The following is a 143,700-nucleotide window of genomic DNA, read 5'->3' as shown; positions in this document are numbered from 1 at the left end:
CCACATTTTGTTATCTTCATAATTTGACAGGCTAGGGCTTCCCTGGTGGCGCAGTGGTTGAGAGTCCGCCTGCCAATGCAGGGGACACGGGTTCGTGCCCTGGTCCGGGAAGATCCCACATGCCGCGGAGCGGCTGGGTCCGTGAGCCATGGCCGCTGAGCCTGCGAGTCCGGAGCCTGTGCTCCACAACGGGAGAGGCCACAACAGTGAGAGGCCCGCGTACCGCAAAAAACAAAAACAAAACAAACAAACAAAAAAAAAACAAATAATTTGACAGGCTAATGCATTCTTTAAAAATTATTAGCTTAAGTTATTGAACACACAATGTATAAAGAAGTAATTTTGTGAAATCAACAACTGAAAGAGGTGGGGATGGGGCTAAAGGAGAAATTTGTATATGTTACTGAAATTAAGCTGGTGTAAATTCAAATTAGAGTGTAATAACTTTAGGATGTTAAATGAAACCCCCATGGTAACCACAAAGAAAATTGCTATAAAATATACACCAAAGGAAATAAGAAAGGAATTTTAAAATTTCATTATCAAAAAAAAAAAAACCCAACAACTAAACGCAAAGGAAGACAGTGTTGCAGGGAAGGAGGGACAGAAAGCTAAAAGACATACAGAAAACAAATGCCAAAATGGAAGTAAGTCCCTCCTTATCAGTAATTACTTTAATGTAAATGGATTAAACTCTCCAATCAAAAGATAGAGATTGGCAGAAAGGATTTTTTTCAGAAAAGTGATCCAACTGTATGGGGTCTACAAGAAATTCATTTTAGATCCCCAAACACTAATAGGTTGAAAGTGAAAGTATGTAAAAGGTTATTCCATGCATAATAACCAAAAGAGAGCAGGGATGGCTATACTAATATCAGACTAATAAATTTTCAGTCAAAAACTCTTGACAAGAGACAAGGAAGGACATTATATATTAATTAAAAGTTCAAAACAGTGAGAATATATAACAATTATAAACATTTACATGCCTAATAACAGAACATCAAAATATATGAAGAAAAATTGACAGAATTGAATGGAGAAATAGATAGTTCTACAATAATAGTTGGAGACTTCAATACTCTACTCGCAATAATGAATACAACAACCAGACAAGAGATAACTAAGGAAACAGAGGACATGAACAACACAGTAAACAAACTCGATCTAACAGACATATACAGAACACTCTACCCACTACAGCAGAATACACATCCTTCACAAGTGTACATGGGACATATTCCAAGATAGACCACATGTTAGGCCACAGATTAAATCTCAATATTTTCTAAAAGTTAGATATCACACAGAGTATCTTTTCTAAAAACAATGGGAATGGGCATCATCAGATAATCTACAAGCAACAAATGCTGGAGAGGGTGTGGAGAAAACGGAACCCTTTTGCACTGTTGGTGGGAATGTAAATTGATACAGCCACTGTGGAGAACAGTATGGAGGTTCCTTAAAAAACAAAACATAGAATTACCATATGGCCCAGCAATCCCACTACAGAGCATATACCCAGAGAAAACCATAATTCAAAAAGACACATGCACCCAAATGTTCATTGCAGCACTATTTACAATAGCCAGGGCATGGAAGCAACCTAAATGCCCATTGACAATCAAATGGGTAAAGAAGATGTGGTACATATATACAATGGAATATTACTCAGCCATAAAAAGGAACGAAATTGGGTAATTTGTAGAGACGTGGATGGATCTAGAGACTGTCATACAGAGTGAAGTAAGGCAGAAAGAGAAAAACAAATATCGTATATTAATGTATATATGTGGAATCTAGAAAAATGGTACAGATGAACCGGTTTGCAAGGCAGAAATAGAGACACAGATGTAGAGAACAAACGTACAGACAGCCAGTGAGGAAAGTGGGGTGGGGGTGTGGTGGTGGGATGAATTGGGAGATTGGGATTGACATATATACACTAATATTTATAAAATAGATAACTAATAAGAATCTGCTGTATAAAAAATAAGAATAAAATAAAATATTAAAAAAATAAAAACAATGGGATAAAATTAGAGATCAATAACAGAAAGAAAATGGGAAATTTCAGAAATCTGTGGAAGCTAAACAACACACTCTTAAGCATCCAATGGATCAATAAAGAAATCACAAGGGAAATTAGGAAATACTTAGCGACAAATGAAAAAGAAAACATAACATATAAAAGATTATGGAGGACTTCCCTAGAGGTGCAGTGGTTAAGAATCTGCCTGCCAATGCAGGGGACACGGGTTCAATCCCCGGTCCAGGACCATCCCACATGCCATGGAGCAACTAAGCCCGTGCACCACAACTACTGAGTCTGCTCTCTAGAGCCCATGAGCCACAAATACTGAGCCCACGCACCACAACTACTGAAGCCCATGCACCCTAGAGCCCGCATACCACAACTACTGAGCCCGCGTGCTGCAACTACTGAAGCCTGGTGCCTGGAGCCCCTGCCCTGCAACAAGAGAAGCCACCACAATGAGAAGCCTGTGCACTGCAACAAAGAGTAGCCCTTGCTTGCCACAACTAGAGAAAGCCTGTGCACAGCAACGAAGACCCAACACAGCCCAAAAATAAGTAAAATTAAGAAAAAGAAAAGCTTATGTGACACTGTGAAAGCAATGCTAAGGGATAATTTATAGCTATAAACACATTAAAAAACAAGAAAGATCTCAAGTCAACATCTAACTTTACAACTTAAGGAACCTGTAAAAGAGGAAAAAATTAAATCCAAAGCTAGCAGAAGGAAAGAAATAATAAAGATTAGAGATAAAATGAAATAGAGAATAGAAAAGTGATAGAAAAGCAACAAAACCCAAAGCTGATTCTTGAAAAGATCAACAAAATGGATAAACATTTAGCTAGATGGACTAAGAAAGAAACAGAGGATTCAAATTATTAAAATCAAAAATGAAAGTGAGTACATTACTACTGATTCTACAGAAATAAAAAGAATTAAAAGAGAGTACTCTGAGCAATTGTATGCCAACAAATTGGATAACCTAAATGAAATGGACAAATTCCTAGAAAAACAAAGCTACCAAGACTAAACCATGAAGAAATAGAAAATCTGAAGAGACCAATAATTAGTAAAAAGATTGAATCGGTAATCAAAAATCTCCCAAGAAAGGAAATCTCTGGGCCTAATAGCTTTCTCAATGAATTCTACCAAACATTTAAAGAAAAACTAACATCATTCCTTCTCAAGCTTTTCAAAAAAAAATTGAAGAGTAAGGAATGTTCCCTAATTCATTCTATGAGGCCAGCCTTATGCTGATCCCAAAGCCAGACAGACACTACAAGAAAAAAAAATCCATCACAGACCAAAATCCCTTATGAACATTGATGCAAAAATAGTCAACAAACCAAATTAACAGCATATTAGGATTATACAACATGATCAAGTGGGATTTATTTCTGGAATGCATGGTTGGCTCAACATGAAAACTGAACAATGTAATACACCAACTGAACAAAATGAAAGGTCGAAAAGCCAAATGGTCATTTCAATTGATGGAGAAAAAGCATTTGACAAAATTCAACACTCTTTCATGATAAAAAAAAATCAACAAACTAGGAATTGAAAGAAACTACCTCAACATAGTAAGATTGATGTATGAAAAACCCACAGAAAATAACATACTCAGTGGTAAAAGACTGAAAACTTCCTCTAAGGTCAGACACAAGGCAAGGATGCCCACCTTTGCTACTGCTATTCAAAATAGTGGAAGTCCTGACCAGAGCAATTAGGCAAGAAAAAGAAATAAAAGGCATATAAATTGGAAAAGAAGAAGTAAAATGATCTCTGTTCACAGATAATATGCTCTTATATGTAGAAAACCCTACATTCCATAGAGACACCAAAAAAAAAAAAAACCCTGTTAGAACTAATATACAAATTCAGCAAAGTAGCAAGACATAAGGTCAGCACACAAAAATCAGTTGCATTTGTATGCACTAACAATGAACAATCCAAAAAGGAAATTTAAAAACCAATTGCATTTATAATATCAAAAGGAATAAAAATATTTAGGAATTAACTTAACCAAGGAAGTTAAAAGACTTGTACAATGAAAAGTACAAAACATTTCTGAAAGAAAATAAAGACAGAAATAAATGGAAAAATAACCCATGTTCATAGATTAGAAAACATAGGTAAGATGTCAATACTGATCTAGATTCAATGCAATCCTTATCAAAATCCCAATTTTTTTTCACACAAAAAATTCCTAAAATTCATATAGAATCTCAAGGGACCTTGAATAGCCAAAACAATCTTGTAAAAGAAGAACAAAACTGGACGACTCACATTTCCTGATTTCAGTCTTACTACAAAGGTACAGTAATCAAAACAATATGGTACTGGCATAAAGACAAACATATAAGCCAATGGAATAGAACAGAGAATCCAGAAATAAACCCTTGTATATATGATCAAATGATTTTTGAGAAGGCTATCAAGACCATTCAGTGGGGGGAAAACAGCCATTTCAACAAATGGTGCTGGGAAAACTGAATATCCACATGGGAAAGAATGAAGTTGGATCCGTACCTAACACCATATTAAAAAAATAACTCAAAATGGATCCATGACCTAAATGTAAGATCTAAAACTCTAAGAACATAGGGCAAACACTTCACAACCTTAGATTCAGCAATGGTTTCTTGGGTATGACACCAAAAGCATAGGCAACAACAACAACCAAAAAAATTTGACAAATTGAACTTCATGAAAATTAAAAATTTTTGTGCATCAGAAGACACTATCAGGGCTTCCTTGGTGGTGCAGTGGTTAAGCATCCACCTCCCAATGCAGGGGACATGGGTTCAAGCCCTGGTCCAGGAAGATCCCACATGCCGTGGAGCAACAAAGCCCGTGTGCCACAACTACTGAGCCTGCACTCTAGAGCCTGCAATCCACAACTACCGAGCCCACGTGCCACAATTACTGAAGCCCGCGCCTAGAGCCCAGGCTCCGCAACAAGAGAAGCCACCACAATGAGAAGCCTGTGCACCGCAACAAAGAGTAGCCCCGGCTTGCCACAACTAGAGAAAGCCCACGCACAGCAACGAAGACCCAATGCAGCCAAAAATAAATTAATTAATTTTTAAAAAGACACTATCAATAGAGTGAAAAAGGCAACACACAAAATGGGTGAAAATAATTGCAAACTGTATATCTGATAAGGGATTAATATCCAGAATATATACAGAACTCCTAAAACTCAACAACAAAACAACCCAATTAAAAAGTGGGCATGGGACTTCCCTGGCAGTCCAGTGGTTAAGACTTTGTGCTTCCAATGAAGGGGTCACGGGTTCAATCCCTGGTCAGGAAACTAAGATCCCGTAAGCTGCACAGTGCGGCCAAAAAAAAAAAGTGGGCAGAGGACCTGAATAGACATTTTCCAAGGAAGACACACAGATGGACAACAGGCACATGAAAATACACTCAACATCACTAATTGTTAGAGAAATACAAATCCAAACTACATGTAATACCGCTTCACACTCATTAGCAGAGCTACTATCAAAAAACAGAAAATAACTAGTGTTGGCAAGGATGTGGAAAAATTGGAACCCTTGTGCACTGTTAGTGGGAATGTAAAATGTACAGCCACTATGGAAAAAAGTGTTAACAGTTTCTCAAAAAATTAACAGTAGAACTACCATATGATCCAGCAATTCCACTTCTGGATATATATTCAAAAGAATTGAAAGCAGGGTCTTAAAGAGATATTTGTCCTCCCATGTTTATAGCAGCTCTTAGAAAGAGCAATAACTCCGTTCTGCCTACCGGTACCGGGAATGTGGTCTTTTCAAGTCTGCCACTGAACTGGGGAGTTGGGGGTGGGAGTAGGGAAAGTTAAAATGCCACAGAACTTGCTGTTCGTACTGAGATTCAGTATATGTTCTTGATTAAATGCTTCCCAGGTAACTGAAAAACTTTGGTTGATTTCCAGAGTTGTGAAAAAGTTGATTTTGACAATATTTTGCCAGTTTTTTCATTGCTTTTATGGAAGGGTGAAATTCCAGGGATCCTTACTCCTCCATCTTTGCTAATAGTGCTCCCTTTTATCCTTTTTTACATCTTTAGGACCTGCAGTGATTTCACCTCTGTCATTCTTAATCTTAGTGACTAGTGTCTTCTCTCTTTTTTTCCTGATCATTCTGGTTAGAGGTTTCACAATTTTATTGATCTTCTCAAAGAACTAGCTTCTGGTTTCATTGATTTCCTCTATTGATTTTCTGGTTTCTATTTCATTGATTTCTGCTCTGATCTTTATTATTTCCCTTCTTCTAATTACTTTAGATTTAATTTGCTCGTACAGCTTTTGTTTCTTAAGAAGGAAGCTGAGATTACTGCTTTAAGAGCATTCTTAATTTCTAATATAAATGCTTAGTGCTATAAATGTACCTCTAAATATTTCTTTAGCTGAATCCCCCAATTTTTATATTCTGTGCTTTCATTTTCATTTAGGTCAAAATATCTTATAATTTCAAGTTTTATTTCTTCTTTCATCTACAGATTATTTAGAAGTATGTAATTTAGTTTCAAAACATTTGGGGATTTTCCAGGGATCTTTCTGGTTTTGATGTCTAATTTAATTCAGTTCTGGTCCCAGGCCATACTTTGTATGATATGAATACTTTTAAATGTATTTGATTGGTTCCATGACCCTGAATATGGTCTATCTTGGTAAATGGGTTACATGTGCTCTTGTAAAGGAAGTGTAGTCTGCCGATATGCTCTATAAATGTCAATGAGGGCAAGTTGGTTGATAGTGTTATCCAAGTCTTCTATATCCTTACTTCTTCTCTTCTGTTTACTTCTTCTAGTGATTATTGAGAGAAGGGTGTTGAAATATTGGACTGTAATTGTGGATTGATTTATTTCTCCTTGCAGTTCTATCAGGTTTTTCTTGACACTTTTTGAAGCTCTGTTATTAGGTCCCTAAACATTCAGGATTGTTATGTCCTTTTGATGAATTAACCCCTTTATTATTACAGAATGAACCTGTCGAGAGAAAAACTGTGACTCTAAGAGTACTTAAAGATTTTACTCAACGGATGTGCATCAGTTAGAAACTTAAGAACGATAAACTTCCCAAGCTGAGGCAGGATTAATTTATATAGGGCAAGAAGGGCATATGACTGTGGTCTGTCCCAGGCTGCAATTTTTCTTATCTGTAACTGCTGAAAATTTGTGGTTCGAACTGTTGAGAGACTGTTCCAGTTTTCCATGCCTTCTTCTCAGGATCACAGGTGCAATCTCATGCCTGCAGCTTTCAGAACAGTTTTTTTGAAACCTGTTTCTGTCATTCTTAAAGTTTTTCAAAGTTCAGGAGAAGAGGAGATTGAAAAAAGGAGGAGGGAAGAGAGAAGGGGAGATCAAGATGGCAGAGGAAGAGGATGCAGAGCTCACCTATACCCACAAACACATGAAAAATACATCAACGTGTGGAACAATTCTCACTGAAAACAAACTGGAGACTGGCAAAATGGCTGTAAAAATGATCCACACAGAATCAGCTAGGAAGGGAAGAGAAGCAATCAGGTCAAGACATGCACCCCTGAGAGAGGGCACAGAAGATGAAGGGGACTGCACAGGCTCAGAGGTCCTCCCTGGGGAGTGAGAAGTTCAAGCCACATATTGAGCACCCAGCCTTGGGGTCTGACACGGGGAAGACAAGAAACTGGAGCTGGTTTGAAAACCAGTGAGACTAATAGGAGGGCTGTAAGAAACCTACACACCACTCATGAAGAGCATGCACATGCTTGCTTACTCCCCGGAACAAGGGTGGGGAAGCATATTGAAACTACCCAGGACTCTGGCTGGTTTCCCATGACCAACCCAGCATGTGACCCAGCCTGAGCTAAGCCTCTGCTCTGGCCCCACTTGCTCCATGGTGCAGCTCTGCATTAGGGTGAGGGCTACCATGGCAGAGGGGAGTGCACAGTTGTGAGGGACCGAGCTGGCTCAGACCCAGCATGGCATCTAAACAAGGTGAAGGCAGCCATTGCTGGCACTTGCAGGAATGGTCCAGAACAGTGACTGGTGCTGGTACTGCTACAGCCTGTGCCCTGACCCACACCAAGCACCTGCTCCAGCTCCTCTTGCTCCAGTACTGCTCCCCTTTGGGACAAGGGTGCCCGTGCTGGGAGACGGGAGAGCACACACTTAGAGGGAATGGAGCCAGCTCAGACCAGACTCTTAGGACTTATGCTCCAGCAACTTAGGACCCACCCCCACCCCTACCCCCACCCCCACCCCCAACAGGGTGGTGTTGGCCACTGAGCAGAGGAGAAGCCCTAGACCACATCTGGCCCTGGCTCTAGCCCCTCCATTTCCAGCCCCACCTTCTACCAATGTGATAGCTACCAGCACACTCTGGGGGAAGATGTGATTCATGCTCACTTCAGATCCAGCTCTCCCATCAAAGCCACTGGGCACATGAAGACAGTATTGTGATGCTCCCACACAAGGACCCTCCTTCAAGATTGGTATAGGTAACTATTTCACCTAATTTCATAGAGACAGAGGAAGTTAAGCAAAATGAGAAGGCAGAGGAATTTTTTCAGATGAAAGAACAAGAGAAAACCCCTGAAAAAACAACTAATGAAACAGAAATTATTTATTATTATTAAAGAGTTCAAAGCATTAGCAATAAAATGCTAACCGAATTAAGGAAACAGATATATGAACACAGTGAGAATTTTAACAAGGAACAAGAAAATATTAAAAAGAAACAGGCAGAACTGAAGAATAAAATAACTGAAATGACAAATACACTAGGAGGAATTAACAGCAGACTAGGTGATACAGAAGAACACATAACTGATCTGGAAGATAGAAAAATGGAAATCACCCAATTAGAACAGCAGACAGAAAGACAAATGAAAAAGAAAACGAAAGCAACATACGAGATCTACGGGATAATATAAAACATGCCAACATCCGCATTATAGGGCTTCCAGAAGGAGAAAAGAGAGGAAAGGGAATTGAAATGTATTTGAAGAAATTATGGTTGAAAACTTCTGAAACCTAAAGAAAGAAACAGATATCCAGGTACAGGAAGCACAGAGGGTCCCAAGCAAGATGAACCCATACAGACTCACACCAAGATATATCATAATTAAAATGGAAAAAGTTAAAGATAAAGAGAGGACTCTAAAGGCGGCAAAGAAACATGGAGTCAGTTACAAGGGAACCCCCATAAGGCTCTCAGCTGATTTCTCTTCAGAAACTTTGCAGGCCAGAGGGAGTGGCATGATATATTCCAAGTCCTGAAAGGGAAAAACCTGCAACTTAGGATACCCTACCCAGCAAGATTACCATTTAGAATAGAAAGAAAGATAAAGAATTTCTCAGACAAGCAAAAGCTAAAGGAATTCAGCAATATTAACCTCCCTAAAAGAAACATTGAAGGGTTTTCTCTAAAAAGAAAAGAAGCAAGAATCTATTGGAAAGGCAGATATATAAAAGGATTGATGATCACTTAAATAAGCCAGTACATAGATTAAAAAACATCAAAAAAATTTGTAAAAGCAATTGTAACTACAATTAACAGCAAAAGGATAAGCATGAACATGTAAAATAGAACATCAAAATCACAAAATGTGGGGGAGGGAAGTAAAAAATGTACATCTTTTAGAATGTGTGTGACCTTAAATGATTATCAGTTTATAGCAAGTAGATACAATTATGGGTCAACATATATGAATCCCACGGTAACCACAAATCAAAAATCAACAATAGATACACAAAAAAACAAAAAGAAAGGAACTCAGGCATACTACAAAAGAAAATCATCAAACCACAAAAAGAAAAAGAAATGAACAAAAAACTACAAAAAAATGAGAAAACAAGGAATTAAATGCTAATAAATACATACCTATCAATAATTACTTTAAATCTCAATGGACTAAATACTCCAAACAAAACAGGGTGGCTGACTGGATAAAAAAACAAGACCCTTCAACATGCTGCCTACAAGAGACTTCAGGGTGAGAAAACACACACAGAATGAAAGTGAGGGGATGGAAAAAGTTATTTTGTGCAAATGGAAATGACAAGAAAGCAGGGCTAGCCATACTCGTATCAAAATACACTTTAAAACAAAGGCTATAATGAAAAACAAAGAAGAGGATACTACACTCGTTAACATATATGTGCCCAATACAGGAGCACCTAAATATGTAAAGCAAATACTGACAGACATAAAGGAAGAAATTGACAATAGTACAATAAGAGTAGGAGACTTTAACGCCCCACTGACATCAACGGGCAGATCACTGAGACAGAAAATCAATAAAGCAATAGAGGTCCTAAATGACACAATAGACCAGTTGGACTTAATTGATATCTACAGGGCACTACGTGCAAAGAAAGCAGAATACACATTCTTTTCAGGTGCAAATGGAACGCTCTCCAGGATAGATCACATACTAAGTCACAAAACAAGCCTCAACAAATTTACGAGGATAGAAATTATTTCAAGTATCTTTTCTGACCACAAAGGCAAAAGCTAGAAAATAACTACAGAAAAAAAAAGGGGGAAAGAACAAACACGTGGAGACTAAACAACATGCTATTAAAAAAAAAGTCAACAATGAAATCAAAGAGGAAATCAGAAAATACCTCAAGACAAATGAAAATGAAAACACAATTTTCCAAAATCTGTGGGATGCAGCAAAATCAGTTCATAGCAGTACAGACCATTCTCGAGAAATAAGAAAAATCTCAACTAAACAACCTAGCTTACCACATGAAAGAATTAGAAAAAGAAGAACAAACAAAGCCCAAAGTCAAAGTAGGAAGGAAATAATAAAGATCAGAGAGGAAGTAAAAAAAATAGAGATAAAAAAACCAAAAAGGTAAATGAAACCAAGAGCTGGGTTTTCAAAAGGATAATGAAACTGATAAACTTTTAGCCAGGCTCACAAAGAAGAAAAGAGAGAGGACCCAAATAAACAAAATAAGAAATGAAAGAAGAGAGATAATAATGATATCACAGAGATTAAAAAAATCATAAGAGAGGGCTTCCCTGGTGGCGCAGCGGTTGAGAGTCTGCCTGCCGATGCAGGGGACACAGGTTCGTGCCCCGGTCCGGGAAGATCCCACATGCCATGGAGCAGCTGGGCCCATGAGCCATGGCCGCTGAGCCTGCGCGTCCGGAGCCTGTGCTCCACAACGGGAGAGGCCACAACAGTGAGAGACCCACGTACTGCAAAAAAAAAAAAAAAAAAAAATCATAAGAGAATACTGTGAACAGTTATATGCCAACAAATTGGACAACCTAGAAGAAATGGACAAATTTCTAGAAACATACAGCCTGCCAAGACAGAGTCAAGCAGAAACACAGTTTGAACAGACTGATCACTAGAAGTGAAATTGAATCTGTAATTAAAAAATATAAAACTTCCAGGAGGACCTTCAAGATGGCAGGGGAGTAGGACATGGAGATCACCTTCCTCCCCACAAATACATCTAAAATACATCTACACATGGAACAACTCCTAATGAACACCTACTGAACGCTGGCAGAAGACCTCAGACTTACAAAAAGGCAAGAACATCTCCACGTAGCTGGGTAGGGCAAAAGAAAAAAGAAAAAAACAGAGACAAAAGAGTAGGGACAGGACTTACCCCTCTGGGAGGGAGCCGTGAAGGAGGAAAAGTTTCCACACACTAGGAAGCCCATTCACTGGCAGAGATGGGGGGTGGCGGGGCGGAAGCTTCGGAGCTATGCAAGAGAGCCCAGCAACAGGGTGCGGAGGGCAAAGCAGAGAGAATCCCGCACAGAGGATTGGTGCCAACCACCACTCCCCAGCCTGAGATGCTTGTCTGTTCAGGGCAGGTGGGGGCTGGGCACTGAGGCTCAGGCTTCGGAGGTCAGACCCCAGGGAGAGGACTGGGGTTGGCTGCGTGAACACAGCCTGAAGGGGGCTAGTGCACCACAACTGAGGGAGTCTGGGAAAAAGCCTAGGCCTTCCTGAGAGGCAAGAGACCATTGTTGCAGGGTGCTCAAGGAGAGGGGCAATCCCACCATAGGAGCTTCTACCTACATGCACTCACAGACGGCAGGGCATCACCCATGCGAGCCGCAGCTGCTACCTAGGATCCCAGAGGCGGGCGCGACGGCTGCCGCTGCTGCTGCCGAGGGTCCCGGGAGCAAGTGCAGGTCACTGCCCACACCTTCCTGGGAGCCTGTGCTGCCCACCACTGCCAAGGGTCCCATTATCTGGGGCCAACTTCCCTGGGAGAATGCATGGCATGCCTCAGGCTGTAGCAACTTCCTGCTGGCCTCTGCCACTGCAGGCACTCCCCCCACACCCCAACTGTGACAGCTGTATCCCTCCCTCTCCCCGGCCTGAGTGAGCAAGTGAGCCCTAATCAGCCTCTGCTTTCACCCCTCTTGGCTGGGCAGGAACAGATGCCTGAGGGTGGCTGACAGGCAGAGGAAGGGCCAAAACCAAAGGTGAACTCCAGGGGCTGTGCGACCAAAGAAGAGAAAGGGAAATCTCTCCGTGCAGCCACAGGAGCAGCGGATTAAACCCCTGCAATTGGCTTGGTAAAACCTGAATCTGTGAAATATCTGAAGAGAAAACGAGTGTTCCCACAATCGAGGCTGTGGACTTTGGGGGCAACTGTGGACTTTGGAGACAAGTACATGCAGGAGTAAGGCCAGATCAGAGTCTGAGCTGGCCCCACAGTGCCACAGCAGGTCCAGAGACCTACCTAGAAGTATTGGAGGACCATTGTTTGGGGGTGCGCAAGGAGAGGGGATTCAGAGCACCGCCTAAACGAGCTCCAGAGACGAGCGTGAGCCGCAGCTATCAGTGCGGACATGAGAGATGGGCATGAGACGCTAAGGCTGCTGCTGCAGCCACCAAGAAGCCTGTGTGCGAGCACAGGTCACTATCCACACCTCCTCTCCGGGAGCCTGTGCAGCCCACCACTGCCAGGGTCCCACGATCCAGGGACAACTTCCCCGGGAGAACACACAGCACACCTCAGGCTGTTGCAATGTCACACCGGTCTCTGCCACCACAGGTTTGCCCCGCATTCTGTACCCCTCCCTCCCCCTGGCCCGAGTGAGCCAGAGCCCCCTAATCAGCTGCTACTTTAACCCCATCCTGTCTGAGCGAAGAACAGACACCCTCAGGCGACCTACACGCAGACGTGGGGCCAAATCCAAAGCCGAACCCCAGGAGCCGTGCAAAAAATAAGAGAAAGGGAAATTTCTCCCAGCAGCCTCAGGAGCAGTGGATTAGAGCTCCACAATCAACTTGCATCTCTGGAATACCTGAATAGACAACGAATCATGCCAAAATTGAGGCAGTGGACTTTGGGAACAACTGTAGACTTGGAGTTTGCTTTCTGCATCTAATTTGTTTCTGGTTTTATGTTTATCTTAGTTTAGTATTTAGAGTTTATTATCATTGGTAGATATCTTTATTGATTTCGTTACTCTCTTCCTTTTTATATATATATTTTTTTCCTTTTTCTCCTTTTGTGAGTGTGTATGTGTATCCTTTGTGTGATTTTGTTTGTATAGCTTTCCTTTTACCATTTGTCCTAGGGGCCTGTCTGTCCGTTTTTTTTTTGCTTTTGGTTTTTTTTTTAGTATAGTTTTTAGGGCTTGATATCACTGGGGGATTTGTTTTTTTGGTTCGGCTGCTCTCTTCTTTCTTTCTTTCTTTTTTTAAAAATTTTTAATATTTTTTTATTTTAATAACTTTATTTTTTCTTTCTTTTCTCCTTCCTTCCTTCCTTTCTCTCTTTCTTTCTTTCTTTCCTTCTTTCTCTCTCGCTCTCTCTCTCTCTCTTCCTCCCTCCCACCCTCCTTCCCTGCCTCCCTCCCTCTCTCTCTCTCTCTCTCTTTCTTTCTTTCTTTCTTTCTTTCTTTCTCCCTTTAATTCTGAGCCATGTGGCTGACAGGGTCTTGGTGCTCCAGCCAAGTGTCAGGCCTGTGCCTCTGAGGTGGGAAAGCCGAGATCAGGACATTGGACCACCAGAGACCTCCCAGCTCCACGTAATATCAAACAGTGAAAGCTCTCCCAGAGATCTCCATCTCAAAGCTAAGAGCCAGCTCCATTCAACAACCAGCAAGCTACAGTGCTGGATACCCTACAACTAGCAAGGCAGGAACACAACCCCACCCATTAGCAGAGAGGCTGCCTAAAATCATAATAAGGTCCCAGACACCGCAAAACACCACCGGACACGGTTCTGCCCACCAGAAAGACAAGATCCAGCCTCATCCACAAGAACACAGGCACCAGTCCCCCCCCACCAGGAAGCCCGCACAACCCACTGAACCAACCTTAGCCACTGGGGGCAGACATCAAAAACAACAAGAACTATGAACCTGCAACCTGCAAAAAGGAGACACCAAACACAGTAAGTTAAGCAAAATGAGAAGACAGAGAAACACACAGCAGATGAAGGAGCAAGGTAAAAACCCACCAGACCAAACAAATGATGAGGAAATAGGCAGTCTACCTGAAAAAGAATTCAGAGTAATGATAGTAAAGATGATCCAAAATCTTGGAAATAGAATGGAACAAGGACCTAGAAGGATTAAAGCGCAAAGAAACAATGATGAACAACACAATAAATGAAATACAAAATTCTCTAGAAGGAATCAATAGCAGAATAACTGAGGCAGAAGAACGGATAAGTGACCTGGAAGATAAAATAGTGGAAATAACTACCACAGAGCAGAATAAAGAAACAAGAATGAAAAGAATTGAGCTCCCAGCCCCGCCCACCCCGGCGGGTGAGCAGACAAGCCTCTCGGGCTGATGTTGAACTATCCTTGCGTCTCTGGAATAAACCCCACTTGATCATGACTTTTTTTTTTTAACATCTTTATTGGGGTATGATTTCTTTACAATGGTGTGGATCATGACTTCTTTAGAACTACAAGCTCCTGAACTGCTTTCGTCCACTGATCTTCTTTCTAAGTTACAAGAGAAGACAGCTTTACCAAATCTTTTATTTCAAAACATTGAACTTCTGTTTTCCACCTTCCAAGGGTTTCCAGAAAGGAAGCAAAACCACAGACTTGTCAACTGTCAGAGAGTTTAGATACTTCAAGTTCTGAAAGTGAAGCAGAGAGTGAACCAGAACAAGTTTCTGGTTACAACAGACTACTTGCCACATTAAAGGATGTTTCCAAGGAAGATGAGGAGGAGGAAGAGGAAGAAGAAGACAGTGTTATAGATGAGACAGAAATGAATCTTGAAGATGGCGATAGTGACATCAGTGTGGAGGAAGAGACGGCAGTAGCGTCTACTGACATGCAGAAGAATGCGGCCTTACCTGCTGACCCTAAGGGAAAAGATGGGCACGGGCCACCTGGCACATCAGAGGAATCCCCAGAGGAGTTTACAGATGCAAAACATGAGTCACTCTTCAGCCTAGAAACCAACTTTCTCGAAGAGGAAAGAGAAGGCAACTGTTCTCTGAAAGCATTACAAGATCCATTTGCACAACATGTAAACAAAGAACTGAAAGAAAAAGAAATCCAGGCTGTTGCCACAAATCCCAAAACTACCCACCAGCTAAAATGGCCCATCCTGGGCCAGCTTGTCTTTTCATCCAGGTTTCAACAGTTGGAAACCGGAAACCTGTAAACCCCCAAAGGACATTGACTTAAAGTCACTTCATCTCCAGAAGCCTCTGGAATCCACCTGGATCAAGACCAACAGCCAGTTCCTCTCTGGTCCCCCAAATTCAAGTAGCCCCTTCACACCCCTCCAGAAAGAGCTCTTCTTAATTATGAATTCTTACCGGGACCTGTTCTACCCAGAAAGGACTGCCCTGAAGAATGGGGAAGAGATCCGCCACGTGTACTGCCTGCATGTGATAAATCACGTCCTCAAAGCCAATGCCCAGGTGCTTACCAACAACAGCAGGTGCCGAAGCCAGAAACTTGGGGTGGGTGATGATGATGACTTCAGGGACCAAGGGCTAACGAGGCCCAAGGTGCTGATAGTGGTGCCATTCCGGGAAGCTGCTTTGCGGGTGGTACAGCTCTTCATCAGTCTTCTTGAGGGCGACAGCAAGAAGAAAATAATTGTAGGCAACAAAAAGGTTTAATGGAGAGTATGGCTCAGATCCCAAGGAGAGACCACCCAACCTGAAGAGGCCTGAGGATTATGAAGCTGTATTTGTCGGCAACATCGATGACCACTTCAGGACTGGAGTGGCAATACTGCAGAGAAGCATCCGACTTTATGCCCCCTTCTATTCGTCAGACATCCTCATTGCCTCCCCTCTGGGCTTGAGGACCATCATTGGTGGAGAAGGAGAGAAGAAGAGAGATTTTGACTTTCTGTCTTCTATTGAGCTTCTCATCATTGATCAAGCTGACATTTACCTGATGCAGAACTGGGAGCATGTCTTGCATTTGATGAACCACATGGACCTACTGCCCTTGGACTCACATGGGGTGGACTTTTCTCGAGTGCGCATGTGGAGCCTCAATAATTGGTCCAAGTACTATCGTCAGACGCTGCTGTCTGGGGCCCTGCAGGATGCCCAGATCAACTCTGTGTTCATCAAATACTGCGTCCATGGGCAAGGCCAGGTGGCTGTGAGGAACGTCCCGATGACAGGCTGCATCAGTCATGTCCTGGTGCAGCTCCCACGTGTCTTCCAGAGGATGGAAGCTGAAAACCTAGCTTCAGTGATTGATGCCAGGTTTAACTTTTTCGTCAACAAGATTTTGCCTCAGTATCGTGATGCAGTCATGTCTCACACACTTATCTATGTCCCCTCCTACTTGGACTTTGTGCGTCTCCGAAATTACTTCAGGAAGGAGGAACTGAACTTCACTCATATCTGCGAGTGTGCCCAGAAGTCTGGTGTCTCCAGGGCCAGACACTTCTTCCTTCAAGGAGAGAAGCAGTTCCTGCTCCTCACAGAGCGCTTCCATTTCTACAAAAGATACACAATAAAAGGCATCAGGAACCTGATTTTCTATGAACTGCCAACATATCCCCACTTCTACCGTGAAGTCTGTAACATGCTGCAAGCCACCACCAGAGGAGAGGAAGCTGCCTGGACCTGCACTGTCCTCTACTCCAAGTACGATGCCCAGAGGTTGGCTGCTGTGGTCGGGGTCGAGCGGGCTGCACAGATGCTGCAGTCCAAGAAGAACGTCCACCTCTTCATTACTGGAGAGAGATGAGAATTGGTTGGACAGGAAATGGTGTTTGGTGTGATATGTCATGCTTGGTTCTGTGTCACTTGGACCTGATTCTGATCACTTACACAAAGAAGGGCTGCAACAAGGAAGGAGCACCAGGCAGGTTCTTATCAGATACTTCTTTCTTTTCAGATCATATATACCTGAAAAGTTCAGTGTAAACCAGATTTTGGTAAAACCCATCTTTCAGAGGTCAGGGGAGAGCTCATGGGACTCTGAGAAGTTGATAGAAGGAAACTTCTACTTGTGAATTTTTTTGGACGCCATAAATTCTTTTGTTGTGACTTCACCTCTAATTTATTACACTTGGTAAATTCTTAAAAAAAAAAAGAACGAAAAGAATTGACTCAATCTACACTACCAACTCTGCAGGGGTAGTGTGAAAGCAGCATAGACAATATGTAAACAAATGAGTGTGGCTGTGTTTCAATAAAACTTTATTTATAAAAACTGGTGGTGGGCCAGATTTGGCCTATGGGTTCTAGTTTGCTGATCCCTGATATAAAGAACTCTTAAAAATTGAGAAACATGGGCCTAAAAACCTCATTTTAAAAATGTGGGAGCAACCTAAATGTCCATTGACAGATGAATGGATAAAGAAGATGTGGTACATATATACAATGGAATACTACTCAGCCACCAAAAAGAATGAGATAATGCCATTTTCAGCAACAGGGATGCAACTAGAGATTATCATACTAAGTGCAGTAAGTCAGAAAGAGAAAGACAAACACCATATGATATCACTTATATATGAAATCTAAAACCTGACACAAATGCATCTACGAAACAGAAACAGACTCACAGACGTAGAAGACAGACTTGTGGTTTCCAAGGGGGATGGAGGGTGGGGGAGGGATGGAGTGGGACGCTGGGGTTAGCATATGCAAGCTATTATATATGGAATGGATAAACAAGGGAAAAAATATTTAAAAAAAGAATATGTATATGTATAACTGAATCACTGCTGTACAGCAGAAATTAACACAACATTGTGAATCAACTATACTTTAATACAAAACAAATTTAAAAAATGGGAAGACATGAACAGGTAATTCACAAAAAGAAAAAGAGATGTACGATGGCCACCAAATATATTTTTAAAGCTCAAACTTACTTACAATTAGCAAAATGCACATTAAAATAACACCAAGATGCCATGTCTCATCTATCAGACTGGTAAAAATTAAAAGTGTGACAATATGTTATGTTGGTGAGGCTGTGGGGAAAAAAGCACTCTAGTATATTTCTGTTGGGAACACAAACTGCTTCAATCCTTCTGGCGAGGAATTGGGTAATATCTAACTAGACTACATTTGTTCTTACCTCTTGAGTCAGCAATCCTACATCTAGAAATCCATCTTAAAGATCTCCAACAAAAGGAAGACTATGAATGGATATGGAATGATTTCATACTGTTAAATGAAAAAAGTGAAGCTTTAAAGAGTGTCTAGAAAGAAGGGGATATAAGAAGACATACATGTCCTTGCAAAAGAAATACAGGAGGATACACTTGAAACTAAAGAGCTCACTTACCTACAGGGGATAGGTGGGAAAGGGACAGGATAGTAGGGACAAGGAGATAAGTGACGCTTCTCTGAATATACCTTTTTGTGTAGCTTTGATTCATGAAACCATACTGTTTCACATCCTCCAAAAAAATTAAAATTAACTACAATGTGGGGTGAACCCTAAATGACATATACACTAACAAATGAACATACCTATATTAAAAATGAATAGTATAACGGCACTGAAGAGGATGGGAAAGGAAAGAAATTAGCCTAAGTATTTCAGTTATCAGTAGAGGGCATAGAAAGACACTGGAAGAGGAAGAGACTTCTCTTCCTAGCTCTGGTGTGCTGCTCTCACCAAGTTCCTGCAGCACCCATGGCTTCTGCAGTGCATCCCTAGGTGGACAGCAGCACCCAGCGGCCATAAGCATGTGGCACATCCCATAAACGTCTTCCCCCGTCATCCCAGAGGGCAGACTTCCATCAAGCCCTGCCAACCAGCTCAGCAAACTTCTCTGCCATCCAATGGGTCTTGGTCGTGCCCTTTCCAATTAGATCAAATTCTAAGCTGGGGCGGAGAGATGGGGAGTGGCCTCTTTCTCAGGTGCTTTATCTCAGCACTAGGGATAAAGGCTACTCCCTATATTTGCTATTCTTTGGAGTGCTCTTTACCTCTTAGTAGCCAATCTCCCATTCCTCCAATTCCCTGTTATAGTTAATTACTTATATTAAACATGCTCTCTTCAAACTCCTGTGTGATTTCTGTCTCTTGATTGGGCTCTAAGAATATACTAGGTAACACTGGAGTGTTCTGCCTAGTCAGTGAGCACATTTAGTGCCCAGATCCTGTTTCTCAATACCATTCTCCAATAAAAGGAGTTAGGGCTTCTTGGAGAAGTGCTTGAGTCCAGGGCTGGAGCAGGGAAACTACAAGATGAACCTGAAACATCTTGTGGTGCCAAAAAGTAAGAACGTACTCAAAAAAGGCAGGGCATGTCAAAAAGATACAGAAGCCAACCCAGAGGAGCTCCTAATGGCCAAAGCTAGAGATCTGAGCAACAAAACATAAACAATAGTATTGGATTATAACCCATGAAATAAAAATGAATATCCATAAGTCCATACTGATATAAATACATGATTGAATAAACTAATAAATGGGAGAGATGAGACAGATAACTTGGAGAATTTCAAATAATGTGTGTAGATATTTCCCCGTCCAGGAGGTAGTGGTTAACATCCTCTCCCCATCCCTGGGTGTGCTTAGTGACTTGCTTCCTAAGACTGGAGTATAGAAAGGGGGTGGGGAGTAACTTTATAGTGGAGAAAGCTGGCAAACCTCTGCCAAGGGAGTGATCAAGGTTAACATTATTGGGGATAAGTCAGGTTGATAGCATGTACCCCTGATATGAAGTGATGAGAATGGTACTTCACTTCTGTGGTATTCTTCCCAAAATCTCAAACCCTAGTCTGGTAATGAGAAAAATGTCAGATAAGACCAACTGAAGAATGTTCTATCAATCACTTGACCAGTACTCCTAGAAACTGTCAAGGTCATCACAAACAAGGAAAGTTTGAGAAACTCACAGTCTAGGGGAAGCCAAAGAGACATGATGAATAAATGTAATGTGGTGTCCTGGATGAGATCCTGCAACAGAAAAAAAAAACATTAGTTTAAAACCAAAGAAATGCAAATAAAGTGTGTAGTTTAGTTAACAGTAATGTACCAATGTTGGTTCCTTAGTTGTGACAAACATACCATAGCAATGTAGGATGTTAACGATAGGGAAAACTATCTTTGAGACTTTTCTATAAATCGAAAGCTATTGTAGTTTTTTAAAGTTTATTTAAACAATAAAAAAAAGGACACAGGAGCCAACCTGAAGGAGCTCCCAATAGCCACAGCTGGGACAATGTGAGCAACACAATAAATAATGCTAGTTCAGTAGCTCCCCCCTTATCCATGGGGGATATGTTCCAAGATCCCCAATGGATGCCTGAAACCACATATTGTACCGAACCTTATACATACTATTTTTCCCTATACACATACATACCTATAATAAAGTTTAATTTATAAGTTAGGCACAGTAGAGAATAGCCAAACTGCCAGCATCACTACTCCTGCACTTTGGGGCCATTATTAAGTAAAATAATGGTTACTTGAACACAATCACTGCTATATTGCAACAAACGGGTGGGATACACTGGATGAAGGGATGATTCACAGCCCCAGGCAGGACGAAGCGGGATGGCGGGAGATTTAATCACACCACTCAGAATGGCACACAATTTTAAAACTTATAAATTGTTGGTTTCTGGAATTTTCCATTTAATATTTTTGGACCACATTTGACCATGGGTAACTGAAACTGTGGAAAACTAAACTGCGGATAAGGAGGGGCCACTGTATTGGAGGATAACCCAGAGAATAAAATAAATATCCATGAGTCCATACTGATATAAATTAAAAAGTGAATAAAAAGACAATAAATAAGTGAGAGGGGAGGGACAGCTCTTTCTTAGAGAATAATCCCAATTAATAAATGTAGAAGGAATGAAGGAAATACAAAACCACTATTGGGCAAACACCACGGTAATAATTGTTGTAGGCAAGATCCACTGATAAATGCTAAAATTAGTGGGCAAAAGATTGAATAGAAACAGAATATTCGCATAGTCTCAAAGTATCTTCCCCAAGGTATTTATTAAGTACAATGCGAAAAATAGAAACTTTACAATGGAGAAACCAGCAGATATTACCTTAACCAAATGATCAAGTTTAACATCGACATCACGTACCTCCTCAAGAAGTGCACTGAGGACATTTCTGTGGCATTCTTGCTAAAATGCAAAACCACAATCTAATCATGAGAAAATAACAGACAAACCTAAGTTGAGAGACATTCTACAAAGTACCTGAACTGTACTTTTCAAAAGTGTCAAGGTCATTAAAGACAAGGATAGACGGAGGAACAGTCAAAGTTTGGAGAAGATCTTGAAACAAGAACACTAGTGGGAAAAATGGTGAAATTTGAATTAGGTCTATAGCTTATTTAACAGTATTGTGCTGGGGGAAAGCAGCTCTGGTGGGGATCAACTGAGCATGTGCACAGAGCCAGTGAGGACTGAAGGGCCTGTGCGGGGCATCAGGGGGTAGCGTCTCCCTGACTGGGGCCGGTGGTCACCCCGACCCAGACCTCGCTCGCAGAAACCCTGCAGGGAGCTGCCTCCCCCTCCTCTAGGCTGTGGGGCTGACCCTCCCATCTCACCTTTCTTCCATCGGCTGCACCACATTTTCCACTGAAACAGGAAGGGCTCTGGATGTGGGACACCAGCCACGTAGTGCTCATGCAGCAGGAAGATGGTGACCTGTCTCAGGGACACCAAGTCTGGAATTTGCCTCTGCCCTGAGGCCCTGGTGATCAATATCAGGTACCTCATTTAATTTTCACTGCAACCTTGTCAGCTACCTGACAATGATCATCATTTGGACCATTTGACAGTAGAAGCAGCGGAAGCACAGTGAGGTGAAGTCGGTTGCCCAAGGTCACACTGCTAGCAAGTAGAAGGACCAGGAAATACTTAAGCCAAGTTCAGCTGACTCCAAAGTGCCCATACTCAGTCACTCTGCAATTCTTTTTTTTTTTTTTTTTTGGCCGTGCCACGCGGCATGTGGGATCTTCCCCAACCAGGGATCAAACCCATGCCCCCTACATTGGGAGCGCGGAGTCTTAACCACTGGACCACCAGGGAAGTCCCTGTCACTCTGCGATTCTGAACCCCATGCAGGGTTGGCTCCCAATAAACAATATTCCTATTTTCCATTGTCTTCAAAGTGCTCAGGCTGAGGGGAGACAACATCTTGTGTGCATAAACTGAGCTTCTGCATGTTTCAGTGCACATCCAGGGCAACCTACCTGGTCCTCCCTCTTCTGACAGAGATGAAAACTCAAACTCACCCTCCCCACCCACTTCTTAGACACTGAAAACCAGGTGTGCACCAGGTCCTCCAGTGATTGACGAACTCAGGAAAGTTGATCTCTGGTCACGTGAGGTCCCAAATCCCTGGGACCATGCCCCTGATTCCTCTGGCTGCCCATCATTTACTGACCAGCAGAAGCCACCTATGGTTGGACTACAGGGACTGCCAGAGGATACTTCAAAGTCCCCCGGTCACTGGCATGGCCCATGCTCCTCATATCATTAATCCATGATGACCACAGGAACCTTGAATAATGCCCAACACGGGCACACCAGTGCCACACCCCCAGCAGGCTTCCAATCATCCGTCTTCCCAGACTGCCAGTTACTGACCCGCATAGTTTCTAAAACCGAAACTATGGAGCAGCCAAACACTGAGCTTTCCTGAAGGATGTTATGACTTTCATTTCAGAAACCAACTCATTGCCCTTCATGGATGTGCATAGCAACATTATTCATAATAGCTCCAAACTATCCAACAACAGGTGACTAGGTTAACAACCCTGGTACATCCATACAATGAAATACTATTCAGCAATAAAAAGGAACAAAAAAACTGATACATGCAACAGCATGGAGGAATCTCAAAAGCAATATGCTGTGTAAAAGAAGCCACAAAGAAAAGAGTACAATCTGTATGATTCCATTTACTTGAAGTTTTAGAAAAGCAAAACTAATCTATTGTGATAGAAGTCAGAATAATGGTTACTAATGGGTGGGGAGGATTGACTGGGAAGAGATCATGATGAAACTTTCTGGAGTGATAGAAATATCTTGGTACGGGTTGAGGTTACATGGGTCTATATATTTGTGAAAACTCAACACCCTACATACCCTAAGATGGTAGCATTTTATTGTATGCAAATTATACCCCAATAAAGAAAATAATCAGAAATACTGTGGGAATGTTTATTTTGGATCTGTTTGTACCAGCAAGATAGTTACTTGTATGCACGTCTATGTAAAATCTGCTGGATACTGACTCTTGGGAAAAGATCTGCTGGGAACCAACGGAAATGGAGATCATGGGAAGAGACTGACAAACAGCTCCCACTGTTCCACCTTACTGCAGCCCTCTCTCCTTGAGTGAGGATTTTTCTTGCACACAAACCAAGTAAGTTGTGGGGAACCATGCACCTTAAAAAGTTCACGAGATGAAATGTCCTCACAGTTACTGTAGGAGGCTTTCCAGTGTCATTCATTCAGCACATATTTATGGCACTAACCCTGGTCCAGGCATTGTTGAGGTGTGAGGAAGACAGCATCAAACAAAATGGAGGGCTTCCCTAGTGGCGGCGCAGTGGTTGAGGGTCCGCCTGCCGATGCAGGGGACGCGGGTTCGTGCCCCGGTCCGCGGGGATCCCACGTGCGGCGAAGCAGCTGGGCCCGTGAGCCATGGCCGCTGAGCCTGCGCGTCCGGAGCCTGTGCTCCGCAACAAGAGAGGCCACAGCAGTGAGAGGCCCGCGTATCGCAAAAAAAAAAAAAAAATACAAAAAACAAAAAAACCAAAATGGATCCATCCCCTCTACTCAGGCAGCTATCACTCAGTCCCCAACGCCTTCAGGTGAGACTTCAGGCAGGGAGAGGACCACAGAGGAAGATCCCATGGGTGCAAACGTTAGAAAATTAGAATCTGTCGAAGCATCAATATGCTTGGGAAAAACAGACCTATGCCTCTTGGAAAAGGTGTGGGTTAGTATTATTCTGAGGTAAATCCTGTGTTCTAAGTTTTGTTGTTTTTTAAAAAACTTTTCTTTTATTGAGGGATAATATACACAGTAAGGTATATAATGTGCTCACATATTAAGTGTACAATTTGATGAGTTTTGACAACTCATTCAAATCAGAATATAGAATAGTCCCCAGAAGTCTCCCTCATGATACTTCTGGTCTATACACCGCCTCCAACCTGAGGTAACCACTGACCTTCTTTATGTCACCATGGACTAGATTTGCCTGTTCTGGAGTTTCAGGTAAACATACAGTACAGAGGCATGCATATGGAGTTATAGAGTGATATGGAGTTTAGATATATGGCGTCACACAGTATGGTCTTTTGCGTCTGGCTTCTTTCACTCAGCATAACACTTTTGAAACTCATTTGTATTGTATGTCAGCACTTTTGCTTCTTTTTATTGCTGAGTAATTAGCCATTGTATGGATGTATCACAATTTGTTTATCCATTCACCAGCTGATGGATATTTGGACTGTTTTCTGTTTTGCCCTATTACGAATGAATTCTAAGACTTACCAGATGCATTATAACTCCATCCTTGACTTATTTCTTGCATTATAGATGGTCGGGAGGAAAAACAGGAAGCCCAAAGTCACTGAAAGAGAAAGAAAATGCAACTTGGAAAGGAATGTGGTTGTGAAGCTGGCCGTGGTCCTCATGGCTAATACAGGGTAGCTAGAAAGATAAACTAATAAAAAAGTTTCGACAGGGTTTTAAAAAAATTTTTTACCAACTTCAGGAAAGGAGAGTGAGAGCTTTCCAGAACAAGTCCCCCCAACAAGGTGTCAAAGTGAAGGGATTTCTGCACACCACAAAACAGGGCTTTTCTGTGATATATTATGGGTAGGTTGGACAGGGAGAGATCCTAGGTCCAGTTACATGTTCAGCTGATGAGAATAGAAAATGTTAGGAGAAGACAAAGAGGCAGAGGACCTAGGCATGAGCATTCCAGATCCCAATTAGGGCATAATTATGTTCAGTCTTTCCCAGAGCTTATGGGACATAACTCTTGGGGTGGCAATGAGGAAGAGAGAAAACACTTGGAGTACCTCATCCTACATAATTGGCCACAAGTGAACGTAGTGTCCACATTCTGCTATGATAAATATGTCATTCCTGTTGCACATATTATGAAAACTTCATGTGACAGCTCTGTTTTCCATGGCCCAGGGCACTCATAAGCCCCTCACAGAATAACAGTGACCTGCTGAGAGCCTAGAAAGGTAATGGGATTTGGGAAGGGAGATCCCGCTGAACCTTGGCATTTCATCTAGGCAGAACCAGTGATGGAAGTGATGGGCAGAAAAAACTTTCCAACACATGCACTATATAGTTTATTCCCAACTATATCCCCAAGGGATAAAGATTTTTATTGCCGTTTTACTAATGAGAAAACTATAGCTTATAACTGAACCACTTTTCTGTACACCTGAAACTAGCACAACATTGTTAATCAACTGTACTCCAATATAAAATTAAAAGTTTATAAAAATAGGACTACCATATGACCCAGCAATCCCACTACTGGGCATATACCCTGAGAAAACCATAATTCAAAAAGAGTCTTGTACCACAGTGTTCATTGCAGCACTGTTTACAATAGCCAGGACATGGAAGCAATCTAAGTGCCCATTGACAGATGAATGGATAAAGAAGATGTGGCACATATATACAATGGAATATTACTCAGCCATAAAAAGAAACGAAATTGAGTTATTTGTAGTGAGGTGGATGGACCTAGAGTCTGTCATACAGAGTGAAGTAAGTCAGAAAGAGGAAAACAAATATCATATGCTAACACATATATATGGAATCTAAAAAAAATAAATGGTTATGAAGAACCTAGGGGCAGGACAGGAATAATGTAATGATGCAGATGTAGAGAATGGACTTGAGGACACAGGGAGGGGGAAGGGTAAGCTGGGACGAAGTGAGAGAGTGGCATGGAGTAATATATACTACCAAATGTAAAATAGATAGCGAGTGGGAAGCAGCTGCATAGCACAGGGAGATCAGCTCGGTGCTTTGTGACTACCTAAAGGGGTGAGATAGGGAGGGTGGGAGGGAGACGCAAAAGGGAGGAGATATGGGGATATATGTATATGTATAGCTGATTCACTTTGTTATAAAGCAGAAACTAACAAAACATTGTCAAGCAATTATACTGCAATAAAGATGTTTAAATAAATAATAAAAGATAAGGAAACTGAAATAAACAAATAAATAAAATTAAAAGTTAAAAAAAGAAAAGAAAACTATAGCTTAGAGAGATTAGATTAACATGTCTGAATTCACATAAATTCTGTGGTAGAGTCAAATATCTCTCAGCGCAGGAGTGATATCTGAAGGTGCTCAGTAGAGACATCTCGTCTGAGTTGTCCCCCGACATCCTAGCCAAGTACAAGTGATAGTTGAGAGCAATAATGTATGATATACATTAGATTTCTTTTCTTTTTCCCTACTAGTACTATCAACTTCTGTCTTGTATGTCTTGAGACTATTTTTTTCATTTTTAAAAAATTTTATTGAAGTACAGTTGATTTACAATGTGTTAATTTCTGCTGTACAGCAAAGTAACTCGGTTATACATATATATATTCTTTTTCATATTTTTTCTATTATGATTTATCACAGGATATTGAATATAGTTCCCTGTGTTATGCAGTAGGACCTTGTTGTTTATTCATCCTATATATAATAGCTTGCATCTGCTAATCCCAAACTCCCAATACTTCCCTTCCCCACCACCTTCCCCTTGGCAACCACAAGAGACTATTACATATTAATGCGTATGATTTTAGAATTAAAACTTCTTAGTGAATTGAACTTTTTATCATTATGCAGTTATTCTCTTTATTTTTAGTATTTTTTGCCTTAAAGTCTGTATTGTCTGCTATTAATATAACCACACCATCCTTTGACTTTCCACCTTTTCTGTCCTTATGTTTTAGATGTCTCCCATAAACAGATGGTAACTTGCATTTTTTATCCCAGTGACAAAATTTAATCTTTTAGCTGGCGAATTTCTTCTATTATATTTATTGTGATTATTAACATATTTGCATTTATTTCTACCATCTTATTGCATGCTTTCTATTTGTCTTATTTTTTCTATAGTTTTTAAAATTTTATTTTTGGTTGCGTTCAGTCTTCATTGCTGCACGTGGGCTTTCCCTAGTTGTGGCAAGCGGGGGCTACTCTTCGTTGCAGTGCATGGGCTTCTCATTGTGGCACCTTCTCTTGTTGCAGAGCATGGGCTCTAGGCATGTGGGTTCCAGTAGTTGCAGCACACGGGCTCAGTAGTTGCAGCATGGGGGCCCTTAGAGTGCGTGGGCTCAGCAGCTGCGGTGCTTGTGCTCTAGGGCACGTGGGCTTCAGTAGCTGTGGCACGAGGGCTCAGTAGTTGTGGCTCGTGGGCTCTAGAGCACAGGCTCAGTAGTTGTGGCGCAAGGGCTTAGTTGCTCCATGGCATATGGGATCTTCCCGGACCAGGGATAAAACCAGTGACCCCTGTCTTGACAGGTGGATTCTTAACCACTGCACCACCAGGGAAGTCCCTTTTCTATTTTTGTTTGTTTATTTTTCTTGCTTTCTAGCTCTTTTTTAAGACCAAAGTTTTTTTGTTCTCAATTTTCTATCATTCCATTTTTCCTGCTCTGACTTGTAAGTTGTTCATGTCTATTCTTCTAAAGGCTATTTGAACTATTAAGCATCCATAACTACATAAATGTCTGTTAGTATTTTTACCTATATCAAAATAGTACAAAGGACTAGAAAATTTTAAATCCAGCCTGACTTTTCACCTGTTTACAAAAGGCACAATAAAAACCTAAATTTCCAGAAAGATTGAAAGTAAAAGAATGGAAAAAGTAAACATGGTTAAAATGGCACATTTTATGTTATATATATTTTACCACAATAAAAAAGAATGGAGATGTACCAAATAAACAATAACAAAAAAGCTGATATAGTATATTGATACTAGACAAAACAGACATTAAGGGCAAAAAGAAATGCTGTCTTTCCTGACTGTCTCCAATTCCTGTCCTTCCACTTTCTCTCTAATCCACTCCAATCAAGATTTTGCCCCTATCAGTACTTAGACAAAGTCACCAATGACCTTCACAATTTTCAGTCCAAAACTAATTCCTCATCTTACCTGACCCTATCAGTATTTGATAAAGTTGATCCCTCTCTTCTTGAAACATGTTAATCACTAATTTCCTAGATATGATTTTCTTATTTCTCCACTCTCCCAGTCTCCTTTGCATGTTACTCCTCATCTCCCCAAGCTGTAAAAGTTGAAGTACCCCTGGGATCAGTCCCCAGATCTCGTCTCTTTCCTATCTATACTCACTCTCTAGGTGATAACATCTAGTCTCATGGCTTTGAGTACCACTTATAGGCCCAAGACATTCAAATTTATATCTATAGCTTTACCTCTACATCCAGACTCATGGAAAACTGCACACAGACATTCTCCACTTAGATGCCATCTAGGCATGTCTAATTTAACATGTTAAGAACCAAACTCCTTTCTCCTCACCGCTGCCACCCATGCCTACTGTTCTCACAGCCTTTCCCCTTGAGGAACTAGAAACTATGATATTCTGATTTGCTCATGTCAGAAATACTTAGCTGCTACTTTTGTGTCATTTTTTACTTCTTTTTTTCTCTCACATACCACATCCAACCCATCAGAAAATATTGTCAGTTCTATCTTAAAAATATATCCAGAATCTGACAACTGCTGCCACCCTAGTCCAAACCACTATTATCTCTCACCTGGATTTCATAAAAGCCTTCTAACTGGTCTTCCTGCTTCTGCCTTCATCCCTCTATAGTTGATTCTAAACATAATAGCAATAATGATCCTTTAAAACCATATGTGATATCATTGATATCTCTGCTCAGAACCGTCTAATGGATCCTCACCTCATTGAGAGTTAAAAGGCAAAGTTCTTATGGCAACTTATAAGGCCTTATATGGTCAGGACCCGCTACATCTCTGATTTTACTTCCTTCCACCCTTGCCTTTATTTGCTCAAATTCAGGCTCACTGTCCTCCTTGCAATTGCTGGAACACCCCAGCCCAGCTTCAGAAACTTTGCTTTCTCAATTCACTTTGATCTCTTTTCAAATCCCTTAACTGGGAGGTTTTCCTTGCCCATCCTCTACAGAATATTAACCTCAACCTCCCCACTCTCCATCTCCCTCTGCATGCTCTTTCACTGCATTTACTGGTTTATCATCCATCTACTCCCACCCCACCCCACCCCCGGCACTATAATGTAAGCACCATGAGGGCAAGATGAATGAATGAAAATTCACTGTTAGTGCAAAAAGATGATTGCTACATAAGAATAAAAGGAACAATTAACCAGAAAGAAATGAAATGTTCAAACTTCTTTGTACTTAGTAACACGGCCTCAGGAAAAAGAAAAGAGAAAAAGATATCAAGATTACAAGGAGAATTTAACAATCCATAATCGTAAAAGAAGATTGCAACACATGTCTAGCAGCAAGTGACAGGTAGAAATAAAAATTCAATAGTACAGGGCTTCCCTGGTGGTGCAGTAGTTGAGAGTCCGCCTGCCGATGCAGGGGACACGGGTTCATGCCCCTGTCTGGGAAGATCCCACATGCCGTGGAGTGGCTGGGCCCGTGAGCCATGGCCACTGAGCCTGCACGTCCGGAGCCTGTGCTCCGCAACGGGAGAGGCCACAACAGTGAGAGGCCCGCATACCACAAAAAAAAAATTCAATAGTACATATCATACTTGAAAACACATTTAAGTGTGTTTAACACAAGCACAATCTAATAGACATATATAAGATGTTTTGTAATAAAATTATAGAATATACATTTTTTCAACTACACATGGATAATTTTTTTAACCTATTCCAGGGTTTTATTCAGCTGTGATAGACACCATCCTACACACAAAATGGTGACTTAAACCGAAAGCAAGTTTACTTTTATCATGTCACAAGAAGTGCAGAAATAGGCAGTCTAGGATTGATGCAACCACTCAAAGATGGCATTGTGGAGCCAAGATGTGTTTTTTGTAACTCCATCCTTAGCCTGTAGTTTTAATCCTTGTCATGGACCAAATATTTGTGTCCTCCCAAAAGTTGTATATTGAAACCCTACCTCCCAATGTGATGGTATTAGGAAGTGGGGCCTTTGGGAGGTAACTAGGATTAGATGAAGTCATAGGGTGGAGCACTCATGAATGGGATTAGTGGCCTTATAAGTGTCACAAGAGAGTTTGCTTCTTCTGGTCCACTCTCAACCATGTGGGGATACAACTAGAGGTTGACAGTCTGCAACCCAGAAGAGGGGTCTCACCAGAACCCAATGTGCTGGCACCCTGATCTCAGACTTTTAGCCTCCAGAACTGTGAGAAATAAATATCTGTTGTTTATAAGCCACCCAGTTTATGGTATTTTGTTATAAAAGCCTGAGCAGACTAAGATAATCCTTGTGGCTATAAAAGGGCTCCTCCAACCCTAGGCATTGTGCCTACTTTCCTGACAGGTACAGTGGGAAGAGGCAAAGAGAAAATTGCGAAGAGAGTAAGCCTGATGACACACTTCCCTTTTCAGGAGTTTCTTTGAAGCACCACCCAGTGATTTTTTAAAAAAATTTTTATTGGAGTATAGTTCATTTACAATGTTGTGTTAGTTTCAGGTGTACAGCAAAGTGAATCAGTTATACATATACATATATCCACTTTTTTTTTTTAGATTCTTTTACCACCCAGTGATTATGCCAACTTCCCACTGGCCAGGACTATGGATTTTAGGCTGCAAAGAAATGGCTGGGATAGAGATTATATTTTATAGTACATGTTACTAAGCTAAGAAAAATCAGGGTTTCCTAAGCACAGAAGAAGGGGAGAATGGATAATAAGTAGTTAGAAGTATTTGCTACTTTCAGCTATGACAGAAAACAAGTCCCAACAAATATCAAAGAATCAATTTAATAAAGGCAGTGTTCTTTGTACAAAATTTGATGTTACAAAACAAAAATGTTATTGAAATATCCACATACTAATATTACATAAAATACCGGTAAATAATCCACGGATCACTTAAATTGCCATTGTGGAGATTTGATGATATTTATAATGAACCCTTAATGCAAATGCTATATAAGCCTTGTGTGATGTAATGAAGGACTTAGTTAAAGGGACACTTATAGTCTTAAAAGTTTACATTGCAAAAGAACAAAAATTAATGACTTTAGTGGTCCACTCTGAAGATGAGACACTGACAAAGGCAATTACATATCCATAATATTTATAAAGTCTTGCTCCCATTTTAACTCCTTTTATGCACAGTAAGTGAAAACATCCACAGTTTCCCTCCAGCATGAGTCCTCACATGTTTCCTAAAGGAAGAATAATCACCAAAGGCTTTCCCACAGAACTTGTGTGGATGGAAAGAATCAATAAACAATCTGTAATAGGAATAGAAAAGAGTTTCATTTGAGCCAAACTGAGGACAATAGCCTAGGAGACACAGATTCAAGAAGCACTGAACTGTGTTCTACAGGACTACAGAATGGGAGAAGGGGGTGTTATAATGGCAAAAAACACAAAATTTCATAAGTTGTTTGTTAAGAATTAGGATTGGAGCTAGCAAGAACTAAGTGTGCTTGTTAAGTAAGGATTTGTTGGGGTCTGAAATGGTTGCATAGTTACAAGAGACCTTGAAACCATAAGGTTGCAGCTGGCAGCTGCTAGCAGGATATTATTTTGAGGACGGCTGGTGGTGTCCTTGAGTCTGACACAGTTCAGAAAATTCAAGTTCTCAGTGATGCAGGAATGTGTCTGAAACCACAACCACAGTGGCCACTTAGCTTCATTTTGGATTCCTGAACCACAGTTACTTCATTTTGATTTTTAAATGCATTCTTTTCTTTAATGGTTAAAACAGATATACAATGTATGTTTGACAGGCCACAAAACAGGCTGTAATAATTAATATAAATTTAAGTTAAATCATGTATAAGCTAGAACGACTTCCACATACCTCAATATGTGAAAATTTCTTCCATCACTTGCATTCATAGAGGTTTCTCCCCAGTATGTATTATCCTGAGCTCTCAGACGGAAGTCTTTTCTACATTGATTATACTCATAAGATTTTTCTCCAGTGCAATCTTCATGTGACTCCTAAGGGAAGTAGAACAACTAGAGCCATTTTCAGGATAACTTTCATAGAGTTTCTCCTCATTATATATTCTCTTCTGCTGTTTAAGGTAAGAGTTTGTGCTGGAGGCTTTCCCAGATTGATTTCACTCATACCATTTGCTCTTCTGTGAATTCTCATGTATGCCTTAATGGATATACTTACACCAAAGGTCTTTCCACACAGAATTTATCCAAAGGATTTCTCTCCAGTGTAAGGGTTTTTTTTTAATAAATATTAAAAATTTATTTATTTTTGGCTGTGTTGGGTCTTTGTTGCTGTGCATGGGCTTTCTCTAGTTGCAGCAAGTGGGGGCCACTCTTCATTGCAATGTGTGGGCTTCTCATTGCAGTGGCTTCTCTTGTTGCAGAGCATGGACTCTAGGTGTGGGCTTCAGTAGTTGTGGTGTGTGGGCTCAGTAGTTGTGACTCGCAGGCTCTAGAGTGCAGGCTCAGTAGTTGTGGCACACGGGCTTAGTTGCTCCACGGCATATGGGATCTTTCTGGACCAGGGATCAAACCCGTGTCCCCTGCACTGGCAGGTGGATTCTTAACCACTGCGACACCAGGGAAGTCCCTCTCCAGTGTAAGTTTTCACATGCTTCCTAAGAGAAGGGAGATCCCTGAAGGCTTTCCCAAAGTCATTGCATTCATAGATCTTTACCCTGGTATGTATTCTCCTGTGCTGAGTAAGGTTAGTCCTCATGTTGGAAATTTCAAAAGAAATATTATATTAATTGGGTTTCTCTCCAGAATACACTCTCCTGTTAATGAAGAGATGAGCTATGACTGAAGAAATTCTTCTATTCATTACCTTCATTGGAATTCTCCCCTTCTGTTATATATACAGTGGACATTATATTTTTTAATGATTTCCTGTGGGTGTATATGGTTCCTGCCTTAAGTTTTTTTCTTTTTCAGGTTGAAAGGGTGACTCTTCTGCAATAAGGCTCTATCATGCTCATTATCTTCATATGGAGATTTTCTGATAATTGTTTAAGGCTGAATTATTTTATAAACACTCAATATCTGAGTCAAATTAATGGAAATATGTATGTATGAATTCCCAGTGAAAAACATGTTTTGAGCTAAGTTAATAATATTTATAGTATCTTTCCTGAGATACTGCTTTCTCCTGTGTGAATTCCACTTGCCTAAATGAATTTCCCAGTTCTTAGATTGCATATTAGTTTCCTGTTGCCTCTTTAAGAAGTTACTACAAATTTAGTGGCTTAAAACAACACAAATTTTTAATCTCACAGATCTGGAGGTCAAAATCTGAAATCAGTTTCACTGGGCTAATGTCAAGGTGTTGGCAGGGCTGGTTCTTTCTGGAAGCTCTGAGGAAAGAATCTGTTTCCTTACCTTTTTCAGCTTGTAGTGGCCACCTGTATTCCTTGAGTATGGGTCTTTCCTCCATCTTCAAAACCTGATTCTCTCATCACATTGCCTTCTCTTCTGTAGTCAAAACTCTCTCAGCTTCCCTTGTATAAGGACACTTGTGATTATATTTAGGGCCCACCTGGATAGTCCAGCATAGTCTCTCTGTCTCAAGATCCTTAGCTTAATCACATCTGCAAAGTCTTTTTTGCCATGTAAGGTAACATTCACAGGCTCCAGGGATTAGGACCTTGATATCTTTGGGGGTGCTATTATTTAGCCTTCCACACATGGCTTTTCTAATTCAGGGCCTTTTCAATATTCTCTTAATGTAAAGGACAAAGAATCATCCCTTGTGACTCTTACCATGACAGTTCAGGTCATTGCATGGCTGTTCCCCCAAACATCTCCCACTGAAAAGTTGACCCTGGGTGTTTAAGTAAACTCCCAATCAGAAACAAACTTGACAAATATTTAAAATGTGGAGAAAGAAACACCAGAATAAAGGTTTAGAAAGTCAACATGGGGGGTCAAAAGGTATAAACTTCTACTTATAAAATAAATAAGTCATGGGGATGTAATGTCCAAAAAAGTCAGTACAGCCAGTACAGCTTTCTTCCAAATTCAAAATACAGACCCTTAATTGGAAAAGAATGCAATCATGAGCAAAGACATACTTTGAGAATCTTGGCTATATGAACGTGTTGGCAATTACAGGGATAAGGTGTAGACGTTTAGTTAATTTGCTAACAATAATTCTATGACAATTGAGACTGATGTTGACAAAAAGAAGTTATTATCAGAAATCCCCAGTGGAGGGACTTCCCTGGTGGCGCAGTGGTTAGGAATCCGCCTGCCAATGCAGGGGACACGGGTTCAATCCCTGGTCCGGGAAGATCCCACATGCCACAGAGCAAGTCAGCCTGTGAGCCACAACTACTGAAGCCCGAGTGCCTAGAGCCTGTGGTTGGCAACAAGACAAGCCACCGCAATGAGAAACCAGCACAACACAACAAAGAGTAGACCCTGCTCGCCACACTAGAGAAAGCTCACGTGCAGAAATGAAGACCCAATGAAGCCAAAAATAAATAAATAAATTTATTTTTAAAATTAAAAAGAAAGAAAGAAATCTCCAGTGGAGAGAAATTAAAAGCCCATATTAAGTGCAGAGCCCTAACCACTGAACCGCCAGGGAATTTGCTAAAATGTTAAAATTAAAGAAGATAAATAGGTCTTTCTCTGGGATTTCTGTGCTGAGTTTGCATGGTTAATGTCCTATTCATGGGAAAGAGTACATGAAGTGGGATGACTGTATAGAAAATAAGACCTTCCATGAAACAGCTGCCAACATTTTCACCCTCAGGGATTATAAAGATAGGCAAGTGTGAATGTGAGAGCAGCAAATGAGCATACCAAATCTCTCATCAATCAAATAAAAGTCTTTAAAAAGGATCCCAAACTCAAATATCCATTCTGTGCTTCTAATATACTGAGGATCTCTGATCTGAAACTCATGCCCAAGCTTAGATACATATTTAAGGAATCCCAAGCATTTTAACCATGGAGGAAATAAAAAGTCAGTAAAAAAGTACAGGTCTTCATTTTCGTTGGGAAGTCTCATGATGGCAAGGATCATTTTTGTCTCATGTACTGGTGTTTTCCCAGTCCCAAGCCCACATCCTGGAACAGAATACATGCTTAAGAAATACTTGCCTCATAAATGACTAAGCGAAGGAATGATGCCATCTGTGCATATTGTCACCAGATTGCTGTAGTTCCTCAGCATCACATCTCTGTATAAGTCACGCTGAATGAGGTCCAACAGATTCCACTCCTCCCCAGGGGAAGTCCATAGCCATATACCTGAAGACTGCTGATTTTAGTAAAATCATACAGATTCTGTCTTAGTGAGATACTATATCCTTTAATGTTCATATGAGGACGAATGAGGTGATAGCCCTGTGGTATGAAGACCACATTCACAGGAAATTGAGATGGGTCTTCTCCCCTTAAGGCTCAGTGTCCACACTCACTCCCAAAGCAACCATATCCAGTCTCATGACTCTAATAGCACCTCTAACACATGCCTTAGCTTATATTTCTAATACTAGAGTTCCTCCAAACTGATTCCTCTCTTTCTCCAACACTGAGCAGAGTCCCAAGAACAATGTAGGCATGAGCAAAACACTCAGTAACTGAAAAATTATTTCCCCACTGAGAACATGGATCTCTTGAGGCAAAGACATTTTATCTCATTCTGTAGTGTCCACCGTAGCACTCAGCAGAATGTGATGCCCAGGGGAGGGCATGTCAGCCCAGGCGAAGAGTTGAATGGGAGCATTTCTGTGTAGTCCCCCCTACCCACAAGCAGCCCAGAGACCTGACAAAACATGATCAGGAACCCAGGCAGTTATTGCTGCAGTCTGTTTTAGGAAACTCCTAGCCAGGCAAAGGAGAAATGTCTACCTGGTGTCTGCTTTTTGAAAACGAATGAAATTCCTACTCACCTGTGAAAAATTTGTCATCAACCCAGAGCCATTATTTTCTCCCCTTGTGTCTCTTTCAGGAGACAGGCAGGCTAATGAGACAGTGGAATCAAGAGAATACAGGCTTCTTACATTTCATAGTCACAAGCCTGGATGCTTCCACATACACTAATTTTGAGCTCCTCCTCTCTCCTTACACAGTTACACACTGCTGTCAGGGTATAAGAATTCAGGGTAGTCATGTCTCATCCAGCACCAGAAAAGAGGACTCTGGATGGCAGGCAGGGGGAGAGGGAATTGGATGAATGTGTCAAAAGGTACAAATTTCCAGTTGTATGATAAATACTAGGGATGTAATGTACAACATGATTAAGATAATTAACAATGCTGTATGTTATATATGAAAATTGTTGGGAATTCCCTGGCAGTCCAGTGGTTAGGACTCTGTGCTTTCACTGCCAAAAGCCCAGGTTCAATCACTGGTTGGGGAACTAAGATCCTACAAGCCACATGACATGGCCAAAAAAAAAAGTTGTAAGAGAGTAAATCCTGAATTCTTATCACAAGGAAAAAACTTTTTTCTTTTTCTTTTATTTTGTATCTATATGAAATGATAGATATTCACTAAGCTTATTGTGGTAATCAATCACAGCAACATGTTTTTGGATCCATCTGTTAGAGTAATGGAAATAAAAGCAAAAGTAAACAAATGGGACCTAATAAAACTTAAGAGCTTTTGCACAGTAAATGAAACCATAAACAAAGTGAAAAGAACCTACAGACTGGGAGAAAATATTTGCAAACAATGCGACTGACAAGGGATTAAATTCCAAAATACACAAACAGCTCATAGAACTCAATAACAACAACAAAAAATACACCCCAAAATCAAAAACTGGGCAGAAGACCTAAATAGACATTTCTCCAAAGAAGACATACAGACGGCCAATCGGCACATGAAAAAATGCACAAAATCTTTAATTATTAGAGAAGTGAAAATCAAAACTACAATGAGGTATCACTTCACACCAGTCAGAATGGCTGTAATTAAAAAGTCTACAAATAATAAATGCCAGAGAGGGTGTGGAGAAAAGGGAACCCTCCTACACTGTTGATGGGAATGTAAATTGGTACAGCCACTATGGAGAACAGTATGGAGGTTCCTCAAGAAACTAAAAATGGAGTTGCCATATGATCCAGCAATCCCACTCCTGGGCATATACCCGGACAAAACTATAATACAAAAAGATACATGCACCCCAATGTTCATAGCAGCACTATTCACAATAGCCAAGACATGGAAACAACTTAAATGTCCATCAACAGATGAATGGATAAAGAAGATGTGGTATATATATATACAATGGAATACTATTCAGTCATAAAAAAAGAATGAAATAATGCCATTTGCAGTGACATGGATGGATCTAGAGATTATCATACTAAGTGAAGTAAATCAGAAAGAGAAAGACAAATATCATATGATATTACTTATATGTGGAATCTAAAAAAAATGATACAAATGAACGTATTTATAGACTCACAGACATAGAAAACAAACTTATGGTTGCCAAGGTGAAAGGGAGGGAGGGATAAATTAGGAGTTTGGAATTAACATATGCACACTACTATATATAAAATAGATAAACAACAAGGACCTACTGTATAGCACAGGGAACTATATTCAATATCTTATAATAACCTATAATGGAAAAGAATCTGAAAAAGAATATATATATGTATATCAACTATATTCAATAAAAAAATTTAAAAACTTATTGTGGTAATTATTTCATGATGTATGTAAGCCAAATCATTATACTGTACACTTTAAACTTGTATAGTGCTGTATGTCAACTATATATCAATAAAACTGGAGTGGGACTTCCCTGGTGGCACAGTGGTTGGGAATCCGCCTGCCAATGCAGGGGACATGGGTTTGAGCCCTGGTCCTGGAAGATCCCACATGCCGCGGAGTGGCTAGGCCCGTGTGCCACAACTGCTGAGCCTCCGCTTTAGAGCCCGTGAGGCACAACTACTAAGCCCATGTGCCACAACTACTGAAGCCTGCGCGCCTAGAGCCAGTGCTCCAAAACGAGAGGGGCCGCTGCAGTGGGACGCCCACTTGCCGCAACTGGGGAGAGTCCACGTGCAGCAACGAAGACCCAACACAGCCAAAAATAAATAAATAACTTTATAAAAAAAAAACTGGAGTAAAAAAAGAAAAGAGGACTCTGGGCCTTGCTGCCCATGAGGAAGAGATTAACAGTTCCAGCTTGAGAATATAGCTGGCCAGGTCAACTTCATTCCCCCTTGATCCAGTGGAACCTGGAGTCCTGTATTATCACCAATCATCAACCAACAGTAATGCGACCTAAATCATTAGCTATCTCATGGCAGTGGACCAGACCACACATGGGAAAGTCTTTTAAAATGTAAAGTGCTCTACTATATTCATATTAATTTTTAAGTGCCATTTACTGAGGACTCACTGTGTGCTGGAGATTGTCCTGAGAACTTTACCTGCATTTGTCCATTTAACTCATAATTCTGCCAAGTACATATTATTCCTCCCATTTAATAGCTGAGGAAATTTGGGCACAAAGATGAATATTAACCTAAGACAGACAGGGTTATTAACATGCCCAATGGGAAAGTGGCTGAATTAGGATTTGAATGCAGGTCTGTCTGTCTCCAAAGGCTAAACTCTCCTAACCACTACATTTCTATAAAAAGAACCATAAAGTTTTGGAATTATTGGGAATGTTATGATTCCTTAACATAACTAGGAGATGGTTATACAATGTTGCTAATTCATGTGTGGTGTGTGGACTAGCAGCATGACCTGGGAACCTGTTATAAGTGAAGAATCTTGAGCCCCAACTCAGACCTCCTATGTAAAAATGAGCATTATCCTGAACAAGATGCTCAGGGGTTTCCGGTGCATGGTTGAATTGGAGAAACACTAGGGTAGAACTCTGCTGGTCACCATAAATTACTAGCAAATGAAATGGTCTATTCCATTCTGATGTTCTGGAGCTCCTCCTGCTGGCAAAATACCTGTGTTTCAGGCCCCACTGCCTGCATTCAGGCCTTTACCTCTACTAGCTCATTTATTAAATTCAGAACTTGCTACACTGAGGCACTGAGGATTCATCAGTGAACAATCACAAATCACAGCACACATGGAGAATTTACAATCTACTGGTGGAAGGCAGAGATTAAACTAATAATAAATTATATATTGGATGATATTAAGTTCTGTTGGAAAAACATGCCAAAGACATGCACACAGCCAAAAGTATTTGTATTGAGAAGCACGACTGATTTTGAGCCAGATAAGATAAATAATTATCTTTCTGAGCAGAAAGGTAAATAACTATTTCATAGAGCACTATAAATTGAGACCTGGTTTGCTCAAAAAAATGTTATTGGGGACTTCCCTGGTGGCGCAGTGGTTAAGGAGCTGCCTGCTAACGCAGGGGACACGTTTGATCCCTGGTCCGGGAAGATCCCACATGCTGCGCGGAGCAACTAAGCCCGTGCACCACAGCTACTGAGCCTGCACTCCAGAGCCCACGAGCCACAGCTACTGAGCCCACGTGCTGCAACTAGTGAAGCCCGCATGCCTAGAGCTGTGTTGCACAACTAGAGAAGCCATCGCAATGAGAAGTCCGAGCACCACAACAAAGAGTAGCCCCCACTCACTGCAACTAGAGAAAGCCCACGTGCAGCAATGAAGACCCAACGCAGCCCAAAATTTTTTTAAAACTGTTACTGAAACACCCAAAGCATTAGAAAGAAGTAGAATGTCATGGTTTTTCAAAATCTCAGGAGAGATTTCTGATGTTGGTCTACTTCAACTTACCCTAACCAGGAGATGCTGTAATCAAATAGTTCTTGGCCCCCTTCATCTGTAGAGAGCAGAACTTAGGTCTCCGCCTGAGATGTAAAGAGGCAGGGCAATGAGGGTCTAAAGAGTCCCCAAGCCAAAAATACGTTCTATTGTCATCCCTCTCTATATCCATACTAAAATCTAATCAAGATAAAAACATCAGACATATCCAGATTGGGGGACATTCTATAGAATACCTGGTCAATAGTCCTCAAGACTGTCAAGGTCATGAAAAACAAGGAGAGAGTGAGAAACTGTCATAGACTAGAAGAGATTGGAGAAACATGACAATTAAATGCAACGTGGTGCCTAGATTGGATTTTAGATCAGAAAAAGAACATTAATGGAAAAGACTGCTGAAATCCAAAAAAAGTTTGGAGTTTTACTTAACAGCAATGTATCACTGTTGGTTTATCTGTTTTTGACAAATAAACCATGGAAATGTAAAATCTTAATAATGGGGAAAATTGGGCGAGAGTTATACAGAAACTCTTCACACTATCTTTACAACCTTTCTGTAAATCTAAAATTATTCTGAATTAAAAGTTAAATTAAAAAAAACCCTCAGTTCAAATACTGGCAAAAGGTTGATACTTGTTGAAGCTGGGTGGTAAGTACAAGGTGAAGTCATTTTATTCTTTTCTTCACTTTAAAGTATGTATGAGAATATCCATAACAAAACTATTTTAGAGAAAAAAGCTCATTCTGATGCTTTGAAATATTTCATAAAGCAAACACGTCACAAAACGATTTAATAAAGAAAGGAGAGAAAAGGCATCCCAAATATAGACAACAGTCACTTTAAAAGACTTACAGAATATTGTAAACAATTATGCATTAATTCAAAACGTAGTTGATACTACCTGAATCTGCACACCAATCTTAGCATTATTAAAGGCAGGATGACAGACATTGTCAGTCAACAGGAGTATATGGCAATACAAAGTACACAACGTAGATAGCCTCATCCACCAGAGGGCACACAGCAAAAGCAAAAACTACAATCCTGCAGCCTGTGGAACAAAAACCACATTCACAGAAAGATAGACAAGATGAAAAGGCAGAGGGCTTTGTACCAGATGAAGGAACAAGATAAAACCCCAGAAAAACAACTAAATGAAGTGAAGATACTCAACCTTCCAGAAAAAAAATTCAGAATAATGATAGTGAAGATGATCCAGGACGTCAGAAAAAGAATGGTGGCAAAGATCGAGAAGATGCAAGAAATGTTTAAAAAGACCTAGAAGAATTAAAGAACAAACAAACAGAGATGGACAATACAATAACTGAAATGAAAAATACACTAGAAGGAATCAGTAGCAGAATAACTGAGGCAGAAGGATGGATAAGTGACCTGGAAGACAGAATGGTGGAATTCACTGCTGCAGAACAGAATAAAGAAAAAAGAATGAAAAGAAATGAAGACAGCCTAAGAGACCTCTGAGACAATATTAAATGCATTCGCATTATAGGGGTCTCAGAAGGAGAAGAGAGAGAGAAAGGACCCGAGAATATATTTGAAGAGATTATAGTCGAAAACTTACCTAACATGGGAAAGGAAATAGCCACCCAAGTCCAGGAATCACAGAGAGTCCCAGGCAGGATAAACCCAAGGAGAAACATTCAGAGACACATAGTAATCAAATTGACAAAAATTAAAGACAAAGAAAAATTATTGAAACCAACAAGGGAAAAATGACAACATACAAGGGAACTCCCATAAGGTTAACAGCTGATTTCTCAGCAGAAATTCTACAAGACAGAAGGGAGTGGCATGATATACTTAAAGTGATGAAAGGGAAGAACCTACAACAAAGATTACTCTACCTGGCAAAGATCTCATTCAGATTCAATGGAGAAATCAAAAGCTTTACAGACAAGCAAAAGCTAAGAGAATTCAGCACCACCAAACCAGCTCCACAACAAATGCTAAAGGAACTTCTCTAAGTGGGAAACACAAGAGAAGAAAAGGACCTACAAAAACAAACCCATAACAATTAAGAAAATGGCAATAGGAACATACATATCGATAATTACCTTAAACATGAATGGATTAAATGCTCCAACCAAAAGACACAGGCTCATTGAATGGACACAAAAACAAGACCCATGTATATACTGTCAACAAGAGACCCACTTCAGACCTAGGGACACATACAGACTGAAAGTGAGGGGATGGAAAAAGATATTCCATACAAATGGAAATCAAAAGAAAGTTGGAGTAGCAATACTCATATCAGATAAAATAGACTTTAAAATAAAAAATGTTACAAGAGACGAGGAAGGACACTACATAATGATCAAGGGATCAATCCAAGAAGAAGATATAACAATTATAAATATATATGCACCCAACATAGGAGCACCTGAATATATAAGGCAACTGCTAACATCTATGAAAGAGGAAATCGACAGTAACACAATAACAGTGGGGGAATTTAACACCTCACTTACACCAATGGACAGATCATCCAAAGAGAAAATCAATAAGGAAACACAAGTTTTAAATGACACAATAGACCAGATAGATTAAATTGATATTTATAGGACATTCCATCCAAAAACAGCAGATTACACTTTCTTCTCAAGTGCGCATGGAACATTCTCCAGGATTGATCACATCTTGGGTCACAAATCAAGCCTTGGTAAATTTAAGAAAATTGAAATTGTATCAAGCATCTTTTCTAACCACAACGCTATGAGATTAGAAATCAATTACAGGGGAAAAAAACGTAAAAAACACAAACACATGGAGGCTAAACAATACGTTGCTAAATAACCAAGAGATCACTGAAGAAATCAAAGAGGAAATAAAAAAATACCTAGAGACAAATTCCAATGAAAACACAACAGTCCAAAACCTATGGGATGCAGCAAAAGCAGTTCTAAGAGGGAAGTTTATAGCAATACAATCCTACGTCAAGAAACAAGAAAAATCTCAAACAAACAATCTAACCTTACACCTAAAAGAACTAGAGAAAGAAGAACAAACAAAACCCGAAGTTAGTAGAAGGAAAGAAATCATAAAGTTCAGAGCAGAAATAAATGAAATAGAAACAAAGAAAACAATAGCAAAGATCAATAAAAGTAAAATCTGGCTCTTTGAGAAGATAAACAAAAATAGATAAACCATTAGCCAGACTCATCAAGAAAAAAAGGGAGAGGATATAAATCAATAAAATTAGAAATGAAAAAGGAGAAGTTACAACTGACACTGCAGAAATACAAAGCATCTTAAGAGACTACTACAAACAACTATATGCCAATAAAATGGACAACCACGAAGAAATGGACAAATTCTTAGAAAGGTATAACCTTCCAAGACTGAACCCGGAAGAAATAGAAAATATGAACAGACCAATCACAAGTAATGAAATTGAAACTGGATTAAAAATCTTCCAACAAACAAAAGTCCAGGACCAGATGGCTTCACAGGTGAATTCTACCAAACATTTAGAGAAGAGCTAACACCCATCCTTCTCAAACTCTTCCAAATAATTGCAGAGGAAGGAAGACTCCCAAACTCATTCTATGAGGCCACAATCACGCTGATACCAAAAACAGACAAAGACACTACAAAAAAAGAAAATTATAGACCAATATCACTGATTAATATAGATGCAAAAGTCCTCAAGAAAATACTAGCAATCAGAATCCAACAACACATTAAAAGGATCATACACAATGATCAAGTGGGATTTATCCCAGGGATGCAAGGATTCTTCAGTATACGCAAATCAATCAATAGGATACACCATATTAAAAATTGAAGGAGAAAATCCATATGATCATCTCAATAGATGCAGAAAAAGCTTTTGACAAAATTCAACACCCATTTATGATAAAAACCCTCCAGAAAATGGGCATAGAGGGAACCTACCTCAACATAATAAAGTCCATACATGACAAACCCACAGCAAACATCACTCTCAATGGTGAAAAACTGAAAGCATTTCCTCTAAGATCAGGAACAAGACAAGGATGTCCACTCTCACTACTATTATTCAAAATAGTTTTGGAAGTCTTAGCCATGGTGATCAGAGAGAAAAAGAAATAACAGGAATATAAATTGGAAAAGAAGAAGTAAAACTGTCACTGTTTGCAGATGACATGATACTATACATAAAGAATCCTAAAGATGCTACCAGAAGACTACTAGAGCTAATCAATGAATTTGGTAAAGTTGCAGGATACAAAATTAATGCACAGAAATCTCTTGCATTCCTATACACTATGATGAAAAATCTGAAAGAGAAATTAAGGAAACACTCCCATTTACCATTGCAACAAAAAAAATTAAATACCTAGGAATAAACCTACCTAGAGAGACAAAAGACCTGTATGCAGAAAACTATAAGACACTGATGAAAGAAATTAAAGATGATACCAACAGATGGAGAGATATACCATGTTCTTGGATTGGAAGAATCAATATTGTGAAAATGACTATACTACTCAAAGCAATCTACAGGTCCAATGCAATCCCTATAAAATTACCAATGGCAGTTTTACAGAACTAGAACAAAAAATCTTAAAATTTGTATGGAGACACAAAAGACCCCGAATAGCCAAAGCAGTCTTGACAGGAAAAAATGGAGCTGGAGGAATCAGACTCCCTGACTTCATATTATGCTACAAAGTTACAGTAATCAAGATAATAGGGTACTGGCACAAAAACAGAAATATAGATCAATGGAAAAGGATAGAGAGCTTAGAGATAAACCCACACACCTATGGTCAACTAATCTATGACAAAGGAGGCAAGGATATACAATGGAGAAAAGACAGTCTCTTCAATAAGTGGTGGTGGGAAAACTGGACAGCTGCATGTAAAAGAATAAAATTAGAACACTCTCTAACACCATACACACAAATAAAGTCAAAATAGATTAGAGACCTAAATGTAAGACTGGACACTATAAAACTCTTAGAGGAAAATGTAGGAAGAAGAACACTCTTTGACATAAATCACAGCAAGATCTTTTTTGATCCACCTCCTAGAGTAATGGAAATAAAAACAAAAATAAACAGATATGACTTAATGAAACTTAAAAGCTTTTACACAGCAAAGGAAACCATAAACAAGACAAAAAGACAACCCTCAGAATGGGAGAAAATATTTGCAAATGAATCAATGGAGAAAGGATGAATCTCCAAAATATATAAACAGCTCATGCAGCTCAATATTAAAGAAACAAACAACCCAATCCAAAAATGGGCAGAAGACCTAAATAGACATTTCTCCAAAGAAGACATACAGATGGCCAAGAAGCACATGAAAAGCTGCTCAACATCACTAATTATTAGAGAAATGCAAATCAAAACTACAATGAGGTATCACCCCACACCAGTTAGAATGGGCATCATCAGAAAATCTACAAACAACAAATGCTGGAGAGGGTGTGGAGAAAAGGGAACCCTCTTGCACTGTTGGTGGGAATGTATATTGATACAGTCACTATGGGGAAGAGTATGGAGGTTCCTTAAAAAACTAAAAATAAAATTACCATATGACCCAGCAATCCCACTACTGGGCATACCCAGAGAAAAGCATAATTCAAAAAGATACATGCACCCCGATGTTCATTGCAGCACTATTTACAATAGCCAGGTCATGGAAGCAACCTAAATGCCCATTGATAGACAAATGGATAAAGAAGATGTGGAAAAAAAAAAAAGATGTGGTACGTATATACAACGGTATATTACTCAGCCATAAAAAAGGAATGAAATTGGGTCATTTGTAGAGATGTGGATGAATCTAGAGCATATCATACAGAGTGAAATAAGTCAGAAAGAGAAAGATAAATATCATATATTAACGCATATATGTGGAACCTAGAAAAATGGTACAGATGAACCAGTTTGCTGGGCAGAAATAGAGACACAGATGTAGCGAACAAATGTATAGACACCAAGGGGGGAAGTGGCGGGGGGGTGTGATGAATGGGGAGATTGGGATTGACATATATACATCAATAAGTATAAAATGGATAACTAATAAGAACCTGCTGTATAAAAAAATAAATAGAAAAAGAAAGTACACAACACCCCTATGAAGCAAGACAAAAAAAAAAAATTCAAGCTAAATCTAATCCAGCATCTAGATCTAGCTCATGTTTACAAGAAATACTACAAAGAATGGGAGAAAATTTAAAAGGCATTATGATGAAAATAGTCAGCTGAATCCAGGTTGTGAACCGTTGTACAGGGCAAATAATAATTCTCCACCAAATCGATTTCATTAAAGAAGTGAGAGGACTGCTATGACTTGAGACATAACAGCCAAATACAAGGTGTGAACCTTCTTCTATACCCCTGCCTTATTCCCTCCGGATTATTTTGAAGAAAATTGCAGACATACTATTATTTCTTCTTAAATATTTTTAATGTTACTTTCCCAAATAAGAATGCCTTTGAAAATAATTATTGTAATATCATTACCACATCTAAAAATCTGACAATTCCAGATTAATGGCAAGTATCCAGTGTTCAAATTTTCCCAGTTGTCTCATATATATTTTAATGAATTGTTTGAATCAGAAAGTACATATGGCTCATAGATTATAATTGGTTGATATATTTCTTAAATTTCTTCATCTATATGCTCTTCATTTACCTCTTTTATCCCTTCTTGCATGTATTTGTTGATTAAAAGAGATAGTCTTGAAGAAGTTCCAAATGAATGTATTTGGAATGAATTTCCAATTGCACTCCAGGGTGTTATTTTACATGTTCCTCTGTTCCCTATATTTCTGGTAAATCAGTGGTTAGGTCTAAAGTCATATCTTCGATATATCTTGAGTTCAGTTCCAGACCACCACAATAAAATGAATATCGCAATAAAGCGAGTCACCTGAATTTTTGGTTTCCCAGTGCATACAAAAATCATGTTTAGGGCTTCCCTGGTGATGCAGTGGTTGAGAGTCCGCCTGCCGATGCAGGGGACACGGGTTCACGTCCCGGTCCGGGAAGACCCCACATGCCATGGAGCGGCTGGGCCCATGAGCCATGGCCGCTGAGCCTGCGCATCCGGAGCCTGTGCTCCACAACGGGAGAGGCCACAACAGTGAGAGACCTGCATACCGCAAAAAAAAAAAAAAAAAAAAGAATATCCATGAAGAAAGATAATTATTTTTAAAGGTACCAAATGAAAATTTTGGAGTTGAAAAGTACAATAACTGAAATGAAAATTTCAGTATAGGATCTCAAAAGCAGATTTGACCTGGTAGAAAAAAGAATCAGTGAATTGTAGATCAATAGAGGTTGTCTAACTTGAAGAACAGGAAAAAAAGAATGAAGAAAAATGAAGAGAGCCTCAGAGACCTATAGGACAACATTAAGTGTACAAACATACCTGTAATAGGAGTCTCAGAAAGAGAAGAGAATGAATAGGGAAAAAAATATTTGAAAAATAATGTCCACTTACTTCCTAAATTTGATGAAAAACATTAACCTACTCATCCAACAAGCTCAACAAACTCTAAGAAGGGAAAACACAAACAGATCCACACCTAAACACACCATAGTTAAATTGTTGAAAGACAAAGAGAAAACCTAGAAACTGACAAGAAAAAAATCACACAAAAAAGGAATCACAATACAATTAAACCTGACATGTCATCAGAAACAATGCAGGGCAGAAGGCAATAGAATAATATTTAAAGTGCTGAAAGAAAAACACTGTCAATCAATAACTCTATATCAAATATGTGCTTCAAAATGAAGGCAAACTATCTCTGCCCATTCATGTCATTGTAGTTTCAGAGGAGGCTGAATGGGAAGCCAAGATTTTCATTCTCACCCTGCAGTAATGAAGCTACACCCCTTGTGATGCCCCAGACACCTAGACACTCCGTAAGGAACCTGGACTTCCACACCCAGCAGTAACAAAGATCTTACCCACTGGTGTCAATGGAGGCCATGTGGGAAGCAGCAATGAGACCCTGACCCCTTCCTAGCCAGGGCAGTGTCAGCAAAGGCCTAGTGGGTAGTATTAACTCCCACCTCTACCCAGCAATAATAAGGTACCCCCACCAGGGTATCAACAGAGGCTATGGGGGGAACTAGGACTTTGACCACTACCTGGCAGTAATGAGGCAATACTCCCTTTTTGCTGTCAGCACAGTATCTCATATCATAATACCCACAAGTGAAGGATGCAATGGAAAATCACTCGTAATACCAAGAATGAGGAAAATCCTATGTTGAATGAAAAAAACAAACAACAGATGCCAACACCAAGACAATACAGATGTTAGAATTATCTGACAAGGATTTTAAAGCAGCCATCATAAAAATGCTTCAGTTACGAACACACTTGAAACAAATGAAAAAACAGAGAATCTAAGCATAAGCAAAGAAACAAAAGATACAGAGAAAACCCAAACAGAAATTTTATAACTGAAAAATACAATAACTGAATTTAAAAAGCTCAATGGATGGGTTCAAAAACAGAATGGAGAGGACAGAGGAAAGAATCAGTGAACCCGAAAATAGAACAATAGAAAATACCTAATCTGAACATCAGAGAAAAAATAGATTGAAAACAATGAGTAGAGCCTCAGGGACCAGTAGAACATAAACTCCAACATTTGTGTCATCAAAGTCCTGGAAGGAGAGGCGAAAGAGGGCAGGACTGGAAAAGTATTTGAAAAAGTAATGCCCGAAATTTTGCCATATTTGGTGAAAAATATAAACCTACAGATTCAAGAGGCTGAGCAAACTCTAAACAGAATAAATCTAAAGAAACCCATGCCTGGACATATCATTGTCAAACTTCTGAAAAACTAAACACAAAAATTCTTGAAAGCAAAGAGAGAGAAACAATACTTTATATGTGTGGGAAAACAATTTGGATGACAGTGAATCTCTCATCAGAAAACGTGGAGACCAGAAGGAATTGGCATAACATTTTTCAAGTGATGAAGTAAAAAAAATGTGAACCAAGAAGTCTTTAACCAGCAAAAATACGCTTTAGGAATAAAAGGGAAATCAAGGCATTCTCAGATGAAAATATCTTAGAGAATTTGTCACCTGCAGACCTACTTTGAAAGTATGGCTAAAGGAAATCCTTGTAACAGAAAAGTAATGAAAAAAGGAATCTTGGAGCACCAGAATGGAAGTCAGAACAACTGAAGGAGTAAAACAGGGGTAAATAAAATAGAGTTGATTTCTCTTGAGTTTTCTAAATCATGTTTGATGGTTGAAGCAAAAATTATAATATTGTTTGATGTGGTTTTCAATGTGTGTAGAGGAAATACTTAATATTATAAAAGGAGGAGGATAAAGGGACTTAAATGGATGTAAGGACTTTACATTTTACTCTACTGGCAAAATAGGGGAAAATGTGGTATATACACACAATGGAATATTATTCAGTCATAAAAAGGAATAAAATACAAATAAAATACAAATAAATGTTACATTAAAAGGAATAAAATACAAATAAATGTTAAATGAATGAACCTTGAAAACATCATGCTAAATGAAAGAAGCCAGATACAAAAGCTCGCATATTGTATGTTTCCATTTATATGAAATGTCTAGAATATGCATCTCTACAGAAACAGGAAATAAATTTGTGGTTGCTTAGGGCTGGAGTGGACTGAAGAATGGGCACATTCTTCGATTTGGGGTGATGAAAATGTTTGAAAATTAAATTGTGGTGATGTTGCACAACTCTGTGAATATACTAAAAACCATTGAATTGTACATTTCAAATGTGTGGATTTTATTGCATATGAATTATATCTCAATAAAGCTGTTTTTTAAAGCATCGTAAACTTAAGTGTAAAACATAACACTACAAAACTTTTAGAATAAAATATAGGAGAAAATCTTTGGGAGCTAGGCTTGTGAAGATATAACACCAAAAGCATGATCCAAAAAGAAAAATAATCAATAACTTGGACTCCAAAAATTAAAACCTTTTGCTCCACAGAAGACCCCATTAAGAGGACAAAAAGACAATTGGAGAAAATATTTGCAAACCATATGTATGACAAAGGATTTGTATCTAGAGTATGTAAAGAACTCTGAAAATTCAAAAGATTTTTTTAAAAAAAACAAAACCAAGCCAATTAGAAAATGAGCAAAGGATGTGAAAAGACATTTCACCAGAGAGAATATACGAATGACAAACAAGCACAGGAAAAGATGTTCCACATCTTCAGCTATCAGGGAAATGCAAACTAAGGCCACAATGAGATATCACTACACACCTATTAGAATGGCTAAAATTGTTAAAATAGTGACAACACCAAATGCTAGAGAGGATGCAGATAAACTGGGTCACTCATACATTGCTGGTGGGACTATAAAATATTACAGCCACTCTGGAAAATAGTTTGGCAGTTTCTTAAAGAAATTCAACATTACTACCATGCAACCCAACAATAGCATTCCTGGACATTTAACCTAGAGACATAAAAACTTAAATCCACACAAAAATATGTACACAATTGTTCATAGCAACCTTATTAGTAATAGCCAAAAATTGGACACAGATGTAAAGGACAAATGTATGGATACCGAGGGGGAAAGGGATGGGATGGGAGGAATTGGGAGACTGGGATTGACACATATACACTATTGATAATATGTATAAAATAGACAACTGAGGGGAACATACTGTATAGCACAGGGAACTCTACTTAATGCACTGTGGTGTCCTAAATAGGAGGGAAATCCAAAAGGGAGGGGATATATGTATATGTATATGTATGGCTGTGCAGTAGAAGCTAACACAACATTGTAAAGCAACTATACACCAATAAAAATTAATTTTAAAAAACAAAAATTGGAAACAACCTAAATGTCCCTCAATAGGTGAATGGTTAAACACCCTGTAATACATCCATACCATGGAATACTACTCATCAACAAAAAGAAGGAGCTATTGATACCTGCAAAACTTGGATGGATCTCCAGGGCATTATGCTGAGAGAAAAAAAATAAAGCTCAAAAGGACACATACTGTATAATTCCATTTATAAAACATTCTCGAAATTATAGAAATGGAAAACAGATTAGTGGTTGCCAGGAGTTAAGAGATATTAGGGAGGGGTGGTGTGTGACTATGAAAGGGTAGCATGAGGCAGATAATTTCAGTGAGTGAATATTTTTGTATCCTGATTGTTGTAGAGGTTATTGAATCTGCACATGTAATAAAACAGCATAGAACTATCTATATACACACATCATACTGATGTCAGTTTCCTTTGTTCAATATTGTACTATAGTTATGTAAGATTTAACCATTGCAGGAAACTGGATAAACGTGCACAGGACCTCTCTGTGATATTTCTGCAAATTCTAGTGAAACTACAATTATTTTAAAATTTCAAAAATTTAATGAAGACAAAATACATTTCTAGAGAAACAAAGACTAAGAGAATTCTTTGCTGGGTGGTCTGTCTGGCTTACAAGAAATCGTAAAAGAAGTTTTAGAATTTTATTTGTAAACTTTATTATTTTGAGGCCATGTTGTTGGGTACATACAGGTCCTGGATTATAACTTTCTGGTGAATAGTTCATGTTCTCTTGTACAGATGTACCTTAATTAGACCCGTCCACCATTGATGGACATTTAGGTTGTTTCTAATATTTTGCTAATACACACGATGCTGCCATGCATGTTCTGGTTGTACTTCAATACATAATGGTGCTAATATACCTGTAGGATAAATTCCTAGAAGTGGAATTTCTGGATCAAAGAGTTAGGTGTACTTTAAACTAGTTAAAGATATTCTAGATGAAAAAGTTCTGGAAATGGATGGTGGTGATGGTTGCAGAACAGTGTGAATGTACTTAATGCTACTGAAGTACACTTAAAAATAGTTAAAATGGTAAATTTTATCTTAGGTATATTTTACAATAAACAAAATTTTAAAAATTCAAATATATATATATTCCTCTGTTTACGCCCCAAACAGCATGTAACAATATTTGCTTTCCCACATAGCTGTCAAGTGCGGCCAACGTGGAGATGAGCCTGTCAGACTCCTCTTCAAGAAAGGACTCATTGCCCAGCTTCGAGAGGTATGGTTACTTAAGAGTCTCCAGTTGTTAGCTCTGCTGCGGTTCACCTCAGCTTTAGTGCCAAGGTCCCACTATCCCCAGCCAATTACTGAGCAATGAGGTGGTTCAAAGTGTGAGGCAGGACTCCTCTAACAGGTAATCTTTGCTCTGGAGCTCCTCGTTCGGCTAGCTGCAAATTTGTCAGGCTGGCATCATGGTCTGACAGCTTCCAATCCTGCCCAATCTTCCTTCCCCCCTTTTTTTTTCACAGGTGTTACTGCCCAATAAACCTGCACTTCTAACTCCATCTCAGCATCTACTTCCCAGAGAACTTAAGCTGTGACACCAACAGTATATAGCTGACCCTTGAAGAACACAGGGTTTGGGGTGCTCCCCATAAGAATCCACGTATAACTTTTGACTTCCCTAAAACTTACCTACTAATAGCCTACTGTTGACCAGAAGCCTTACTGATAAGGCAAACAGTTGATAAACACATATTTTGTATGTTATATGTATTATATACTGTATCGTTACAATAAAGTAAGCTAGAGAAAAGAAAATGATATTAATAAAATCATAAGAAAGAGAAAATACATTTATAGTACTGTACTGTATTTATTGATAAGTTTAAATCATCTGTTTACAAGATGAATCGTCTTTCAGTACCTACATCAATATTGCCTTATATGATACAAAGCACTGTAGGGACTTCCCTGGTGGTCCAGTGGCTAAGACTGCACGCTCCCAATGCAGGGGGCCTGGGTTCGATCCCTAGTCAGGGAACTAGATCCCACGTGCTGCAACTAAAGATCCCGCACGCCACAACTAAGACCCGGTGCAGCCAAATAAATAAAGAAACATTAAAAACAGAACACTGTAGATGTTATCTGTATTACTAACACTAGACATCAAAAATGAAAAGATAATGTGAAAAAGATATTCATATTTATTTATAGTTATGTTTCATGCATTGATAGTGAAGAAGCACAATATGATTGCTTTATGATAGGCTAGTATAACTGATACAATTGTTTCACAGTAGCCTAGCCTATACACTAATAAATGAATCATTATAAAATTTTTATGGCATACAGTATTTGTCATATTCATAATACAATATTAGAAACACTGTTACTTTTTTATTTTTACTTTTTAAAAATTTTTTAATTAATTTTTATTGGAGTATAGTTGATTTACAATGTTGTGTTAGTTTCTGCTGTACAGCAAAGTGAATCAGTTATACATATACATATATCCACTCTTTTTTAGATTCTATTCCCATATAGGCCATTACAGAGTATTGAGTAGAGTTCCCTGTGCTATACAGTAGTTTCTTATTAGTTATCTATTTTATATATAGTAGTGTGTATATGTCAATCCCAATCTCCCAATTTAGAAACAAGTTTACTGTTAAAAAACCAACAGTTACCTGTGATTATAGGCTGATACTCAGTTTCTCCAACTGAGAGAGAGAGAGAGAGGAGAGAGGAATACTGTATGGTAATGTTATTCTTTGAAAGCAAAGTTATAAAACAGTAAGAAAACTAACACTATTAATTTTATATTTATATCACTCATCTTATGCCTGTGTAGGGATAGACCAGTATCTACATATATTTTACACATTCATGATATACCTTTTTCTTAATTTTTTCAATATTTCTAGGCTACATGTTTCATCTGCAAGTTTTTTCAAATTGTCGCAAATCTCCAAAAAATTTTCCAATATATTTATTGGACCCATGCAGATCAAACCCTAATCCTGTTGTTCAAGGGTCAACTGTATTACAAATCTTTCTGGTCTTTTCCAACCTGATAGATGAAAAACAGCATTTCATATCTTTATCTTGCATTTCTCTTTTATGATTTAGGATGAACACATTTTCATGTATTTAAAAGTGATTTGTGGGACTTCCCTGGTGGTCTAGTGGCTAAGGCTCTGTGCTCCCAATTGCAGGGAGCTCAGGTTCAATCCCTGGTCAGGGAACTAGATCCCAAATGCATGCCGCAACTAAGAGTTTGCATGCCACAACTAAAGATCCTGCATGCTGCAACTAAAGGTCCCGCATGCTGCAACAAAGATTGAAGATCTCGTGTGCTGCAACTAAGACCCGGCACAGCCAAATAAATAAATAAATAAAATTATAAATAAATAAAAGTGATTTGTATATCTATGAATTGTCTCTGTCTAGTTCCTTTTAAATTATTGGCCTTTTATATTGATTTGTAAGAGCTCTTTATATATTAAGTAAACTAGCCATTGATTGTATCTCTTGCAAATTTTTCTTCACATTTGTCATTTGGCTTTAAGGCTTTTTAAGTTAATCATGCATACATTAATTTTATGCACACAATGTATCAATATATTCTCTCATGACTTGAGAATTTTATGTCATGGTTAGAAAGGACTTCACTCTGAGAGAATAATAAAAGATTCTTCCATTTATTTCCTTCTAGCACACTCATAGTTTTATTTTTACATTTAAATCTTTAATCCATCTGGAATTCATTTTAGTGCAGGAAGTGAAGGAGAGTTCTAATTTTATAGTTTCCTGCTGAGTGCCATGAAATATTTCCTTCTGCTGATGAACTGGTATGCTTTTCCTTCATAAACAATACAAATCACATAACTGATGAAAGAAATTTTCACATTCTGACTTACTTCACTCTGTATGACAGACTCTAGGTCTATCCACCTCACTACAAATAACTCAATTTTGTTTCTTTTTATGGCCGAGTAATATTGCACTGTATATATGTGCCACATCTTCTTTATCCATTCATCTGTTGATGGACACTTAGTTTGCTTCCATGTCCTGGCTATTGTAAATAGTGCTGCAATGAACATTATGGTACACGTCTCTTTTTGAATTATGGTTTTAAGTCAGAAAGAGAAAAACAAATACCGTATGCTAACACATATATATGGAATCTAAAAAAAAAATGGTTCTGTTGAACCTAGGGGCAGGACAGGAATAAAGACGCAGAGGTAGAGAATGGACTTGAGGACACGGGGAGGGGGAAGGGTAAGCTGGGACAAAGTGAAAGAGTAGCATTGACATATATACACTACCAAATGTAAAATAGATAGCTAGTGGGAAGCAGCTGTATAGCACGGGGAGATCAGCTCCGTGCTTTCTGACCACCTAGAGGGGTGGGATAGGGAGTGTGGGAGGGAGACGCAAGAGGGAGGGGATGTGGGGATATATGTATACATATAGCTGATCCACTTTGTTATACAGCAGAAACTAACACAACATTGTAAAGCAATTATACTCCAATAAAGATGTTAAAAAAGAAAAAGAAATTTTCACATATTGAGGTATAGGGAAGTCATCCTGGCATATACATAAGTTAACTTGAATTTTACGCTAACTAAAACTGCCTGTGGCCTATCAAACTTATATTGTGCATCTGCTTTAATTATTAAGGAAAAGGGTGCATTGACCAGCAGTAAAAACTGTCCATGTTAAAGATAAAGATTAAATGCCTCCCCTCCTGGGTTGCCAATGGTTGTATTCCAATGTTTAAGACGCCCTTCCCAGGTGTCAAGGCTGTACTGACTCATTCTGTACGTGCTGATCTGTTTCTTTTTTTTTTAACTTTGAAGGAAGTATCCCTGACTTGTTTGATGTTCTTTCTTCTGACATGATATAAAACCAAGCTTCTCCGGAGCAGTTCCTCAGAGTTATCTGAGAGAGACTGCCTTCCGGGCTAGAGTCCTCAATTTGGCTCAAATAAAACTCTTTTCTATTCCTATTATATTTAGATTGTTTAATGATTATTTTCATCGACATAACTAACCCAATTTCCTTTTTGCTATGGCTGTGGGAAGATCAGAGAACAATTCACAGCTATGCACAGATGTGAATTTCATACCTACTTCCCAATATTCTTTGATGTTAATCTTTTACTTGCTTTATATTTTCTGTGATCTTACCTTTACTTTTCAATTTAATGGGATGTATTTTTATCAGGTTCCAAATATCCAGTGGAAAATAAAGTAGGTAGTGAATGAACAAATGAGCTATAACTCACCTGGGCCTCAGTTATTTCTTACTCTTGGGTAAAGGCAAAGGCAGAGATCTCTAAGTCAGAGCTGGGGGAGGTTAGGGAATAGGAGGTTGGACCGGAGGAAGAGAAAATATAAATAGAGATATAAGAGCCTCATATCTCCCAGAAGCCTGAAAACGCCCACCCATAAGCCAGTAAGAGGTCACAAGTTGAAGCCAGGGAGGCCTGTGTGCTTATTATAGTCCCAACCTATGTATTGGTGACTGACATGATTGTGTAGAGCTAGGATTGGCAAACTTTTTCTGTAACGGGCCAGACAGTAAATTCTTTAGAATTTTTAGGCCATATGGTCTCTTTGGCAACTACTCAACTCTGCCATTGTAGTGATGACAAATTGAAATTATAATGGAGTAATCACAGTTCAGACATACAAAAAATGGAGTCGGGCAGCTGTTGGGGATCTGGTCTCAGACACATCCCTGCACCACTGAGAACTTGAATTTTCTCTGAACTGTATCAAACTCAAGGACACCAGGGGCCCTTTTCAAAACAATATCTGCTAGCAGCTGCTAGTTGCAACCTTGTAGTTTCAAAGTCCCCCCTTGCCGAGTTTTATATCTTGTCAGAACAAAGAATATCAAACAGGTCAGGGTTACATTCCTTCAAAGTTAAAAAAAAAAAAACAGATCAGCACATGCAGAGCAAGTCAGTATGGCCTTAGCACCGGGGAAGGGAGTCCTATCACTGAAGGAGTACCAGCATTGGCATCCCAGGAAGGGAGGCATTTAATCTTTATCATTAACATGGATATTCTTTACTTCTGGTCAATGCGCCCTTTTCTTTAATAATTAAAACAGATGTACAGTGTAAGTTTGATAAGCCACAAACAGGCTGTTTTGTTTTAGTAAGCATAAAATTCAGGTTAACTCATGTATAAGCCAGAATGACTTCCCCATACCTCAATGTGTGAAAATTTCTTTCATCAAAGTAAATGAATGAGTGTGGCTATGTTTAAAACTTTACTACTGGACACTAAAATTTGAATTTCATATAATTTTCACATGTCACAAAATATTCTTCTTTTAACGTTTTTTCAAGCCTTTAAAAATTGTAAATAGTATTCTTAGCTTGCAGGCAGTAGGAAAACAAGGGTCAGCAAACTGGGGGCCACAGTGTGCTGACCTCGATGTAAAACTTGGATGAGGAAGTTTGTTATTGGGAGTAGGTGTACAATTGTCACTTAACACTTGCTTTACAATACAGTGACCTCCTTTAGATCAATAAATTACAGTCCTAGAAATTTGTCACAAGAAAATAAACATGGTTGCACACAAAATTTTGAAAGCAAAGACTGTTATCTTATCCTGGATTATAACAATGAAAAAAACTGGACACATCCAAACATCGAGGAACAGAAGACTGGATCAAAAATCTGAGGCCATCCAAAAGACAGAATGCTATGCAGCCATGTCAACAATTATTGCGTGGTCTGAAACGAGAGAAAGCAAATGCTATCAAATATTAACATTTGGTGAATCTAAGTGAAGGCTATATTGGTGTTCAGTGCCCACTTTTCTGTAGGTTTGAAATGTAAAAAATAAAGTTGGAAACATTTTTAAAAAGAAAAAAATGTTTTGGGGGGAATGTAAGTTAATAGACTTGCACAAACCCATCTCCAGCTCATCAGAACTCTGTGCTCTCCATGTTAAGTAAAGATAATAAATGTAACACCTTTTTTCACAAGAAAATGGTATAGCTTAACTCGATAATATTTGTCTAACTACCTAGTGTCTGTTTTGATCAAACTAAATGTAATTGTAACCATATGTAACATGAGAAGATTTACCAAAAAATTTTTTAACTCACAATACTTCCTTTGCAATCATCTTGTTCTAAGGGCAAAGAAAAGCTTGATTTGCTCAGGTTTTGAGTATTTGAAACAAAGCTTGCTTAAAAGACACGTAAACCCGCAAATTATCTGGGGAGACTTCCCTGATAGGGGTGGGTGCTCTAGGCCCTGAAGGTGGGAATATCATTTGGGGGATCCAGCATCCAGGTTCTCCTCCAGGCTCAGGCTTGGACTTACTGGGTTAGATGCTATTATTTGAAAATTTAACGTGGGAAATAAATCCATTCGGTAATTTGAGCGCTTAAAAATAAAGTAATAAAAAGCTTACACATTTAAATAAAAACATAGGAACTATTTCAGCTACAGGATAACCTGTCTTGGGCAGAGGACTTCAGCGACCCTCCATTTGACGCCCCTATTAAATGACGTGATTAGACATAGTGCATTGTCAATCTCTTCTTGAACCTCAGTTAGATTGCGGGCCATAGAGCTGGAGTCATCAAAGGTGCATTTTAGAAAAACTGTCTCCTTTTAAAAACGTTTTTTTAATGCTCACAGTCATTTCCATTATCGGGAGTCAAACCCAAACTTCCCGTGTGAAAAATCAAAATCCAGGGCGATACAAGGATGTACTTTCCTTTTTACAGACCAGATCCATGATCGATTCTAGCCCGTCTGCTTCTGAAGCTCGGACTTATTTATGTATTTATTTATTTATTTTCAACACCTTTATTGGAGTATAATTGCTTTACAATGGTGTGTTAGTTTCTGCTGTATAACAAAGTGAATCAGCTATAGATATACATATATCCCCATATCTCCTCCCTCTTGCGTCTCCCTCCCACCCCAATCCCACCCCTCTAGGTGGTCACAAAGCACCGAGTTGATCTCCCTGTGAAGCTCCTACTTTTAAATACTAAACGCTTTACTCTCTCTACTTCCACCTGTGCGTCCCGCTTCCTCTGGAACCCGCCAAATCCCATTAAACCTCACCCCCACCAACCACGCACTGTCCTCATAGGCTCCGCGCTCAGTCCCGGTTCCCACCCTCTGCAGCCTTCCTTAATCGCATCGGATTTTGTAAAGCCCCGCCCTTCTCTTCTCTCACGCGTTTTCTTCCGTTCAGGACCATCCCACACCACCTGGTTATTTGGTTGGCCAGCACCCTCGTTGTACGTCATTTACCCGCGCCACCCGGAAGCTAAGGTTCTTACCAACCCTTCTTTTTGCCGGCGGCTCTCAGGTAACGGCCGTGTTTGGGTGTGCCTGTGTGACCGGGTCCCAGAGTTGGGAGGGGCAGAAGGCTGAACCCCCAGTTTGAGCCGGATGACCCCACTCCTAACGTTGAGAGGGTGCAGATGTACTGTGCTTGAGAGCAAACTGAGTGGTTATCGTGGTCTTCCCCCTCCTCATTCCTCAGGAGCCCATCATGGCGACGCCCCCTAAACGGCGGGCGGTGGAGGCCACCGCGGAGAAAGTGCTGCGCTACGAGGCTTTCATCTCTGACATACTGCAGCGGGACCTGAGGTGAGTGACAGAATAGGGGGCGGGGCGCTTGGAGCGGTGCACGTGGTGAGCGGGGCGTTCGAAGTCAGGGCGTATCCTTCTGATTGGTGGGTGAGGCGTTCGGAACCCGGCCCCGCGCGCCTTTCGAGGGGGTAGGAGGGGCGATATCCGGGGTGCGACGGTGGGCGGGAGAGGGAAGACATGGCGGTGTTAATGGAGGGTGTGTCCGCGCATGCGCGGGTTCAGATGGCGTTAAGGGTTACGAGCGAGTTTTCAGGTTCGAATCCTGACTTGGCCGTTTCGTTTTACGTGTGAACACGTTGTACCTCACCTCGAGTTTCTGTGCCTCAGTTTTCTCATCTGTGAAATGGGGAAGTTAATGCAACCTTCCTCATGTGGTGGTTTTGAGTTTTCAGCGTGTTCAGTCCTTGTAAAGGATTTAACTTGGATACTAGAGGCTCAATGAGTATGAAAAATTATTATTCCTATCATTATTAATCTGAGGAGGAAGTAGAGTTTTCAGGTCTAGGATTATGAGCATCCTAAAAGGGATGGAGGATTTTTTTCTAGGGTGAGAATAGGGTATCCTGATTGGAGGGAGGCATTGGGAGTAGAGTGAAATAATACTAATAAATAATAGCTAACACATATATAGAGCTTCTTGTTTGGCAGGCACTATTCTAAATGCTTTTTAGTAAACTCATTTAATCTTTCTAATGACTCTGTGAGGTAATACTCGTTATTCCTATTTTAAAGATGGGGAAATTGAGTTCCAAAAAGGTTACTCACTTGCCAAAGTCTCACAGCTAGTAAAATGGAAAGCCTGGATTCAAACCGAAGTAGTCTGACCCAGAGTTCAAATCTTGACTTCTGCACTAAAACACCTCTTTAGGACATGGTGACATGAGAGTCTCAGAGGGTCATGATATGAGGTATTCCAAGAGAGACAGGGTTTCCTCTTGGTCACCATTTTACTCTTGTCCCATTAGAAAGGTGCTGGACCATCGCGACAAGGTATATGAGCAGCTGGCCAAATACCTTCAACTGAGAAATGTCATTGAGCGACTCCAGGTAAAGGTGCCAGGGTTAGGTACCATCTTTTTGTGGGCAAAGGAGGGGGAAGAGAGGAGATACCCCAGACCAAAACCTGTCACCTAACCTAAAACTTGGCCACTGATCCCTACCTCTTTTTCCCCGGCCCCACAGGAAGCTAATCACTCGGAGTTATATATGCAGGTGGATTTGGGCTGTAACTTCTTCGTTGACACAGTGGTGTGAGTGTCTACCCACCCCTCTGAGCCCACAGGGTTCAGCTTCCCCTTTCCTTCATTCAACAAAAATTTTTTTTGAGTATTTGCTATGTACCAGACACTGCTAGGTGCTGGAGATGTGACAGTAAATAAGATAGGACAAAATTCCTGCCCACCCAGAGCTTCAATTTGGGGAAGGTGGGGGAGAGGGGAGTAAAAAAAATCTCAAACTGTGTGGTGTGCTAAACAGTGATAAGAACTTCCCCGCTTCCTCTAACCACTGTTTCCTTAGCCCAGACACTTCACGGATCTATGTGGCCCTTGGATATGGTTTTTTCCTGGAGTTGACACTGGCAGAAGCTCTCAGGTTCATTGATCGTAAGAGCAGTCTCCTCACAGAGTAAGTCCATTGCATGAGGATAGTGCCTAAAAAGCACTACCATTTGCCACACCCTTCTTCCCCCTTTCCCCATGGCTGCCTGGGATGATACTTAGGAACCCATCTCCCCTCCCCCTCAGAGCTAGGGCTGAGGAAAGTGGGGATGCAAAGCTTAGTCCCAGGTGTAGAACATAATAAGCACTGATAAATGGTCTTTGTATTGTTCACTCACACAAAAATTTATTGGGCATCTGCTGTGTGCCAGGCTCTGTGCTTGGTGGTGGGGAGGCAGCAGGGAACAAGACAGAAGGGTTCCTTGAAGGCTTACCTTCTAGAAGGCTTACCTTCTAGAAGGACTAACTGTTACACATCAGCACAGTTTTGACCAGATCCTGGAGGTCTCAGCCTATAAATCAGAAACAATAAAACAAATTACCTCTGACTTCACCTGCTAATTTTCCTGCTCATCCACTGTGCTCTCACCACACTAACCTTCACAGGCTTCTTTAAACACCCTCAGAATGATCCCACCTCAGCGTGATTGCAGGGGCTCTTCTCTCTGCCTACAGCACTCTTTCCCCAGGTACCTGCATTGCTTCCTTTCTCCTTATTCAATTTAAGTCTTGCTTAAATGTCACTTCCTCAATGAGGCTTTCTATAACCTAACTTTAAAATTGCAACCCCTGGCACTCCTGATTCCCCTCCCTTGTTCTACTTTTTCTTTTTTTCCCTAGCACTTATGACCTCCTAATGTTTACTGTGTAATTTACTTCTTTACAATGTTCATTGCCTCCTCGCATTAGGATATAAGCTTTGCAAAGAGAGAGATTTTCTCTATATCCCAAGTCACTAGAATAGCACATAGCACATAGTAGGCACTCTGTTGAATGAATTTAAAAGCATATGCTGGAAATAGATTTAAGTGGGGATTGAAGCAGATCTCTGTTGGTGGTGATGGGGAGGTAATGTGGGGATAAAGGATGGGCTCCAGTTGAGTTTAAGGTTCTGTGCAGGGAACGGGAATTGGGAGTGTGGACGGGAGGTCTGAAATGTGGCTAGGGAAGGCCTCCCAGAGGAAGTGACATTTGAGTCACTTGGTTGAGTGAACAAGCCATAGGGCTCTCTGGGGAAGAGCATTCCTGGCAAGGCAACCAGTGTGCCTGCCATGTTAGGAGGAGCTGCCGAGAATGGTGAGCATTCACTCACTCAGAAGGAGTGAGTGAGGGGATGCTGAGCAAATACACTTAGATTAACAACATCTCACAAGTGTGAACCCCACCGATCTAAGATTCCTTCTAGGTTATATTTCTCTTTATTCCTACATTCATTTCTTCCAGAGTTGCCTCCCTTAGGTTTCAGTAATTCTTCTCTTTTCAAACCTTTTCAGGATTTCAGTGTCCGTAGACCCAAATGAGCCTCAGACCCACTGGGATTTCTAAGTCTTACTGATCAGGCCAGTTGGTGAATAGTTTGGTCGAGGGACCTGGTTTCATAGGCCAATGCAATTCTGAACTTGGTGGCCATTTAGACCAAATCCAATTTTTTATGACAAAGCTTTCCTTGTTATGACACAGGATTCCTGAGCCTTTCAAATAGGTTTTAATTTTATGAAACTTGATGTCTTTCCCCAAAATGAGGTATTTGTCATTGCCTGCCCCCTGTCTGGTCTTTCTGATTTACTGACCTGGTCTATTAGTGTGATGAGAAATGTGAATCTCTTACTACTTTGTAATTAGTAGGACTCCATAGTAATTGAATCTTTCTAGGAGATGAAGATTTGAGTCTGTGTAGCTCGCTCTCTTCTTTAAAATACTTGGTTATTCTGGACACATTTTAAAGTAACTTTCTTTCAGGTTATTTTATGTAACCGAAATGGCCTATCAGTCCTTCCTGTTCTTAGTCTGTTTCTTTGAGGAGTGGGAGGATCAGGTCTCTGTGTACATTCTTTCTGATTACAGAGAAAGGAGCACACATCCATACCCATAAGCAGACATGATTATAGAAGAAACAGAATAACCATATGACTATTAACACTGCCTTATATACTAATCAGTAGCAATAAATTAAACATATCCCTTTTGTGTTACAACTAGCATTTGGTGAACTTTATACTTTTCTCCTCCTTTTTTATTTTAAGCATTGAAACCTTTCACAGACTAAGCTTGTACATTGAGTGCCTACTATGTGCCACATACTGTTTTTGTTCCTGAGGATACAGCGGGAAACAAGGCAGACCAAATCTCTGCCCTTACGCAGCTTACATTCTAGTCAGGGAAGACAGACAGTAAACAAATAAGTAAAGGATGTAGTATGTCACAGGTTGACAATGTTGCAGAGAACAACAAGGATTGGAGGTGAGAAACATTGCCTCCGAGGGAGCAGTTGCAATTTTAAATAGAATACTTGATTGGATGTGGGGTGTGAGAAAAAGAGAGGAGTCTAGGTTTTTGGCTGAGCAACTAGGAGGATGGAATTGCCATTTTATGAGATGGAGAAGATAAGGGAGGAGCAGATTTGGAGGGGAAGATCAGGAGTTCAGTCTAGGACCTGTTAAGTGTGAGGTGCTCGTTAAACACTGAAGTAGATTTTCTGAAGATGTAGTTAAAACTCCTCAACTCGGGAGAGAGGGCTGCATTGAAAATATAAATTTGGGAGATAGTGATATATAAATGGGTTCATACTATTTTTTCCCAATTTGACATCCTATGTTGTTGCCTTCTACTTTTCTTAACAGTATTTTGTTTCCTTAAAACACTCCTACACTGACAGATAGCTCAGCCAATAAAATCCACATTCCTATCATGATATCAAGACCCTGCATGATCTAGCCCCTTCCTACCTCTTGGATTTTATCCTGTGCTTCTTTCCTTCCACCATTCGCTTAATTTCTAACACTGGTCTCCTGACAGCTCCTCAAAAAGCTCTTTCCTGCCTCTTGGACTTTTTGTGGAAAAGACCGTCTTACTGTTTAACTCCTACTCATTCTTCAGAAAGGCCTTCCTTGATCCTTTGTATCAATTAGGATTCTTTTGGGTGAGACTGGTCCCAGTTGGCATAGATATAAGGAATTGACTAGTTCACATAACTCAACAGTCCAGAGCCAGAGTGGTTTCAGGCAGCTCCAGCTTCCCAGTTGCTTAGGCCTTGGTGTCTTTCTTAAGTCCTCTCTCTCGTACCCAGCATCCTCCTTTGGTAAATCCTGTTGACTCTACCTTCAAAATATATCCCAAATCCAATCATTTCTCATCACCTCAACTGCTGCTGCTGTGGTGTGAGTCTGCATCTCTCACCTGGACTATTTCAATAGCCTCCTCACTGGGCTTCCTCTTCCACACTAGCTGTCCTTATCCCTAGTCAGTTCTCCGCACAGCAGCCAGATGGATCCTCTTAAACCCTAGTTGTTTCATATCCCTTCTCTGATCACAATCATCCCCTGGCTCCCATCTCACTTAGAGTAAAAGCCAGAGTCCTTACCATGGCCTGGCAGCTTTTACATGATCTGTCTCCCCCACTTCCCTCTGTGACCTTACCTCCTACACCCCACCTTCGCTTATTTTTCTCCACCCATGCTGGCCTCTTTGCTGTGCCTCAGACATGCCAGGTACACTCCCACCTCAGAGCCTCTGCATTTGCTGCCCCTTGTGTCTGGAACACTCATCCTCCGTGTATTCACATGATTCGCCTCTTCATTTTAAGTCTACTCAACTGCTTCTCAGTGAAGCCATCCCTAAGCACTCTAATTAGAATTACAGCCCCCATGCCTGCACTCCTTATCCTCTCTTATCATTTAATTTTTTTTATTGTACTTATAACCATCTGACATACTCCGTGTTTTATTCCATCACTGTCCTTCTTAATGAGAATTTGAGCTCCACGATGCTGAGATTTTTGTTTGTTGTGTTTGCTGCTGTCTCCCCAGTACCTAAAACGACCCGGCAGAGAGTAGACGTTCAATAAATGTCTCTGAATCTGTGCCGTCCAGATGGCAGCCAGGCATCTCTGCATAGGAGCAGGTCAGGTAATCGGATGTCCTACCACCTGCCGTGTGGAAGTCATCCATGATGTAGGTAGTTCCTGAAATGATGAGGAAGCATCATCCTCATGATCATAAGTGGGGCCCACTTTGCCCTTTCTTGTTTCTTTTCTCCAGGCTCAGCGACAGCCTCACCAAGGACTCCATGAATATCAAGGCCCATATCCACATGTTGCTAGAGGTGAGAGCAACTCACCCCATTCCCAGACACTATCTCCAAATGTTTAGGGCGGTGACCTGAGGAAGAGAGAGAGCCAGAGATGGGAAGTACCATCTTTCCCCCTAAACTGGAGTCAAATTGGAGCCAAGCTGGCTCGGAGGGAAGGGAGTTCTGAGCAAGCCTGGGGTGGGGCCTGGACCCAGGCTCCATTCAGTCTTTTCTGTTCTCTTTTTCAGGGGCTTAGAGAACTACAAGGCCTGCAGAATTTCCCGGAGCCTCACCATTGACTTCTTCCTACCTCCCCTGACATTAAAGAGCTTGAATGTCTTTGAGTCATATGGCCCTTCTTTCCCCCCTTAACCCTTGCTGTTTGCGAAAGTGCCCTGTTTCTAAAGCACAAAGTTACTAGGAGGCCCAGAGATCCAGTCTGTGTGGAACCTTTAAAAACCACTGAAGTCCCGTCTTCATCCTGTCCCCTGGCAGAATGTGCCACTTGACTTTCTGATTTGCCCTCTATACCATCGCCTTGACAATCTGGGCCCCCACCTGACCCTTCCATTTCTTTTCCTGTACAATACTCTCAATTACCTTAGAGAATGGGCCGATTCAGGGTGGAGGTTTGTTCCCCAAGGCAGCCTTTCACTCCTGGCCCTAGGGTTTACCCTTCTCCCACACCCCAATCGTTTCTCAGGTACCTTAAATTACACCCACACCCGTCTAGGCCCAACCTTGGCGTTGCCCCAGCTTCTAATTATCAATAGTTCCAGCTTCCAGCAATGGGCCTAGGGCTGGTCCAGCCCCTATTCTAGGTTGAGTCCAGCTTCCGCCAATCGATGCAGAGCCTGATTCCACTGCTTTATTACTGGCCGCAGCTCGACCCGCCCCCGTAGGCATTTAGTTTCCGCCACTCAACACTCCTTCGCTTGTCTGGCAGCTGCTCGGTTCTAAATTCGTCTTTTCTAGCCAATCACTACAGAGTTACCCTGCCCGCCTACGCAGAACCCTGGCCAGACCTCCTCCCTGCGGGCTGCTACGCCTGTGTACTTCTATACAAGTCCCGCTTCCGCTGAGCTGCGTAGAGTTTGGCACCTCCCCGTTAGGGGTTCTGGCAGCTAAGAGTCCCTCGGCCGCCAATCAGCAGAAAGCAGGGCCTAACCACCCCTATCCTCGGACGCTGGCTGTCTTCCATCAATCCCATATAGGCCAATCAGCGCGAGGCAGGCGTCCCCCGAACCTTGTCTGTCGCCCATGGCCTATCAATCTGTCTTGAACCAATCAGTGTGGAGCACCGGCGGGGCCGAGCACGCCCCCTCGGAACCCAGGCGGCCATCTGCGTTCCATCAGTTCCCCTCGGGCCAATCACAACATAGCTCTGTGGAGCAAGGCCCGCCTCCCCAGCCCTGGAAGCCGCACCGTTGATCCACGGTACTTTGGCCAATCAGCGAACAGCGGAACGTTCGGCTCCTCCTTCGTGGGCCCACGTGAGCAGTGGGGAAACGCAGGGGCGGCTTCTAGGTGCTGTCGCCGCCACCACCGCCACCACCGTCGCCTCGGAACCCGGGCCTGGGGGGCGGTGGGGCCGCGCATGGAGCCCCCGCCCCCCGGAGCTGCCAACACCGCCGCTGCGCTACACACAGGTGAGCCCGGGGCCTGGAGGGTGGAGGGCCCGGTCCGTGACCCTACGTATCCTTCCCGCCCCCGCGCGGGGGGATGTGGCTTGGCCCGTGGCCTGCTGGTGTTCGACTCCCCACCACCACCACCTCGGCTGGTGGACCTACCTGTGCCATTGTCCCCTCCCTTTGGCCCTTTGCCCCGTAGCTTAACCCCCCTTCCTGTTTTATAATGGGTCGGTCTGCGTGCTTGAATTTCTCCCCACCCCACCTTACAGTAGACTCGGCCGTGGTCTTGCCCCAGATCCCCGCTTATAGGGAACCAGTCTCTGGCAATGTCCACCTCCTTGACAGTAGGTGCGTCTGAGTGTTTGTATTCTCCTGTCCTCAACTTTCAGGGGCCCCGTCTGTGGCCTTGTTTTTTCATCCCTACTGTTCCTGTAGTGAGTCAATCCGTAGCGTTGTACCCCCCCCGCAACAGTGAGTTAATCTGTGAATTTGTATTCCTGCCTCCAATCCCCCAATGCATCAGTCTATGGCTTTATCAAACACACACACACACACACACACACACACACACACACACCATTTTACAGTGGATCAGTCTAAATGCTTGTTTTCACGTCCTCCTGCTTATCAGCCCATTGCCCTGTCCTCCCTTTTTTGTAGACTGTCAGTCCAGTCCTTGGGCTTCTTCTCCCTTCCTTTTACTAGTGGGTCAGTTTAGTGCTTTATATCTCCCCATTTTCAGTAGCCCAGTCCATGGCCTTGTCCCCCTCTCCTTTTAATCAGTCTGTGGGGTGGCTTTTCTCTCTCTCCACTATTGTGCATGAGTCAATGTGCTTTTCTTCTCTCCTTGCCCCTAGTAAATAAGGTGAGCCTTTACACACACACACACACACACACACAACTTTGCAGTGGATCTGTTCATTGGCCTTCCTGCCACCCATGTGCTTGCATTCACACCCCTCCAGTATACCCTCCTGTGAGTCCAGTGCTTTGTAATCCCTCCAGGAGGGTCAGACTGTGCTTTTATTTCCCGCCTCCTTTCCTTGTGCTGCATCAGTCTGTGGCCTTCCCTGCCACCCTCCCTCCTTAATAGTGGATCAGCCTGTGTGCTTGTTGAACCCAGGACTTTTTTACTCTAGAACACACCCTCTCATATACACTCTTAACCACTAAGACATCTTGCCTCCCTCCAGTAAATGAATACATTAGTGATAGTGATAATGCCAATAGGAGCTAACACTTATTGAGCACCTACTGTGTACCAGGCAAAATACTGTATGTTAATGAGCTCATTTAATCCACCCTATGAGCTAGGTACTGAGGGAAGTTTGGCATAGGGAGGTTAAATACCTTACACAGAGGTGATCAGTAGGTAACAGGTTAGGTTACCCCTCAGAACATAGGATAACTTTTTTTTTTTTTTTTTTGCGGTACGCGGGCCTCTCACTGTTGAGGCCTCTCCCGCTGCGGAGCACAGGCTCCGGACGCGCAGGCTCAGTGACCATGGCTCACGGGCCCAGCCGCTCCGCGGCATGTGGGATCTTCCAGGACCGGGGCACGAACCCGTGTCCCCTGCATCGGCAGGCGGACTCTCAACCACTGCGCCACCAGGGAAGCCCCCTAGGATAATTTTTGAGGCTTTCCTCTCTCACTACATCTCACCTCACGCGAGGCCCCACTCCTTAAAAACCAAATTAGTTCCCATCTCCATGCTTTTGTTTTTGCTGTTCCCTCTGTCTGCAGAGCTGTCTCCATTCCACACCTTGTCTCAGCACCCATCCACCCCCGATCCCAGCAGCTATGTGACCTTAGTGGCTTAACCACTTTCTCTCTGCACCTCTCTCCTCACTGGTTAACTGGGGGAATCAGAACTAGAATACCCTCCAATGTAAATAAAGAATACCTGTGAGTTAATAAAACAAGTAACTTCTCTGGCCTTACCGCCTATGCGCCGCCCCCCCCAACTCTGTTCCAGCCACACTGGCCTCCTAACTCATCCTCAAAAACACCAGGTGCGACCCAGCCTTGGGGCCTTTCCCTTGGCTATTTTTTCTGCCCAGAACACTCTACCCCCCTCTCTGTGTGGATCCTTTCAGGGCTCTGTTCAAATGTCAACCCGTCCCTGACCATCTGAACCTGCACAGCCAGCAGGACTTAGACCCCTTCTCTGCTTTATTTGTGTCTTTGCCCTTTATCACTGTCAGGCACACTGTATATTTTACCAGTTTGTCATATTTATTGTCTTTCCCCGTTAGAATGGGAGTCCCATGAGGGACTCTTTTTGTCTGCTTATTTACTGCTGGGCCTCCAGCACCTAAAATTCTTATCCAGTACTTGATAAGAATTTATTGCACGAATGAATGGAAAAATATAATATCAGATAAATCAGGGTAGGGGGCAGATGGAGATGAAGAGGGCATAAGAGAGCTAGTTAAAAGAGGCTGGTTAGTTGGGACTATTCATTCAACAAACACTTACAGAGCACCTACAGAGCACCAGGCATTCTAGGTTCTGGGGATATGGGAGGGAACAAAACAGGCAGAAATTCCTGCCTTTGTGGAACAGACATTTGCTAAGAGTGCAGACTGTATAAATAAATAAGTCTAGTTAGTATGTTAGACAAGTGCTAAGGAGGAAAAGTGAAGTAGGGAAGGTAGGAATAGAGTATCAGGGTGGTTGAAATCTTAGGCACAGGGCAGGCCTCACTTAGAAGGTGCTTCTTGAATTAAGGCCTGAAGGAGTTCAGGAAGGGAGCCATAATGCCTAGGGAAAGAGTGTACCAGGCAGAAGGAACAGCCGGTGCAAAGGCCCTGAGGTGAGATTGTGCCTGGCATGTTCAAGGGCCATGAAGGAGGCCAGAGTGGAGGGAGAGGTAGGAGGCAAGGTCAGAAAGGTGGTGGGAGCCAGATGGTGAGGCCATGCTGATACATAAGATTGTGGGGGAGGGGCTGGGGAGGAAGAAGAGTGTCACGCCAGCTAATTGTAACATTTGAGTGTCTGCTATGTCCCAGAGATAACTTTTCTAAGTCCTTTACATACACTGACCTTTAATCCTCACAAAGGCCTTTGAGAGTAGGTGTATCTTGCAGATACTTTACTTTGAGGGTGACATATCCCCCATTTTACAGGTACAGAAGCAGAGCCAGAGAGGTTGAGTAACTCGCTCAAGGTCACACAGCTAGAACAGGACAGGAGTACGAGGCTGGAGACCCAGAGAGAAGAACACATTTGCAAGGACAGACAGGTTATTCGACACATTGGATCACACAGAGGAAGAATTAATTCTGCCTGGGAGATACCAGAACTTGATGATGTGTGTAATAAAGGGTTCATCATGTGTGGGGAAGGGGGAAGGGCACTCCTGGCAGGGAGAACAGCACATACATATTTTCAGAGATGGGAACTGGATTAACTCAGGGTGCCCATGCCAAGCTTGGGCCCACCTCAGAGCCTTTGTGCACACTGTTCCTGTGCTTGAAGCACCCTTCCCACAGATGTCAGCATGGCTTGCCATCTCCCCTCCTTCAGATCTCTGCTTAAATGTCACTTCCTCAGGGAAGCCCCCCCCCGCTCACCCTGTGTAAATTAGCATCCCTGTCCCCCTGTAGGACCTTACCCTTCTGTTTTGCTCTATAGAGAGCTGGTGGAGCAAGGTGTCCAGGATCACTGCCTAGTGCCAAACTGCCTGGGTTTGAACCCTGGCTCTGCTAAATTCCAGCTGTGTGACCTTAGCCAAGTTACTTTACTTCTCTGTGCCTCCATTTCCTCATCTGGAAAACGGGAGAGTAATAATAATGCCCACCCATAGTGTTGGTTTGAGGATTGAATGAGTTAAGTGACTAAAATGGTTTGCAGTACACAGTAAGGGCTCTGTGACTGGTTCCTATTTTTTAGATTAGTATTATTCCTGGCATACACGTAGGTATCTCACAGGGCCTCTGAGACTGACCATCTCCAAAACTGACCTCCTGATCTCCCCTCAAAACCTGCTCTCCCACAGTGCTGCCATCTCAGGTGATCAGGCCACAAACCTAGAATCACCTTTGGCACCTCTCTCACTCCACCCCACCCCCATCCTATCTGCCAACAAATCCTGTTCACTCTGTCTTCAGATTTTATCCAGAACTCAGCCACTTCTCACCAGTTCCACTGCTGCCACCACCATCTCTTACGTGGACTATTGCAGTGGCCTCTTCAGCCCGTACAGTTGGTTCTTCTTACAAGAGCCAGAGGGATCCTGTTAAAATCCAAATCACAGGCTGTCACCCCTCTATTCACAGCCTTCTCATGGCTCCTGTCTCACTCAGAGTCAATGTCAAAGCTCTTCCGGGGCCCGAAAAAGCCTTACTCAGTCTGGCCTCTGCTGCCCCTCTGTTCTCATCTCCTGCTACTTTCCCGTCACTGCCTTCTCTCCGACTACGCCAGACTCCTTTCCCTTCCTCTGACCTGACAGGCTCTCCAGCTTCAGGGCCTTTCACCCTGACTATTTCCTCTGCCTGGATGGCTGCTCCCCAGGTTGTCACAGACCTGACGCCTTCACCTCTCTTAGGTCTTTCCTCAAATATCACCTCCTCGTGACTACCCTCCCCTGACTACCCTTTCAAAAATAACAACTCCTTCCCTGCTTCGTTTTGTTTTTTTTTTCCCCCGGAGCTCTTATCACCATCTGACATATTCTTGTTTATCTTGTTTCTTGTCTGTCTTCCCCACTAAAATGTGAATTCCGCCAGAGCAGGGATTTTTGACTGTTGTATTCACTGCTGTATCCCCAGCACCTGGCCCACAGTAGGCCCTCCAAAAATGCTTGCTAAATGAATGAAATAAAGAGAAGTAAACACATCTGAGTGAGGCATATGACTAGAACTCTTATTAGGGGTCACGTGGGAGATGTGATAATAAACAAAATACAAAACCCCATGTGCTGCTGAGGCTTGAAGCCAACCGTCAGGTTTCACCTTAAGTAAAAGATTCTGTGGCTGCTGAAAGAGGAACTGGTAAAATTGCCTGTTGTCGCCACCAGGAGTCACACTGGTCTCTTTGTGCCTCTGAAACAAACAGACCTTCCAAATAAAAACCCAGCAAGGTCTCTGATGATGGGACTCTGATCTGGACACTTCGTGGCCTTGTGACTTACATAATTGCCTAAAATTGTGTCTGCAGAATGAACTTCAGAATGAATAGCTCAGACATAAGAGGATCAGACTGTATTTCATTACAGATTAAAGACTCAAGCTATAAATAATAGAGGGAGGTTCTTTGAAACCTTCCGATTTGGAAGGTCTTATTCTTAACCCAACAGTCCCAACAGCTGGGTGAACAGTTGATTGATGAAAGCTCATTCCTTAAGGAAAAGGAACTTCATGTTTATTTCCAATTCACACTCAGCAAAGGGAGCAGTTATGGGGTGGGTGGGGGCGCCAGGAGGGTCCTGTTCTCTGCTCGACATGCTGAGGGAGCAGTCAGTGCAAGGGGCAGTTTAGTCTAATGGTTGAAAAGATCAGACACCTGGAACTTGGCTGCCTGCGTCCAAATCCTGGCTCTGCCACTTAGGGCTGTGTGGCCTGTACATGTCATTTAGACATTTTGTGCCTCCGCTTCCTCATCTGTAAATTAGAGATAATAAGAGTACCTATTTCCCAAAGTTGTGATGAGAGAGAAATGAGTCAATAGCTATAAAAATAGCAATCCAGGTCTACATGCCCTTATCTAAAACCCTTGGGGCCAGATGTGTTTCACAATTTTGAATTTTTCAGATTTTAAAAAGGTGACAAGGTATACATACAAGATGTTACATAACACCCTTAGTGGGCTCTGTAATCAGCCACATTCAGATTTCTGCAGCAAGATAGATGTATGAACAGTCACACCAAGTGAGGATCAGTGAAGACCACAAAAGGCCTTATTTTGTTTCAGATCAGGTTTTGGCATAGCAGATAAGGAATTATGAACAAATTAGAAACTAATATTTCATAAGAGCTTATCATACCCCAGGCATAGTATATTTAATCTGTACGATAACCCTACGAGCTAGGTGGTATTATTATTATCCCTATTTTACAGATGGGAAAATTGAGCACAAGAGGTTAAAGAACATGCCCAGTGTCACACTGCTAATAAGTAGCAGAACCAGGATTCCAGCCCTGGCGGTCTGGCTCTGGAGGGGCTGATTGTCCAGTAGGCCATATTGCCTCTGATTGGTACAATGCCTGGCATGTATTTAGCACTCAGTAAATGTTCATTATTGCTGTTGTCAAGAAGGAGAACACAGAGGGACAGAGACAGGTCAGAGGAGCGTGGGATAGAGAGACAGAAGAGAGCAGACATTCAGTGTCAGGAATTTTCATAAAGGCAAGGCCCTTGGGGCTGGTAACTGAACAATGGAGAAGACTTCTAGGCAGAGGAAGGGAACCCAGCATGAAGTTAACAGCCTTTGCGAGGAGCTGGCAGAAGGAACCTCCTGGAAAACTTAATATTTGATGTGGTAGAAGATGCAAATGAAAATGTTCAGGTGAGGGGCCTTATTCTAGTTTTCTATTCGTGCTGTAACAAATTATAACAAACTTTTAACTGCTTAAAACACAAATTATTCTCTTAGAGTTCTGGAGGTCAGAAGGCCAGCACAGGTCTCACCAGGCTAAAATGCAGGTGTTGGCAGGGCTGTATTCCTTTCCAGAAGCTCCAGGGGATGATTCATTTCCTGTTCGTTTAGGTTGTTGGCAGAATTCAATTCCTTGAGGTTGTAGGATTTGTATAAAATAAATAGGCAACAAGGGTATATTGTAACCACAAAAAAAAGTTCATGTGATGAGATTGAGCTCACCCAAATAGTCTCTAGGTTAAGGCCCATAACCTTAAATTCACCTGTAAAGTTCTTTTTGCCAGGTAACATAATATACTCACAGGTTCCAGAAATTAGGATGTGGACATCTTTGGGTGAGGGGCATTATTCTGCGTATCACAGTCTGCCCTCTGGACCCCAGAGGTTCACATTTGTCCCACACGCAGAAGACATTCACGCTATCCTAGTATCCCCAGAAGTCTCATCGCATTACAGGAGTCGTCCAAAGCCAGGCTGAGGGCGTTCAGGGAATGGTGGTGGCAGTTGGAGACAGAGGTGGAGGCAAGATGGCAAGAAAGGAATCCACCTCCTGCTGACCTCTTCCCCTTCCTGTGTCTGCAACCTCTCAGCTCTGAGCTTTCTGCCCTCCAGGTACCCCTGGGATGGCGTGAGCGCTTGCGCAGCAATGGACCCTTCTGTGACGCTGTGGCAGTTTCTGCTGCAGCTGTTGAGAGAGCAAGGCAATGGCCACATTATCTCCTGGACCTCCCGGGATGGCGGTGAGTTCAAGCTGGTGGATGCTGAGGAGGTGGCCCGGCTCTGGGGGCTGCGCAAGAATAAGACCAACATGAATTATGACAAGCTCAGCCGGGCCTTGCGGTACTACTATGATAAGGTAAGGTGTTTGAGACTAGGGCCAGGAACCCCACCCACTCGCCTGTGCCAAACATTTAAATCAGTTATGTCATTTTCTTGCCTAAATTGATAGAGCTCTAACTTTGAAAACGATATTAAAATTTACCATTTCTTACCCCATCCTCTGGTACTCTTACACGAACATGGGGGCCCCTAAGCATTTATCTCAGTTGTTTTATTGTATTTTATTTTAGCTTCGACTAGAACCTTCATAGCACCATTAACACTGACCCCCTACTCACTCCACTCTCTCTGAGATACCCAAAGTCCTGCTGTCGCACTGTGCCCCGCACGACATTTCATCTTCTCGCCTTATTCCTCTGGCCAAAACTTTTGAAAACTCTATTACTAATGACTCTTCCTCATCCTGGGCCAGTCCTGGGTTCCCCCAGTTATTTCATAATCTGCTCTTATCCCAGAATAAGAATTCTAGAATATCCTTATTCTTAGAATCAAAGCCTCCATGACAGCATTATACTAACCTTTCCTTACCTTATTCTCCAGGACCCTCAACATTTTTATCAATTCTTTTTATCTCTCACTCTGTTAGCTAAGACCTCCAAAACAACATGTATAATGCCTGCTCCACACCCCATCCTCTTGTATTCCCAGAGCAACACTGGTCCACTCCAATATTTATATCAATTATTTTATCACCTTATTCCTATAGCTAAAATTATACATTTTCCTTATCTTATCCTTTCAGACTCCCAAACCAGTGCTAGATACCCCCCATATTTATACCAGTTATTTCAGTTTCTTATTTCTTTTTTAAAAAAAATATTTGTTTATTTATTTCTTTTTAATAAACCTGCACCGGGTCTTAGTTGTGGCATGCAGGATCTTCGTTGCTGCGTGCAGGATCTTTAGCTGCAGCATGTGGGATCTTTAGTTGTGGCATGCGGGCTCTTAGTTGCGTCATGCGGGATCTAGTTCCCTGACCAGGGGTCGAACCTGGGCTCCCTGCATTGGGAGCGCGGAGTCTTAACCACTGGACCACCAGGGAAGTCCCGTCAGTTTCTTATTTCTTTACCTGAAACTTCCAAAACAGTATTTTTCATCTTCCAGTTTTATTGTGATATAATTGACATGCAGCACTGTATAAGTTTAAGGTGACAGCATAGTGATTTGACTTATATACAGCAAGAAATGTTCATCATGATAAGTTTAGTGAACGTCCATCATCTCATATAGATACAAAATAAAAGAAAAAGGAAGAAAAAATCTTGTGATGAGAACTCTTAGGATTTACCCTCTTAACAACTTTCATATGTAACATACAGCAGTGTGGATCATATTTATCATGTTGTACATTACATCCCTAGTACTTATTTTTCTTATAACTGAAAGTGTGTACCTTTTGACTGCCTTCATCCAATTCCCCTTCCTTTCAACCCCCTTTGAAACTTCCAAAACAATATTAATGAACCTCCCTTTTCATTCCTTTTCTGAGAAACACAAACCCACCCTGTGATATACATGAACAACACTTAAGATGTTCCCAGGGTGCTCTAGTGCCCTCCAGATACCTCTTGTCCCCCAGAACAGCCCTGGACCTGTGCTGCACACCCTTAACTCATTTATAGCATTTATTCCATTTTTATATTTTAATCCTTTAGCTCAAACCTCCAAAACAATATTAATAATGAGGCTGCCCCACTCTGTACTCTGAGACCACCAGAATATCCCTGAGACCCTCCAGACCTGTCCTGAAATACCCCAAACGTGCTCTGTGACCCACCCAAGCCAGCCTTAAGATTCTCCCAATATTTATACCAGTATTTTAAATTCTTGTTAGTTGCCATCAGTGACTTCATTTTCCAATTGCCTCAGCTTAAACCTCCCCAATAGCATTAAGAATGAGGCTCCTCATCCTGTCCTCCCTGATGACCTTGCCCTGTTCCACGTCTGTGTCAAGAGCTTTAAATAATCCTGTAATAATTCATGTTTATTAACAATTCATCACCACATTCTTCTACATTCATTTAGTCTCTTCCAACATTTATTATCAGTGACTTCATTTTCCTGTCTTACTGCATAAACTAGACTCCAAAACTGTCCTGGCAGCCAGCCCCAGGGCCTGGCCCTGTTAGCCCACAGACACTCCTGGTTTCTGGAGCCAGGAGGAAAGCCTGCTCCTGGATCTACTCCCCTACGTGGGCCCCAGTGTGGAGAGGAGCCTGTGGGTGTGGCTTTGTGTATCTGAGGTGGGGGTGGGGGAATTGGACAGATAGAGATGAAGAGAGTGTGACAGAGGGAGACTTGGAGGGGGATGGACAGGAAGGAGATGTGGAGGGGAGAAGGGCATTAGACTAAAGGAAAGATTATGGGTGGGGGGGGACAGAAAAGGAGGAGAAGCTGGGGGAGAATACAGAGAGGGGAATCAGGTTGGGGGAGAGTGGTAGAAACTGGAAGAGAAGGGAGGAGACCCCAAATTAGATGAGTGAGCTGTGAAAGAAGCTGGGAGGGGGAACCTATGGGGAGGCAGACACTGAGGTGGGACGGTGTATATGTAAAAGGACAGGAGAGGGGCACGAGGAAAGAAAGGCACTATAGGAGACACACCCCTTCACCCCCTCACCATCCACACCCTCCCTGGCCCTTTCTTCTAAGACCCTCTATCCTGTCTCCCCCTTCCCAGAACATCATCCGCAAAGTGAGTGGCCAGAAGTTCGTCTACAAGTTTGTGTCCTACCCCGAGGTCGCGGGGTGCTCCACTGAGGACTGCCCGCCCCAGCCTGAGGTGTCTGTCACCTCCACTGTGGCAAATGTGGGCACCACAGCTGTACACGCCATCCCCGGGGACACTGCCTCTGGGAAGCCAGGCACACCCAGGGGTGCAGGAGTGGCAGGCCCAGGCGGTTTGGCACGCAGCAGCCGGAATGATTACATGCGCTCGGGCCTCTATTCCACCTTCACCATCCAGTCCCTGCAGCCGCAGCCACAGCCACCCTCTCATCCTCGGCCTTCCACAGTGCTCCCCAACACCGCCCCTGCAGGAGCAGCAGTGCCCCCCTCGGGGGGCAGGAGCACCAGTCCAAGCCCCTTGGAGGCCTGCCTGGAGGCTGAGGAGGCCGGCCTGCCTCTGCAGGTAAGGACTAGAGTATGGAAAGTCAGCAAGAGGAGGGATGTACCATTCCCAAGTGAGGAGGGGGCTGGGAGGAGGGGAGACATAAACGTCCTATTAAAGGAGATATAGTGGAAGGAGGGACACAGAAGTCCCCTTGGAGAAAGGGATGGGGAGGAAAGCTATGCAAAGCCTTGGAAGGAAGAAGGAAATTAAGCACACGACAATTAGTAGTATACCCAACATGTAGCAGGTGTCCTGAATGTGTCTGCTTAATGCACTGGTTCTCACACTTATAGCACTCATCAGAAAGCACCTGGAGGGCTTTTTAAGCCACAGATTTCGGGGGGCCACCCCCCAGAATGTCTGTTTATGTGGGTCTGTGGATGGGTCTGAGAGTTTGCACTTTTAACAAGTTTCCAGATGAGGCGTATGCTGCTGGTCCATAAAGCAAATTTCTGAGAACCACTGCTTTCGTGAATGGGGGCAGTATCTCCTGGTGTCCCGCCCCTAAGCTGTGCCGCTATCAAGTGTTTCACCCCTCCCCTGCCCCCAGATAGGAGGACCTACTCCAGAAGGAGCCCCACTTCCTTGGCAAAGTCCCACGTCTTGTTGGAGGACCTGCTCCCACTACCAGGTCCTGCTTTCCAAGGGAAATAATTGGCTTCACTACCCCAGCAATCTTTAGGCACCCCCTCTGCACTTGTTCCTCTTCCAGGTCATCCTGACCCCACCCGAGGCCCCAAACCTTAAATCCGAAGAGCCAAATATGGAGCCTGGGTTGGGCCGACCACTGCCCCCAGAAGTCAAAGTGGAAGAGCCCAAGGAAGAGTTAGAAGCTGCAGCCACTGGGGAGGCGGGGTTTGTCCTGGAAGCCGTCAAGGCGGAGCCCTTTGAGCCCAAGGCCGAGCCAGAAGCCCCTCCCGCGGAGGGCGTGCCAGCCCGGCTGCCTGCGGTCGTTATGGAAACTGCGGCGCCGGTGGGCGGCCTTGCGGCTTCCACAACTTCCAGCACGGAGAACGCCCAGCCTCAGAAGGGTCGGAAGCCCCGGGACCTGGAGCTTCCACTCAGCCCGAGCTTGCTGGGTGGGCCGGGACCCGAACGGACTCCAGGATCGGGAACTGGTTCCGGTCTGCAGGCGCCAGGCCCAGCGCTGACGCCTTCCCTGCTACCTACGCACACATTGGTGAGAGCCTTTGAAGGGGCGGGGCTGGCACCTGGAATGAATGGGATTGGGGCCGGGTGGTGGTGGGAGGAGTTAGACTGCGAGGGCCAATACGGTTACCTCTGAGTGAGTGGGAGGGTGGAGCCTTCGAGTGGGGTTGGCTGCGCGGAGAGACGGGGCTTGATTGCTACAAGGCGAACGAGCCTGCAATGCCGAGGGGTCGGGTCCCCAAAAGAAGGCAGATCTGGGGAGTTCTGTGGTCAGGGACTGGGGGGCCCGAGAGGCTTTCTGCAGGAACTGTTTCTGGGTTGGAACATAGCTTGAGGAACCTAAGCGGGGCTTTGGGGTCTGGGATTTGCTTAGCGGGTTTCCTGTGAGGTGGGGGATAAGAGTTGGAAGTTGACCCTGAGCTACTGGGATGGTGAGGTTTGAAAGCGGCATGTGGGTGGGGTCTTGTAGGTGGTCTTGCCCAATGAGGCTGGGATGGGCCCTCAGGAGTTAGGAGGGGTTGTCTGTGTAAAGCTGGAGAGCTGTCACGGGCATGGCCTTGGTAGTTATGGTCTAGGCCTGTGCTCTTCTGAGGAGTGATCTCATAAGTATGAGTGGGAAATCTGGCGGGGCTGGAACCAAGTTCCTTTGGTTTTCCCACACCTGCCCTCTTGCTCACTTGCGCCCTGACCACCCCTTCCCCACAGACCCCGGTGCTGCTGACGCCCAGCTCGCTGCCCCCCAGCATTCATTTCTGGAGCACCCTGAGTCCCATTGCACCCCGTAGCCCGGCCAAGCTCTCCTTCCAGGTAGGATCAGCTCCCCCCATCTCGGAAAGGGTGAGAGACCCTAGCACGGTCCCAATCCATGACCTCTCCCTATTTTTGTCCCCAGTTTCCGTCCAGTGGCAGCGCCCAGGTGCACATCCCTTCCATCAGCGTGGATGGCCTCTCAACCCCCGTGGTGCTCTCCCCAGGGCCCCAGAAGCCATGACTATCACCACCACCACCACCACCCCTTTCTGGGGTCACTCCATCCATGCCCTGAACTTCTCTCCAGCCAGCCGTCTCAAGGAGAAACGTAGTTCAGCTGACAGACTCGTGCTGTGGTCGTGGTTGGGTGGGGATTCTTAGGAAAAAGGATCTCTCAGTAACCCTTCCACAGAAAACATACAACTTCTCTTTTCTTGGTCAGTCCCCCAGTGGCCGCTCTTACACGTCTCCTACTGCAGTGGTGGGGACGGTTTATTTATTTATTTTTTGAAGGCCACTGGGAAGAGCCTGGCCCAACTCTTTCGTTGGGGGGGGGGGCGGTTGGCGAGGGCATCTCCCCCATCTCCACATTTTTTCCCCAAGGTGAGATAGTCAGGGTCTGGCTTGAGAAGGAACTTTCTTTATTTATTTCTCAGGCTGCCCTTGGGGAGCTGAGGGAGCCCTGTCTCCATTTTGGGGTGTGGGTAGAAGAGCTAGATTGCTGTAGTTTATTATTCCTGGCCCTCCCCAAGGGTCCAGGAAGAATTTTTGCTGTTTAACATTTTGGGAGTTTTGGCCAAGGAAGACTCACACCCTTGGGAATGGGAATTTCCACCTCCCTGGCCTTTCTCAGACAGCTTGTCCTTTTTCAGCCACCTTTTTTGGCCGGGGAGGAATGCCCCTTTTGTTGTTCTTCCCCTGAGAAGCCATTCCTGTGTCTGCCAAACTCCTGGGGTCCTGCCTGTTACCTCCCAATGGAGGGTTTTTTTGGGGAGTGGTTCCCGTCTGGGGGGCCCCCTCCAACCAGTACTCCAGGTCTCCCTGTCCCCCACCCCCTGCCATTTTGATAGTATAATCTATTTTTAAACAGGGCTTTTCAATAGGGGAGAGGGAGGCATCTCTTCCTATATCTGAGATAGGGTGGGTGGGAAGGAAGGGATTTGGGGGGGGTCTTCCTGCCACCCCCAAGTGTTTATTTTTGATACCAAACATGTATTTTCAGCTCCCTCCCAGCCCCCCAATTTCCTGCGGGCGGGTACAAAGGACCCTTTAAGTGTCCCTGGAGTTGGGAGGGAGGAATGAGGGACATAAAGCCTGTCCTGTGTGAATTCCAGGCTGGAGAAGGGCGGGTTCAAAGGACTCCTGGGTTCACTTCCCGTCAGCACCGGCCCAGCCTGGGCCTGGGGACCTGGGGGTTGGTGATTTGGGGGACGGTGCTACACCTGTCTCCACTGTTTGTTTTACTTCCCCAAAAATGGATCTTTTTTTCTAAGAGTCCCAGAGAATGGGGAATTGTTCCTGTAAATATATATTTTTAAAGGTGATGCTGGAGACTGCTAGCATTTTTTTTTCCCCTAAAGCCGTTGGGAGTAACTGTGTGCAAAGGCGTGACTATGTGAAAGGCGGTGAGGGTGTGAGATTGATCGTGAGAGCGAGAGAGCATAGTGGTGTGTGTCCGAAACAGTGGTAGAGACTGTAGATTGGCAACCAGGTGTGTGAAAAAGAGAAAACTCTGGAAAGCTGTGATTGCGCACGTTCGTTTGTGAAGCCATGTGTTGAGAGAGTGGAAGTTGTAACCACGAACTTGACATTGTGCCTATGTGAGAAATCATGGCTGGGTGGCAGAAAACCACTGTAAGACTGAATGTGAGTGATTAAGGTACTATACGAGAAACTGGTGGTGTGTGTGAAATAATGTTTATGAGAAGGAAGTGGGGACTGCGCATCAGTCACTGTTGAACAGGCTGATGGTGAGCAAAACAGACTGAGTAACCAAAACGTGTGAGAGCCGGTATGAGCACGAAAGTGCCATAGAGATCTTCAGGGACCGTGCCGTAGGTAAGGAACTTCACTGTAAGTAAGCGGGTGACTCAGCGTTTGGGAGATGGCTTGTGCATGAAACTGTTCACGCAAGGCTGTTGGATCAACTAAAGTAATGGGAGTGCATGTGTGAGAGGCTGATGGTATGAGAGAAAATGTCTGTGAGGCCAGATGGGTGCCTGAGATGAAAGACACCAGAATACGCAATTGTGTGTATGAAAACGATTCCTGTGAGACTAAACTAGCAAAGACTGCGTGAGAGACTGAGAAAATGTGGCTGCGACTGGAAGAGCGTGAGAGGCTGTAATTTGTGTGTGTGTGTGTACGTGTGTGGGTGTATACCTGAGCCTAGTGGCAGATTGATTTGCAGTTACTACTCCAGTCTAGCCCACAGGTTCAGGGACTCTGTAAGAGAAAATGATGGTGAGACTGAGTGAGTGAAAGTAAGCTAGAGACCACCTCACTGTGAGTGAGAGGCGATGAGTAAAAAAGAAGGAAGTCAGTGCCGCTGGAGAGAAAACTGATGACTGAGCAGCATGTGAGAGTGTGAAAGGTTTCATGAGAGACTGTAAACCAGAGACTACATGCTGGTGAAAGAGAGAAAATGGAACAGAGTAAATGAGACATAGAGACCATGTGATCAGTATGTGTGGGAAACCGATGAGGCTGTAATTGTGTCTGAGGGTACACAATACGCTGGCTGGATGCAGCAGATGATGGTGTAAACGACTAAGACGGGCCATGAAAGGCTCTGTGTGTGAGACTTACCGAGAGCCTAGTAACATTGGTGAATTAGTGACAACAGGATGTCAGAGGCTGAGTGAGGGCAAGTGACCGTGACACTGATTAGGTGACTGAGAGTGAGAAAACGAGTGACTGAGAGTGTCTGAGAAACTGTGTGGGTCTATAAAACTGCAAGAGACTTTATTAAAGGATGTAGAGCAAGGACTGGACATGTTGGAAGCTGCTTGCAAAGAAATGTGAGACGAGGCGACTAAGACAGTGTCTGAGACGCTGTGCGATTGTGTATGTGTGTGAAACTCTTACCATAGTGACTCTGGGTGTGCAGAATGGGTGTGAGTGTGAAGAGGGGAGAAAGAGTGATTGTGGGTGTGGGTGTGTGCACGAGAAACTTCCAGAGAGACCAGTGGTGGCTATAAATCACTAACCATTTGTGTATGTGAGAAAATGACGGCCCGAGTGAGCGGTGGAAACATCCTATCAAAAGGCGTGACTCCGGGGGCTTCCCTGGTGGCGCAGTGGTTGAGAGTCTGCCTGCCGATGCAGGGGACACGGGTTCGTGCCCCAGTCCGGGAAGATCCCCCATGCCGCGGAGCGGCTGGGCCCGTGAGCCATGGCCGCTGAGCCTGCGCGTCTGGAGCCTGTGCTCTGCAACGGGAGAGGCCACAGCAGTGAGAGGCCTGCATACCGCAAAAAAAAAAAAAAAAAAAAGGCGTGACTCTGTGTGGATGTGCAAAACTGACCCGTAAGGGTAACTGTGGTCTTGGCCGAAGGAGACCATAGTAAGACTGGGGGCCAATGACAGTAAACAACTCCCTGAGTGGCTGGGAGAGGCTGTGCATTTGAGTATGTATGTAAGCTTGTTCGTAAGAGACTATAGTAGAGAGAGACTGTAAATTCAGAAGTGTGTGTGTAAATATGTAAAAAAAAGAAAAAGAGAAAATGACTGAGGCTGAATTCGTGTGTGAGAGCCCATGGATGGAATGTGCCAGGCCTAGGGGAAAGCCCTCTTCCATCTGTCCTCTTCCTCCTCAGGCCCCTGGGCTGGCTTCTCCCAGTTCTCCAAAACGTGAAATGCTGGAGTTTGCCGGGGCTTTGCCTGGGCTTCCCTTCCTTCTCACAAGCCAAGCCCTCTCCAGGTGGTCTGGTCCAGTCCCGGCACTTGAGACACTACTTCTCCCTGCCGTGATGCTCGCATTTTTACCTCCAATCCAGATTATTCATCTTCACGCTTATCAGAATCTCTAAAGCTCTGTTTATTGCATTTATTTACTCATTCAGCAGAGGTTTATTGAGCACTTACTGTTTGCTGGTGCCCATCCAGGACCTCCAGACACAGCAGTTAACAAAACCAAACACAAATCCCTGCCTTTGTGGAGCTGGCATTTTAGTGAGGACAACAGACAAACAAATACATCATATTAGGTGGTGTTGCAATGATTACATGAGATACGACTCAGTCTTTGTTTAAATAAGAACTCTGCAGTGATTTTATTGCCCAAACGTGTAGGAGAAGATGAAAGTGGTGACAGTCCTCTTCCCAAGGGAATCCAGTGAGTAGGTATACAGTTTAGGAACAAAGGAAGTATCGATTATAACATTATTACCAGGGCAACAGGTGATTAGATAAAGCAGCCAACCAGAATTACAGGTTTCTTGGGGAGTTTGTTTTCATAGGATAACCACTGATGTCTGAAGTCCTAGAAGCATAACAAGACCCCTTTGTTCAAAGCACACTTTCAAAGACAGGCTCATGTTATCAGGAAACAGTACATCTGTAACGGATACGAATGTCAACACACCTTATCACCCATGAAGCAAGACCAGTATTCTTTTTTTTTTTTTTTTTGTATTTTATTTTATGTTTTATTTTTTTTTTAACGTCTTTATTGGAGTATAATTGCTTTACAATGCTATGTTAGTTTCAGCTTCACAACAAAATGAATCAGTTATATATATACATATATTCCCATCTCTCTTCCCGCTTGCGTCTCCCTCCCTCCCACCCTCCCTATCCCACCCCTCCAGGCGGTCACAAAGCACCGAGCTGATCTCCCTGTGCTATGTGGCTGCTTCCCACTAGCTATCTACCTTACGTTTGGTAGTGTATATATGTCCATGCCTCTTTATCGCTTTGTCACCGTTTACCCTTCCCCCTCCCCATAGCCTCAAGTCCATTCTCTAGTAAGTCTGTGTCTTTATTCCTGTTTCACCCCTAGGTTTTTCATGTCATTTTTTTTTTTAATTCCATATATATGTGTTAGCATACGGTATTTGTCTCTCTCTTTCTGACTTACTTCACTCTGTATGACAGACTCTAGGTCTATCCACCTCATTACAAATAGCTCAATTTCGTTTCTTTTTATGGCTGAGTAATATTCCATTGTATATATGTGCCACATCTTCTTTATCCATTCATCCAATGATGGACACTTAGGTTGTTTCCATCTCTGGGCTATTCTTGAGAAAGTTCTGTTTTAACGCCTGACCAAATCAAATCCTTCAACCTTGTTTTAATTTGCAGAATGGTGTTCCTCCTTGGATGCAGGGGAAATGAGACATTGCCTTCCTAATTCTTAGACTCCTTTTTGTTGATTAAAAAGATTCCTGTTTTTATTTTATTTTATTTTATTTGCGGTACGCAGGCCTCTCACTGTTGTGGCCTCTCCCGTTGCGGAGCACAGGCTCTGGACACGCAGGCTCAGCGGCCATGGCTCACGGGCCCAGCCGCTCTGCGGCACGTGGGATCCTCCCAGACCAGGGCACGAACCCATGTCCCCTGCATCGGCAGGCGGACTCTCAACCACTGCGCCACCGGGGAAGTCCAAGATTCCTGTTTTTAAAGCAGGCTCTGGAATTTCACTCATTAGGCCTTACTTAAAAAAAACAAAAAAGGCTCTGTGGAGCATGGAAAATGGGCTGCATTGGAATTAATTATTAAGAGAAGGATTATGAAGAATAATTTTTCTACATGAGATCCACAAAGAAAAGTAAAGGGTCAGGAACTAGAATGATGGATCTTAAAGTGTGGTCCCCGACCAGCAGGATCAGTGTCACCTGGGACGTTGTTAGAAATTCACATTCTTGAGCCCCACCCCGGACCTACAGAATCAGAAACTGGGGTGGGGCCTGGCAATCTGGATTCAACAAACCTTCCAGATGATTCTGATACACATATAGGTTTGAGAGCCACTGGCATAGAGAATGAGAGGTGCCCTACAAAAAGCTGAGGAAGGCTTCTGTGAGGGAGGTGACATTTATTGTCTGCCTCTTTTAGAGCATAAATCCCTTGAGGGCCAGGATTTTGGGCTGTCTTGTTGTCTGTTCCAGCCAACGCCCAGAACAACTGGCACCCAATAGTTGCTCAGTAGATGTTGCATCAGTGTATTTAACAAACAGCACCTGCTGTATGCCAGGCACTGGGCTAAGGACTTTTAAAAATCTTAACTCCCAGTCTTCGCAACATACCCTAACATGCCCTGTGTATGGGGTGGGGCAGGGTGGCAGGTATTACCTACCCAAGATACTTGATGGAACATGGCCAAGCCAACCATCCCCTTCCTCGGGCCCTGAGGGTGTCCCCAGCTGGCCCCTGGGGCAGTGGATATACCCAGTTCAGTTCTTCTGAATTCTCCACCCCATACTCTTGCCACTTCCCCTTTTCACTTCCCTTGTGCTGACCTCCCCTCCACATTGCTGACCACAAAGAACCTCACTTTTAGGAAAGAGGAGGGTGGTGGTGAAGTCAGGATGGAGGATGAAGTAGTTACCTCGATGCCCACTCCACCCCATGAGGAGGGACACGCTAAGCATGCCACGCTCACTTCACCCTTGTTCAACACCCCCGTGAGGTTGGCCCTGTCATTGTGGTAGAGGGCGTGCATTTTACAGGTGGAGAAACTGAGGCTCAGAGGTTCAAGTGACTTGCTCAAGGTCACACAGCGAGGGAGTTCAATCTTGCTTCCAACTTCCAGGCTCCACTTCCCCCTCAGTAAGAATTTGTCCAAAGAGCATTGATTGAGTGCCACTGGGCTGCTGGGCGGGGCCTGGGGTGCTGGGGACACAGTGACAAACAAAACAGACCAAGCATGAGGCAGGAAGTAGGGAGGGGAGAGGAGAGGAGGAAGCTCAGGGACAGGTAGCAAGGGAGAGGTCGGAGCTGAAGAGACCTGCACGATACCCTCCCCTCCCCGCCATCCCCCATCACCACCACTGCCCTTCACCCTCCTAGTTCCTCCTGCCCCTGGTTCCTCTTTCCCACTGACTCTAGGATCAGATAAGCCCACATAAAGCCGGACCTCCTTTCTGGCGGGGCTGCAGGAGTACAGTGCCCAACATGCCCACCCGAGCGCAGGCCCATCGGTTACTGCTGCTACCGCTGCCGCTGCTGTTGCTCACCCTGCCAGCCACAGGTGAGTGGGTGGGGGCCCAGCTGGCCCCCAGGGGTGCCTGGGCCCTCCCACACTCCTGACCGTGCTCCCCCAACCCGTTACAGGCTCAGACCCTGTACTCTGCTTCACCCAGTATGAAGAATCCACGGGCAAGTGCAAGGGCCTCCTTGGGGGAGGTGTCAGCACGGAAGACTGCTGTCTCAATGCTGACTACGCCTTCCAGGAGCTCGGCAGCAAGCTCTGTATGGCGTGCAGGTTAGGGGGAGTCTGGGGTTTGAGGGGGGCAGAAAGGACTGTCTGCAGGGCGACCCAGAACTTGGGCTCTGGCCTTCTCGGAGATTCTCAAGCGTGGCTCCAAGGCCCTGATCGTGACCATGGCTCCGGGTCTCTCAGCCTTGGCTCTGTTGACATTTGGGGCCAGAAAATTCTTTGTTGTGAGGGCTGACCTGTGCGTTGCAGGATGTTTTGTAGCATCCCTGACCTCCCACTAGATGCCAGTAGCAACTTGCAACAACTAAAATGTCTCCAGACAGGTAAAAATCATCCCGAGTTGAGAACTGCCATGGCTTACATGTATTGAGCGCTTCCTGCATACCAGAAGCATTGTGGGTGGGGTGCAGCTCAGGTATTTCTGAAGGTAGCTCAAGTCCCCAGATGGTGATGACAGCTCATACGGAGCATTTACTGTATACAGACACATTGCTGGAGGGGGAGAGTTTGGGCAATTCTGAGGGCAGCTGCAGCTCCCTAATTATAACGGCACTTCATATTCATTGAGCACTTCCAGCATACCAGATGCATTGCAGAGGTTGGGGGTAGCCAGAGGATTTCTGAGGGTAACTCTAGTCTCCTAATCGTGATGCCAGCTTACGTGTACTGAGCCCTCTCTGTATGTCAGACATATTTTCTAACTCTTTACTGTATATATCCCAGGTACACCATGGGGATGGGGAGCTTGGGGATTTTTGAAGGCAGCTCTGGGCTCCTGGTTGTCAACAGGTCCCATCTGTCTAGCATTATGCCGTGCAGGGGCTTGGACCTGGGGTATTTCTGATGGGGTCTCTGAGCTCATTGGGATGATGGCTCCTACTTATTATGCACTTCCTGTTTGCCTGCTACCGTGCATGGCTGTGGCCTGGTAGGCTTCTGACAGCAGTTCTGGGCCCTTAGTCCTTGTACTTGTTTACTGCGTGCCTGGCACTGTCCTTGGGGGACTTCAAAGGGTAACTCCAGGTTCCTGATCATGAAGGTAAATGATATTTAAGTATTTGCTGTGTGCCCACCTCCTCCCCAACATCACGAAGAGGTAGATACTCTCATCACTCCATTCCACATACGTTTATCCCGCACCCCTGTCTGTGCCTACCCACCCTCTGTGGTCCCATACACCATCCTTGTCAGAGCGTGCCAGGATGGGACATGTGCTTCTCTCTGCAGGCTCCCACAATGGTCACCGTGGTCCGAGTGGGCCCCCTGCTCAGTGACCTGCACGGAGGGCTCCCAGCTGCGGCACCGGCGCTGCATAGGCTGGGGCGGGCAATGCCCCCAGAAGGTGGAGCCTGGGACCCTCCAGTGGCAGCTGCAGGCGTGTGAGGACAAGCCGTGCTGTCCTGGTGAGAAGGAGCAGCAAGGCGGGCGAGCGCTGTCAGTTACCCGGCACTGGGAACTATCAGGGCAGAAGCCCTGAGGGTGGGAGTGTGCTTCATGTTTGTGAGGTCGAGGAGGAGGCTGGCGTGGCTGAAGGAGAGTGGTGGCAGGTGAGGTCAGAGGGGGACTTATCCCTGTGGGCCACAGTGAGGATGTTGGCTTTTACTCTGAGTGATGTAGTGATGGTGGAAAAACATGATCTGACTTGAGTTGTGACAGATCCCTCTCACTGTCAGGACGACAGACTGTATGTGGTGAGTAGTGAAGCAAAGGGACCACTGTGAAGGCTACTGCAATAGTCCAGATGAGCAATGATGGTGGGCCAGGTGTGGCAGAAACAATGGGCACAGGATTAGCTGATGTGGGATACATGAGGAAGCCTGGACCCCTGAATGACACCACCACCTCCATCTTGTCCTCCTCTTTTCTCTCCTACAGAGATGGGCGGTTGGTCCGACTGGGGGCCCTGGGCATCTTGCTCTGTCACCTGCTCTAAAGGGACCCGGATTCGTCGTCGAGCATGTGATCGCCCCACCCCCAAGTGTGGGGGCTACTGCCCAGGAGAGGCACAGGAGTCAGAGGCCTGTGACACCGAACAGGTCTGCCCCAGTGAGTGAGGGCAACCACAGAGCAATGATGTGGGCACCCAGGGTGGGTCTGGGGGTTACAGCAGAGAACTTCCAGGGTGGGAGGACTTCAGCATGCATGACCACACTTGGCATCTCCCCACCCCCACCCCATCACAGCACACGGGGCCTGGGCTGCTTGGGGCCCCTGGGGCCCCTGCTCAGGCACCTGCCACAATGGACCCAAGGCATCTGAGGAGAGACGAAGCCGCACATGCTCTGCACCTGAGCCCTCCACGCAGCCTCCTGGGAATCCCTGCCCAGGGTCATCCTCTGAGCAGCGGGCCTGCACCGGCCTGCCACCCTGCCCAGGTACTCGGGGATGAGGCCTCTGACACTCTGCTCTTGATTTAGGCACAGATGCTCTGCCATTTCAAGGGACAGCGATCTGAGACCATGTGACCATGGAGCTCTTCGTTTGGGGGCAGTCCGTCTCAAGGGTCTAGGGGCTGAGGGGGGAGATTGAGGTGGCCTTTCTCCTCACTCCTGTCTCCCCCAACAGTGGCTGGTGGCTGGGGGCCATGGGGTGCTGTGAGCCCCTGCCCTGTGACCTGCGGCCTGGGTCAGACCCGGGAACGACGGACATGTGATCACCCTGTGCCCCAGCACGGGGGCCCCTTCTGTGTCGGTGATGCCACCCGGACCCACATCTGCAACACGGCCGTGCACTGCCCTGGTCAGTACCCCAAGATGCACCATTTCTGTGCCTAAGCCCCCCACCCGTCTCTGCTGCCCTGTTCCCGCTGTTAATACCTTGTTCCTGTCTCTAATTCCTCCATTCCTGGCTCCGATGCCTTGGTTCCAATTCTGATCCCCCTTTCCCACATCTGATCATTCCCACCCCGTCTCCCAGCCCCCATTCCTTCCTCTGAACACCCTTGCTGGCTCCTTTCTTTGGTGCAAGCCCAGCTGCCCCCGTCTCTGCAGTGAACGGAGAGTGGGAGCTCTGGGGGGAGTGGAGCACCTGCATCCGCCGGAGCATAAAACACATCAGCTGCCAGGAGATCCCAGGCCAGCAGACCCGCTCCAGGCTCTGCAAGGGCCGCAAGTTTAATGGACAGCGATGTAGCGGGGAACAACAGGATATCCGGCACTGCTACAACATCCAGCGCTGCCTCTGTGAGTGCCCCCAGAGACCATGCTGTGAGCGTGCGGCAGCCCGTGCAGGGACAGGGGCTTTCTGACTCTCTGCCACAGACCGCATGTCCCTGCAGCCTCTCTCTCATCACCCCACCAAGACCTCTAATTCTGACTCGGGAACCCCTCCCCTCCTCGCAGGGAAAGGCTCCTGGTCGGAGTGGAGTACCTGGGGGCTGTGCATGCCTCCGTGTGGACCCAACCCCAACCGCACCCGCCAGCGCCTCTGCAAGGCCACGCTCCCCGAATTCTCGTGAGTGAGGGGGCAGTGTGCCTTGGAAGGGGTCTTGATATTGATATGTCAGCAGTCAGGGTGGGAGAGTTGGCCACCCCCAACCAGGGCTTCCACCACTGGGTCCATAGGTGCCTTGTCTGGCCGAGTGCCATCTCCCAGCTGTAGGAAGAGGGGAGAAACTAAAGAAGAAGCTGAGAAAGAGGATGTTGAGGGGAGAATCAGTAGCCTCCGTGCTCTTCCGTGACTCATTCAGTCACTCAGCCATTCTCCCATTCACTCCGTCCTTCCTGTGTCCATGTGCTCTGCCCCCTCAATTACCCAAGCTTTGACTTGCTCGTTCAGTCACTCATGCCTCCATTCACTTTCTCATTCCCTCAGTCACCCGTGCCCCAAAGCACTCTAAGGCCTTTTGGGTAACAACAGTTGCAGACACACAGAACCCAGATCCCATGGATTCCCCCACGGGATCCAGGTCTGCTGGGCCCTGACAGAAGGCATCTGAGAAATGGTTGGTGTGTGGAAAAGGGACTGCCACCTCAGTCTGGGTCCAGGAAGCTGACTGGGCCTCCCCTGGCAGGAGGGGGTTGGGGAAGGCTTTCCCACCATCAAAACTGTGTGAGCAGAGTCCTGGACACAGGTGATCAGCCGCCCGAAGTGTTTCCAGGTGGCCAGGGTGGCCCAGGTGTTGGAGAGGGTTAAAACACTGACTTATCCCTTCCCTATTTCCACATGCATCAAACTACTAGATTAAGTGGCCTCTTCCCAACTCGTGGAAAGCCTGCCATCTGGTCTCTGGGTGTGGGGTGTAGAGTGGGTCCAGAAGATGAGTTAGGGGTGTTGAATGGAGGCATGAAGGGCTTGACAGAGGGAGGGAATGAATGGAGAAAGGACTGATGGAGAGAATCGGAATGGGAGTGAGTGGAGAGCTTGCCTAGTGGGACAGATAACCCAGGCAAAGACCATTTTGGACATGCAGCTTTGAATAAAGTGGAAGAGAGAACTAGAGATTGACTTGGGGGCAGGGATTTGTGCCTAACAGCAAGGCTTGAATGCCAGGGCAAGGCATTTGGGATTTTTCCAGTGGGCAATGGGGAAATAAGTAAAAGGTTTTAGAGGTGAGAGAAGGTAGCTCATATCAACAAATAATTACCAGCATTTATTGAGCACTTATTGTGTACCCGACATGACTCTGAGCACTTTACCTGAATCAACTCATTTATACTTACTCAGCCCAGTGAGGTGGGTATTACAAGTATTCCCATTTTTCAGATGAAGAAAACTGGGGTACAGGGGAGATAAAGAAATTGCCCAATATCTCACAGCTTAAAAATAAATAGTGTTGGGCACACAGTAGGCACTCAATAAGAGTTTGTTGAATGCATTCTTGCCTTCCCTGAGCTTCTCGCCTTCATCCCCCGCCCCTAACGCACCAGGCCCACCGTTACCACGGTCGAAGGTCAGGGTGAGAAGAATGTGACCTTCTGGGGGAAACCGTCGGCAGTGTGTGATGTGCTGCAAGGGCAGAAGGTGGTGGTGGAGGAGAAACGGCCATGTCTACACGTGCCTCCCTGCAAAGAACCCTGAGGATGAGAAGCTCTAACATCTCTCTCTTCCACTCTGACCCCCTGACCTCTCAGACTTCAATAAACCAGCCTCTTCCCCAGGAGTGGGGCCATGGCATCTTCTAGGCCAAAGAGCACAGCACAGGCAAAGTCGCAGTGGCCTGTGGTGGAAAACAGTATTTTCCACGGTGTGACAGGAGTGAAGGCGAGTGTCCGTTCCTGCTGTAGCCCTGATATCTGCCCCTCTTCCCCGCAGTGCCCCGGGTCACCCAGCACGTCCCTCTGCAGAGTCCCGATTTACGAATTACGGGCTTCCTGATTGGCTACCCTCCCTGGCAGGCACTTTCTGATTGGTCGGAGTGCTTGTTTTCCATCTCCCCGCTCTTAAAGCTCCCTCCGCTGGCGGATTCCGCGTCATTTGGCAATGAGGCCTGGCAGGGGTTGGCGCCCAACTGAGCGGAACACCTGCACCCACCCACTCCCAACAGCCCAGCTCCAACGCTGCAATTAGCGGCGACAAATAGCTCCCGCGAGGCGGGGGGCGGACCGAGGAAGTGCCTACGAGGTGCTTTGAGCTGGGACAGGGGCAAGGAGAAGCTAGAGTCAGCATCTGCCAGGAGGAGCCCCCCAAGACACTCAGACACATTCCTTTAGCATTTGTTCATTCATTCAACACTTATTAGCATCTACTGTATACTAGAGCTAAGTCTGGGCATCGGGTGGAGGAGGGCTGGTAGAAGGGGAGGACATCTAAGCAAGGGAACAGACTAGAATGGGTGATCCTTTCATTCGAACATTTTATTCAACACTTACCAACGCCTACTGTATACTAACAATAGCGCTGGACATCATGGGGGATGGGGAAGAAGAGTCAGAGCCGTATGTGTCTCCACAGTGAAGGGAACAAACCCAGGCTGCGTGCCTGGTAGTGTTTTAAGACTTTCCATAGCATGAATTCATTTAATCCACAATGAACATATGAGGTCAATATTATTATCCTCATTTTACCAAGGAGGAAACAGGCACAGATAGGTAGTGGGCTGGACGTTTTTGAAACACCATGTCAGGAGCAGAGTTTAGGACTTTGTCCTATGAGTGGAGGGGCACCTCTGTGTGGGGGGCTTCAGATGGGAAATCTGTGACACCTGGAGTCTGTCAGGGCGCTCACTTCTCTGGGTCGATTTTCCCTCGTGTAAAATGGGTCAACTGATGGATTGGGGTGAAGATGAAATCGATGGATATTCGGTTATCTTGGAAGGAATGAGCCTAAGTGAGGGGTTCCGGTGCTAGTGCCAGGGTATGAGAAAAATATGTGTTTATAAGAAAGTGGAAATTTGGCTCTATGTGTGCTTTATGAGGCACATATCTCTGTGAATGTGTGATATGCAGACCTATGGGTCTGTGCAGGAATTAAGTGTATGTGGAGTGCGTGTGAAGTTACAACCGTGTGCACATAACAATGTGTAAGTTATAGGAGTGTGGGTGTGTGTGCATGCTCATTAAAGTGGCATGAATATGTATGTGTGAGTTATAAACATGGGTACAATACTGATTACGAACATATGTCAAGTGTGTGTGTTTCAGAGTCATTGCTCACCAATGCACAACAAAGAAACACATTCTTGGAGCCCCTTCTGTATGTGCCTTCCTGTTGGAGAAGATGAAGCCAGTACAGAGGAGCCTTACCTCTGCCTCAGGGAGTTGAGACACTCCTTGGGTGGGGGTCGGGGGAATCTTCGTTCTTCTGCGAAACAGTCTACAAAAAAATTAATTTCTGGAAAATGAGCCACCTGGAGAAAGGGAATGACACTGGGGGACATGAGTACTAGGAACCTGGCAATGGGGCTACTGGGAAGAGGCAGACTGGAGACAGATTCCTAAGGAGCCCAACTTCTCACTCCCAGAGGAGCCAGAAAGATCTGTAGACCTGCAGCTGCTCCCATCCCCCAGAGAGGGCACCACGGGCCCAGCAGAGCTTGTTTGCTTGTGTTACTGAGCAAAAACTGGGGAGCACATACTTCAAAATGTTGGGAGATACCCAGTTTCTGGAGAGCTCCCCATTTGGGGAACACTGGGATATGGGATGCCAGAGAGGGTATCCATGAGAGGGGGAAGGAATGGCCAAAGCAGAGGCCTGCAGGTGGACTGAAGCTGGCTGCGATGGAGGAGGGAACAGAGACAGTGGACTGTGAGAGCCTAAGGGAAGAGGGGACTTCCTGGAGACCTAGGCAAAAGATGATCCTTGAGAGAGAGAAGGAAAGGACATTCCTGGCAGAGGTCACAGCACTCCCCCACCCCCACCCTCTTAGAGTTGGGTCGGGTGATCATTTTTACAGATGAGGAAGCCAAGTTTCAGAGGCCGGTAAGTTACTTTCTTAAGAGTATAGTGGAGGCCCAGTTTGAACCCAGGCTCTCCGACTCCAGACCTCACACCATGACCTTGTTTAAACAGGCCAAAGCTTTAATGAATGAAGAATGTATAAATGAATAAGTGGATGATTCATTTGAAAATCCTGATGGCACAAGGGACTCTAAATCTGCCTACTTCTTGCCATATCTTCTTCCGCCTCACTTGGTCCACCATTATCGCTCACCAGGGCCCACAAGGCCCTGCTCCATCTGGTCCCTGCTAACCTCTCTGACCCCATCTCCTGCCACAATCTCCCTCACTCACTTTGTTCCAGCCACACTGACACCTCTTTCTGGCACATTCTTAAAAGAAAATAACAAATGTATGGATCACAAAGTGAGCATGACCCTTTGGGAATGAATTGGAGTTTGTGGATTCCATCTGTAAAATGGAAATCATATTACCCGCCGCATAGTATTGTAGTGAGGGTTGGGTACAATCGGTCAACAAATGATTATTTTTAAATGGATTTGTGTTTTCATTGTAGTCAGGATCTTACAGGAGCTTCCACAGCCCACCTCTGCCCAACCTACAAGGATCATTTGCTCACGTGGCAAACACTATTTGGCACCTACAGTTTGCATACCCTAGGATGGGTCTGCTTCTGTCTGTGGAAAGTTCTCTGGTGCAGAGGAAGATGGCCTTGGGCACTGACAATGCCAGATGGTTATTATCGTGGTTTTTGACTGTGTCCAGGGCAAACGGATGGGGACCTATAGGCCAAGTGTGTGTGTAGGGGGGTGAGGTGGGGAGGTGAACACACATCAAGGCTAGAGCTTCAGGAAATGTGCCTGTGTGGAGATCTAGGTTTGTCCATGATTGTCTGTGGGTGTGTTTTGTCTCGGTGTGCATGCTCATGTGAGTTTCCCTGGGTCTCCGTGTGTCCGAGTGGTGCCTGTGTGCGTGTTTAGGCATATTTGCATGCATGTATGCATGCATGTCCATGACTGTTACCCTGGGCTTGTGTGTCTGTATAGATACCTAGATCGGTGTGTTCTCTCTCTGCACATGCCTCCGTATGTTTCCTTACTTTTGTGTGTGTCTATGTTTCTCCACATATGTGGCATTCCCTGTATGCCTCCAGCCCCTCGCCCAGCGCAAGCGTATGTACTCCCCACAAGTGTCCACGTCCCCCTGTCTGATGCTGTCTACACCACCCCCGCATGCATCTCTCTGCCTAGCTGAGCCTATGTGGACGTGGGAAACTGATCTCGCGGAGTACTGCATGTGACCCCCAACCCTCGCCGTGAGGGGGTTATTTCTCTACTTTTGAGTCTCCGGGTCTTCCCACCCCGCCAAATGCCTCCTGTGGTGAATATCAACACTGGAAACCGAGTATCTGCGGAGGGTCCTGTGTGTGACTGCGAGTGCGTGTGAAGACCAGGATGAGGCGGGGTGGGGGCATGCCTGACGCACCCACCCGGACCCTCCGGACAAACACCCACCCCGCCCCCACTCCCCAAATTGCGCATCCCCAATCAGAGGCGGGGGAGGGGAGACAGGATGCGGCGTGGCGCTTGCGCAATGACGCCTTCAGCACCACGGACAGTGCCTTCGCCCCCGCCTGCCGGCGCGCGCCACCGCCACCCCAGCCCTGAAGGCGCGCTGACGTCACTCGCCGCTCCTCCGCAAACTCCCCTTCCCAGTCGCCTTGGTCGCGTCCGCGCCGCCACCGGCCCAGCCGGACTGCACCACGCGGGGCGCGAAAGAGGGGGTCACGGGCGCGACCATCCGCGCTGCGGCGGCGGCGGCGACTCAGCTCTGCCTCAGTCTGCAGCGGGCAGCGGAAGAGTCGCGTCGTGCCTGAGAGCACAGCTGTGCTCCTGGGCCCCGCGCGGTCCGCCCCCGCGGTCCTGACCAGACTGCTCCTAGGACCCCCTGCCCCGCGTCGCAGCCATGAACTACCTGCGGCGCCGCCTGTCGGACAGCAACTTCATGGCCAATCTGCCAAATGGGTACATGACAGACCTGCAGCGCCCGCAGCCGCCCCCGCCGCCGCCCGCTGCCCCCAGCCCGGGAGCCACGCCCGGTCCTGCGACCGCCACTGCTGAGAGGGCCTCATCGGCAGCCCCCGTGGCCTCTCCGGCTGCCCCTAGCCCCGGGTCCTCTGGGGGCGGTGGCTTCTTCTCGTCACTGTCCAATGCGGTCAAGCAGACCACGGCGGCCGCGGCCGCCACCTTCAGCGAGCAAGTGGGCGGCGGCTCTGGGGGCGCAGGCCGTGGGGGCGCTGCCGCCAGGGTGCTGCTGGTAATCGACGAGCCCCACACCGACTGGTAAGCCACTGCTGTGGACGTCCCCCCGCGGTTCTGGGTCCCCAGATCATTCCATCATGAGCAATTATCGAGCGCCGCTTGTGTGCCCCGTGCCTGGCCCCCTCGCCCAAACCCTTTTCCTTTAAATTATTATGCGAAGCGCTTCATGTGTGCCCCGCCCTTGCCTCCCCCCTCCCCCCACCCAGACCTTCTAGATCTATACAGGGAGCAGTTATCGGGCGCCTGCTGTGTGCCTCCTTCCCAAAAGCCTTGACTTCAGTATATCCTGTGAGCAATCAAGAGCCCGATGTGCCCTGCACCCCGAACCCGTGCCCAAAGGTCTTGTCCTCTAATGGATCTTGTGAGCATTTATCAAGTACCTGGAGTGCGCCTCAGTGGGAGCCCTTCCTCAAGGCCTTTGGCTTACGTGAATTTTGTGAACATTCGTTGAGAGCTTGATATGTGTCTTGTCCCCCTCGGTCCTTGCCCTAAGGCCTTCTCTGATCTTGTGAGCATGTATCCAGAGTGCGCTATGTGCCCGCAACCCAGCCCTCACCTCAAAAACCTTTTAAACTATTCACTAAACACTGATTGAGTGCCTGCTGTGTATCCCATCCCAGATTCTCGCCCAAAGCGTTGCCTTTAATGGATCCTGTGAGCCTTTATTGAATGCCTTCTGTGTGCCCCAACTCAGTCCCCCTCTCTAAGAGCCTATTTCTCCAAAGGATCTAGGAAGCATGTATTAAGTGCCTGGTGTATGCCCCACCCCAAGCCCCTTCCTCAAACATATTTTCCTCAAATGAGTTCTATGAGCATTTTTGAACCTTCTGTGTGGGGCTAATCTTCAGACTCTCTGCTCCAAATCCTTTTCCTACAACGGATCTAGAAAGCATTCATTTGAGTGCCTCCCTTATCCCCTGTTCTCAAGCTACTTCTTCAAAGACCTTTCCTTTGGTGGACCCACTTAGCATTTATCAACTGCCTGATCTAAAGGTGTGAGCCTTCTCTAAAGGCTCTTTCCTTCATTGTATTCAGCAAGCAATTATTGAGTGCCTGCTGTTTACCTCACCCCAGACCCTTTTCCCAATGCCTTTTCCTCCAGTGGCTTCAGTCTGTATATATTGAGCACCATCTGCATGACCCAACCTTAGACCTTCTCCATAAAGGTCTTTGCCTCCAATTAATAGTGATCATATATCTGCACTTACTGCGTGCACCGTTTCAATCTTTCTTTCCAAAGACCTTTTTAAAAAATCACTCCTGGAGCATCTGTGGCACACCCACTGTGTGCCTGATTCTGTGCCTTCTCCATAAAAGCCTTTCCTCCCAAGAATGGAGAATCAAGCTTACATAAATCAAGTTACTGTATCCCCATTCCCCTTCCCCCAAAGACTTTTCCTCCAATGGATCCAATGATGATATGCCCATCTCTAGCCACCCCCCTTCCCCAAAGACCTTTTCTTTTAATGGATCCAGTGAGCATTTAGTCATTGTCTGCCAGGTGCTCGATTCTAAATCACCTTCCCCCAAAGGCCTTTTCTTCTAATAGCTCCTGTGAGCATTGATGGAGTGCCTTCTGTGTGTTCTATAGTCACACCTCCTCCCCAAAGTGCCTTTCTTCCAGTGGGTCCAGTGAGCACGTATGCAGTACCTGTCGTGCGTAGGAAGTAGATTCCCCTTCTTTACTCCTAGGATAACCTGTGCCAATCATAAAGCCTCTCCCCAGGGTCCTTTCCTTCAATAAATCTAGAACCAAATTTAGAAGGGTTACCCTTTTCCCACTCCCTTCAGTATCGCTAGGATTCCCTCTCCCAATCTTAAGTCTATACCCCAAAGGGCCTTTTTTTCTATTTAAGCCAGTAAACACTTACTGAGCACCTACTATATAAGAGCCATTCACAACTTCCTCTTGCCAAGCTTGGAAGTTCCTTCCCTTGTCTCAAGAGCTCTCTCTCCAGGGGTCTCTTTCAGCCTGAATTTATTGAGTACCACCTCTTTACTGGTTAGTCACCCCTCTCCCCAGGAGCCCTTACCCAGAAGCCTTTGGCTCTATTCAGAGCTCTCTCTATTTATTCATTCTACAGATATTTATTGCATACTTTCCATGTGTAAGAGTATGGGAGGCATTTACTAAGCACTACTATATACTAGGATGAACCCTCCTCAGTTCCCTTTCCTTCTAATCCCAACCACCAGCTGTATTCTCCATACTTTCTCCTCCACTCAGCCCCAACAATCTTTTAATGAACACTTACTGTATACTACTGAGAACCCCATATTCAGTGCCTCTTCTCCCCCTCCTGTAGCCCTAACTCCCCCTTCGACAATCTCCATCCTGCCTTTCACACGACACAACCGAAAGCTCATGATGTGTACCTACTATTTTCTGGCTAGGTTCCCTCCCCCACATAGTAGCCATCTTCCCAACTGCCCTTTTCCCCCAATTAATCCAAAAAGCATTTATCACTCTTTTACTGTGTCCCGTTCAAACAACGACATTCCTCTCCCTGCAGCAGACTCCTCCACTCTCTTCTCCCTCAATCCATAAAGCATTTATTGAACACGTGTTGTAATTCCTTCACTAACACCCACTCACACAGATGCCATCTTCCTGGCTAAATTTGCTCTATTGAAGTCAACAAACCTTAATGAAGCCCCTGCTGTATATTGGTAACCACCCTCCTTTTGACTTCCCTTCTTCACTTCGACCCTCCAGGCAGGTCCTTTGCTGCCTTTTCCTTCGTTCCATCAAACAACTCCAGTGTTTTCCACTTTTTTCTTCTAACTTGTCTAGCGAGCATTTATTGAGCATCTGCTGAATTCTGTGAACAATTCTTCCCTTCCACTTCTGTATCCCAAAAGCCCTCCTTTATCCCAGCAGCCACTCCAGTCTTTTCTTCCAGTCAACCTAGCAACCATTTATTTAGTGTCTGCTATAGGTGGGGTGGGATGGGCAAAGGGAGAGAGCCTGTGTACGCCAGGTTCAGTGTGAGGAACAGAGACCTCTGCATCACCAACTTGCAGACATTCAGAACCACGCAAGCTTAGGGATTTCAGCCTGGAATAAAGGAGGAGTTGTGCAAACTCTGTAATGGATTGTACACCTAAGTACAGTCTGATGCCTTTCCCACCAAACCTCACCACTCTCATTCCTTCCTGGGTCTTGAGTCCTGTGTGGTTTAAAGTTGCAGACTCAGTTGAGACTTGTCACCTCTTTTTACAGATAATTTAGTCCAGTGTTTTTTCGGCTGTGGGTCACCTCTTGGCTTGTGACCAGCATTTCATTTTCTTCATGAAATGAAAGTAGAACTATGATAAATAATAATATTGATACATGAAAATAGTAAGAGTATATTGCACATAGTAAGCACAATTAATATTTAGTGAAACTGAAACTGTTACTCCAATAAGAAATGTAATCAATAATGTATACCATATATATTATGTATATTCTCTAATACATTTGTTATATAATGAGTTTATAGTATATAATACATATATATGTGTATGTTTTTCTTCATGAAATGGAATAGAATAGGAAATATCAGACTCCATTGCAAATACTAAAGGTAATTATTTACTGAAACTTTCATTCTAATATATGCGTATTTATACACATTCTAGGTAATGTAACACATAATATATAATATGCAATATGTTATATAAGACATCCTATATTAAATTTTCTGTACATTATATGTCTTATATAATATATATTACATATATAGGATGGGTTATTATGTAAATATGTATATGGTGGGTTATATATTTCTTCTTGTGGCTTCTTTTCTTAGACTTTCCTGGAAGCAGACCCTGAGACTCTGATATTTGTGTGCAGATTGATCGGAGAGAGCTCTTGGGAATAACACCTGTTGCAGGGGAGGAGTGGGGGAAGCAGGATTTGGCAGAAGGAAAGGCTGAGCTCTGATGCTTCACAACAGTTGTCCCAGCTGATCATCTGGGGAGCTCTGGAGCTGGGATGACACTTCAGAGTTGTCCCAGTTGAGATGGGGTGGCCAGGCTTTTGTAGTCCTGCATCAGTCAGTCATTGGCTGCAGGCTGCCCTCTGGGAGGAGGCATAATCTTGCGGAAGGTGAGTCCCTGCTGCAGAGGGCAGTTCCCAGGGACGGACAGCACTGTGAGCCTTCAGCAGCAGGTATTCCCAGAAGCTGGGGAACAGATGTGACAAGAAGGAGGAGTGTGAAGATCTGGGTGGAGTGCACAGCCTACCCCCTGGACTGCTCAGATTCACTTGCTTTTTAGAAGTAAGTTCACCCATCTGGGAACAGCGTTTCCAGGATTCTAATTGATCTTGTTTTCTGGGGGACACTTGAAAGAGCACAGTTAGTTGGACAAACTACAGCCTCCACTGCCATAGTTGATAAATGTGGCATAAGTAAATGATGCATTGTTTCCTTCCTCTACCTCACATTCTAGATTCCCCTCACCCTCGGCTAGCACCCCTCCTTGGTCTCAGTGGCTTATCTGGTGAGTGATCCATTCCCTCATCCTTGAGGGATCCCTGAGCTCTTGCTCCCCATCCCCTCAGGCTGTGGCTGCTGTACTCGTCCATTTGCCATCAGTGTTAAGCAAGGAGTACCGACAGATGCCCAAGCAGATCACCTGGGGGCCAAACGTGTTCCTCCCTGCCCCCACTGTGTAACAGCAGCCCTATCTCCTCCTGATGATTAGGGTCACGTGCCCCTGCCAAGACAGTGACTCGTGTTCCGTTCCGTTGGCATGAGAAGCCTGAAGTGTCCAGGTAGCAGTCAAGGCTTAGAAGGTAATGGGATTCTTGCTGTGTCCCCTGGTAGCAGTGTTCCCCCTTGGAAAACCAGGACCTCTAACCTTGCAGAACCCTGAGTGAACAGGAAGCACACATTCCAAAAGTGGATCACTGGAATTGATGGTAAGCTGGGCCGCTCCTACTTTCACCTCCAAGCCCCCAGACCGGTGTATTCTACCTCTAAAGAGCACAGCACAAACAACAGATTTAGCGTGTACACTGTGTTTTGGAGGATGGTATCCCATTCCTGCACGGTATCACCTGCAAGCTTAGGTCTTAGCTGTGGCTACACCAGGTTGTTCTTTCACTCTATCAGGCCAGCAGCTTCTGGGTGGTGCGGTATATAATGTCATCAGTTGATTCCATGGTCGTGGGCTTACTTTTGCACCTCCTTTGCTGTAAAGTGAGTCCTTCAGTTTGATGCAATGTTATGCGGGATCCCATACTGGTGGATCAAATATTATGTAAGCCCTTGGACAGGGATGCTGGCTAAGGTCCTGTAGTCAGGAAGGGCAAACCCATATACAGAATATTCCAGTCAAAATCAGTCATTACTCTTTCCCGAGTGGAAGGAGCCCAGTGTAGTCAGTTCGCCATGGAGTGGCCGGTTGGTCTTCTTGAGGGATGGTGCTGTGTCAGGGACTCAATATTGGTCTCTGGTGCTCAGAGGTTGGTCATTCAGCAATAATGCCATAGGCCTCACATGCTGCCTCTATCTCTGTTACCCTTGCCACTTCATACGTGTGCCCATCTGCCAGCACTGGCTGATTCTAGAAGCTGGCTGACGTCATTTGGCTGAGTCATTCTGTCTACCTGGTTGCTTAGTGCCACTTCCAGGGTGGATGCTATCTGGTGGGTGTTAACACACAATACAAAGATCTTCAATCCTCACTCTGTTTCATCTCCACTCCTGTACGTCCACCCACATTTCGGTGTCCCAGACCTCCTCTTCCTGATCTTCCAATATTGTTCATTCAAGGCCTCTGTCTAATCAGCCAAGCCATTTACCACTGCCCATCAGTGAATATGTATTCGAATCTTGGGTCACTTCTCTTTCCCCACAAAATAGATGACCAGGTGCACAGCCCAAAGCTCTGCCCATTGGGAGCTTTGCCACTGTTTTTCAAGACCACTCTGAGTGGGGCTATAGCATCGTCACTGTCCATTTTTGGCTTCCACCCACGTACCAAGCCAACCCATTTGTGAACCAAGCTTAGGCTTTTTCTTCCTTCATCTGCTGGTTGTAAGGTGTTCCCTTAGTGAGCTGAGGGAGGCACTAACACAACAGTGTGGATGACACGGGCATCCGGGTTACTTGCTCAGGCAGCTTGCATGGTCCTGCTGGGGTCGATCCTGGCTCCTGGGCCCATCTGACTTCATTACTTGGTGGGCCTGGCAGGACCCAGCTCATAATAGGCACCAGGATACGTGGTTCCTTGGTACCCCACGGTCAAGCATTCTGTCTCTCTCAGGGCCCAGTACTGCACCAGGATTTGTTTCTCAAAAGCGGTGTAATTCTCTGCTGCAGATGGCATGGCCTTGCTCCAGAACCCCAGGGGCCTCCCACTCAGGCATCCCATAAGCTCCACACTACATTTTCCTCACTATCCAGTATTGTAGGATCTGTCAGATCATATGCCCTGAGTGGCAAGACTGCTCACACTACAGCCTGGACCTGCTCAGGGCTGGCAGCCTTACGTGTCACCTGAAATATGGATCGGAACAGCATTTCCAGGTGTGGAATACGCTGCCTCCAAAACCTAAAGAGACCTCTCCTTTGGACCTGAAGAGGCCTTCCTCATGGTGGAAGGTGCAAGATGCAATGCTTTGCGCGATTATTTGGAGGGGCTGTCCTGGCATACCTTGGCCCACTGAATCCCTAAAAATCGCACTAATGTGGCAGGACCCTGAATCTTTTCAGGGTTTATCTCCCACCCTCTGGAGTGCATGTGTCTTATCAAGGCAATGTGCTAACCATCTCTTGCTCATCTTGGCCAATCAATATGATGTAATCGATATAGTAGTCCAGTGTGATATTCTCTGGGATGTACAGGTGGTCCATGTCCTCTTGGACTATATGATGACATAGGGTGAGAAAGATAACATAGCCCTATGGCAAGACCATCAATATATATTGTGGTCAGTCCCATATGAGTGTGAAATGTCTCTGATCCTCTCTTCTGATCAGGATAGAAAAGCAGTCATTCACTAAATCAGTGCCCACCTGCTGTACCTGAGATCCTTTAATTTGCTCCAGCAATGACAGCATGACCAGTACAGCAGCTTCAATCAAGGCTACTACTTGGTTGAGCTCACAGTAGTCTACATTCTTTAGGATCCATCCAGCCTCCTCAGGGCCCAAACTGGTTAATTCAGTGGAGATATTATGGGACTAACACCCCTGCGTCCTTTAGCTCTTTCAGAGGAGCACTCATTTCCACCATCACCCCTAGGATAGACACAATATTGTCTTTGATTTACAGTTTTGATCAGGGGAGGTGGGTATAATTTCCGAGGCATCCATTTGAACTTCCCCGCTACCATAGCTCTGCCCCGGCAGGCCAAGGAACTCGTGTAGGGGTTCTGAAAACTACAGATATGTCCATTCCAATTATGTATTTGTGAGCTGGGGAAGTGACCACTAGGTGGACCTGTGGACCCAACGTACCCACTGTGAGCAGGACCTGGGCCAGGACTTCATTTATGACCTTATGTCCACTGTGCTTCTCAACATGGCTGGTGCCACTCTCACCAACATATTCCTCACTTTGTAAGTTGGGTATATCCTCTGGGCCCTCCCATAGAATAGAGTCAGCTGGTTGGTCTTCCAGACTTAAGTAGTGTATCTACTCTAACACATCTGCTCCTCTGAGCCCTTTGATCCTTTCCTCCACAATCTGCCATGGAAGTCTGGTATTTCTGCTTCACTTGGTGTGGGCCACTGTTTTTTCCAAGCTACCACAAGTCATCCAAAATTGTATCAGCAACATTTCCTGGAGTCGTTGCCACAGTTTTAAGTTCTGTGTCCTGGGAGAGTGCTCCAAGTTCATGCTTCACTCCCTTGGTCCACTGTCCTCAGCATCCAGTCCCAGGCATGCTTTCCCAGCTCCTGCTGATACATGTTAGCCAGATTCTTCAGCTTCTGTGTATCATTCCTTTCCTTCCTTTGCAAGCTTAGAACCTCTCCAGTCAGGTTGTGCTAGGATTTGACCCTGTTTGTTGATCTGGTTGCCGAGAGGGGAAGGGAAGTTGATTCTGAAAGGGGTAAGAATTGTTTTATAAGACACATGCTTCGTTCGAGGCCTCTGCATTATTGTCAAGCAAAGGGAAGTTTCTGTATTCTAACAAGGAATGGGCTACTCCAGCAGACCCAGTGGGTTCAGGTGAATCTGTAAGTTCAAGGTGTTACACGCATCTTCCCAGATATCCCCATCACAATCTCAGGGCTCCACTCCTGTCCTTTTAGGGCCCTGAGCATGGCATAGGAGATGTACTGGGCCTGAGAATTCAACCTTCTCTGAAGTTCGACTACACTTACAGTTAAGTCCTAAGTCTGATCTTCTCCTCTGTCTGCCCTCTGGTTGCAGAACATTGGGGTTTCCTTAAGTACAGCCAAGGAGGTCTTCTGCCTTTTACATTTTGCTTTGAATTGGTGATTATTCACACTGAGCATGTCATATCTTTCTTCAGCTAATCAAGGGTGTTTAGCGAATAGTCACCCAAGTCTGGTTACCATTTCCCTCACACCTCTCTAGTACCAGGAATATTTCACCAGCTAGTGCATTCCCTTCCACTAGTATCTCATTACAGTCCACCATCAGTTAAAGTTACTTCTGCTTCAAAACCCCATAGGCCTGCACTATAATTCTCCCACTCAGGAGAATCAACTCCACACTGCATCTTTTCTCACTACAGACATCTCCAGTATCATAGGGTTTGCCAGATCATATGGTTCAAGTGGCATCCTGCTTGCACCACAGCGCAGACATGTCACAGGGCGCTTTGTGTTGCTACAGCACATCAGGGACTATTGTGCTCCACCCCCACAAATGATGCTTCGTTATTGCCTGCTGGCTGCTGGGTGGCCCGGCTCCAGAAAGGCAGTAGAGTCTTCTTTGTAGTTTGACTTCTCTGGCCCACTGTTTTAGATTGGGGTCTCTGAAAACAGATTTTGAGACAGAGAATTGCACGCACAGGCTTATCGGGGAGTGCCTTTGGAATCAGCACCTGTAAGGAGGGCAAGGTTGAGCAGAGGGAGAAGTGGGTCCCCAATGCGGTTGCATCCAAGGCCTCAGCTGATCCTAAGGGGGAGCTCTAGAGCTAGGATGGTCCTTCAGAGTCAGCCTATATTGAGGCAAAGAGGCTGGCCTTTGTACTCACTCATAGACCACATATCAGCCATGGGCTGCCAGTACGTAAGTATAACCTTGGCCAAGGAAGTTCCCTGTGACAGAAGACAATTCCCAAGGGGACACAGCTGTGATCTTTCAACAGCTGATATTCAGGGTGCATTGACCCTGAAGAGGAGATCTGAGCAGAACACCACAGTATCCACTACATTTATGGTCAAAAAAGTTAAAAAAGTTTTTTAAAAAAGTGATATATATCATATATATATACCACAGTATCCACTACATATATGGTCAAAAAGTGATATATATATATCACTTTTATTTATTTATTTATTTATTTTTCCATTCATCTAATTTTTAAATTTTTTTAAAAAAAATTTTTATTGGAGTATAGTTGATTTACAATGTTGTGTTCGTTTCAGGTGTACAGCAAAGTGAATCAGTTTTACATATACATATATCCACTCTTTTTTAGATTCTTTTCCCATATAGGTCATTACAGAGTACTGAGTAGAGTTCCTTGTGCTATACAGTAGGTCCTTACTAGTTATCTATTTTATATATAGTAGCGTGTATATGTCAATCCCAAATTCCCAATTTATCCCTCCCCCCTTTCCCCCTGGTAACCATAAGTTTGTTTTCTACATCTGTGAGTCTATTTCTGTTTTGTAAATAAGTTCATTTGTACTATTTTTTTTAGATTCCACATATAAGCGATATCATATGATCGTCATCATTTTCTAAATGAAAAATGCACAGGTCTAAGAGATTCTCTTCTAACATCTGTGAGGGGACAGTGTCAGTGATGGAGTAGGGGGTAGGAGGGAAGAGGGAGAGAGAGGAGAAAACAGCTGTGCTTGGGGTCTTAGGGGTATGTCAGTGAAATCACTAGGGCCGGTTGTGCTGTGTATATCAGAGATCCTGATTGTGTGCATGTAGGCAATCCCAGGAGTGGCTCCTCCCCTCAGCCTTCTTCTATGGGAAACCTGATTGGGGATGAGCTTCTGTCTGTGGAGAAGTCTGTCAGGAAGGAATCCTGGGCCTGGGGGAGAAGCCCATATGGGAATGGGCCCAGGGACAGTGACTTAGCAGTTCGTGATGTATCTACTGCTGTTCCTACGCCTCTCCGATCCTGTGGCTTCCCCTCATCCTCAGCTGCATTCCTCCTCACCCTCATCATGGCTGACTCTGGCTTCTGTAGAACCCCCACCAGCCTGCACCCTTCAATCTGCTCCTCCTTTTCTAGTGCAGCTGCCCACTCATGGCTGCTGTGTCCCTCTCAGTGCACAACCACACGTGGTGAATGTGTTCTTCCTTGGGAAAGGGCTAGAGAGCAGAGAGATGCTTCAGGCCACACAAGCAGACATAGGTGCTGACACATACCTGGGCACACTCCATATATATATACCCCCTAAGGTTCTTTACCATTTACAAACCTCCATGCAATTTCAAAGTATGTTACACTTTACAAAGCACTCCTTGTTTTGCAAAGCTTTTCAGATAGCAGTGTGACAAGCAGACCATACTTTGGGAAATGCCTGCTCTCTGTGTTTTAAGAACTTGTTTTATAGTTTGCAATCTCCTTTGACATTTACATACCTCCACAAGGATTACAACAGACTTCATTGTTCACAAAGAACTGTTAGGTTTTTCAAAGTATTTCAACAATTATAAATCACATTATAGTTTCTCTAGTGGCACTGGAGGGGCAAAGGGGTCAAAGGACCAGCCTGGGTTTCGTCTTCCTGAGATTGGAGCGTTGACGGATGTGCTCTGCTTTTCCTCTTCAGGGCGAAATACTTCAAAGGGAAAAAGATCCATGGAGAAATTGACATTAAAGTAGAACAGGTTAGTTGGGGCAGGTGGACATGGGGGTCAACTGTCCAGACTGCAAACTGAGTGGTCTTTTTTGTGTGATGTGCATGAATCCCTGATTTTTTTTCCTTCCCAGGCTGAATTCTCTGATCTCAACCTCGTGGCTCATGCCAATGGTGGATTCTCTGTGGACATGGAAGTCCTTCGGAATGGGGTGAAGGTTGTGCGGTGAGTATAAAAAGGTTACCTTGGTATTATGGGGGAGGCAAAAGGGCTCCCTTAGAGCTGAGGGAGAGTCCCTACCTCCCCTCCCATCCTTCTGTGAGCAAGAACTTAGGCACATTGCAATAGCCAACCTAAGTATCCATCAACAGATGAATGGATAAAGAAGTGATACACACACACACATACACACACACACACACACACACACACACAATGGGATGTTATTCAGCCATGAGAAAGAAGGAAATCCTGCCATTTGTGACAACATGGATGGATCTTGAGGACATTATGCTAAGTGAGATAAATCAGACAGAGAAAGAGGAATACTGTATGCTATCACTTATATGTGGAATCTGAAAGAGCCAAACTAATAGAGACAGAGAGTAGAAAGGTGATTGCCAGAGGCTGGTGGGTGGGGTGGAAGAATAGGAGAGATGTTGTTTAAGAGTACAAACTTGCAACTGATAGATAAATAAATCCTAGAGATCTAATCCACAGTACGGTGGATACAGACAACAATATTGTATCATAATCAGCAAACCTGCTAAAAGACCAGATCTTAATTATTCCCACCATGAAAAAAGAAATAATTATGTGACATGGTAGAGGTACTAACTAATGCTACAATGGCAATCATATTATAATATATAAATGTATCAAATCAACATGTTATACACCTTAAACTTATAGAAGAATTGACATATAACGTGCCAATTATATTCCAATTTTTAGAAAAAGAACTTAGGCACAGAATGTAAGGAGATAGCTTCTCTTGTGGAGAAGAGCCAAGGATCCCAGAAGACCACAAGCCAAACTTTTCAGTTATTGGATTGGCCAAAATGTTCGTTCGTGTTCTTCCATAACATCTTACAGAAAAATCCAAACGAACTTTTTGGCCAACCAAATATTAATTCAACAAACATTTCTTGAGCATCTACTGCATGCCAGGTGCTGCTCTCAGCATTTTACATTCAACAAATATTTATTGAGTATCTATTGTGTGCCAGGAGCTGTTGTACACACTGAGGTCCTGGCAGTGAACAAAACAGACCCCAAAAAAGACAAAATAAAAACCCTGTGCTCGGGGCTTCCCTGTTGGCGCAGTGGTTGAGAGTCCGCCTGCCGATGCAGGGGACACGGGTTCGTGCCCCAGTCTGGGAAGATCCCACATGCCGCGGAGCGGCTGGGCCCGTGAGCCATGGCCGCTGAGCCTGCGCGTCCGGAGCCTGTGCTCCGCAACAGGAGAGGCCGCAACAGTGAGAGGACCGCGTACCGCAAAAAAAACAAACAAAAAAACCCCTCTGCTCTCGTGAAGCTTACATTCTACTGTGGGATACACACAATAAACAAATAAAGAAGGAAATGTCAAAGTGCTCAGAAAAAATATCAGCAAAGGGATATAGGGATTGGTGAAGGGATTGGGGAAGGGTCTGCAGTTTGGTTGGGGGTAGACCAGTAGTGTGAGAGACATTTGAGGAAAGACTTGAAGGAGGTGGAGGAGTGGGGCATGTAGAAATCTAGGGAGGAAGCGTTTCAGGCAGAGGGAATAGCCCATGTAGAGGCCCTGAGGCTGGAATTTATTCTGGGCAGCATCCTTCGTGGACAGAAGTAGTCTGAGAGATTGTGACTGGGAGCTGTGAGAGCTGAGCAGGCAAGTTGCAAGCTCACCTTGGTGAGGAGAGGAGCAGGCAGGAAAGGCTTAAGAGGGCCACCAGATGAGGAAAGGGTAGGAAGGGCACATGTGGTGGAGGGAATAGCTTGTGTATGTGGCTGAGGTGAGAAACCACTGTGTAGTTTCTAGGAGCTGTGGAGATTTCAAGACTTGACCTTTATTCTAAAGGTGGTGGGGAGCTTCTGGGAGGACCATCTACACTCTACCCTTGCCACCCCAGGTCTCTGAAACCAGACTTCGTGCTGATCCGCCAGCATGCCTTCAGCATGGCACGGAATGGAGACTACCGCAGTTTGGTCATTGGGCTGCAGTATGCCGGAATCCCCAGCGTTAACTCTTTGCATTCTGTCTACAACTTCTGTGACAAGCCCTGGGTGGTAAGTGACAGAAGGGTGCTACTGGCAGAGGGAACAGCTCATACATGCATGCGGGAGCTTGAAACCACTGTGATCTGGGGGAACGGAGGAAGTTTGGAAGCTTGGAGTCCCAGCTTGGAGACTCCCTCCAGGTAAAGGGACTTGCTGACCCGTCTCTCCTGCCTCTCATAGTTCGCTCAGATGGTTCGACTGCACAAGAAACTGGGGACAGAGGAATTCCCTCTAATCGATCAGACCTTCTACCCCAATCACAAAGAGATGGTGAGTCTGGGGAAAGGGAGTGAGCTGGAGGGAAAAGCATCATGCCTATTGCAATAGTATTGCCAATGGATGTATTACCAGTGGTATGCTATCAGAGAGTGCAGCCGGCACATGCACATGGAGGGTGACGTTGCTTCGTGATACGGTTTATTACTACCAGGAATTTACTGTGTAGTTACAAGTGTGATTAAATCATTGATCCTGTTATAGTATCTATTCTCACCAGTATTAAAAAACTGATTTCTAGTGTGAATTAACAGAATTAATGTAATGATTCAGATTATGGTGCTCACTTCGGCAGCACATATACTAAAATTGGAACAATACAGAGAAGATTAGCATGGCCCCTGCGCAAGGATGACACGCAAATTCATGAAGCGTTCCATAATTCTAAGATCCCACATGCCTCACGGCCAAAATACCAAAACATAAAACAGAAGCAATATTGTAACAAATTCAATAAAGACAAAAAAAATGATGCACATCAGATTATGTTACATATACAAATCAAGTCATTGTTACTAACGTTACCAAATATTCCTCCTGATAGAAATGTTAATAGTGTTTCAAATTAGGATTGCCAATAAAAATTATCAGTAGCAATGTTAAAAATTAGATTGTATACAAATAGAAAATTGGATTGTTGGCTACTTTTACCACAAATATAATCACTAATATTATAAATTATAACCAGTATTACAAATTACTGTTATTGATAAAAAATTGTGAGTGCCAATGTTATGAATTAAATTATAGTTCCTAATAGAATTTGAGTAATTATTACTAGTATCATTGAAGATTATAACTATTATTACAAATTATTATCAATATTATAAATTATGCTCTAATATAAATTATAAGTCCCTGTTTTGAATTATATTATACTTAATAATAAAAATTGTATTACCATTACTAATATCAAATATTACAACTAAGATTACAGTTTATTACAGTGTTACAAATTAAGATCATCAATATAAATGATTAGTGCCTATGTTGTGAATTAAGTTATAATTACTAAAAGAAATTAAACTATTAGTACAAACATTGTAAAGTACTGTTACAAATTACTGCCAATGTTACAAATTAAGATTACTAATATAAATTATGAGTACCTATGTTTTGAGCTATCCTACAGTTACTAACAGAAATCATTATTAATATGGTTAACATCCAATTGATATCATAAATAATTACTAATATTAAAGTTATGTTTACTAGTATAAGTTATGAGTACCACAGTTATGAATCAGGTTTTAGTTACAAATAGAAATTGGAAAAAAAAAGAAATTGAATCACCATTACCAATGCCATCAAGTTTTATAACTAATTTGACAAGGTTTTTACAATGTTACAAATTATGTTTACTTATATAAATAAACATCACCAGTTTTATGAATTAAATTACAATTAAATATCAATATTGACCCAGCTTTACCAACTTAAATAAACATTGGTACTAATGTTAAAAATTCTTACAAGTATTACAAATTATGGTCACTGATATAAGTCAACAGTACTATGAATTAAGTTTACTAACAGATGAAGATCAAATCATTAGTTCTTAGGAAACCAAGTTTGTTTATCATTATTATTATTTTACATTCACTGAGAGACAGTATAGCTGACTATGGTTAAGAACATGGACACTGTAGTCAGAATTTCTGTATTGTAATCCTAGCTCCACAACTTATTAGCTTCCGAACATAAGAAATGTTAGTTAAATGCTCTGTGCCTCAGTTTTCCCATCTGTAAAATATGGCTAATAATAGTTCCTGCCTTACAGAGTTAATGTGAGAATTAAATTATTTAATGAACATAAAGTGGTTACAACAGTGCATCTGACATTTATTAACTGCTACCTAAGTGTTGATGAAGTTCCCTTCTATTCTTTATTTGTTGAAGTGTTTTTATCATGGAAGGATGCTGGACTCTGTCAAATGCTTTTTCTATGTTTATTGATATGATACGGCTTTTTGTCCTTTATTCTATGAATATGGTGTATTACATTAATTGATTTTCATGCAAATTGAGTCACACTTGCATTCTTCGGCCAGATCCCACTTGGTCTGACATATAATCCTTTTTATATGCTATGGGATTCAGTTAGTATTTTGTTGAAAATTATGATATCAATAATCATAAGGGATATTGATCTGTAGTTTTCTTATGATGTCTTTGTCTGGTTTTGGTATCAGGGTGATAGTAGCCTCATAGAATGAAATGGACAGTGTTCCCTCCTCTTCTATTTGTAGGAAGAGTTAATGAAAGATTAGTGTTTATTTTATTTTTAATTTTTTAATTTTTTTTATTTTTTTGCTGTGCCGTGCTCATGTGGGATCTTAATTCCCTGACCAGGGATCAAACCCGCGCCCCCTGCAGTGGAAGCATGGAGTCTTAACCACTGGACCTCCAGGAAAGTCCCTAGTGTTAATTTTATTTTAAATGTTCGGCATACTTCACTGGTGAAGACATCTGGTCCTGGGTATTTCTTTGTAGGAAGTTCTTTTGTTTTTTTAAATACTAATTCAATCTCTTCACTTATTGTAGGTCTATTCAGATTTTCCATTTCTTCTTGAATTAGTTTTGGAAGTTTGTGTCTTCCTAGAAATTTGTCCATTTCAACTAGGTTTTCTAATTTGTTGGCATAGAATTGTTCATAGTGTTCTCTTATAATCCTTTTTATTTCTTTAAGGTCAGTAGTTATGTCTCTTTCATTCCTGATTTTAGTAATTAGTTTTCTCTGTTTTAAAATCTTAGTTTAAAAAATAAATAGATAAATAAAATAAAATCTTAGTCTGAAAGTTTGCTTATTTTGTTGATCTTCTCAAAGAACCAACTTTTGGTTTCATTGATTTTCTCTATTGTTTTTCTATTCTCAACTTCATTTATTTCCACTCTAATCTTTATTACTTCTTTCCTTCTGCTTTCTCTGGTGTTTGTTTTTGTTTTTTGTATAGTTTCTTAAGAAGATTAGGTTGATTTGATATCTTTCTTATTTTTAAATGTAGATGTTTACAGCTAAAATTTCCCTCTAAGCAATTTTTGTATGTTGTCTTCATTTTCATTCATCTCAAAGTAGCTTCTAATTTTCATGGTGAGTTCTTCTTTGACCCATTGGTTATTTAGGAGTGTGTTGTTTACTTTCCACATATTTGTGAATTTCCCAAATTTCCTTCTGTTATTGGTTTCTAATTTCATTCAGTTGTGGTCAGAGAACATACTTTGTATGTTTCAGCTCTTTTACATTATTGAGATTTGTTTTGTGGCTTAACATATAGTCTGTCCTCGAGAATGTTCTATGTACACTTGAGAAGAATATTTATGCTGCTGTTGTAGGATGGAATGTTCTATAGATGTCTGTTAGGTCTAGTTGGTTTATAGTGTTGTTTGGGTCTTCTCTTTCCTTGTTTATCCTCTGTCTAGTTGTTTTATCCATTATTTAAAGTGAAGTATTGAAATCTCCAACAATTATTGTTTTTTTGCTTTTTTTTTTGGCTACATTGGGTCTTTGTTGCTGTGCATGGGCTTTCTTAGTTGCAGCGAGCGGGAGCTACTCTTCATTGTGGTGCGTGGGCTTCTCATTGCAGTGGCTTCTCTTGTTGCAGAACACGGGCTCTAGGCACACGGGCTTCAGTAGTTGCAGTGCATGTGCTTAGTAGTTGTGGCTCATGGGCTCTAGAGTGCAGGCTCAGTAGTCGTGGTGCATGAGCTTAGTTGCTCCATGGCACGTGGGATCTTCCTGGACCAGGGATTGAACCTGTGTCCCCTGTATTGGCAGGCAGATTCTTAACCACTGTGCCACCAGGAGAGTCCCAACAATTATTATTGAACTGTCTATTTCTTCCCTTCAGTTCTGCCTGTTTTTTTTGTTTCATGTATTTGGGGCTTTGTTGTTAGCATATATGTTGACAATTGTTATATCTTCTTGATGAAATGACCCTTTTATCAGTATAAAATGTCCTTTTTTATCTCTAGTAACAATTTTTGTTTTAAAGTCTATTTTATCTGATGTTAGTATAGCCATTCCAGCTTTCTTTGGGTTACTATTTGCATGGTAAATCTTTTTCCATTCATTTACCTTCAACTTATTTGTATCTTTGAATCTAAAGTGTGTCTCCTATAGACAGCATATAATTATGTCATGTTTTTCATCTATTTTGCCTATCTCTGCCTATTAATTGGAGTGTTTAATTAATTTACACTTAATGTAATTACTGATAAGGTAGAATTTATGCTTGTAATTTTGCTATTTGTTTTCTATATTTCTTATGCCTTTTGTGTTCCTGTATTCCTCCATTAATGCATACTTTTGTGTTAAATAGATATTTTCCTGTGTGCCATTTTAATTCTCTTGTTTCTTTTTCCATGTTTTTTAAAAAATTATTTTCTTTGTAGTTTCCCTGGGGATTACAATTAACATTTTAATTTATACCACTCTCATTTTAATTAAAACCAATTTAATTTCAATAGTATTAAAAAAATCTTTGCCTTTTTATAGCTCTATTCCCTCACTCTGCCTTTGTGCTATTATTGTCATACAAATTACATCTTTACACATCATATGCCCATGAATATAGACTTATAATTATTGCTTGATGCAGTTATCTTTTAAATCAGATAGGAGGAAAAAAGCATTACAAATAAAAAATGCATTCACACTGTCTTTTATATTTATCTATGTAGTTACCTTTACAGGTGCTCTTTATTTCTTCATGTGTATGTGAGTTACTGTTTAGTGTCATTTCATTTCAGCCTGAAGGATTCTCTTAGTATTTCTTGTAGGAGAAGTGTGCTAGTGACAGATTATCTAAGTTTTTGCTTATCTGTGAATGTCTTAACTTTTCCTTCATTTTTGAAATATAGTTTTGAAGGATATAGAATTCTTAGTTGACAGTCTTTTTCTTTCAGTGCTTTGAATAAGTTGTCCCACTGCCTTCTGGCCTCCAAGGTTTCTGATGAGAAATCAGCTGTCAGTCCTACTGAAGATCCTTTGTATGTGAAAAGTCACTTCTCTCTTACTACTTTCAAGATTCTCTCTTTGTCTTTCACTTTTATAGGTTTGTTTATGATGCGCCTAGATGTAGATCTCTATGAGTTTATCCTATTTGAAGTTCAGTGAGCTTCTTGGATGTACAGATTAATCTTTTTCTTCAGATTTGGGAGGTTTTCAGCCATTATTCCTTCAAATATTCTTTATTTCACTTTTCTCTTTTCTCTCTCCTTTTAGGACTCCCAATATGTGTGTGTTGACATGCTTGTGGTGTTTCACAGGCCCCTGAGGCTCCAGTCATTTTGGTTATTGTTTTCTTTCTGCTCCTCAGATTGGATAATCTCAGTCGGCCTATCTTCAAATTCACTGATTCTTTCCTCTGCCAGCTCAAATCTACTGTTGAGCCCCTGTAATGAATTTTTCATTTCAGTTATTGTGTTTTTCAATTCCAGAATTTCTATTATTTTATAATTTTTATCTCTTTATTGATAGTTTCTGTTTGTTAGAACACCATTCTTATACTTTCATTTAGATATTTAGACATGGTTTCCTTTAGTTCTTTGAAAATCTTCCAAGTAGTTGATTTATAGTCTATTAATTCCAACATCTGGACTTCCTCAGGGACAGTGTCTACTGACTGCTTTATTTTTCTGTGTTTGGGTCATACTTTATTGTTTCTTCGCATGTCTTATAAATTTTAGTTGAAAACTGAATATCTTAAATAATATAATGCGACAACTCTGGAAATCAGATTCCCCTTCCTCCCCAAGGTTTGCTTTTGTTTTTCTTTGGGGGTTTTTTTAGGGACTTTCTTGAACTAATTCTGTAAAGTCTATATTCTTTGTCATATATGGTCATTGAAGTCTCTACTTTATTAGCTTAGTGGTCAACTAATGATTGGACAGATATTTCTTTAAACACTTGGATCTAGTAAGTCTCCCAGCCTTTGCTGATGAGCTCTGAGGGCACGTTGGGGCATGCCTTCAATGTTCAGGCAGGCTGTTTACAACTTTGCCTTAACCTTTACTTCCTGCTTGTGCAGAGCCTCAAGGTCAGCCAGAGATCCTAGGCATGCACACAGCATTATGCATATTTATGGCTTTCTAGATTCCTAGGAATATGTCAGAACTTTTCAAAACCTCCTATGAACATCTTATTACTCAGATTTTTCTGTTAAGTTTTGGCCAGCTTGTTGATTGTCTTAACTGTAGTCGTTGCCTCAAACAGCTGCTGTGTTAAACAATTGCTGCTGATTATTTTTGAAAAGCACCCCCAAGAAAAACTGTTCACACCAGGTGAATTCTGAGTCAGGTCAAATAGACAAGTCCTGTGAATGGAGTTTTCTGGGGAAGTGCCATACAGGTCAAATAAAGATAGTTTCTGGGAATGGGGCTTTGGAGGAACTCCTACCCTGTTCTGCTTCCTCCATTGGCTGCTAGCCAGCCTGCTGTGTTTTCATCAGAATTGCAAGGGTGTTGATTTTAAAATCTGTTGTGGAAGTGGGAAGAAGAGAATGGGAACAGGAAAAGTTCAAATGCCACAAAACTTACTGTTCTTAGTGAGATTCAGCCTTTTTCTTCAATAAATGCTTCCTGAATTATTGTAAACCTCTGGTCAGTTTCCAGAGTTCTGATAAAGTTGATTGTGGCAATTTTTACCAATATTCTCATTGCTTTTATGGAGGAGAGGATTTTTATAGGCCCTTACTTGGCATTTCGGCCAACGTCACCTCCAGGCATATCTTGTTCTTTCACAACCCTAGGATAACGGTATTTCAAAGCCAGGATCTGGGAGCTAGATGTACTCATTGCTACTGGAATGTCCTTGCTTCTAGATCCTCTCATTGTGCAGAGCTTAGGAAATTTCATTATATATATATGAAATATATATAATGAAATTTTATATATACATATATATGAAATTATATGAAATGTGTTCATACTGATACTTTTTGGGGTTTTTTTTGGCTACACCATACAGCTTGTGGGATCTTAGTTCCCCAACCAGGGATCAAGCCTGGGCCCCCAGCAGTGAAAGCGCCAAGTCCTAACCACTGAACTGCCAGGGAATTCCCCTGATACTTTCTATTTTTTTTTTAGAATTAAATTGTTTTATTTCTTTATAATAAACTTATCAACAGTAGTGTGAGCAGTGACTGCCTTCTTTTCATGGCATACCTGATGACAGGGAGCCTACATTATTTCTATGCTTTGTAAATTGTCATCCTCCTTGCCAAGTTTGGATCAGCTTTCCACATTGGATCCTTTGTGTTTCCAATGTCATGAAATTCCCCCAGAGTTTTGTTAGTCTGAAATTTCCTGGCTGTGTCACTTCATCTGGGACTTCTTCAGAGTTTACTTCACACACTTTCCTCCTTCCTGCATCTCTGGGAGACGGGGGGATGTGAGCCTGAGAGGAACAGAAGTCATGGAGAGAGGGTCGCCCTTGACTGGTTCAAGATCACACGCAGGAAAATGGAGGGAGAAGGGTCTGGATTTACACGCCTTTTATCCACAGGAGGTGCCTCACCACATTGTCTCACTGTGCAGGTTGGCTCCACTGAAGGAGAAAGGGCGCAGATCAGCAAGTCACTGGAACAGCAGGAGGGAAGCATTCCTACCAGTATTAGTGTGGTGTATCTGATGAAAACTGTTTTTTTCATTCTGGGCAGAAACTCACAGGATCCTGGTGATCAGCAATCAGTTGGACCAGGGAATTGGGAGGAGTTTCTTCTCTTTGAGCTGGGATCCCCGATACTTTCAATTCTAATCCGACACAACATAGGGTTCCTTCTAGCCTTCCCCCTTTCTATATTTATATTTCTCTTCTCTAACATTGAGAACCCTAGCTTCCAGCATCATCAATATATTTACTCATTTGCTCAATCCTACAATACACAGAAAGTATTTTTAGAATTTCAACACCTGTACCACTGTGAAAAACAACTGTAGTAAGGTATAGCTTGAGATTTGTTTGCCCTTTTTATGTCTTTAGATGAGGATATACAAAGTACTGTATTCAAATGTTACATGGTCTAGTTCATTTTGTCATTCAACATGGTTATATTACTCATGTTATTTCAAATATAGTTTGTTTCCCTTTATATTAAATTTTAGGTTTTTTCCCATCTATACTGACTTAATTTTATGCATTTAAATGTAATATGTTAGCATGATTCCAAAAGTTAAAATAAAAGGCATACACAGATAAAATTTTAAACCTACAGGAAATGGATAATTTTCTAGGGAAACACAGTTTACCAAAATCGACCCCATTTGAGCTTAACAGGTCAATTTCCATAAAAGCAATAAAGTTATTAAGGAACTACCCCCTAAAAAAGCATCAGGCCCAGATGGTTTCACAGGGGAATTCTACCAAACTGTTAGAAACCAGTTAATCCCAATGCCACATAAATTGTTACAAAGAACAGAAAATGAAGAGAAACTTCCACATTATTTTTCTAAAGCAATTATAACATTGATAACACAAAAAGAAAAGCATAGACCATTTTCAATCATAAATATCAATGCAAAAATCCTAAATAAAATATTAGCAAACAAATCCAGAACTAAATTAAGAAAATAAGATAGCATAACTGTGTAAGTAAGTTTCCTTCTTGGAATGCGAGGATGGTTTGTTATAGGTAATGTATTAATATAATACAACATATTAATAGATCTGAGGAGAAAGTCATATGATCATTTCCATAGATATTTTAAAAGCCTTTAACAAAGTTCAGCACCCATTATGATAAAATCATTCAAAAATAGAAATCAACTCATGCCTTCTTAACATAATCAAATTTGTATACTTCAATCTGAAAGTTATTATCAACTTAATAGGACAACATTGAAAGCATTTCCACTAAGGTGAGGAACAAAGCAAGGTGCCCACTGTCTCCATTCCTTTTCAACATTGTACAATACTTAGAGGTATTAGACCAATGCAGTTAGACTAGGCAAAGCAATTATAGATGCAAGAATGGGTAAAGAGGATGTAAAAATGTCTCTGTTAATAGATGATATGATAGTATATCTGGAAATCCCCCAGAGAACCAATAACAAATTCAAACAATAAAATAACTTAATAACATAGCAGAATATAAAGTCAACATACAGAAATCAGTAGTTTTCATATACACAAACAACCAGATAGAAGAGAAAACCCCATTTAAGGTAACAACAAAAAAGATGATAAAGTATTTCAGGATAAATTTAGCAAGGGGTGTGCAAACTTATATGAGGAAAAGTTTAAAACACTCCTGAAAGACTCAAAGGTAGACTTACACAACTGGAAAGGCATTCCTTATTTGTGGATAGGATTAATTAACATCATACAGATGTCAGTTCCCCTTCTTAGGTCTCTATTTTTAATTTATAAATATAATGTGATCCCCCAAAATATACCTATAAGCTGTTATCTGGAGCTGGACAAGTTGATAGTAGAGTTCATATGGAAAAGAAAACATGCAAGAATAGCCAGGAAAACCTTGAAAAAGAAGAGCTATGAGAGGGGACTAGCCCTACCAGCCTACAAGGAGTTTAATGCATTTGCCAGCAAACATTTTATGAAGCTTTTCTAATTTAAACAATATGATGCTGACACATGAATAGATAGACTAACAGAGTAAAAGAAGAAAAATTAAAAACCCAGATTTAGATCCATGTACATATGGAAATTTAGTAGATGATAAAAGTGGCAAGCTTTGTTTTTGACATTTAAGTTCTTCATCCATCTGAAGTTGATTTTCTTTTTCTGTTTCTTTTTAGCATTCTTACAAACATCTTTATTACATGTTTTCTTTAACGCTTCTCTACATGCATTACAGAGGGGTCATCACATCCATTCACTTACATTACACTATTCTCAATGTAGCAATCAAGTAGCACTCTTCCAAACATCTTTATTACATGTGTTCCTTGAAATTGATTTTCACATACAGTGTGAGATAGGTAGGGATCCAGTTTCATCTTTTTCCTTATAGGCAACGCTTTTTTCCCCACTGATCTGGTATGCCACCTCCGTCATATCCTAAAATCCTATATATGTGTGGGGCAAGTTCAGGACTCTCTGTTCTACTCCGTCGGTCACTTTCTCTATACCTGTTCCAGTGCAGTACTGTCTTAATAACTATATTTTCTCATTAATTCCTGATATCTAGTAGGGCAGATGCACCTCCTGGCTGTCTGTAGCTGTGCAGAGGCTATTTTTGTCAAGGGACAGAAAGAACAGGACTTCAGAGGCCAGGAAGAAGACAAAGTTAATGGTGGGTAATGGTGGCGAGTGGTGGCAGAAGCATTAGACTTCCCACAGGCCAGCTTGCCTCCCCTGTTTCCTCTTTTGTCCCCAACCCCACTGTGCAGCATGGAGGGGCAAAAGCTAGGCCTGGATTTGTGGGAGCAGTCTTGCGCCACCCCGTACTTTGAAGCTGGAAGACACATATCAGGACTCTGGCCCCCCTACCCCATCTACTCCCATCCAGTTTGGAGACCACCAGGAATCCTCAGGGATACTCAGCTCAATGTGTCTAAATAGTCACCAGTCAGGGGTGGGGCACAGGGAAGATCTTGTGAAGCACAGTTTGACTTCTTTTCACCCCGACTTTCCTAGCCTGGTGATCTACTTACATCAACTTTGTCATGCAGACCTAGAGGGTGGGGTGCTATGGGAATAAGGACTTCCCTTCCCTTGCTACCTACACTCCGGGTGATTTGTGGCTCAGCAAATATTTGCAGAGGGTTCATGATGCGACGGGTGGAGTCCAACACCAAGGTCTCTCTGGATCCAGTCCCCTCTCTGGGCCCAGGATTCATGGTCCCTGTGCTATGAGGAAAGAGAGGGTGCCTTGGGGTGAGAATCAACAGGGTCAGGGATGTGGGGATTGTGTGAAAAGAGAGAGAGCAGGAGTGAGGGAGCAATTGAAGTAAAGAGCGAGGGAGATATGTCAAGAGGGTAGGGGTTTCTTTTTCTTTCCTTTCTTTTTTTTAACTTATTATTTTGTTATTGAAGTATAGTTGACTTACAATATTATATTAGTTTCAGGTGTGGAACATAGTGATTCACAATTTTTATTGATTATACTCCATTTACAGTTATTATAAAATATTGGCTATATTCTCTGTGCTGTACAGTATATTCTTGTAGCTTATGGGGTTTTGTTTTGAGGGGCCAATTTCATTGAGGTATAACAAGTTTGGAAAAGGGGACATATCATAAGTGTACAGCTCATTGAATTTTCACAAAGTGAACACACTCCTGTCTTCTGCACCCAGATCAAGAAACACAACACAAACCAGATAGATCCCTAGCACAGTTAGAAGCTGGTGGTCTTTGGGAGGCTTGAGGGGGTGGTGGGGGGAGGTTGATGGGCTTAGATTTGTTTGTGATGTTGAAGGAGGTGAAGCGTCCCCAGCCCACTGTGGCTGAAGAGAAGTCTGGGTCCAAGGCCAGAGGCTGTTGTACGGGAAGATTCAATAGCAGATATCAGGTCACCGGGGAAGGCAGCCAAGTTCATGGCTTCATGTTCTTCTTGCCAGTGCTCAGATAAACAGAGGTCCCTCCACGGACACTGTGCAAGGTTGGGACTCAGGTATGTGGCTTTGCGGGGGTGGCAGGGAGGCACCTGGGGGTGGTTGGGCAGGGCACTCCTCCACTCGCTTCTCCTCATAGCTTCTGCTCCTGGAAGAGAAGGGCCACAGACGCTAAGGATAGGCAGGGGAGCCAGGGACCCATGAAAGGGAATAGCAAACAGCGAGGAAACAAAGAGGAGTGGGGAGCAGAGAGGAAAGAAGAGAGCGAGAAGAGGGCACAGCAGCAGGGGGAGGGATAGAACACAGAGAAGGAGCAGGGGAAGGAGATCAGGAGAGGAAGTAGGGACCAGCAAACAGGAACAGGGAGCAGAAAGAACAGGGTGGAGCTGTGGCTGCAGGCATACCTGAGGGGCACACTCAAGGCCCGGGCATCCTTACCTGTAGATATTCAAGATACCTTCCTGATATACTCCTCCCCGAGCCCCTTCCAAGGCTACACAACTCAGTGCAGGTTCCCAACCCTCAAAGAGCCTAGAGGGGATGGATGCCATATCCTGATGGTCAGTAAAGTGTGGACCAGATGTCATTTGGCTGAGACAGATTGTGATCCCCAGGTGGTCAGTCCCAAAGATCCAGGGCATTATGGGTCAGGGACAGAATTTGCTGTGGTTGGCTGAAATCAGGAGCACAGTATCCTGAGGTTGGGTGTATTTGGTGGAAGAATGCCCCAGGGAGGGACACTTTGTTCCAGGACTGGGACAGAGCCAGAAGTCTGAGGATGAGGAGTCCACGCAGGCTGGCTGACCTGAGATAGAAGAAAACTTCTCCCCATGGATGTCACCACCACTGTTCTTGGTGGGTGTGTAGATAGATACAACCACATTGCTCTTTATATTTGGGTACTTTCATGACCCAGAGTTTCAGGACCCCTTTCAGAATGTTGATTGTCTGTGAGGGGGGAAAAGAGAGAGGGACACTGGGACTGAGGAGCATTTATGGGGTGAGGGGCTGGGTCTTAGTATCGCATCCTTAGATTTTGGATCTCAAAGACCCACCCTATTCCCTCAGTCAGAGCAAGGTAGGGGCTTGTATTTTGGTGGGGAGGTGGGTACAGGGAAGAGGTGAGCAGGGAGCCCTGGTTACTTGAACTCATAATGCCTCATGGTCTCAGTGAGAAGACCCAGGAATTAAGCCACAAGGACTAAGGGTGGGAGAAATGTGTCAGGGGACCCCTTGGGGTTCAAACATTCAAGATTTTCCCTGTCCCCAAGACTCTTGGGAAAAAAGGGTTTGCAGAGCAGCTACCATCCAGGTTCAACCACCTCAAGGGGCTTTATCCACCCTTCTGGAACCTCACTGTGAGTCCCTGCGTCGGAGGCTTCTCTGAGGTCTACCCAGACTTACCCACGTCTGAGTTACAATAAACAGTATGAGGGCCAGCCCAAGGGTGGTCAGGGACAGAGCCAGGAGCAAAGCAGGGACCAGCAGGAAGTCGGAACTCATGGCAAGGACCTGGAGACACAGTAGGGGTGGGGGGAGTTGAAGCATGACTTTTCCCTGGCCCAGCTCACCCCCAATCAAGAGAAGATTCAGGGAACATTTAATTAACACTACTACTTTCCAGGGGCCTGGGGTCAGGGGAGGCCCCATGGTGTGGTGGCGGGGAAAGGACACTGAGACTGGGCCTCTGGTACCAATGGCCCCACGTCCATTCATCAGAGCTGTAGCTCTCCACAGAGGTTCAGCAGGAGGCCCAAGCTCAGTGGTGGATAAATAGTCAACAACAGGGAGGTGCGGCCTGGGCATTCCTGCCCATTTGAACCCTCTATTTTACTCTTATAAGAGATCATGTCTTCAGCCTTCTATTGGAGTGGGGATTGGTATTTGGGGTGTGTCTGGGGTTCTCACAGCTTCTCATGCAGACTTTCAACTAATCTCTTTTTTAAACTCCACCTTCACCCCTACATCCAGAGAGAACTTGTGCCCTAATCATTTCCTTTGGTGGGCGCTCTACAGTATAACTGGGGTTGGTCCTCAGATTTCACCACTACTGGCATAGTAAGTGTCCAAGGCTGGAGAGTGAGACGTAGGTGTCAGTATTGATAAAAAGGAAGGGTTGTTCGTATAGAAATCTACCTCTTCATCTGTCATTGGGGGGTGTGGAGAGATGTGTCAACATATAGGGTAATATATTGGGAGCCGTTCCAGCAGGGAGATTTTCCAACTAGAGATATCTAAGGATGAGGAAATGTGTCAATGGGGGGAGTCAATCAAGAGGAGCTATATGGATGGATGGGATTTTATGAATGGAAAGGTTTTAAAGTGGGCTTATCAATGAGGTAGATATCAATGGTGGGTATTTCTGAATAGGAAGATTGACAATGAGAGCATTTTGATGGGCATGTCTGAATGGGGAGATATGCCAGTAGAATACATGGGAAGATTTGTCAATAGAGGTTGTCAATGAGAATTATGTCATAGAAAGGAATTTATGAATAGAGAGATTTGTCAACTGAGTGGTCATAGGAGATATGCCAATGGATTAGGTAATGGTGAAGAGAGATATTTGTCACTGGGGTCCATGAGTGGGTGATAGATTACTGCTGGGTATTTGTGAATGGGGATATTTGTCAATGGGGGGGGTCTTCAATGGAGATATGTCAATGGGATATTTATGAATAAAGAGGGTAGCTCAACAGAGGTATTTGTTAGTGGGGTATTTGTGAAAGAGGTATTTGTACAATGAAGAGAGGGGACTTTTCAAAGGAAACATTTACCAAGGGCTTAGAGATTTGTCACCTGTAGTTTTGGCAACAATAGAGATTTATAAATGTGGTGATATGTCCACAGTGAGGACTTTATAGTGGGGAATGTTATCACTGGGGAAGGAGTTGTCCTCAGAAGTCTTTTTAAATGTTGGTATTTTTAAGTGGGGTGAGTTGCACACTGGGAAGCAGTGTAAAAGTTTCATAGTAATAAGAAAAAACAAATGAGCATATTAAATATTTGTAACATCCATGGGGGAGATTATCAGGATCACGAGTTAAACTAAAGTTTCCAGGGTGCATTCAATTATTACTACTGATATTATACATCATTTCCAATATTGTAAATTATCATTCCTGACATTTAATGTAATTTTCAATATTGTAAATAATCATTAGTGAGAAGAATGATCACTACTAAAGTTACACATTAAATTACATTTATCTTACTACTACTAACTAATACTTGTAAGTGCTATGTGCCTAACACAGTTCCAGGCACTTTACAGATAAAGTTACATTGTCCCTAGGAGTTAGGCATTCGTTTTATACCAACTTTACAGATATGGAAACTGAGGCATAAAGAGGTAATATGATCTCCCCAAGGTCTCAGAGCTAGTATATGGAAGGGGCAGGATTTGACTGCAAATGACCTGGCTCTAGTGTTTAGGCTCTTAACCACTACACTACACTGCCAGTCTAGAAATTAAAATCACTGTTAGTAATCTTACACAGGAAGTTATTGTTATGAGAGTTTCATGTGTTTTGACCCCCCCCAAATACCCAATGAATGAATGCACCCATTAATCATCCTCCAACCCTAGCACAGACCTCGGAAGGATTCTGGGTAGGGACTGTGAGACCCATTTTTCAGGGAGAAGTACTGAAGGTTGGGTGAGGGTAGGGCCAGCCCCCAGGCTACCCATGGAGCTGGACCCCATGCCACACCCCCTCAGCATTGGTCCCAGGGTGCTCCCACCAGGTCGTCTGACATAGGTTTGTTCCCAGACACTACACAGGGACACTGCCTGCTGAGTGGTAGTTCTTTATTGCATTGTCTTGGAGAAAGAAAGGCGGGAGTGGGAATGGGGGTGAACACTGTGCAGGCTTCAGCTTCTGCTGGGGGCAGGATTCAGGCCATCCGGGGCCGCAAGGACTGCCAGGTGCACAACCCTGGCTCCCGGGGCAGGCAGGCAAGGTGGCGGCTCTGGAAGCCCTTGTCAGAGCCTGTGAGGAGCTGGTCCGTCCACAAGCAATGAGTGTCACTCTGCAGTTTGCAGGGGATGGATGAACAGGGAAACACCTGGAGGAGGGGAGGGAGACACATCTCTGAGGGCTTCTCCTCCTGCCCCTACCTCCCCTCCAGAGGATAACTTTCTGCTCCTCAGATTTTAACTTGGAGCTGCTGGGGAGACCTGGTGTCACCCCACCTGGGTACAGACTCAAGAACACTCCCTCCCATTGTGGGGAACAGTCATTGGGCTTGAGGAGGTGACAGCAATCCAGGGAAATGATCAGCTTCCCGGAATGGTGTTGCGGGAACAGTCAGGCAGGTCTCCTGGGGACCTGTCCCATTGGATAGGGAACAGCTGGCAGTAGCAGGGAACAATCGGTGGGCAGGAAACTTAAGCATAAGGAGACGTGGGGCTCAGAGATAGTCACTGGGGTCAGAGGACATTCAGGGCCATCAGGGAGCAGTCTTGGAACAGAGTGGCCGAGCAGTCACAAGGGGGAGTCAGAGGGACAGGAAGCAGCCAGAAAGTCCAGGAAACAGCGGATTCCCAGGTATCAGACACAGGGCAAAGGAACAAGCAGAATGTCCAGGGGAACAGTCTCAGATTTGAGGGAACAGCAAGAGAGATCAAGGACATCCCTAGGGTTTGGGAAGCAGCCATAGGGACAAGGAATAGTCAGAGGGAACCAAAAACAAGCCGTGGTTTGGGGAAGACCCCAAGGACTGCTCTCCAGGCGGCGGGCAATGTCCAGGGACTCACTGTGCATTCCTTACAGCCAGCAGCATAGGTCTTGGTGAAGCCCCGGCTCTGAGCGGAGCTCAGACTGTTCCAAGGAGCCACGAAACTGCACGTGGTGATGTACAGGTTCCCGTTCAACAGTTGTCCTGCGTGGGTGGGGGCGGGGGGGTCAACAGGCAGATTCTGATTGGCTGGGCCAGGGACAGAGTGGCGCCAGATTGGTGTCCCAGGACCACAGACCCCGCTGGGCAAAGCCCCAGCCTTCTGATAGGCTGAAATTGGGGCGGTCCCCATTTCAACTGGGACCATTCCCACAGAGCCTCCCCTCCCTCTTGCAGTTGCCAGGCAGCAGCGGAGGGGTGGCGTGGCACAGGGCGATGGGGCGGGGCCTCACCAGCTATGAGAAACTCCTCACTGCGGTTCTGGGACCTGTGGGAGTATCCGCAGACGCTCTCTGTGGCGGCGGTGTAGATGAACCGGATGTCAGAGGCATCCCCCAAGGCGTTGAACCCTTTGAACATCTGTCAATGGATGAGGGGAAGAATCTTTTACTGACATAATCCTCCCACTCCACATTCTTCCCTGAAGTCGTATAGCACTCTGATATCACAGCTAATTTCCTCGCCAAACCAGTGGCCAAAGGCTTTTATTTTGACAGGGAGGAAGATTTTAGGAACTGCTGGGGGAAGGGGCAGGAGGGATACCTTGGTCATCTTGATCTCGTAACGCTGGTATGAGGTGGTCTGGTTGACTTCTGCAGTCCCCACAAACTTGGCCCTGATGACTGCAGGAGAACAGGGGAAAAAAACGAGTAAAAGGGACTGCATGAGCCAATAAGAATAATCACAATGATAATACTAGCAAAGCACATACTTAAATAGGGATTGCTGAATGCCGGACAGCACCCTAGTGACTTATGCATTTGTTAATTGCTTCATCTGTATGTTGGTGCCTACTGTTAGCCAAGCACTGCTTCAAGCCTTTTTTCACATATTCATCATGTGTTCGTTCACTCAACAAATATTTTGGAGTGCCTGCTCTGTGCCAGGCACTGTTCTTGGTGTCAGGGACATAACAGTGAATAAAACACAGAAATCCGTTCCTTGTGGAGCTCACATTCTAGCCAGGAGAAGAGAGACTAAACACAAGCAAAATAATTAAGTATATAGGAAGTTAGATGGTATTGTGATGGGGAACTTCAGAGCTGGGTGAGGGGATCAGGAGTAGTAGGGGACAGGGGCTCAAGTTTTGAACAGGGTGGTCAGGGAAGGCCACCCTGAGAGGGTGACATTTGGATATCCCCATGTGGATACCTGGGGGGACGGGTATACCAGGCAGAGGAAGTAGACAGTACAAAGGCCCTGAGGTGGGATTGGGCCTTGAGTAATCAAGAAAGTGTGGGGGTGGCAGAGCGGCTAAAGCAGAGTCAGTGTGGGGCTGAGTGGAATTGTTCTAGAGGTAGGCACCATTGTGAACCCCACTGGACTGAGAGGGAAACCGAAGCCCAGAGTGTGTGGGTAGGGCGGATACACTCACCGAGGTCGGAGTTGCAGAAGGCCATCTGTGGGTGGGGTGGGACGCAGGTACAGGCTCGGCTGGGGGCTGTCAGCCACAGCAGCAACAGGATGCCAGAGGCCAGGGGTGCAAAGGGGGCCATGGTGCGTTCTGTGGGGGTGGGGAGGAGGGTTCAGAGGGCCCCCAGCTCAGCCGATCCATGTACCTGGGCAGGCCTCCCACCCCATTCTACCCACACACACACCGGGTTGGGGAGTTTGGGGATTTTAAGGGGCTTGGGGATTTGAGAGCCCAGGGGAGTCTAGGGGGGTAGGGAGTCAGGAGAGTTTAGGAGTTGTGGAGTTTGAGGGATTTAGGGGACTAGGTGAGTGGGGGAGTTATGGGGCTGTAGCGTTTGGGGAATAAGGGGGCTGGGGAGTTTGAGAATTTAAGAGTGTTGAAGAAGTCGGAAAGTGGGGGGCTGAGGAATTTGGGCTTTGGGGAGCTGGAGGAGTTTTCGGGGAGGCTGGGAGTTTGGGGGTTGCGCATATTGAGAGGTGGAAGAGGTGGGGGAGTTGAGGGAAGTTGAGGAATTTGGAGGAGGTTGGGGATTTAAGGAGTTGACGGAGTTTGGGGGCTTAAGGGAGTGGGAGTGTCTGAGGGATTTGGGTTCAGAGGAAGCTTTGAGTTTAGAGATTTGGGAGGCTGGGGGAGTTTAGGGAGCATCAGGGGTTTGGGTTGCTAGGGGACAGGGAGGGAATTTAGAGGAGTTGGCAGCTTGGGAGGCATCTGATGTTAGGGGCTCATGGCTTTCGGGGAGCTGAGGATGGATGTCAAGGGTTCAAAGGAATTTGGAGTGTCGGGATTGGGGGAGCAGTTCCAGGCCCCCACCCTCTTCCCCTGGACCAGCCTAGGCTCCCGGTACCCGCTGGCCAGGCTGAGCAGCCGAGTATCATCAGGCAGGAAAGCTCCAGCCCAGTTCCAGGCCCTGCGGGCCGCCCAAGCCCCTGCCTACCTCTGGTGTAGCCTCTCTGGGCGCTGGGTCTTCGGCGATGGCGGCAGGGCCGGAGCAGCGGAGGATAAATATCCAAGCGAGGGGCGGGGTGGCAGCTGGTAGGAAACCACAGGCCTCCAGGCTTCCTGGATGCATTACTCATCCGCCCACCATCCGTGGAGGCCAAGGGGCGGGCCCTGGGCTGCCGAAAAGGAGATGCACCCTCCTCCTCTCCCTCCCCCTGAGCCTCGCCCTGACCATCCCCCTCCCCCATCTCCACGTCAGGCACCAGTCCCTCCAGGCGGTCTCACGGAGGGCTTACAGGCCGGATTCCACCCAGTGCAATTCCCTAAAGACTCCAAAATCTATCCGATCACCCACATTCCCGAAAATCCCCATGGCTAAAGCCCAAATTAGTTCATTCCTTCAATAAGAATTTCTTGTGCACCTACTGTTTTGGGGGGGGGCGGTGAGCGGCAGAGCAAACAAGTAGAAGCAGTGAAGGGAGATAGGGCAGGTGAATGGAGGAAGGATACAAGGTGGGGAAACTGAGGCACAGAGAGGTTAAGTGATTTATCCAAGGTCACAGTTAATAAGTGGCAGAACTGGGATTGGAATTCAGGAGGCCTGGATGGAGCCAGAGCCTGGGTCTTACCCCTTCTCAAAAAAACAAAACAAAACACAGGCAAATAGTCCGCATTTATATAGCACCAACTGTGTACCGGGCGGCACTCGGCATAATTTATCTCACTTAAAGCTTACGATAAGCCTCTGAGATGGTTATCGGTATTATTCCCATTTCCCAGATGAGGCATAGAGGAATTGAAGGACTTTCCCAGGACCACAGGGCATGGCTGGGATTTGAACCTCGGCTAACTGGCACCAGGATCTTTACCCAGGCTGGGCACAGTCCTGGCAAGCCGGGAGGTTGCTGGTGAATGAATGAGCATTGGGGTGGGGGAGTTGAATGGTGGTGAAAGAGGCCAGTGAGTCAGTAGAAAACTGATCCCCTCCCATCCTGCCCTGCCCCTTCCCCACCAACCCTCCCACGCCCCTGGTGGGGGTCAGCCGTGAGGCAATCTCTGTCCACCAGCTTCCAGATGCTGCCTGAATCTTCCCTGGGGTCCTGGGAAAGGGCTCTGAGGGCCGATTAACATCCTTGGTTAGGTCAGGGAGGACAGGCCAATAATAATAATGATGACGGTAGTGATGATAGGAGCCACTTATGGAGCGCTTACTGTGTACTGTGCCCTGAAGCCTTTGTGTAGTTCTCTCATCCAATCCCCATTACCCCCTTGCTAATTAAGCTTGATTAACTCAGAGTGGTTAGCACAACCATCACCACCAACACTACCACCACAACAGAAACTACCGCCAGCACTATGAAGTGCTTACTATTACTATGCATCAAACACAGCTCTAAAATCTTTGGAAGTACTTTATCTGTCAGTCAATCCCGATTACCTCCTTGTTAATTAATATTGGCTAACCTAGGGATATTAAACCAATAATAATAATAGTACCCAACACCTTTTGAGGATGGAGGCTTCCTGTGTGCCAGATACTGTGCTAAGCATTTTGCCCAAAATAACTAATGTGTTCCTCACAACATCTGTGAGTTAGAGACTGTTCATGTTCTCATTATACCAATGAGGAAAATGAGATACACAAAGGGGTCAAGTGATCTGCCCAGGAAGGAGAGTGAAGAAGTGACTCTTTTGGGGGGGCGGGCAGGACCAGGTAAGGGGGAAGAGAAGTAAACCAGGAATCTGGAGAAGCTGATTGTGAAAGTGGGGAATGAGAGTGAATGAGACGGGGGCTAAGTTGGTGGTGGGTGCAAAGGGGAAGTCCTGCTGCAGCATCATGACTTTGAAACCTGAGTCAGCACAGAGTTTTGCCCACTGTCTACATGTGAGGGGTTATGTGGACCCGGGTTATTGTGCAGGTTTTGAAACTGGTGGGGTTTCATGGATGGGTGTTCGGCTGTATGGCCACCTGGCGAGCTGGATGGGTTTGGGGGGCGTGGGGTCCAGCTGGGTGTGCACAGCAGACACCTGGCAGTCCCCACACACACCAAGTGCTTGGGCCTGATTGTACCCTTTATACAGATCAGGAAACTGAGGCCCAGAGAGGGTTAAGTGACCTGCCTTGGGTTGAACATGGCCTTAGGAAGAGGAGAGGCCAAGATTCAAACCTCGGGTTGGCCAGGGGATCCCAGTATTCAGAGCTCACTGCATGCACACATGTGTGGGCACACGCATACACATATACACAGTGTTGTGTTCAGGCTCAGGTCCAGAGAAAACAAGGAAGGTTTGTGAAAAGAGCCTAAAAACCTTGGGGCGGGGGGCGGTGTGCATGTGTGCTTGCACACAGTTTCCTGCTGTGTCTCTGCCTCTGAGGGTTGCGTGTGTGCCTTTAGGTGGTGTGTGCCCCTCTGTGGTGTGTGTGTGTGTGTGTGTGTACTTGAGTGTACCTGAGCCCAGTATGGTTTTTTTGTTAGTGTTTTTTTTTTAATTGTATTATTTATTTATTATTTTTCGCTGCATTGGGTCTTCGCTGCTGCGCGCGGGCTTTCTCTAGTTGCAGCGAGCGGGGGCTACACTTCGTTGCGGTGCATGGGGCTTCTCATTGTGGTAGCTTCTCTTGTTGCGGAGCATGGGCTCTAGGCGCACGGGCTTCAGTAGTTGTGGACGCAGGCTCAGTAGTTGTGGCACACGGGCTCAGTAGTTGTGGCACACGGGACTTAGTTGCTCCGTGGCAATGTGGGATCTTCCCGGAACAGGGCTTGAACCCGTGTCCCCTGCATTGGCAGGCGGATGACTAACCACTGCGGCACCGGGGAAGTCCCAAACCCAGTATGTTTTGTGCTGCTTCTGGAGTTATGCCTGCCCATGTAAAACAGGTCTGGGTTGCGAATGGAATTGAGGATGTGCTGTCACCTCTGTGAGCTGTGTGTGTGCCTGTGTTACGTCACCTGCCATTTCAGCCTGGTTTCCCTGGAATGCTAATCAGAGCATCCCGGTAACAACTCAGTGCCTCTCAGCGCCCCATCCTGACGCCAGTCATTTGGGAAATGAGGAGGGTGGGGGGGCGTGCAGAGGGAGGGTGAGGCCTGAAGGCCAATTGGTCACCCTGACCCTGTGGGCTTCCTGTGCCTGTCGGGAACTGGGAACCGCCCCCGCCCCCAGCAGCCCCTCTGGGGATGCCATCCTCTACCCTGTCACCCCTGTCCGCACAGAGGAGGGAGGGTGAAGCCCTGCATGTTCATCCGTGTATGGTGGCGCTGGGGTCGGCCAACTAGGCCCCCTCTACTCCACCCAGGGTTGGGGGAGACGAGGTATCCCCATGCCTGAATGTGAGTGTGTGTGCATGTACACACCCCGGGGTGTTGTCCATGTAATTAGGAGGCTGTGGGTGTCTCTGGTCGTGTGCACGCCTCTCCATCTGTATATATGGCAAGGCACGTTTTTTGTGTGTGCGTCCCTACGTACACTTTGCGTGTGCCCAGGAGTATGAGTCTCTGTGTTGTGGGTCTCGGTGGTTTTGTGAATACCTAGAAGTGTGAATACCTGGAAGTGTGTATACCTGTCCATGTGCTGTGGGTCCTTCTGTTTGTTGTGTGTATGCCTAGGAGCATTGCATGTGTATCTGTCAGTGCTGAATATGTGCCCATTTCTGTTGTGTGTGCCTGTCAGAGTTGTGTGTGCCTCTTCATTCTGTGGTTATGCCTCTGAGGGTTGTTCGTCTCTGTGTTGCATGGATAACCTTCGTGTTGTGTGTCTCTCTGTTACGTGGATTTGGGTGAGAGGAGGAGGGCTGTGTGTATGTCTCTGCCCAAAAGTGTTGATTGCGCGTCTACGAGTGTTGAGTGTGTGCTGCTGGGCTGGATGGCTGGCTGTGAGGGTCTCCGTGCAGCCACACAGCAAGGCATGCTCCGGAACCGGTGTCGGTGGTGGATCTTTCCATCGCGTGGGTCTCAGCATGTGTGGGAAGCTCTGGGTTTGGCTGTGTAGATCTGAGTTCTGAGGGTTTGTGTGTCTCTGGGTTGTGTATGTGTGTGGAGGAGACACACACAAGGCCTGGCTGAGGGGTCCAGTTGCTACATGCTCGCCACTACACCCCCACGCACGCACATGCACACACTCACTTCTCTGTCATCCATTCACTGTAAAAACAAACTTTCCCTTTTCTGGAAAAGTCCCCCACCCCTATCCCACGCCTCTTCCCAGGAAAGCAGAGGCGGGAAGTCTGGGACTTGTGGGTGGTGGAGGGAGGGATAGGCAGGCAGGGCTCTGGGTTCAATTCTGGGCTCCGGGGTATTGTGGGACCCCCAGCTGGTGGCTGGCTGTCTCTGACCCACCTCTTCTGGGAAAATCGCTCTCAGTGTGGCTCCCACTGGATGGGCTCCCCTCAGCACCACCCCCAGCCATGGCTGTCAGCCCTCCTGCCCTGACCATGCTCTCCCTTTCCACCCTACCAGCTCAGCAGCACAACGTACCCTGTGGTTGTGAAGATGGGGCACGCACACTCTGGGATGGGTAAGGTAAGTCCCCGGGTGGGCTTTGTATGTGCGTGCTTGTAAATGATGCATGTTCCTGGCATCGTGCGGATATAAGTACAGGCATACCTCGTTTTATAGCACTTCGCTTTATTGCGCTTCACAGATACTACATTTTTTTTTTTTTTTTTTTTTTTTTTTGCTGTACGCGGGCCTCTCACTGTTGTGGCCTCTCCCGGTGCGGAGCACAGGCTCTGGATGCGCAGGCCCAGCGGCCATGGCTCACGGGCCCAGCCACTCCACGGCATGTGGGATCTTCCCGGACCGGGACACGAACCCGTGTCCCCTGCATCGGCAGGCAGACTCTCAACCACTGCGCCACCAGGGAAGCCCGATACTACATTTTTTTTTTTTTTTTACAAATTGAAGGTTCGTGACAACCCTGCGTTGTCAGATGATGGTTAGCATCTTTTAGCAATAAAGTATTTTTAAATTAAGGTATGTACATTGTTTTTCTTAGACACTTAGATGTAGTGCACACTTAACAGATTACAGTATAAACATAACTTTTATACGCACTGGGAAACCAAAAAATTTGTGTGACTTGCTTTATTGTGACCTTCGCTTTATTGCGGTGGTCTGGAACTGAACCCACAGTATCTCCGAGAAGGTATGCCTGTTAGAAGTATATTGTGTATTCAGTGCACACAATAATTCTGTATAATTGTGTGTCCTTTATCTATTTGTATTTTTCCTCATATTCTTACATTTTGGTGGCCCAATTTTCTATCATGTGTTCAGCCAGTTTTGTGTGTCCTGTTATTTTGTTAGTGTATCCAGCACTGTGTCTGTATATAGGCAGGCCTCTGTGTTGAACACACACTACGTCATCTTTTACATTCAAGGGTCTTGGGGTCCTGTATGCTGTCCATCCGATTTTGTCTGTATGTCCATAGAAAGAAGACTTGTAATTTGTATGTTTGAGTGTGTCCATGCTTCTGTATGTTTATATATTGTGTGTACAATTGATTTTGTATGGGTGCCCACATGCATATACTGTATATACACACAATTTTTCCACAGCTTTATTGAGATATAATTCACATACCATACAACTTAACCATTTAAAGTAAACAAGTCTAAAAATCGGGTTTTGTGTGTTCACAGAGTTGTAGACACCCAATTTGGTGTCTGTGTGTACATGTAAAAACCAGGAGACCCAGAATTAATGCGTGCTTGAGTGCCTTGGGGTGTCCACCGAATTTCTGTGCACTCACCTCACCTGTGTCATTTGCCCTAAGGCACCCCAACTGCCGCCCCCTCCTGACCGGGCCCTGCTCCCCACCCCACTCCCACAGGTCAAGGTGGACAACCAGCACGACTTCCAGGACATCGCAAGTGTCGTGGCACTGACCAAGACATATGCCACTGCCGAGCCCTTCATTGATGCCAAATACGATGTGCGCGTCCAGAAGATTGGGCAGAACTACAAGGCCTACATGTGCGTAAGGAGACCAAGGCCTGGGTAGGGGTCCCCTGCCCTGCCTTGTGCAGCCCAGGCCCCCCAAGCCTCTCTCCTGTCTCCTCTTACTCTCCAGGAGGACGTCAGTGTCAGGAAACTGGAAGACCAACACCGGCTCTGCGATGCTTGAGCAGATTGCCATGTCTGACAGGTGGGCGGCCTGAACTCGGGGGGGGGGGGTAGAAGTGTGGCCGCCCAGACCAGGCACTGACGGGCTGCCTTGCCTTGTGTCTTGGCAGGTACAAGCTGTGGGTGGACACGTGCTCAGAGATCTTTGGGGGACTGGACATCTGCGCAGTGGAAGCACTGCATGGCAAGGACGGAAGGGATCACATCATTGAGGTAGGAGCACCCCAGAATTTTGTGGGGGCACAGAGGGGGGAGCAGGTGCAGGGCAGCAACACTGTGAAGCACGCCAGGGCCTAGAAAGCCCTCAGCGAATGGCAAAACGTAAAACTGTAAAGTGCCTTGTGAACCAGGACATCCCTGGCAAATGGCAAAATACTTACTAAATTCTAAACTGCTCTGTGAACTTGGACATCTTTAGTGAAGGACAAAACACTTGTTAAGGTATAATGTCCTCTGTGAACTGAGACACTCTGGTGAATGACCAAGCACTTAGTAATCTTTAAAGTGTTCTGTGAATTTGAACTTGGCCAACAGCAAAGTACTTTGTAAGCTATAAAGAACTTTATAGAGAGTGGCGGTTGATACTAAAGCATTCTGTAAACTGTAAAGTACCTTAGGAAGGTACTGCTTGGTGAACAGCAAAGTACTTTATAAAATTATTTTAAAGAGGAGCTCTGTAAACTGGGAAATCCTCGTTATTGAAGCAAAGCGCTTTCAAAATTCTAAAGCTCTTTATAAGCAGCAGTGTCCCCGGTAAACAGTAAAGCAATTTGCGAACTGTAAAATACCTTAAAACTTCTGAGTGCATGGTAAATGGTAGCACTTTATACATGGTAAAGCATCTTGTAAACAGTGGTGCCCTTTGCAAAGCACTTTCCAAAGTCTAAACACACCATATATGTAACAGTCCTTTGTAAAGGGCAAGGAGCTTTGTAAACTGTAAAGTACCACGTAAACCACAGAGTTCTTTGTAAAACACAGAGCACCTAGCAAACTATAAAGCAGGGATTGGCAAACGTTTTCTGTCGAGGCCAGACGGTGCGTATTTTAGGCTTTGTGGGCCATACAGTCTCTACTGCAGCTCCTCAATCTGCAAGAGCAGCCACAGACAATATGGCAAGAAAGTAAGGGTGGCTGTGTTCCCATGAAACTTGGTTTATGGACAATGAAATTTAAATTTCATATAATTTTCACGTCATGAAATCTTTTGATTTTTTTTTTCAATCATTAAAAAATGTAAAACCCATCCTTAGCTCCAGGGCCTGGGGCTGCACAGAAACAGGTGCTGGGCCGGATTTGGCCGGTAGGCCTTCATTAGCTCACCCCTACTAGTATGTCCTAAGCTGTAAGGTATCTTGTAAAAGACAAGCCTTCCCCACACTGCGTAATAGGTGCTTCTCATACTGAAGCTGGTTTCCTGGGCAGCCGCCAGTCATACCTTTTCCCAACTTACAGCACTTCGTCATCGTCACCCTCCCGTGCACTTCCTGCTTCTCTCCTCACTGGATCCCTTCTCCTCCCCCAGGTGGTGGGCTCCTCCATGCCGCTCATCGGTGACCACCAGGATGAAGACAAGCAACTCATCGTAGAGCTTGTGGTCAACAAGATGGCCCAGGTCCTGCCCCGGCAGCGGCAGCGGGATGCCTCTCCCGGCAGGGGCTCCCACAGCCAGGTCAGGCCCCTGGCTCTGGCCCTTGGAGGCTAGTGGTGGGCAGGCCAGCCCTTGGTCATACTGTGTCACAGAGCTGATAATCAGAAGGCTAAGGGCATCGCCATGACGCACCCGTGTCGCAGCAGTTACCAACTATTTTAAAAAATGATAAATAGCTGCTACCGTGACTTCCCTGAGTGCCTCCTGACCCCTCCCCTGGGAATGAGTCCCGCACCCCACAACCTGCCATCCCCTCAGCTCAGCCACAAATGCGGCAACACCCAGCACACAGGGAACCCATGTCATTCTGATTGGCTGATGCTCCACCGGCTGGTAACTATTTTTAACCTCTCCTGCTCCACTCCTCTGCCGCAGACTCCGTCCCTAGGGGCCCTGCCCTTGGGCCGCCAGACCTCCCAGCAGCCCGCGGGGCCCCCAGCTCAGCAACGACCCCCGCCACAGGGTAAGTGAGGGGCCAGCTTCCTCGGCCCCGACCCCGCCGGCAGCCCCCCACCTCTCACTTGCTTGCTCTCACGTGTGCACTTTCTCTCTGTCCCTCAGGCGGCCCTCCACAGCCGGGCCCAGGCCCCCAACGCCAGGGACCCCCGTTGCAGCAGCGCCCGACCCCGCAGGGCCAACAGCACCTTTCGGGCCTTGGACCCCCAGCTGGCAGCCCCCTGCCCCAGCGCCTTCCGAGTCCCACATCAGCGCCCCAGCAGCCTGCGTCCCAGGCCACACCGCTGCCCCAGGGTCAAGGCCGCCAATCCCGGCCAGTGGCGGGAGGCCCCGGGGCACCTCCAGCAGCCCGCCCACCCGCCTCCCCCTCTCCCCAGCGCCAGGCAGGCCCCCCACAGGCTACTCGTCAGACATCGGCCTCTGGTCAGGCTCCGCCAAAGGCCTCAGGGGCTCCACCGGGTGGTCAGCAGCGCCAGGGCCCACCCCAGAAGCCCCCAGGCCCTGCCGGCCCCACACGCCAGGCCAGCCAGGCGGGTCCCATGCCCCGCACTGGGCCACCCACCACGCAGCAGCCGCGACCCAGTGCCTCCGGCCCTGCTGGACGTCCCACCAAGCCACAACTGGCCCAGAAACCCAGCCAGGATGTGCCACCACCTGCCACTGCCGCTGCCGGGGGACCCCCACACCCCCAGCTCAAGTAAGGGGACCCCACAGCAGCCCTCGCCTTGCTGCTCACAGAATGCGCTCCTGCACCTGGAGGGCAGCCCCAGCTCCCAGGCTCCTCAGACCCAGGTCCTGTACACGGCTCCTGAGAGCTCTCTCTCCAGTTCCAGTCTGGGCCAGACCCCTCCCAGTTCACAGAGGCTCCTGCCCTCCATCCCAGAGAAACCCCCTCTGAAGTGCAGAATCCTCCCAGTAGGTCCTGGGAAAGACCCCCAGCCCAGCTCCTCTCGGCCCACCCCAGGCGCCTTGCTGACCCTCCTTCAGTACTTCCCTGCCAAACCCATCCTCCTTGTGCCCCACCTGATTCCCCCCAGCCGAACCCACAAACTCCTCCCGGCCCAATCCACAGTCCTCCTATGTTACTTCACTCTTCCCAGTCGTCCTCATGCTTTTCCTACAGTCTAGGCTCCCTTCTAGCCCATCTCAGTCTCCTCCCAAATCACACCATCCTCTCTGCCTCTTCTGGTCCATTCCAGACCTCCTCTCTTAGCTCAGAAGTCTGTCCTGCCCCACCCAACTGCTCCCCCTTAGATTTGCCCCTTCCAGCCTGTCCTTGGTCCAAGCACCACCACCCCCTTTTCTGGACTCCTCACCCTTACACTGGAAACCTCCCTGCCCATCGTCACCTTTATATCAAACTCCTCCCAATCTAGGCTAGAATTATAAGAGAAGATTCAGCCCAGAACTCTTCCCATCAATCCCAGGCTTCTTCACCTTGGATCCAAGTCCTCCCAGCCTGGCCCAGGGCTCCTCCATTCGTCCTGAGAATCCCTCCAGGGTCCAGGCCCGTGCTGGGGGGTGGGAGGGTCACAGGCACAGCCCCAGGACCAGAGGGGCAGGGCTGGGGCCGGGCCTGGGGTAACGTTGTGTTTCTCTCCCCCTCCTCCCTTCCTCTCCCCCCTTCCTCCCACGCCTCCACCTTGTTTCTCTCTAGCAAATCCCAGTCTCTGACCAATGCCTTCAACCTTCCAGAGCCAGCCCCGCCCAGGCCCAGCCTTAGCCAGGACGAGGTGAAAGCTGAGACCATCCGCAGCCTGAGGAAGTCTTTCGCCAGCCTCTTCTCCGACTGACACCCCACCCTGAGAGCCCCCAAATCCCTGGGCAACCCCTGTCTGGGCCCTGAATCTATTTCTCACTTTTGGAATCTCATCCCTTGAGAAGCCCTCTCCTGGATCGCCAAGATCCCTCTTCTCACTCCTCAGAATGCCCAAGTCCCTGGGGAAACCTCACTCCCGGTCCTAAATCCAGTTCTCATGTTTAGAATTCCCAAGTCCTTTCAAAAACTGAGACCTACTTCTCAGTTCTAGAACCTCCAAATCCCTGAAGATCTCCACTCCTGGTGCCCTCAGAGTGCATTTTCCTTTCTGGAAGCTCTCCCAAACACCAGGCAACCCCTCCCGGAGCCCTGAAATTCCTGGAAAACCCCACTCCTGGTACCAGAGCTCTCAAGCACACCTTGTTCCCCATCAAAATTTCCCAAATCCTTAAGAAACCCCTACCTTTGAGACCCTTTCTATGGATCTCCCATCTCTGGAGATCCACCTCTTCAACTGCCCCCACCCAGCTCCCCAAGGATTTCCCTTCACCCCCCCCAACCAACCCCACTCAACACACTGGGAGCTCCTCCCACTGCTAGGACCCCTCAGTTCCCCAGGGACCCCTGCCCCACTCTCCTGCCTCTGACAGCTGTCTTAAATATGCAAACTCCACCCATCCTCCCAGAATCCTTTGCACACAGGCCAGTGGTCCCCCACTTCCCCACCTTTGCAGTGATGTCTGTGTCTGTGACTGACGTGGCCTCCTCTCGTGCCGTGCTTGGCATATGTGGTCCTCGTTCATCGTGCCGCCTGTGGTGATGCGTGCAGTGGCGCTGTTTGTGTGGTCCGCACCTCCCCCCAACCTCCAACCCTTGCCTGGACTCACCCTCACCCCTCAGCGGCTCTGAACCCCATGAGAAGAGTCGGGAAGAAAAATAAACAAGCAAAGGCCCAGCAGAATTCTGTGCTTCTTGGTGAAGAAAGAGGGGAGTCCTTGAATGGTGGGAGACAGAGGGGACCCCCCAGATCCACATGGGGTGCTGGGGACCCCAAAATCCAGTGGAAGGCACATCAGGCACAAATTCCAGAGAGGTTCTGAGTGGAATCCCTGCCACAAATCCCAGCCGTTGGAGATGGAGGAGCTCCCGAATTTAGAAGTATCGCCAAAGCCAAGAGGAAACCGAATTATGGAGGAGGCAGGGGTCTCAGTCTTCGAGGGTCCCCCAATTCCAGAGGAACTTGAAAAGTACATGGGCACCCCCTCATCTCCCAGGGCAGGGATGGGGGATCCTGAGGCAGTAACGGGGCAGAGACAGACATTGATTGGTTGGTGGGCAGGGCTCCTTGGCGTGGCAGGTTGAGATTGGCTCCCTGGTGGCTGGGGGTGGGACCTAAGGCACAAGGCGGGCTGCGCTGAGTAGGCAGGCAGGCAACTCATCAGCCTGGGTACGGTGCAAGGAGGGTTCGGAGGCACTCCGCTCAATCTTGGGGAGTGACCGCTGCAGCAGCTCAATCGTGGCCAGGATCTGGGGGCAGGGGCGGGTGAGGAAGGGTGTCCAGATCCGCGTGGGCACCCCGACACCCCCAGACCCCAGCCTAATGGGGAAGCACACACTCACACACATTGTACACCTCGGAGCCTTGAACACAACACAGTTCACATTCACACCTCAGAGTCCTTCTCCTCAGAGGCTCCCTCCCCAGGGTGTCCAGCCCTCCTCCTCGGCCCACCTGGGGGAAGAGGGGCCGCTCCTCCCGCTGGAACTTGAGGCAGTCAGACAGCAGGCGCCTCATGGCCTTGGGGCAGTTGCTGGAGATTTTGCTGAGGTCCGGGGACAGATAGCCACGGCCCACCATAAAGATAATCTGGGAGGGGGGACAGGAATGGGGTGATCTGGGGGTCTGGGCTGGGAAGCCCAGGGAATTCTGGGTCTTGAGGGACCTGGAGGGCTCCTTTTAGGAGAACTGGGGTATTCTGGGTATTGGGGCCCAGGAGATTGTGGGTATCTTGTGGATCTAAAGATTCTGGGTCTCTGAGGACTTAGAAGGATTCTTTGCTTACAAAACAGAAGGATTTAAGCTTGGGGGAAGTCAAGGACTGTAGGTGTCCGGGGCCCAGATGATTATGGGTCCACAGGTTTCTAGGGGGCTTAGGGGCCTAGAAAGTACTGAGTCTGGGGGAAACATGAAGTTCTGCGTCTGGAGGAAGCTAAAGGATTCTAGCTCTCAGTAGTCTGTATTTCTGTAGAGGTCTGGGGCCTACAGGACTATGGGTCCACGTGGTCTGTACGACTGTGAGTGCTCAAGACCCAAAGACTATTGGTACGTGAAGCCTACAGGATCCTGGGTTTCTGAGGGTCTGGGAGATCCCAGGCCTTGAACCTGGAGAAATGTCTGGGGTCTAGAGTACTGTGGATGCAAGGGCCCTGAAGTCTGACAGATACCTAAGGCCTGAATGGTTGTAGGTATCTGTGAGGATTCCAGAAGTACAAAGGGATTGTTTCTGGGAGAAATGGGATTCTGGGCTTTGGGGACTTTGGAGTGTTTGAGTAACCAGGCCAGAGGACTGTGTGTGTCTAGGGATCCAGAGGGCTTCTGGGCTTTTGGGGGCCTAGGGGGATTCTGGGTATAAGGGATTCAGGAGATTCTGGACTTTGAGGACCCAGAGGAGTAGATGTGGGTGAAGGAGGGAATTCTGGGTACGGAAGACCCAGAGGAATCTGGGAATCCTCAGCTCAGAAAACTTGGGGTTTCTGGGGGAAGTGTGGTGTTCTTGGTCTATGCAAAGGTGGAGATCTGAGGTTTGGAGGCTGAGGGGATCCCTTGGCCTGGGAGATAGCAGGTGTAAGGCATGGGGCTCACCTGGTCACGGCTGCCAATGTGGCTGTAAGGCAGCGAGCCGGTCATGAGCTCGTAGAGCACAACCCCATAGGCGTAGACATCTGACTGGAAGCTGTAGGGGTTCGGGTCCTGCATACGGATCACCTCAGCTGCCTTCAGTAGGCCGGACCGGGCAGGAGGAATGTGGAGGTCAGCAAATGACTGGCCCATAGGCCCAGGGCCCACCAGCCACACTGGGTGTAACTCAGAGCCACCCACACGGGGTAAAGCATGAGCAGTCCAGACACCCACACTTCGGCGCGCAGGCATCCCCGGCCCCACTCGGCCTCCCACATCCTAGCCCAGCAGCCCATGTCCCTATATGCCCCCAGTCCAGCCTGGCCCAACTCACCATCCATAGCACAGAGCCCGAGGGCTGCTCCAAAGGCTGGGCCCCACTCCACCGCGTCTTCACTGTGGCCAGGCCGAAGTCCCCGATCTTCACCGTGAGCCCCTCGTGTAGGAAGATGTCCGCCAGGGTCAAGGGCCACTACAGGGACTCCCAATAGCCAGGCTTCTCGCCCTGACTGGGAGGCTCTCGTTGACACCTCCACGCCAGTCATGCCTCTAACCCTGACCAGAAGCCCCGCAATGTCACACAAACTAGCCACAACCTTGACTTGGGTGGGGAGCTCCAATGAATGCCCCCTACACTTGGCCCTCCTGTGACTCCTGACTAGGAAGCTCCTCTAATGGCACCCACACTCACCATGCCTGTGACACTGGTCAGGAGCTCCCCCTAACGCCCTCCACAGCTGCCGCTCCTCAGACCCTGACCAGAGTCCCGAAGAACAGCACCTGAACCAGTCAAAACCCTGACTCCTGACCAAGAGACTCCCATTGAAGGCCCCTCACCAGCCACAGCTCTGGCACCTGGCAAAGGGAAATGCCACATGTGCCCCTCCCTGTTTGCCCCCAGAAAGCCTCCCACAAGAGCCATCCCTCTAAGCTCTCATCCTGTTTGATGCCCCCCACCCAAGCCCAGCCCTCAGAGAGGGACATGTAGATACTGTTAGACTTGAGATCTCGGTGGATGATGTTCTTGGCATGGAGGTAGCTGTTGGGGTACAAGCAGGTGTCAGACTGTCTGGGGGCTACCTCATCTCCCCACCCCCAGATCCCCCAGCCCCCTCCCTAGTCCCCGGGCCAGGACGCTCACTCCATGCCCTGGGCAGTCTGCCGGGCCACATCAATGAGCTGGACCATGTCGAAGCGTGTGTCGGCCACGTGCAGGTGGTGGTAGAGACTGGAGCCCTCGCACCACTGTGTGATGATAGCAAATCCCGGCCGGGTCATGAAGCCCATGAACAGCAAGATGTTGACGTGACGTGTCTTCCTGCAGGCAGGGCAGAAGGTATCAGGGCAGGGAGGGTAAACAGCAACTTCCTGAGCATTGGGAATGGCGCTGTTCACTGCTGCCTTCTGCCATCATTCCCACCCTGGCTTTCAGGAGGCTCAGGGCCAGACTATGGCCAGATTCAATGAAGTTGTGAGACATGTTTGCTGGGCTATGATTCCACGCTGGGCGCTTATGTCCTGGGCTTCCTCATCCATGTCTCCCAACAAAAGCAGGAGGGAGAGATTACCCCTCACCCTCTACTGACCAGGAGTGTCTTAATCATCAATACCTGCCATACCTCTGACCCTGACCATGACCTGAGCCTGTGACCATTTGAGATGAGAAATGGTCATCAGTGATATATCAACATAATATTGATAAATGCTGGGTAAAAATATCAGTGATGTGTGACTATATCCTGTTAACCATGAGAGGCTTAGAGGTAAAGAGCTTGGGATTTGGACTCAAATTAGA

The 143,700-nt window shown here is 44.7% G+C and overlaps 7 protein-coding genes across 11 annotated transcripts in view; 5 read left to right on the top strand and 2 right to left on the bottom strand.

The window, feature by feature from the left end:
• The window catches only part of LOC309840034 (U3 small nucleolar RNA-associated protein 25 homolog), a gene marked incomplete at both ends in the record, with an annotated part of 20,472 nt that extends 3,253 nt beyond the window's left edge, over window positions 1-17,219 (top strand). The window contains 3 exon segments of the mRNA XM_082682039.1: window positions 15,060-15,657; window positions 15,659-16,113; window positions 16,115-17,219. Coding sequence (XP_082538165.1) covers window positions 15,060-15,657; window positions 15,659-16,113; window positions 16,115-17,219 — 2,158 coding nt within the window.
• A 42,288-nt stretch (window positions 17,220-59,507) lies between these two features.
• UXT (ubiquitously expressed prefoldin like chaperone) lies at window positions 59,508-65,977 on the top strand. Of its 2 annotated transcripts, none has more exons than XM_082681387.1 (6): window positions 59,508-59,560; window positions 59,738-59,844; window positions 60,813-60,894; window positions 61,030-61,097; window positions 61,366-61,473; window positions 65,603-65,843. In XM_082681387.1, exons 2-6 carry the CDS (start codon window positions 59,747-59,749, stop codon window positions 65,724-65,726), a joined length of 480 nt encoding a protein of 159 aa, XP_082537513.1. In that variant the 5' UTR covers window positions 59,508-59,560; window positions 59,738-59,746; the 3' UTR covers window positions 65,727-65,843. The 2 variants fall into 2 exon arrangements, with proteins under 2 accessions (XP_082537513.1, XP_082537514.1); XM_082681388.1 differs by lacking the exon at window positions 59,508-59,560 and adding an exon at window positions 65,882-65,977 and having other exon boundaries at window positions 59,659-59,844; window positions 65,603-65,666.
• A 1,164-nt stretch (window positions 65,978-67,141) lies between these two features.
• On the top strand, window positions 67,142-81,254 carry ELK1 (ETS transcription factor ELK1). The gene is made up of 6 exons (XM_082680843.1): window positions 67,142-67,282; window positions 74,475-74,718; window positions 77,380-77,829; window positions 78,524-78,991; window positions 79,666-79,767; window positions 79,853-81,254. Exons 2-6 carry the CDS (start codon window positions 74,509-74,511, stop codon window positions 79,949-79,951), a joined length of 1,329 nt encoding a protein of 442 aa, XP_082536969.1. The 5' UTR covers window positions 67,142-67,282; window positions 74,475-74,508; the 3' UTR covers window positions 79,952-81,254.
• Window positions 81,255-86,768: 5,514 nt separating this feature from the next.
• On the top strand, window positions 86,769-92,185 carry CFP (complement factor properdin). Its single transcript, XM_082680714.1, has 9 exons — window positions 86,769-86,903; window positions 86,987-87,137; window positions 88,320-88,495; window positions 88,968-89,138; window positions 89,276-89,467; window positions 89,658-89,831; window positions 90,083-90,274; window positions 90,434-90,545; window positions 91,961-92,185. Exons 1-9 carry the CDS (start codon window positions 86,828-86,830, stop codon window positions 92,109-92,111), a joined length of 1,395 nt encoding a protein of 464 aa, XP_082536840.1. The 5' UTR covers window positions 86,769-86,827; the 3' UTR covers window positions 92,112-92,185.
• A 4,210-nt stretch (window positions 92,186-96,395) lies between these two features.
• Window positions 96,396-139,083, top strand: SYN1 (synapsin I; the record flags this gene model as incomplete). Of its 2 annotated transcripts, none has more annotated exons than XM_082681756.1 (13): window positions 96,396-96,772; window positions 107,680-107,737; window positions 107,841-107,932; window positions 109,822-109,978; window positions 110,150-110,239; window positions 133,472-133,534; window positions 134,848-134,990; window positions 135,088-135,162; window positions 135,251-135,353; window positions 136,666-136,812; window positions 137,167-137,254; window positions 137,353-137,944; window positions 138,943-139,083. In XM_082681756.1, the coding sequence occupies 13 exons, from the start codon at window positions 96,396-96,398 to the stop codon at window positions 138,968-138,970; spliced, it is 2,013 nt and encodes a 670-aa protein (XP_082537882.1). In that variant the 3' UTR covers window positions 138,971-139,083. The 2 variants fall into 2 exon arrangements, with proteins under 2 accessions (XP_082537882.1, XP_082537881.1); XM_082681755.1 differs by having other exon boundaries at window positions 138,905-139,056.
• On the bottom strand, window positions 125,568-129,151 carry TIMP1 (TIMP metallopeptidase inhibitor 1; the record flags this gene model as incomplete). The annotated part of the gene is made up of 6 exons (XM_082680857.1): window positions 125,568-125,830; window positions 126,522-126,646; window positions 126,895-127,021; window positions 127,205-127,284; window positions 128,037-128,165; window positions 129,010-129,151. The coding sequence occupies 6 exons, from the start codon at window positions 129,149-129,151 to the stop codon at window positions 125,660-125,662; spliced, it is 774 nt and encodes a 257-aa protein (XP_082536983.1). The 3' UTR covers window positions 125,568-125,659.
• An 870-nt stretch (window positions 139,084-139,953) lies between the features above and the next one.
• The window catches only part of ARAF (A-Raf proto-oncogene, serine/threonine kinase), a 10,454-nt gene continuing 6,707 nt past the window's right edge, over window positions 139,954-143,700 (bottom strand). For 2 of the 3 annotated variants that reach the window (XM_082681754.1, XM_082681752.1), the window contains exons 11-16: window positions 143,047-143,223; window positions 142,898-142,944; window positions 142,240-142,358; window positions 141,870-142,001; window positions 140,739-140,873; window positions 139,954-140,533 (exon numbers count right to left, since the gene is read on the bottom strand). In XM_082681754.1, the coding sequence (XP_082537880.1) occupies window positions 140,399-140,533; window positions 140,739-140,873; window positions 141,870-142,001; window positions 142,240-142,358; window positions 142,898-142,944; window positions 143,047-143,223 (745 nt within the window). In that variant the 3' untranslated portion in view covers window positions 139,954-140,398. The remainder of the gene's footprint in view (window positions 140,534-140,738; window positions 140,874-141,869; window positions 142,002-142,239; window positions 142,359-142,897; window positions 142,945-143,046; window positions 143,224-143,700) is intronic. The other variant, XM_082681753.1, reaches the window with a different exon arrangement.

This window comes from Grampus griseus, assembly GCF_964374135.1.
Source record: "Grampus griseus genome assembly, chromosome: X".
NCBI classification, from domain to species: Eukaryota; Metazoa; Chordata; class Mammalia; order Artiodactyla; family Delphinidae; genus Grampus; species Grampus griseus.
Note: the sequence above shows the minus strand (reverse complement) of the source record. Positions and strands in the feature narration are given on the sequence as shown.

Coding starts and splice junctions, on each gene's coding strand:
- CFP (XM_082680714.1), top strand. CDS start 86,828: ATGCCCACCCGAGCGCAGGCCCATCGGTTACTGCTGCTACCGCTGCCG. Junction 89,468..89,657: donor CGGCCTGCCACCCTGCCCAG/GTACTCGGGGAT, acceptor CTCCCCCAACAG/TGGCTGGTGGCTGGGGGCCA. Junction 90,546..91,960: donor GCCACGCTCCCCGAATTCTC/GTGAGTGAGGGG, acceptor CTAACGCACCAG/GCCCACCGTTACCACGGTCG.
- ELK1 (XM_082680843.1), top strand. CDS start 74,509: ATGGACCCTTCTGTGACGCTGTGGCAGTTTCTGCTGCAGCTGTTGAGA. Junction 74,719..77,379: donor TGCGGTACTACTATGATAAG/GTAAGGTGTTTG, acceptor CCCCCTTCCCAG/AACATCATCCGCAAAGTGAG. Junction 77,830..78,523: donor AGGCCGGCCTGCCTCTGCAG/GTAAGGACTAGA, acceptor TTCCTCTTCCAG/GTCATCCTGACCCCACCCGA.
- UXT (XM_082681387.1), top strand. CDS start 59,747: ATGGCGACGCCCCCTAAACGGCGGGCGGTGGAGGCCACCGCGGAGAAA. Junction 61,098..61,365: donor TTCTTCGTTGACACAGTGGT/GTGAGTGTCTAC, acceptor CTGTTTCCTTAG/CCCAGACACTTCACGGATCT. Junction 61,474..65,602: donor AAGAGCAGTCTCCTCACAGA/GTAAGTCCATTG, acceptor TCTTTTCTCCAG/GCTCAGCGACAGCCTCACCA.